Source organism: Indicator indicator, chromosome 7 (assembly GCF_027791375.1).
Source record: "Indicator indicator isolate 239-I01 chromosome 7, UM_Iind_1.1, whole genome shotgun sequence".
Lineage (NCBI taxonomy): Eukaryota > Metazoa > Chordata > Aves > Piciformes > Indicatoridae > Indicator > Indicator indicator.
Window position 1 is genome coordinate 16,533,388 of NC_072016.1, and position 121,896 is coordinate 16,655,283.

General features: G+C 39.6%; 2 protein-coding genes across 2 annotated transcripts; one reads left to right on the forward strand and one right to left on the reverse strand.

Annotated features, from left to right (window-relative positions):
* Positions 1-4,810: 4,810 nt before the first annotated feature.
* On the reverse strand, positions 4,811-121,374 carry WDFY4 (WDFY family member 4). The gene is made up of 61 exons (XM_054382113.1): positions 121,114-121,374; positions 118,694-118,808; positions 117,595-117,698; positions 116,079-116,225; positions 115,537-115,726; positions 115,093-115,282; positions 114,749-114,909; positions 113,963-114,415; positions 112,006-112,110; positions 110,624-110,814; positions 107,146-107,756; positions 102,725-102,818; positions 96,488-96,702; positions 95,495-95,607; positions 94,348-94,555; positions 94,036-94,112; positions 93,092-93,310; positions 91,975-92,156; positions 89,466-89,697; positions 88,613-88,764; positions 87,888-87,999; positions 87,584-87,774; positions 85,666-85,818; positions 85,160-85,233; positions 84,222-84,383; positions 82,559-82,650; positions 81,430-81,529; positions 80,431-80,636; positions 79,701-79,870; positions 79,008-79,133; positions 78,627-78,788; positions 78,332-78,526; positions 76,751-76,868; positions 76,032-76,189; positions 75,369-75,607; positions 73,337-73,446; positions 72,251-72,442; positions 71,571-71,704; positions 58,362-58,439; positions 57,269-57,472; positions 56,420-56,471; positions 54,943-55,109; positions 47,537-47,685; positions 46,322-46,442; positions 44,219-44,304; positions 42,834-42,896; positions 30,680-30,722; positions 29,762-29,881; positions 29,106-29,223; positions 28,327-28,436; positions 24,222-24,375; positions 22,635-22,726; positions 17,793-18,005; positions 17,107-17,254; positions 16,287-16,444; positions 14,490-14,648; positions 11,011-11,190; positions 8,981-9,163; positions 8,182-8,269; positions 5,909-6,020; positions 4,811-4,877 (listed from the first exon to the last, which is right to left on the reverse strand). Exons 1-61 carry the CDS (start codon positions 121,372-121,374, stop codon positions 4,811-4,813), a joined length of 9,579 nt encoding a protein of 3,192 aa, XP_054238088.1.
* Positions 39,234-40,019, forward strand: LRRC18 (leucine rich repeat containing 18). Its single transcript, XM_054382114.1, has one exon. The coding sequence runs from the start codon at positions 39,234-39,236 to the stop codon at positions 40,017-40,019; it is 786 nt and encodes a 261-aa protein (XP_054238089.1).
* Positions 121,375-121,896: the final 522 nt, after the last annotated feature.

Sequence of the window (121,896 nt, forward strand, 5' to 3'; positions counted from 1 at the left end):
AATTGAAAGACTCCATGCCAATAGAAGACTTGGAGTTTCTGTTATTTCTCTCAGAAAAAAAAAAAAAGAAAAAAGAAAAAAGATAAGATGGAGATAAAACAGATTTTGAAATGTCAGCTAGTCTTATCAATTGATTTCCAGGTTGGACCAACTCAGCCTGACTTAACCTGGGAGAGGTTGGTCAGACCTCTTCTTCGACGGTGTTGAAGGTCCATACTGTCCTCACTATCCATTTCCACTACCATAATCACTTGAAATGCTTCCTGCACATCTGCTGTATCATCTTGCCTTTATTCCCCAGTAGACATACAAAATATCTCCTTTTCCCCTTACAAATTTCTTCACATTTGACTCCCTGGAGACTTTCAAAACAGCCTGGATGTGTTCCTATGCAACCTGATTTAAGTATACCTGTGTTAGCAGGGAAGTTGGACTACATCATATCCAGAGGTCGCTTCCAACCCCTACCATTCTGTGATTCTGTGAGAGAAGGCTGAAAAGGGAATTAACAACCTCAGTTCTGTAAAGCTTCCCTCTTGTAAAGATCAAATTATTCCCAACACTCTTTCTCTGCAAAAGATGAACAAATTATTCCAGAGTAAACAGCTCCAGAATTTGAGGAATTGTTAAGTTTGGTTCTGATCTGGCTTCCCAGATCCCAATGTGAGAAGATCCCACAGAGGAAAATGCCTGCTGAAATACCTGCACAAAACAAATAACCCCTTTCTCTAACTGCCCCACCTCTTTCAGCAAATTTCACAGTAGTTTCACATTCCAACATTTCCATTCCAAGGCTAAATACTGAAGCAATGCACTCTGCTGACTGCATAGCAATAGGTAGGACAAGAATCCTACCTTTCTTGGCACCATATTTTGCTAAGTCTTTCTTGTTCGTCACCAGCACTGCTGTGTTGTTTGCAATCCCAAGAGGCTTTTTAGTTTTTGACCACCCTAGTCAGAAATGTTCTGGTTGTCCTTTTCATGCCTCTAGCTGAGGCTTGCTCAAGTTTTCATTTCAGTACGTAACACAATTAGGCAAGGCAGCTGCATTGCTTGCTTCTGTGCGGGACCTAAGACTCTCCTGCATCTCACACTAGGGAAGTAGAAGTGTCCCCAAACAAGTTTATTTGGGTTCTAATCCTGGCCAGGGAGAAACTTTGGGGAAAGGGACTTCTTATCCCCTGTATGGCTGTTCCCTGTTGGCACTCTTGAATTCAAGCAGTTGAGTTGAACTCTCTTGTAAAATCCTGGTACAGTAGGTCTTTGTGCATAGAGCTGCATGAGATAAGATCACCTCTGGGCTGGCGTGGTCTTGGACATAGTCCACAGCAGCTGCAGTATATGGCTACCCACAGCTTCACATCTTTCTTTGAGAAATAAGTCAATCCTTTTGGAGGAGGCCTGCAGGAACTTCACTGACTGGTAACTTCTCTCCAGTCACCAAGCTGGGGCAAAGTACAGAACACTCATTATGTAAAATATACAGGACAAAAACCACATGGGGATGGGCAACAGTTATCATTTTCAAACTTCTGTCTTTCCCTTACCATAAAAGCAAACAAGAAGTGACTAGATACTGCTCAGTGGTGCTATACCACTTAACTCCACCTCCAATTCTGCCTGCTGTGCATAAGAACTGTGAGGGAAACTGCTCAGCACTGTTTGGGAAGGGATTTATCAGGCATCTAGTTCAGCAGCTTTACAAATTTATCCCCTGCACTGGTCCTGTGGGAGACAAGCAGAGAATCCTGGTCCAAGTATTCTTTTAGACAGGATTATCAAGATTGACAGCCAGCCATTGTTGTTCTACCTGGCACCTCTAAGCCTTAAACAGTCCTACCTTGCAATGGGACTCTGCTCTCACTGGTGGGCTTGCTCTTCAGACCCCTCAGGCAAACATAGCTCTGCTCTCTGCTACCTCTGATTCCTTCTTGCTTGTGCTTGAAAAGCAAGCAGAGTATAGAAGAGCTCTGTTCTGCCAGGGAACTAACTCAAAAGCCAAAATTAGTAAATCACTGTGCACATGATGATGGCAAATGGCAAAGGCCACTCCTATGTATCACTATAAAAAATAACATTAATTGGGATGCTTTGCAATTTCCTGTACAACCCATAATTAGGTTAGATAAGAAACTAGCAGTGTCTAAGTGCTATAATTGTCTAAATTAAGTTATTTTGAAAGTGCTCAGCACTTTGACATTTGAGAGTTCAGAGTAATTGGAGTATTGAAATAAAATTGCTTCTGTTATTTAAAAGGTCATTATCTTCTTTGGGTAGATATATAAGGACTATTTTCCACTCCACTGAGCTGTTCTATTTGGTACAATTAGACCTGCTTGAGTAGATTTCTAGAGGGCCTCCTCCCACTCGTCACAGTCCCAGCACTGCCACAGGGCCTGTAAATATACAGCCAAATACAGAGTATATATCCAGCTCATAATCAGGCTCTGAAGAGTCAAGAGCTGCCCAGAGCTTCAAACAGATACCCACCACGAACACAACAGGCTGCTACACCCAGCAACATGGCAACCAAGTCCTTACACAATAAATGCCTGCTTATAGGCAGAAGCCAAGCTGTCAGGCAGACAGAGGCTTTGGAGCAAATCAGGACTTCACCTTCCCATCCAAATGGTGTTCCCTTTTAAAACTTTCATGTGGCAAATTTCCAGAAACCTCCCAACACTTTGGAAGAACTCTGATGACTTTGCTGTAAGGCAAAAGGAATAGTGAAAGTTTGCATTCCTCCACCAGACCTGTTCCCAGTGCTGACAGTGCTTGCTGTGCACACATCTGAAGAGCAACACCTGTAATGCAGGACCTATGCTTATCCCTAAGTGATGTGCGTGGCCTTATGGAGATACAATTAGCAAGCTAGCAAAATGTCTACTTAGGTAAATGAAAACACAGGTAATAAGCTTCTTTTGTGGCTCTTAATCACCTTTATCATGGTTCAGTAAAGATACCTTCACAGTTGACATGAATCCAAGACTTGCTGTCCATGTATGCACATCACAGATTGTTTTTAAAGACTATATAGAGAGCAGAGGAAAGAAGTACTGTATTTAATTTGGTTGAATTCTGTGGCAACTAACCTTTCCCCAGTCCTTAGGACAGGGAGAGATGGACATGACTTTGCTCCATAGGGTTACTTTGGTCTGTTTTCAGTGTATGTCTCACTGAGCACAGAAACGAAAGTATCTGAGTCATCAAGTCATGCACTTGGAACTGAGAAAGGATAACCAGCCAGGTCATCTGTGTAGACATAATGCACCCTTCCCTGTATGTTGAATCTTGAGCTAGCCTCTAATTACTACATTTTCCACAGGCAATTACCTCACTCACTGTGGAGGCTAGACTGAGCTGTGTGGCAGGCTGGGGTAGGGACATGTCTCAGCACACTGCAAGGAAGGAAGCTTCTTTGTCATAGAATTCTTGCACATTCAGCAATATAATTTAAAAAAAAGTCATGAACAAAGAGGTGGCTTACAGGAAGAAAGTTGATGGCACAGTTAGAGGAAGACTGGTAAAAACGCTCTTCTGCTCTAGATTCTTCATAATCATGCTGGCAAATCTCTAGCATCAAGATTTTGGCATGTAGCAGTTCCTCACATTCCTCGGTCTCTGGCTGCCCAGTGCAGTGCATACAGGGCTTCGCTCCTGCAATGCTGTTTAGTCTCAGTGCAGTGGAAATCAGGGAACTCTCCTGGTGTCTTTTGTGTTGTGAATGCAAGGGCCTTCATAGACATAACCTCCTTCATGTTCCTCCTGGCTCTTCCCTGACCTAGTCTGAGGAGTTCAGGAAGCTGCTCTGCCTAAGTGACAACTCAGCCCTTCTGTTTGTAACTGAAGATACTCAATTTCTTTACCAGGTCAACAAGGAGCAGGGCAGAGAGAGGGAGATACCACTTTTGCTCCTTCATTCTAGTATAATGTTAAGGAGCTTGACTTGTCACACTTTCTCCATCTCCACTAGGGACCTAAACGGTACTTTATTTATTATGCTGTGGTCTCAGCCTTCTTACACTACAAATACCAACTTCCGCCATGCAGAGAACATCAGCACAAGGCTAGGAGAGAAGATTTTCATCCTCACCCATTCCATGCATTTTGCCAGCCTTGTTCATTATGAAAGAAAGACAAGTCAAGGATTAGGAAACCAATATTGCACCATAACACGTTTGCAACGCGGCTGGATTAAGGCACTGCTATCAACCTGGGGATTCCTACCTTCACTTTGTAAACAAAAAGCTTTTCAAAAAGCTTTTCAAAAAACATGCATACGTTTTCATGCAGGTTCAGTGAAAGAGGAAGAGTAGGAATGGAGATATTAACATACTTCTACGTTACTAAGAACAAAGATATTTTCACAAACGCACTTAATGTCTGTTTGAAGCCTCTGTGTTTTCTGATCTCACGGTATTAAAATTAGAATATGTTTATTTTATTAAGCTACACTGCTCTTTGGTCCAATCAAAGCAGTTTTATTTCCTAGCTATTACTTGTGAAATACAAATATGTGAAATACAAATTATGCCAAATTCAGTATGCAAAATAGCATTTAAAATACAACATTTTTCCCAGGACAAATACTGCAAAATCTCATTGTCAATGTGCATGTCTGCGGTGTGACTCTCAACTCTGAAGTCCGTTCTCTAATTTCAATCAGATTTGACAGCAGAGACATTCTTATAATTCCCTTGAGAATCAGTTCCCAACCACAGGCTTCCAGTTTCTCTTTTTCATGCTCTCAAGGGTGATTTTTCTCTTCATCCATGAGGCTGAAAAAACAAGATTTTTTGGCTATTTCTTCTTACCCATCCACAGACCAGCAGTAGACTCTTCCCCAGTCATCACCAACTAGGAGCTTGCAGGAATTTCTTGAAAAAGAAAGAACAAAATAGAAAAAAATGTTTAAGAAAAAAAACCCCACAAACAGGATCAAGGGTTTTCCCTGTATATGTAGCTACTAGGAGAATGCAATATTCAGGGGTGCAGGTTATCTTAAATGTTTAATTTGAAGAATGATATTATAAAGTAGACAAAGATTGTAGCTTGAAGACTGAACTTAGAATTGGATCCAAACCTTCCTGGAGTTCAGTTTTGGACAATCTAACCAGATCTTGCCCTTCTTTAAAGGTTAAAAAATATCCTGGCCAGATTCAGAGTTCAGACTTGTTAGCACATAATGTCATGGCTTCAGCCACTGAAATACCTGCTGCAGTGCCAGCAGCAATAACAAAACTGACCCTTTCTCTCAAACTTTCCCACGTTCAATGTGGGAAACACTTTCAATGCATATAAACATCACCCTCACTAAATGCCCCAAATCCAAGCATGCAGAATATAGAAATCATTTTATCAACTATCAAAATGCCAAAATTTTTAGAAGGAAGTGGACTTAGTCAATGAAAATATTGCTAGCAGTACAAACTGATTGGAGTTGTCCTTTGGCCAAAACCTTTTTGTATATAGTTTAAAGAGATAATATCTCCCTGAACTCCTAGGATAATGTTTTTTTCTATGGTGCAGAGACAGTATAATAGCTACTGATCTCTACAGCTTTTCTGGCCAAACCTTGCTTAATTTCTGCTGGACTGTCTCCTGTCTGACCACCACCCTTCCAACACCCTTCACTCAACAGAGCTAGGCAGGCCAGCTGCCAGAGTGACTGCATTTGGCTGTCATTTCCAGTGAGATATAAAAATTCCAACCAACAACAAAAAACTCAACACCACCCCCCCACCCCCCAACAGAAAAACGCAGCAGTAATACAAACACCAGGATAAAATACAACCCTCTACAAACACCAGGATAAAATACAACCCTCTGTTGAGTTACGGCAGAGAGTCTGTGGCTGGCATGGCCTCTCTGTGGGATGCTGACAGCAGTGGAAAGGGAGGGACTCTACCTGGATACTGCCAGTGCTGTCACTGCTGGGTTGGTCTTACTTGGTTTTCCAGTCAAGGCAAGGCTGGGATTCAGTTCCCGACAGAGAACAAGATGTTTTTCACACTTGTTACCTGTTGTGTGGTTTTAAAAACAAATATTTAGAAAGTATCTGGAGGGAGCATGGATGGGGTTGTTATTATTTACGGTCAGCAAGTTGTTAAGTTGAGAACAAATATATTTAATCTCAGCCTGTGCTGTTGCAAAATAGGCCCATCCCAATTTAATTTGTGGCTATGATAGTTACATGTGCTGACGTGCGGCTGTATCAATTGTGTGCTAAATTGGATTTGTGTATTATTGCTTTCTAAATTGCATGCCTAGTTCAGCAAAATTGTTCATCAGTTTTCACTGGCTCTATGCTTAATAAGATGCCCCACAATACCTTGCTTCCAGGATATAATACAGCCCATAATTGCCTAGTAAAAAGAAATTACATAAAGCCCTGGTATTATCAACTTATCTAAATCTGCTCATAACAGAACCAATAATTAAATGCTAAGAACATTTCACATACACACACATACATACACCCCTCCTCCCCTCCCCCAGTATAACTCAATCATAGTTACTTTGATCTTTTTAATAATTGTGTTTTGTATTCATTTTATTTTCTTTAATGTGTAGAACGAGATGTGGGAATATTTAAAATAATTCTGAAGTCATCTGAATAGTTGAAGGGAGCATGTCACCACATTGATTACACCTCTCAACTCTTTTAATATGCCTCCTCCTGCTCATGTGTGAACAAGTTTGTGTGTCTACACACCACCAGATGTCTGGGGCCAATGCATACCTTCTATCCTCTCTGAAAAAGGCACAAGCAGGAATATTCTGCAGTGCTCCCATGGGCAGCTCTTAAGTCCTTGTTTAGAAAAATCTTTAAGATAAAAATTTAAAAAATAGCTAAAATCTCAGTTTATTCAAAAACATGCCTAGACAGTTGTACTTGACTGAATAGGACATGGAAGTATCTGCCACCAGAAGGTATGGACAAGAACTCTGGAAACTCTTAAAACAAACTGGACATGTCTACATGTAAAAAGAATCTGCAAAAATGACTACATAATACTACAAGGATTTTAGAAGGAATGATAAGCCTTTTGCTTTGACTTAGAGCAATCTCTGTTTAGATACCACAATTAAACCAAAGAGGTAGCTACCACAGCTGGGCTATCTCACATCTGGCATCTCTGGTGTTCTTGCACCTTCTGTAGAAGCAACTGGCTGTAGCTAATCTGAGACATGATAAAAGGTTGCTTGGGCATCTGGTTTGGCACTTCCATTATGCCTCTGTATGTATAAATATTTTCACACAGTGATATAAATAATGTAGTTGCTAAGTTCCATGAACAGCACTTCTTAAGGTCTCAGTGGCAAAGCCCAGTTACTGTATAATATCTTTTTTTTTTTTTTTTTACTACAGTCATAGTTCTATATTTATGCAAATAGTGTGCCTAAAATTGAAATAATAGAGAATGTCTGTAACAAGGATCAAAGCAAATCAACGGCTTAAAAGCTAACACCACAATTTCTTTCTTTTATAAAATGTGCAAGCTGTGCTATTTAGCTATTTAGAATGTGCCCTTAAAGCTCCCTGGCAGGTTTCAACACCTGTATTTGTTAGAACAGAGAACTGAGCTTGAGTTGTTTTTAATACCATTCTGCACTGTAGCCCCATCATCTTACTAACCTTAGCTCTAAAGAACTCCAGGGTATCAGCTTCAGCTTGGCACAAACTTGAATAAACAGGTCTATGCATTATGGCCTGCTGCTGGCCTTCTGCCTGTTTGGAGCACCTCTGAACTCATTTAAGGTGGCAAAGACAACAAACTTCCCTGTTATTTCCCAGGGCAAGATCTGGAACTGCCCAGTTTAGTACAGGCCATCGGCAGTGGTGACAAGGGAATGAGCTTTCTGGAGCCAAGATAGTTCATTTAGTCTCCTAGATTTCTGCAGGAAGATATTCTAACATGTTTTGAAGAAGCTCTGACAGAGTCTATGAAGATGCATTCAGCTTCACCCAGGCAGGATGTATCCATGAGACCAGTGACTCAGGAGTGCTTTCTATCTCTAAGGCTGTGCAGTGGCTACCCACTACTGCTGCTGCTTACAGTAACATTGCATCTGCACCATCTCCCTTTCACACTGTTGTGCTCAGACACTTTCTTCCTCACAGCCAAACAAGGTCTGCAGCACACAGCCACACTGCAGCATCCCACACTGTGGTCATACCTGTGTTTCCTGGCTCTTCTGTTGTGACGGTCTGTGGTCTCAGTCCAGCAGCTTGGTCTGAAGTATTGGTGTATTCGGTCTTCCACAGCTGTGCCAGCAAAAAAGGTAAATATGGAAACATCATGAGTTATAACAATGCAACAAGAGAGAGGTGTGGCTGCTTGCTTCCCAGGAAGGGGTAGAAATTGAACTTCTAACATGAGAACAGGATTTCCCAGTTGTTTCTCCCTCTACCACTGTGCTGCAGGGCATCACACTGGAGAAATGTATGCAGGGAGATGGTGTGGTTGCAGGGTTGACATGCTAACAAGGATTCCAGTAGTCCAGGAAGATGTCCCACCAGACTGGAAGTGAAACCAACAGTCAATTCCTGCTCCTGAGAAAGTATGACCTAACAAACTGATCTGTGAGCTAACTCTCAGATAAAAGACTCAGACATATTTCTGAGTCATTTTTACTTTCAGAACCATATCAGAGTGAAAAGAATGTTTTCAAAACTCTTTCTGAATGGCAAAGACTCCACCGTTCAGGAGTATCTAGTGTGAGGTGTCCCTGTCCATGGCAGGGGGGTTGGAACTAGATGATCCTTGTGGTCCCTTCCAACCCTGACTGATTCTATGATTCTATAAAAGTTGATAGGAAGCCAACATTTTGTTCAGATTTTCAGCTCCTGCCATTGCTGCCCTGTTAAGAAAGTGCCATGGGGTTGTAGTAGTTGCATCCCTCCATTTAGGTTGTAAAACTCTGCCTCTGGTCTACAATAAATCAGGATTCCCTTTCCTCTCTCCCATCGACCTACCCTCACCACTCCATCTGTGCTTCCTGTGATGATGATGCTGCGTGTGTCCCAGTCCATCACTTCAGCAAAGCAGCAGCAAACAATATGGCATTCAGGGCTGCAGGCGGTGTTAATGCTTGCAAGAAGGTGGCCATTGACAGTCCAGAGATACAGGTAAGATCCAGCACAAGAGACAATATTACCCTGTAACAGCAAGAGGCAATGTTTCAAAAATCCTACATTCATCCTTAAGTGCTGATTATAAATTAGAGTTGCTCTGACTTAAATTCTGACTTTTTTTTTTTCTGCATCTGGGCAGATGATTTAAGGCAGAGAAAAATAAAAACTACATTTTGTTTTTCCTCATGAATAACTCTGATATTATTTACATTGTAGAAACCCAAACCAGCTTTCTCAGATCTAGCAAGATAATGCAGAAATAAAGTTGGTTTGGTTTTGTTTGTTTGTTTGTTTTCCCACATTTTGTAAATGAAAAAAAAAGTTCTTAAATTTTATAAATAAAGCACACTTAGTTGATACAAATAAAAATTCTTTTAAGCAAGGACCTGGTGTTCAGCTGTTCAACTGCCTTTGGTGATTTCACAATCCTCCTCTGCCCCTCACAGGGAGCTTAATGTCATCGCATTTTTAGACTGCATTTTACATTTGACCAATAACCAGCTCAGCATTCAGTGACCTGAACTTCCAATGCAGAAAACATCCTTCGCAACTCAATCTCTCTTCTACTCTCCCTTCCATGCAGGTGCACAGTCTTACCACAAACTGCATGTAAGGAGCAAATACATAGCTAATCTCTTAGGGGCAAGAAGCATGCAGAACCAAGAGCCAATGCTGCAGTTCTAAATGATCTTGTCAAATGTGCATTTTGATCAAGTTACTAATTGAAATTCCACCTAACCTTTCCACCCTTCATGCACACTAAGAACTAGATAAATAGAACACCTTCAACAAAGTCATCTGATTCTGGCAAAGGCCAGTGTGCCCTTAAATTAGCAGCATGCATCTGGTTTAAATCAACTAGCACTATACTACATCCCTGCCTGACTTGGGACCAGGGCTCTTTTTATTGCAGGGCAGAATTCTGAAGGTAAAACAAAGATAGCACATTTGAAATGGAGTTGCCAGTAAAGACATTAAATTTTAGCTATCTTATCTGCATGACAGTATATAATGTCCAGGCATTTGCTCATGATCTACAGTGTTTTTCAGGTCTAGACCAAGGGTTTAAAATTAACTGAAATCACTGGTTACAGCAAGATTTTACATCCACCCTAGCTTGTAAGCTTTTTGAGACAGCCTTTTTATTTGAGCCTACATCCTTAGATTTATATCTATAAATGGATCTTCTAGATGCTCAAGCAAATACGAAGCCAATCAATCACATAACAAAGAGCTGTACAGCATTATTTCACAGAAAAGTATGTGGTTCAGAAATCTCTTTCCTTCAAAATTTTGTTTCAAATTGTACTGCATTTTCCAGGGGAAAGAACCTTGTTAGCAAACAACATGCATTTCCCATCAACATGCCTGCAATTCAGACTTACACCCACTGCTATCAAGGGTTTCCCCTCCACCTGAGAGTAGAAAGGAAAGCAAATACCAAATTTGTCACTGCAAAAGTGAGAGGTAGTTGTCAGCTGAGGTGACAGTCTGAGGACCAGCTGAGGGCTATGCTGCACGAATGCCAGCAGAAAGTGAAGAAATACAGAAGCAATAAGGTTATGGGTGAGACAAATCCAGGAGCTTCTAGGGTAAATATTTCATGCCCTGTAAACTAGAAGTTGTTTAATCCTGCTCTCTACCTATCCAAAGATGCTTCTACTTAGCTACTCAGTCTAAGATGTTGCTTTTAGTGCTTGCTTCTCATCATTAAGAACACTATTAGCAATCTCTGTAAAAATAAATAAATAAACAAATAAAATCAATGTATCAGACTCTCAGGATGTTTTTATGTTAGGAAGAGCACCCATTAAATTATCATGAAATGTTCATAGGTACATCAGAAGAAAGATGATAAATGAAGAACTTACTGTTGAATTGTTGATGGCAACAGAACAGAGGTTTGCTCCATGGGCAGGAAGCTGGTTTATGTATGTCAGCTGGTTTAGGTCCCAGATGATGCAGGTTCTGTCATCAGATCCACTCACAATGATGCTGTAGGTCACAGATGCAGCAAGGCAGGTCACTGCCTGTGTGTGTCCATACAAAGCCTGATAGGGAAAAAGTAACCAATAAACCACAGCAAAAGGTGGCTAATTTAGTAGGCAACCACAGTCCTACTGTTGTTTACTGAGTGAGAAAAAGGAACCTAACCATTCTTTGAAGAACTAAAAAGGGTAAGAGGGAGAGATACCAAAGGAGCCTATAGAAGTATCCTTGCACTCAACTGGTAGTTGAAGGTAGTTGAGGCTCGAAGATATTACATGACTTGCCCCAAGTTGCACAATAACTAAAAGCCCTTAGCATTTCAGATCCTACAAACTGATTTGTGCTTAGCAACAAAACGTTATTTTTCACTTCAGTCTATACAGTTTGAAGTATGATTTATGACTGGAAATTACTATTTCTCAATATTTAAAAAGCATCATGGAAAAAAAAATGCATGAGGATGCATTTTAGTGAAATGCTTCTCAATCTTTCAGTTTTCCTAAACAAGTACTAATATTTTACAATTTTAGGTAAGAAGAAAAACAGTATGTGAAGACTTTTGCTTTAAAGCCATGTAGGAATTCCTTTCTTTTTCATCATCTTTTTAATTTTTTTGTTGTTGTTGTTTTATAGCTTAGAGAGACAAAGGAGTGCTCAGTTGAATTTTAACAGTTTCATTAAAAAAGACTATACTTGGGGCAATTTAACAGCACAGATAAAAGTCATGGACTGAAGTATACTGATGACAATGGTTTAATGCACATCCTCAAGTGACAGCAGTATACATTTCTGCTGCATAATCACCGATGACAGTACAGTCTGTAGGGCAACAACAAATAGATCCTTCATAGCATTCCTAAAAAGTCTTTCAAGGGCTCAGTAGCTGCCTTACTCTAAAAATCAGACCCACCAGTTTTAATAATGGTTTTAACAGTAAGTGCATATTCCCTGCTGACTTTCTCTGTACGACACAATTAACATATCTTCAGGGTCTGTCTCAGTTCGGCATGGAACAGGAGAGCAGCATGTCTCAGATGATTTTTTGCAAACACATCTCATATTCTTTTCCAGTGTGTGACTGCAAGACTGAACTCTTGCTGCCCAATGTGCTGTCACTTGCCGAGGTTACTAGGACAACACTGTTCAAGCATTAATCCACTGGTGAAGAAGTTGAGCTGCAGCAGGCTATATACTACTGAAGGAGACCTGCAACTGTGAGGGATGAATTTCAGCTTACGGTTTATTCCATTCACAAGAACTGTTGACTAAAAATACTGGCATGAAATGGGGTCTCCAACAGCAGTGGTCAGAGGTCAGAAACACTCACAACTGGGCATAGAAAAGGAGGCTCAGCAATAGCTTTGGACTGGCTATTGAAAAGTTTCTTTGCAAAAGATTGGGCATAACCCAGAGCCTGTGCTTGCAAACTCCACAAGATCTGTCTAAAAAGGGCTGCTTCTAGAGCTTCAAATTTCCTCTTCTTTCTCCAAAGCATAAAACATGTCCACTGTGACAGCATCCAAATTCAAGCCAAGTTAAGCTCCTATACAAGTTGTAATAAAACTGTTTTGTTTTGTTTTAACCCATAAAGATCCTACCTAGCAGTGAAGTGCATTAAGTACAAGCTGAGTGTGGAAGAGATGGCTGGACATCAACAAACCCAGTTATAATTTCAGCTTCAATTTACCAGTGTCTCGATGCATATTCATGTAAAAATGAGTTGCATGTTTTTAGCTCTCTATCATGCTCTTGTTATTGCTATACAAAGGCTGACAGGTTTTCTGTGAATGGGAAACATCCTGCAGCAAATCTGCAGAAAAAAACAGTGAGGCCTGTCCCCAGAACAAACTCACAAATATCAAAAGACAGAAAACAAGAAGAGCAACTTCTCTGCAAGAATGCTTAGCACATGAAAACTTAAACCAAGTTTGACCATCTAACTTAACTGGCTGACATGGAGACAGACACTTCACAACTCCACTCAACACCTCCCTGAGAGGGCTGAGTTACAGACAGCACAGCTTGCCCAGATCCTTCCTCAGTCCAGTGCTTCATTTGGCTCAGAATTCTAGAGGCTGGATTGCATGGATTGCGCTGTTCATGAACACTGAAGGATCTGGTAAATTGCATGGATCAATACTGAGGCTATTATGCTCAATCTTTACTGTTCCACAGAACTATGGAACCAGCCAGGAAAGGGAAAAGTGACCTTTTTTTTTGCTGAAATATAGCTTCTGTATTTTATTACATTCCAACCCAGAATGTGTCAGTCTCATGAGGCAGCTGGTAAGTGAATAGCATCCACTTTATAGCACATCAGCTTTACTTAAGCAAAGCTCACTCTTTCAGGAAAGATGATACAACTATGCTTTGGGGTTTTTTTTATACTGCGGAAAAAAGAGCCACCATGAAATGGTGAATTACATGAAAGCAGCAAGCAATTCACTGGAAGACATTTCAAAACATACTTCAAATTTACATCTATGCCAGATAGCATTAAAAAAACCACCTCCCCCCAAAAAACCCACAACCACCACCAAAAACATAAAACCCTCTGCTAGCAAGGGGAAGCAAAAAAATACAGAATTTGTCATTGCATGATCTCATGCCACTTTGTGGACTTTAGGTAACACCAGATTAATCACAATGGAACACACCAGCAAAGCTGATTTCAGATTGTTAAAGAGAAGGGCATTACATTGGAGATAAAAGACAGCCTGTTCAAACTGTTGCCTGAAACTCAAACTGACCCTGTCTGACTAGAATAATTTTGATGTTGATGAAGATTACTGCTTATGCTTTTACTGCTGTTTCTTCTACTTCTACTCCCGTATCATGGTTTGAAAGAGTAACCAGACAGATTGTGTTCAGTTCTGGGCCTCTCGCTGTAGGAAGAATACTGAGGTGCTGGAGCATGTCCAGAGAACGGCAACGAGGCTTGTGAAGGGCCTGGAGCATGTGGCCTATGATCAGCATATGAGTAGGCTGGGGTTGTTCATTCTCAAGAACAGAAGGCTGAAAAGAGACCTTATTGCTCTCTACAACTACCTGAAGGGATGTTGGAGCAAGAAGGGGGCCAGTCTCTTCTCCTTGATGGAAAGCAACAGGACTAGAGGAAAGGGTTACAAGCTGTGCCAGGGGAAGTTTAGGCTTCTTCACTGAAAGGGTTATCAAACATTGGAATGGTCTGCCCAGGGCAGTGGTGGAGTCAACAGGCTGTCACATGATACTGCTGATCACTGGGGTTTTTAATCCCTTCTTGATTTATTTAAAGGTGTTTCCTCTGCCACTGATCTGAGAGAAAGCAACAAATCTTTTGATTTTCATTAAGTTTCTATAGCAAAAGGACTACAGTACTGACCTGTCTCAAGTTTAGACATTTCACTTTGTCCTTGATGAAAGAAACTTCCCAGACACACACAACTGAGCTTGTTCCAGATGTGATTATGGTAGATGCTGAAGGACACACAGCACAGAGGCACTTTCCCCAGTCTGCCATGCACTCAAATGTTGTCACATTCTGTACAAGAAAGCAGCTTTAAGTCAAATGCATTTTCTTAATACTTACTGGCAGATTAAATTTTCAGAACTGAGCTTCCATTTCTTCAAATCCAGGAAAGAAAAGCTTATGTTAACAGGTCTCTATGTGCACAGCACTGCGTGAGCATGCAGCTGTGCCATTCTCTGGGCACCAAACAGAAAGGCTGAATGAAGGTCAGTGTCTTAAGTCTTACAAGACTTGATTCCCAATACCTTTGTGCTACAGATTTCTTGCATAACTTCAGGCAATCTCATTCTCCCATCATGTAGTAACAGAATGCAAACATTCAATGTAGATTAAAAAGAAAGCTCAGGCTGTGACAGGCACTGCCACTCTCTGCCAGTGCCAGGCTCTGCAACCCTCCTCATACATGGATAGAAAAGCCAAAAGCCAAAATCTAACGCATTTAGTTCCACTTTGGGCAAACAGCTCTGTTGGAAACAACCAAGGTCAGGTCTGTTACATGTTGCTACAATTAAACTAAAAATATCCTGCTTTTATTCTGCCTTGGTGCTCTTCCACAAGAGGACCACACTATGGTGCTAATGATTCTTCTGGAGCTAGATGGCACAGCTACAACAAAACTATGCCACAGGCAGAACAAACCTTTAACTACTTACAAGGACAAAAAGGTCTTTTAAGATCACGTCCAGAGGCACTGGTGACCCAGAGAGAATGCAAGCTGGACTCCCAACTGCTTTTCACTGTGACTGTGTAATCACATTCACTATGCTCAGTGTCCCTAGGCTCAATGACACCCTGACTTTTGAAGGGACAGATAATTTATACCTACAACAGTGCTATGAGTTGCTAAGCAACTGATTTTTAATAGAAAGCGATGGAGAAAATTCCCAATAATTTTATACAGGAAGTAGAAAGTAAAATACATCGCATGGCTTTTTCACTTCTTTTGACTTATGAGATATGTCTGTGAAAACATGATGATGTGGCTTGCACAAATACCCAGGTCAGTATCTTGCAAATGTTGTATTCTGATATTCTGTTACCCAAGCTAACTCAGATGTATTTGTGTGTCATAACATTGTCCCAAGCACATCTAAAAATCAGTGGTTGTGTAGTAGAGGAAGAAACTGGATCTGTTAAGTGCTCTAACAAGCAGTGTGATGACATAGACTATTGGTTTTAACAGCAAAGTAGTAAGAATATTAACTTTCTGGAATAGACAACATTATTATTTTGAATGAATACACTGGGCCAAGCTTGGGAGCCAGAGGGGAATTGACAGATGGCTCTATCTTAATTCCAGTAGAAAGTTCTGCACAATGACATTTCTTATCTGTGGTCAGGAGATCTTGTAGTGCCCTATAACCTATGAAACGGGGGTTTTTCTTCATTTTGACAGACAACAGAGTCACTGAAAGAAACAGTAAGATATTTTAGAGAGGAAATGCTATATTTTTGAGCAGTCTAGAATTACTCTGTGCTTTTTTGAGATACTTGACTTGAGATTACTCAAGAAGATAGACTGTAATAAAGTCTTGTACAGCACACTCTGAAATCAGCTCCCCAACAGCCTCTGAAATGAGTGCCCAAAGCAGCGAAAGCCCACAAGATACCCTTCATTTCAGGAATGCTTAGACCTTTTTTCTTGTTTACCTTCTCAGACCCATAGTTGCCAAAGCAGCAGGTGAAGTCTTCAAATCCCCAGCAGAATGTTTTGCTCCAAAGAGGCGGAATCAAAATCTTGTTTTTTTCAACAGCTAGAATGCCTTTCTCAGTATGAACAATATGCCCAATAGCTCCCTTGGGATAGTCTGACAAGAGAGAGAACATATTTAATTCAGTTTTTTTAAAGAGCACGTATGTTAACTTTCCTCCTTGCACAGATTGTGTGGTGAGCCTGGCAACTAGGCTCAGCAGGCCAGGCCCACAGACAGAAATCCACTCTACAGCTGAGATGCCAGTCAAAATAGTAGAAACACTCCTCTCCAATGGACCACAAAAATACATGCAGGGAAAGTGATGTGCTCCAAAGGAGGGGGTTTAACAGGAGTGCCATTAAGCTCCTTTCCACTGGCAGACTGCCTCATGCCATGCACAATAGAGGACAGATTGAGAAGTAGAAAAAGACAGACAGTATTTACTTTGCTTTTGAATACATAAAAAGAGAAAGCTAATGGAAAACAGTGAGCTTTAGGTTTGAATTTAGTATATTCAGATTACAGACTAAAGAAAAGATTTAGATGTCCTAAAAAACCCCAATCTGAACTCTGCAACAGAAGCTTCAAGATTTTGCTTGAGCTCTTGGCCACTCATAATGGACATGCACAAATAACAAATTGGCAGAAGGGATCGTGATTGTACCAACTCAGCCAAAGCTGGGTGACTGTTTTTATGCTCTTCAAAATCCGGATTCACCCCACCCAAGAATTCTGTGCTTATTAGCTCAGAAAGTGGAGCACAACCTCTATAGTACCTTTTACTGTGACTGGTGAGAGCTTCAGATTTTGCAGGCAGCTCATAAAAGGAGGAAGAATTCCACTTGAATGAAGGGACAACACAGTGTCTATTCCTGATGAATTTTTCCCTTGGGCATTCCTGGATGGATGTGGTTTTGTGAAGAGCTAGAACAAAGGAAAGGCATTAAAAAATAAATCTCTATTTGCTAGACCATGCAGGAGAGATACCTGTTTAAATCCTTAATTATGGACTTGAGGGTTATCATACACGAATCTCTTCATTAAAATAAAATCCTACCTTTATTACATTTTCATCAAACTACATCCCTTCCTCACAGAGATAGGAAGCTAATCCCAGCAGTTCAGCAGAAGAGGGAAGAGTGTAGGTGAGACTTTGGACACTTTTCTTTGGCTGTAGCCATTCTCAGAATAATGCTCACTCACGTGACTGCACTAAAGAATCTAGATTTGGTGCCACAGCTTTATGGTATGCAACAGGAAGACTATGATCACAGAGTCGAATCACATGTGTGTGTGGGTGCATACTGATGTAGTGTGCAATCCAGAGCAAGTCTATCATCCATCTTTCAGAAGATTAAATCAGAAAATGTCTCTGATTTAACTTCCTATTTTTCATTTCCAGTTGAATTTCTAAAAAAAATCAAAGTAAAGTATGCTCTCTACTATCATGATAACGTAGTACCTGCTTTGGTATCTGTCCAAAGTTGCTGATAAAACCCAGGATAGTGCTCTTAATCAGAGGATCTTTAATGTTGTTGAGGTCTGTCTTGTGTCCATAGAAGTAAGGGTGATAGGTGTTAACTGCCTCCACTGCAGCTGAGCCATGTTGCTTGTAGCCAAAAATGAGATCTATCCAACGATGGAGGTGTGCACTGACATAGTCACTTTCCAGTGCCTGAAACAGAAAGAAATTTAGTTAATTCAGTTGAGTGAGTCTATTACAAATGCATTACCACTTCTCAGTCCCTGCTGGAGACTTAAATTCTCTGAAAATGAATCTTCACACTTTCAGTTACTCCACTACCACCATTCTCAGCACATCTCACAAAATGTAACCTAAGAGGTGAAAAGTGAATCTGTGGCAGCTACAACCACCCTGACAGAAGCACAAAATCCTGACAGACATCTGACAAAGGGCCGAGGCCTGCTAGAGGCTTACTTTATGAGTGTGCACAATTTCTTTCAAGAAAGAACATTCTTTAAAACTTAAGGTTAAAGCTTAATTGGTTGTTTGGTAGTATATTACTACCTAAAGTATATTCCTATCTAAACTTATCATTTCATTGTATTGGAAAGAACACTGAGTAATTTTGATTACAATAAATTCACATTTTTAGGTAACTGTTTCTGTCTGTTTTGTGGGTGCCTCCATGAGAAAATCCCCACAGGAAAAGGAAGGACAAAGTGCAGCATGCTAAAGAGTCACCAGGAGCAATATCCTCAGAGACAGCACAGGTGTGTTGCACAAAGCAAAGTGCAAGAACTTCTCAGATCTTGGCACATCCTCCAACTTGCAGCACACATTAAAGCCTGTGCCATCATGTCTTCACCAATAGTGCTATTGATACAAGATGGTTTAAATGACAAAAATGTTTATTAGCATTTGGTGTCACCACTTTGCTCTATAGACAAATCACAGGTGAATTTTTGTTTGTAGAAATGTGCCTTAATTATGAGTCACATCAAGTAGCAGAGTTTCTGTTTGAGAGGATACATATAAACATAGATTGGAAAGGGCATGGCTAGAGAGTTGGACCTAGAGGATACAGCAGGAAAGGCTGCATGCCATGAACAGTAAAGAGAATGTGGAACTTGTAGTGAAATGGCAAGGGGTTCTGCAAGCCAAGAAAGGGAAGAGGGTTTGCAGTGGCAGAGTTCGGGTACAGCATGTCAGCTGTATGACAGAATCTTAAAGACTGTCTGGTTTTGATCAACAAACATTTTGCTTCCCTCTCAGGGCTTAAGCAGAGAGAGTTGCAGCACCATATTTCCTCATCCTGGAAAAAAAAAAAAAGAGATCTGAACTTTTTTCCCTAAAATAGGAAATGCTTAACTTTGGTTAGATTTGCCACCCATAGTGGCATGTGTGGATTAATGGGACCAGAAGAAGGATAAGGCTGCTGGAGGAAACTGGGAGAGATGCAACAAGGCAATACATCTGTGCCAGTGTGGGCCCCCTAGGAAGCTCAATATAGTTGTAGTGTAAAACTTGTGCTTGGAAGATTCAGACAGCAAGTTCAGCAGCAGTGGATAAAAGTTTGAGCTGAACATTTGCCCACCTCCAGTTACCCATGAGGATTCAATAAATGCTACTGCCCCTGCCATCACCTGCCTCACCAAAGTTTTGTGCATACCCGAGTGGCCTTGCCCAACAATTCAAGCAGCAGTGTTAAGTATTATTAAAAATACTTTCCTATCTTGAAATCATTTGACTGTGCAATACTCCCTGATGCTCAATTAAAGGTCTCCAAAGCAGCCCATCCTACCCAAAGCACAGCAGAAACAGACAAGCTAATGGGATCCAGAACAATGGCTCATTTCACAGAGCACACACTTAGGCCTGTGCAGCTGGTTTAAATGACCCTGCCCACAGCTATAACGATCACAGGGCAGCTCAGAGAACAAGCATGGCATACAATCTGTCCCCTGCACACAACAGGAATACACTTATGAACAGACTCAGAACTCATCCTCATTAATAAAAGCAGTTAGTCCGTGAATTACAAACTGTAAATTTTGCCTGGCATCACTGCCAGAGCAAAACAAAGCAACCAACAGAGATGCAACTGTGCCTCTCAGTATTTCACTAAACATTATGACAAGCACAGCCAGGGAGGGAGAACTTGTGGTTGAAGGAGGAAATAAATAAATCTCTTTAGTAAGCTATATTCCTAACTTATTAAACATGAAACACAGAGTTACTCAGAACTTTATGTCAGGGACAATTCTTTGCATTCGTATACTTTAAAGTAATAGCCAAACCTCAGAACACTGTTGACCAGGTCCATTTAGTGCACCAAACTCAGTGGGAAGTCTCCTAAAAACGACCATGAAGTCAGCAACAAGTGCAACCAGTGGATGATCTCACAGGAGATGGAAACCCTCCTATTTCTAGCACTTCACTTTGAGATTAGGCAAACTTTTCCAGGCTTGCTAGTCAACTACATTTCCACATCAAGATTTCTTGCACCCTCCTGTGTAACATCTAGTAGTAGCTATGGCTGTAGAGGGAGTTTTGCACTGACTGAACATGAGGTCTGATCAGGTCAGGCAAATCATTAAGAGTATGAGTTTATAAATGTGATCTTTCATTTGTTAAAGTGCTCCTATATGAGATTTAAATTAATTTGTAAAATTTGTGTGGCTTTATTGGCTATGCCAATGTTAGCAAATAGTGCAGCTCTGTGGAAGCAGGTCTGTAGAACAGAACAGATGGTAGAAAGGGCCCAGTATCCGCATTACATGCACTGTGGGGGCTCGACTACAAACTAGATCTAGGCTGCTCACACAGGCTAAATGCCACTGGCATCTGGAGTGCACAACTGGAGCGCAGCTTTTGGGTTCATTTTATCCCACACAAATCCCATTCACACAATCTGATACAGTGCTACAATGAGAGCAAAACCATACTATGCAGGGATGACTGATAGATTAATTTCCAAATTGCATCCTTACTCCAAAGTGCAAGGCAAAAGCAGATGTTCTCTGTTGTATCTAAATGACTTTGGAGTGCTCCCCCTTACACAAGCACTGAGGAGCACAGCTCAGAACTTTACTCCCCAAATATGCATTTCTCCCTGCATTTTTCTTTAAGAGCTATCAGTGTAAAATTACATGGATTTCTGTCTGCAGCACCTCTGTATATAGGAAAGACAGTGTTGTCTTTTCCATGTTTGGGGAAAATGGAGAACAGAGACTAAGCCCCTTGGAAGGTCACAGAGGAAGCATGAAATAGAGCAAAAAAACTCCATGCCTTCATTGGAGTCAGTGGGAAACACCATGGAACTGTTGCATGTTTGACCCCAGTGGCCAAAACCTTGTTTCAGTGGGCAGCACTGAGTTGCTTTCCAGCACGGGAAGGAATTGGGCACTTTCTCAAATATTCATTTTAGCCAAGACAATACTTTGAGCTGCAAGCCTGCAGTGCGTACAACACTCACATAAGGACTTCCTTCCTGTAGTACATATATCATGTGGTTACAGCCACTGTAACCTCAGGTGTCTCTTCCCTTCCACAACTTTTCAGTCTGACTGGAGCTCTGAGCCCCTAAATCACTCTCTAGGCGATGTCAGAGATGTCTGACTCAGTAATACCTATTAGTGTGTATGTACAGATGCATAAGATGAACATGGCTCAATTTCTCTGCACCTCAGTTCTTTGGCAAAAGCATTCTCTTCTTATCTGCTCAAACTAGCAGGCTGGAAAAAATCAGGGAAGAGAGTCTGACCAAAAAATGTAAACTAGGTTCTAGGGGAAATTCAGACACTAAACAGTGTTTGCTTTCTAAATCAGAACATATACCCCAAGTCTCAAGTTTTCTCATATATTAAAATAGGCAGTCAGTGAGGAGGTCAAAGACAGAATTTAAACTAGAATTTGAAGAGGCCAGCTGAGTAAAGACATTTACAGAAATCAAAAGAGAGAAGATAGTTGTATTCACAGGTTTGGATACAATCACCTACAAAGATTATAGACGGTGACAGTTGAGCCCCCAAGAGCAGGACCTACATAAAAAAGAAAAGGTGAGAACCCCACACTGAGGCAGAAACTGAAAGTACACACGACAAACCAGGATGGTGTCATGCCTTGAAAATCACAGGCTATTTGTTTAGTCCCTCCAATGTTAACACATAAAATCAACACACTTCCTGTACACAGCGACAATCTGCATGCACTCAAAAATACAGATTGACTCCTTTTGCCAGAGGAAATCAGAATTGCTTCATACAGAATAGCTTTTCCACTCACTACTGCATAGCAGGTGACATCATACAGTGGTTAAGACTTCCTAACTATTAATAGATAGCACTAAGTGCAGTAAGTCTCAGGACTTTAAAGCTGTTTTGCTTTCAAATTGCCAAGGCTGACTCCATTAAAGGCAGGAAATAACATTAGATTCTCCCCACCCCCCAAATAAAAAAAAATAGTTGTAGTCCTGGCATGACTTAGAAATGTTTAGAGATGGAATTGGTTTAAATAAACACATAGCAGGTTAGCAGCATGGAACTGTATTCATGGAAGTGCCATGGGCATGCATTATGTTATGTTCACATACACTTACAGACTCAGATAGGTCTATGCCACAGGCCTAGATATGAAACTCACCTGATCTGGAAAGTTGGCCTTGATTCAGAGTGAATTGTCAGGCAGACAAGTAAATATACAAAGTTCAGAACCCACATAAACTTCACAAAGACAGGATGCATTTGGAACTAACATCTTAGTTTTGATTCTGGCCTTCAGAGTTTTGTTTTCATTGGGATTCAATTCAGCATTTTGTCACAAATCTTGATATTCACTTACCTGTCTGTGCAGGAGAATGAATTTATGGGGGTCCTCATCTGCCCAAGGAGGAAGTTGCACATCTCCTAGTACTGTTCCATCCTGCATGCAGCCTGCAGGGATTACAGAGGGAGGACTGAAAACAGGAATCAAACATACTGCAAATATGAGCAGCTTTTCTCAACATTGACATCAAAGGAAATTGAAGTGATTTTTGCATGTGCAGTTTCAGGTTCTAGTACCACAGAACACTGCAGAACCAATTTCTTCTGGGATTTCTGATCCAGTAATGAAGAACTGAGATGTACTAACTATTGTTAATATAGTAATAATATGCATGTCCTCAGCACACACTGCAAAGTTCATTCAAGACAAACCTGTTGTCACAACTTCCCATTTATACAGGATCTTCTGGGCCTAACTGTCAGATATTCCTACTAAAGTAGGCACCTGTTTGTTTTCAAGTTTTTTACAATCTGATTCCTTTCAGAACATGAGCATTATGTTCTTCTATCAGAGCACAGTGTTGCATAACTGGATGAATTCAAATCTAAGTTGAAGCCCAGGTCTGGGACTGCATGTTTCCTCACAGGGTAGCAGTGAACAAATTATGGCTCTTGGCTTTGCCTACAGTAAAGTCTTCCCGTATATTTGCTTTCTTTTGGCAAGATTTTCATGTTTATTTAGGTCTCTCCTGTTGATTCCATTCAGATCAGTCACTGGATATTTACTTGAGACAGGCTATTTCTTGGCTTCCTCTCAGGATCCTTTCTCATCTTTCAACAATCTTCTAACATCTTTTGCTCATTCTGCTCTTTTCTTAACATGTCTCATTTCACTGAGTTCTTAAATGCAACTATAGCTAGACCATAGGTTAAGTTGCCTTTTCTCTTAAAGTATTTCTCTCTGCCTTAATTGATAACCAACCTGTGCCCACTACAGAAAGCAGCATTTCATTGCAGATGATGTGACCTTCCTGTAAAGTGAAGTCAATCAGGACTGCTACGTCTATTTCTGAATATTATGTTTTTCCTGGATTCTCTCTGATCAGTGATGCAGAAAGGTCTAGATACAGTGTACATTCAGAAAGGCTTGTGTTCCTGCTTGAGGGCAGGGACGATATAGCAAATTTATGTGACTTGGGCAGAACCTTTCAAGAGGACAGTAAGAACATTGGGTAACGCTAACCAACAAAGACACAAGATTAAAAAAAATCCACCTTTCATCATCATTTAACAACTGATCCATTTCCAGAAGCCAAATTAATGTTGTTCATAGTCATGCAGATGTGATGATGAAGATCAAATTTTCAAAAGTAGTCAACTAGACTGCTTATATCAAAATCTACCTTTGACTGACAAAATGTGTAATTCCTTTGCATGTTAACTAATAGGAACTACAATCCTTTCTGAGCTGGAAATTCTGTGGTTCTGATAGCATTCAGATATCAGGATCTTGTATTCTTGTAGTCTTATTTTAGTAAAAATTGATATCTTATCACCAGAGATAAGTCCAGGGATCAACTCTCAACACACGATCTGAACCTTTTTCCCTTGGCAGGATGCTAGGGAGCAGAAAAGGAAGGCTGAATTCCCTTTTAGAACTTACCAAGTTCAAAGTGATTTGCATTGGTTAGGAACTCTGGCAAATAGAAGAATTCAGGGATGAGTTCCCTGACATCACTCATGTTGTCCCTTGATGCCGATTCCCATGTGCTCTTAACACTATGAAACATCCTGTCTGCAACATCAAAACTGCCACCCTGTGAAATGGAGACAGACAAAAAGACTGCAGTGTGAATATTGAGTTAAATAAAAAGCAGATGCAGAATCTTAGTTCTGCAATAAGCACCATATCACATGTTGATTAGGTGATATCTAAAGATCTGTCCCAGCTCTGTTTACTATGATCTTATATTAGGGACTGTTTTAGTTCTGATTTGTAGATATGTAGATTGAGATTACCATAAAGCTTGGAGTCTTAGCATAGTTTGCAGTAACACAGAGGAAAGCAGAAATTATCTTGACCAGCTTGAGAATGTCAGGGTACACATTAGTAATGCTTCAGAAGGCAATTCATTCCTTTAATCCCAAAGTGATTTACAAGCATTAGACACAACTTCAGTGTTTTCACTTCAGTTGTGACCCAAACAGTTGTGAACAATCTCATGTAGAAATGTCCTGAGGACACCCTTTGGGGAAGAGAGTGTGTGTGTACCACTGAAACAACGTTCATCAGATCCAGGCAAACAGGAAAGACCCAGTGGGCAGGAGCCTGCAGAGACTGTTCATTCCTTATGAGAAGGAGAGAAAGCATAAAGAGGGGAAGAAAGAGACTAAGTGAACCCTATGCTTTAATTCCCATTTTGCTTTCTGACAGTAAGAACTACTGCCCTTTTGATCTCATGAGTACCTGCACATATACAAAGCAACTCCAAGGTACTAAGTCTAGGAACTACAAGTCAAGAAATAACTTCTGCCATATCTTTTGTTAGGGAGAAACTATCCTCATGGATAAGATATCAAAACACAGAAGGCAACAAATCTTAAGTTCTTGCTTTTCTTTTGAGATAGACTCTCATCAAAAAACAACACATATTCCAGATGGAACAACCGCATTCCTGTTTCCACTGATGTGAATTCTGACCAAGCTTTTGGTCCAGTCTCGTCTCTAAATGACAACATAGTTCTGCTTTACCTCCCCATTTTCCTTCTGTTGACAACTGAAGCCTTCCACACCCACTCAAGGGACTGAGTGAAAAAGTGGCTAATCACATGAGTAAGCCTAGCTGGAGTTAATTTGATGCACAAGGTCATCTTGTTCTTGATCATTATTAGGCAGGGACCCTTGGACTCAAATTCAAATTGAAATTAAAACAGAGTAGAAGGAAGAATATAAATAAATCAATAGCTAACAAGTATCTCATTGAAGCATATTAAAGGCCTTTGTATATTTAATCTGCACACAGTGTGCTGTGTCTGGTGGTGATTGATGCTTTTTCATCTTTTTTTGCAGCTTTTATGAGAGCTGATGGTAATCTCCTGAGAAACAATATGATTTGTACTAAAAAGATTACCTGTATTAAATAAAAATAATATATACATAGGAAATACTGTTAGTGCGACAAATCTGGTTAAAGATATTACCACCACGAAAAAATGCGATTTTTTCTCTCGCTGTCTAATTCATTTTAGGGGAAAGTAATATCTTTAAAACTTAAGCCTGTATTATTTATAAAGGAAGCAATAACTGATTTTCCCATTTCCTATATTAATAAATTTATTTGCATATATTTATATCAGAATTAATGAGTTTTTTCTCCCTATGAATGCAAAAAATGCACTGAAAGGGAAAAAGAGAATCAAGAACTGCTTTATCCCTTTAGATTGCAAGTTGACAAACTCTTGTGGTTTTTATATAGATAGACACAGTAAGTCTTGTCTCTTTCCTTTCAGCAAAGGCCTTACACTCTCATCATGAGTGTTGGGAGAATACAATTTTTAAAACTATAGTTCAGTAGGGCATATACCATAACTAGTCAAAGTGATTTCTAAAGAGAAGTTAGAACTTCCCATGGTTATAAAACTAGGGATCACTGATCTTTGGTTGTGCTTTAAACTCAAAGTATTTCTAAAAGATGCTTACATAGGTGCAAGGAGTTACTACAGAGATGCTAAGAAGTAATTGCCTGCAGGCTTGATTAAGGTGAAGTGGAATATACCATTCAACAACTATCTCATCAGCCAGTGTTTCATCCATTCCAACACAATATGCAAAGCACGTACACACCTTTTTCTGGGGTCAGATCTCAATATACTTAGGTAAAATGTGAAATAATAAGGTTCTGTAAACTTCAGTACAGTTCCTTTAGTAGAGGCAATGCTTTCTCACTGCCACTTTCTGTGGTAAGGTACAAATCAGTTTTTTAACTTGAGAAGCAGGATGCTATGCCAACATCAGTTTTTCACAAGGCTGCACCTAAATTGTTTACATTCCTTGTCATGTGCACTTGGACTAGTAGTTTACAGTTACAAGCATGGCTTTCCCACTTTTTAAGATGCTGAGAAGCTTTCACAGCTCTCAGCTCAGCACAATTCCAAGGTCTTAAGGCACTCGTTTTCCAACCTGCTCTTGGCTTGATCATATAGTTCTCAGGTCTGCTGTTTCCCTGACTGTATCTCACAGTTAGCAATTCCTAATCCACTATAGGTTCAGTCACCTGAGGAAATTGCAATGATCTCAACTGAACATGCAGCAGCATAAGAGCAAAGGAACGATCATAGAGCATATTCAGCAGTTTCAGTGGATCCACATCCTGACAAAATTTAGAGTGCTTCAGATCTCAGTAGCCTATGAAGATAACTATCTTCACAAAAACGCTGGTTACCACCTAACCACACATAAACATAGCAACAGAGCAGCTACTCAGACTGGGAACTTATTATACATGAAAATTGTGCCAGTGAGATACAGCAGCCTTTTTCTGTTTACAGGAAGAAATAGCTGTTCCACAGTCATTCATGACTGCAGCTAACATATGGCTCACAGAGTGCAATGGTAACCATTGCCTCAGGTGGTTCACTAAACCATCAGCTACTGCTGATAACAGCCAATATCATAGAGCTTATTACTTAATTAGCACAGCACTTTATTTGTGTTAGTTTATAAAAAAAAAAATAAAGAAAAGAAAAAAGGTAGCGCAACAGCAAAGCACTTGGAAATCTGCAGGAGGCATGGCCTGTCCTCATCATGCATCCAGCAGTCTGACTGTGGAATATTCTGGCCTAGCTTTGTCCCTCACATTACTCTATAAGGATAGATAGATTTCAGCTAGATGCTCCTTAAAACCATACTTCTTTGAGAACCTGTCCTACTGATAGACCCTGCTATAAATACAACAGGTATTACAGAGATAAGGATAGCAATTGTTGGCTACAGCCTGTGTCTGTGTTAAAGCATCACCAGCTGCCTGCTAAGAGGACAGTCAGGAAGTTTGGTAGCCCTGTATGCTGACCAGCTGGGAAAGGTAAGCACAAAGTTCTGTTTCATGAAATTCAATTCCACAGTGAATGCTTTCGGCACCATAAAACAGTGCCAAGTTTAGAACAAGCTAAACCGAAGTATTCTTCTGGAGCAGTGGATGTAGTCTCACTCCACTTCTCCTCTTGGAGCTGATCCAACAATATAATTTCCTACTCACCAGAGCCTGTGCATCCTTTTCTGGCCTGGTAGTACTCCTTATGCCACCATAGCCAGCTCTAAGTGCTTGTTTGTAGCCACACTACTGTGTGGACATTTGGGCTGACAATATGTACCATAAGTGACTCATCTGCCCCAAAGTCAGAAGGCTTTGTTCACACAGGTTGTAAAACATTGTCTAGGTGTTTATATAGAATCATAGAATTATTTCTGTTGGAAAAGACCCCTGAGATCATTAAGTCAAATTGATTTTGCCTCAGCTCTTTCAAAATGCATCACAGGACCAAAACTAAATCTTCATCAGAAAAAACCAAAATCATCAGACATCAGTCATGCTCCCATTAAGATATTTTCACCGGATTCAACAGACATAGCACAGAGCCTTCAGTGAGCACAGAGTCCATGCAGACTATACAGAAATTGTCAAAAGAATTAATCTCCCTTCATTACACAACCACTGTAAGTGTGTTACATAGTTCATAGGTGTAGGAGGGAAACTATCACATCCCCTTACCTGCAGAGAACAGAAGGTCTGCGTAAATGGCTCCAGTCGGACCAGGTAAGATGCCACTATAATTGCTGATGAATAGTGAGTACAGTAATGGCACTGGGCTGGCAGGTCTCCTGGAAATTGGACACAAATCAGATTCCAGTGCAAAATATCACTATCCAGTTACCACGACATAACTAAACACAGAGCAGGTCTTTAAAACAGATGTGTTCAAAGATCTGTGAGCAAAACCACAACTTGCATATTTGCATTGATTGTGCTGGCAGTTACTACCATCTCTATATGTTCTCTTTTCACCTTCCATGTTTCATTTTCTGAAGAATAAGGGCTTTAACTTTCCAAATTATTCCTTTACCCGTTAGTACCAGAAAAGTTCTTGATCTCTAGAAGTCAATAGTTCCAACATCCTATTTTCTTTTCTTGAAGGAGCTGTTAGATAAGCAGAAAGCAGCAGTCTTCTTCATGCAGCTTGGTTAACAAACAAGACTAATGTGTACAGCTTACCTAACAGTGCAGCATTTTGCTGTAGCATCTCTTCTATTGAAGAGGAAAGCACAGAACTGAGCAGTACAAGGCAAATAGAGCAGTGCTTGCAGGAGCAATTTCCTTTGAATCTTCAACCACTTTTCATCCAGATGTGAGCGGATCTTGTTGTCATGCTGCTTCCCTTAGCCACAACTCTGGAAAGTCTTTGGATGACTTTTTCCAAGGGATTTAACAGCATTCCCAGATCCCGAGGGGACTTAAGCCCCTACTGTCTATTAGTCTTCTAAAACACTCACCCTCACTCTTCTCCACCTCATTGTAGCGCTGGATAAACTTGCGTTTCCTCTCCACGGTTTGCGCACCCATGGGCTTTGACAGGTCCCGGAATGTATGAGGATTAGTAAGGTTTAGAGTCTGAAAAGCAAAACCAGCAAAGGTGTAGGTTTTTAGATCCCTGAGTCTTAGACATCATGACTAGCTCAGTGACACTGGATAGCAGCAAGGCTGTGCTGGAAGTATTACCCACAGAAAATCACAAATTCAATACTAAAACAACCCTCTTCCAAACTGGGCTAAGACTTGGAGAGAGAGTGGCAGTATGTGCCAGTATACAAGGAGCTTCACAAATATGGGATCTGGCAGGCTGCAAATTGCTCTCAAGGCTTTTCTGTCCAAATCCTCTTGCCACAGAAGCCTGTTCCTGCCTATCTGCTGAGCTGGTGCAGCCTGCCTTTAACTGGATATACATTCAACAGATGCTTATCTACCTTTCTGAGGCATAACATGATCCTGAGCATGCTGGTTTGAAACTAAAGCTAATCTGTAAAGAATCAGTACAGTTCAAATTAACTCTCTCAAATTTTGAACCCTTCTGCATCAATGGCATCATTCAACAGAAACCTTTGTGTAGTTGCCATCATAGAAAGTAGAGTGTGATGCAGCAATCACTGACCTTGGAAACATAGTCAGCAAGGACCCATGGAAACACAGGGTACTGCATGTAATCATTGTAGCTGCGGCCAGCCAGTGTGTTCAGATACATCAGGTAATCAAAGTTGCTGATCTCCCTCTTCTGCCAGGGAAAGGAAATAAACATTAAAATCCCCTGACTCCATCCCTGAAACCCATACCTCAAAGACAGCCTCAGAACCCCGTGGTTCCCAGGTCAACCAGGACAAGAATTATAAATATTGTAATCAGTCACCCATTGCCTTTCAGATCAGCACAATGTCTCTTATATAATAATACATTCACCAGAATCTGTCTTCATTCTAGCTCTTCTTCAGGCAGACCATTTACATTTATCTATAATCATGCACTGCTCGTATGCTGTATTTGCACAACAGAGCATTTTTTCCCAATTTAAAAGTGAGCCAAATGCATGCAATCCCTATATTGGAAAATCCTGGACAACTGCCTGTACAGAAAAGGCTGCACAAAGTGCTACATATAAACGAGAAGGTATAGATTTCTCCAATGTCTTGGGTCATCAAAATGAGAGGTACAGGAAAGTAAATTAATCTCACAGCTCAGCAAAACATCTGGGAAAACAAGAGGCACATTGATTTATATGTACAGATGATCTCTGAACAGGCATTCAACTAGGTGATTCTCTTTGGTCTCAGTTTAAAAATGTGCATAAAATCACAATCTGCCAGACAGCAGTACCATATGCTTCACAGCTGTAGGAGGAAAACCTCTGCAGTAACCAGATGCAAACACCCAGCTCCTCTGGCCAATAATCTCACCTCCAGCAGCAAGAGACCAGCTTACGCCTGTAAGTACATACACAAACATATACCTGTGTGCAAACACACAGACAGGTTCTGAAATTCTTCACTTAACCATGTGCAGTCAAGATTTAGCTTACCTGCCACTTCTGGAGCATTGTCCTTTCTCCTCCTGAGTATTTCCTATTTGGAACAAAGATTGAAATAATCTGTTTCAGAACAATAAGAAAGTCAACACAATAACATCTGTGCACCCTGTTCTGACCCCCTGCTCTGATCCCATAGAAATGAGAGAACAACCAAGTTGAGGTTTCATCTTTGACTCCAAAATTGGTGTCACCAATAAGGTTAGTGCTGCACAACACTAATTTCATTACTGTTTTCATTAAGAAGGAAGGTTTTGTCTTATGAACAAGAGTGGCCTAGCTTCAGGGGGCTGGACTAGATGACCTTTGGAGGTTCCTTCCAACACAGACTGTTCTATGATTCTATGATTCATAGGGCTCATGAATTTATCACTGTCAGTTACTCTCCCTGTGACAAGCTGAGTGTCCCTAAGCTACTTGCTGGTCCATTCCTGAATGAAGTGCCACTTGAAGTATTATATTTAATGAAGAATTGTGATGGTTTTAAAGACTGTCATTGTCTGTGTGGGGGGGATTTCAGCTCTCACACTGTTACAAGAATAAAGAAGGAAGTATGATGGTGGTGCTAAGAATGGATTCTGTTTGCCTTAAGGTACCGCTGCAAACTACAGCGTGATGCCGCTGCAAGAATTCAGAAGCTGACTCAGGTGGAGAAGATGCCTTTGCAGCAGAGATGGATGGACAGTAATCTCCTCAGCTGTTCTGAGCTAAGCCACAATGCTAATCAGTCTGTGCTCCCAGTTTTATCCTGTTGTAGAGCTAGAGCGCCAGTCACAAGTACAATTAAGGCTCTCCTTTTCTATTCTGAAGCCTTACTCTCAAAGGCTCAAGCTTTTCTCAAGCATTCGGAAATGTGTATATAAAGGAAAAACACTATGGTTTACTCAACATGGTTTACTCCTTGCTTTGGCACTCTTTTCAGAGAAAAGTATGCATCTGAGGAAAGGATTTTGCATAGCCTATTCCATAAAAAAAGCGTGAAATTTTAACACATGGTCTACAATGCTTAAGCTTTTGTTTAGTTCTCCTGCTAAGCATATGAAACCTAATAATGACAGGCTGTTTATAGAAACCAGGTAACACAAAGCAGTGTGTTTCGTATCTGATATACCAAATTAGGATCTTCACTCTTTGTCCAAAAAAAAAAAAAAAGAACAGCTTGCATGGTGTTCTAATTTACATAACGTAAACAAGAAGTAAGTCCACTGACTCCAGGAGAGTTATGGCACTTTGTATCCCCAGTTTCAGTGACATGTGGCTCAATAATGTAGGAATTCTAAAGTAGAAAACAATTATCATGAGCACTTACTCTTTACAATTCAATCCTCTCACACTATGTGTAGATTTCACAGATCTTTGCCCCACTGGCCTTTGTGAGGTCTCCAACAGACATTTTGAACTCAGAGAGAGAATTTCAAAGAAATTGAACAGGATCAGGATTTCTGGCATTATTTGAAGTGTGGTTGCATTAGGGTGACTGTCACAGAGGGATCAAGTTAGGTTCTTCCCTTTCCACAGGGGCAGACTCACTCACTAAAACTGCACAGATTTATTTTGGATTTATGGCTGAGTTAGAGAGCAGAGGATCATGTAATGTACAAATCTGATCAATTTGTGAGTCCTCCAAGATTTAAAGTGGGAGCATTATTAAATACTATACAGAGAACTAAGATGGGTCAGACAGTGTGTTCAGATACCCTCTTGTGGAACTCTTGCTCTGCTAGTCATAAGCCTTAAATGGCTAATAAGGACTCTACATGTGTCAAGCAGTCCTCTCTGCTGACTTTGGAAACTGCTATGTAACTCAAAGAGATTGATGAGTTCATCACATCACAAAAATATGCAAGGCTAAATGGAGTCCCCTGTAAGAGCCATCCTTCTGGGTCTCAGGGGAACAGGCAGGATGCCAAGTCCTCAGGGATCAGGAATTCTGCATTCTCCCTTGTCAGCTTGCAGGGGCTCAGAATGTGAATCACATTACAGGCAGTCAAGCCTATTCCTTCTCCTTGGTAATCAATCAGCATTCCTCTAGCCAGCACCTCTTTAGCCAGCACAGCAAAAGCTCAAAGTAGACCAACTACAGCTATCCAACTACAGTAAGTGCATTTAAAAATAAATAAATAATCAAAGGCTGGTTTGAAAAAGAATCAGAAGTGCTTTATAAATGTATATAACTAAACATCAGGAGGGGGTGAGGTTATGTGAAGTGAAGAACCAATGCAACTATCTATATCTAAATCTATAAGGCATTTGTAGGGCACTAGCCACGGCAGAATCTAGGCATGATGTGTACTAATGATGATCCACCTTTGGCTACATGATACATAAGTGATTTATTAATCCCTCTTCCATTAACATCAGACTATGATCTCACTACTGTGATAGTCAGTGCTCTCCATTTGCTAGAGACAGGTGGATCTTCAACCCATTTGGAAATTCATTGCAGATGAGATAATCTCAAAGGATAAAATTTTGCCCCCACTGAAATTAATACTAAAATTCCAATAAACTTAATGGGTTCTTAGACTTCATAAAGCTGCTTTCATTTACTTTTTGTCTTCCATCTTGCATACTTCTTATATTTGCAAAACAGTGGCAAGGCTCTCCTAAAATCCCTTTTCTTAAAAAAAATCTTCACAATTACCAAAAATAATGTAAGGAAAATCCTCTTCCCGAGAAACAACAACCTAGGTCAAAGTCCTACTATTAAAAGAGGAAAGATGACATCAAAAGGAATGTCAGCTTTTCCTAGAAAACAACAGAGTTTCTTTCAAACTCATAAAAGTGTTAGGTTCGATTACTTTAGAATCAAAGTACAGCATCCTCCTTGTTTGATTGTACCAGTCCATGTCATCTTCTGGATAGTCTTACTCTGCAAAATTATTTATAAATAAATATAATATTATAAGAAGGGCTCCTTGAAGGAATTTCCCTCCTGTACAGAATGCTGTTTACACCATGTATTTTTTTCAGTCTTAAATCAGACAAGGGGATAACATTTCCACTGCAGAAATAATGTATCCAGCCACACTTCAGGTCATGAAGAGAGACATGAAGTAAATTCAATTAATTTATTGAGATGAGCAGAATGCAGTCTCCAATCCTGGAATCAAGCAAGCACATCTACATTATATAGTTTCTTTATGCCAATAATATCCTGAATCCACAATCAGCAAGAGAGGGACCTCAGTGTTTACATCTATTGTGAACAATACCTACCACAAAGCATGCAGCTATTTCTCTTCCATAGCTTTCTTTTTTCCAGCTAGTAAATTCAAATTACTGCAACCAGTTACTAAAAGCTTGAGCTTGGTAGCCTCGGTCATATTCCAGTAAATTGATGTGCTAAAAAGAGGAATTGTTGTATCAGCTGCACTTTTATAGTCACAGATAGATGAATATAAACTGCAGCTCATATCCTCTCTGCTGCACTTCTGCACGAGCTTTCTCTCCTGTGTCTGCCTATCCAGTTTGGCACACGCTAAGGATGGTATCACAAATGTTATGAGTTAACACACAAATATCTGACACACTGTTATAGCCAAGTAAAATGAAATAGTCAAATTACTAAAATGGACAGTCAAGGCAATGTTTGAAGCTGACAAACAGCTTTTAATGAGGTCCAGATGATTTTTCTTGCTGCATAAATTGGAATCTAACATTTCCCAGCACTGCATGCCATTCAGTTCTTTTCCCTCAGCTTGAACTTGCATGTTGGAACCAAGCATTATGCTAATGATCTCCAAGGACTTAGCATTCCTGTTGCTTAGGAACAAAAGTTTACAGACTGTGGAAGGACAATTGAATAGAAAGACCCTGTGCCTGGGAAGTCTTTTTTGCCACTCCTCTTCCCTGCCTCTGTCCCTGCACTCTCACATACACAAGTTTCTTGAGAGGCTGCCGTTTTCCAATAAGGAAGTACAATTCAGATTTGCAGGACTGTGAAAAGGAAATTGCCCTGTACTCCGTGCTCATGAGTTTTTTTACAGACTGAAAGACTAATTCATTATTCAAAGAAGAGTGGACAGAGGAAACAGCACCAGTGACAGACCATGAAGGCTCATTCCACACTACTGAAAAAAACCCAGGCAGCTTGTGACAGCCTCATCTTCTAAGTCTTCCTAGCTGCTAACTGGTAAGATCATATGCAGGGGAGCAGTCTAGTAGGATTGCTAAAATGAAATTTTGTTTGTTTGTTTAATTCTTGATGGGTTTGGTTTTATAAGTGACCTTGCACTGTGTGATGGCACAGTGGCTCTGAAGTGATCTAGAAAAATAAGAAAATTAATGAAGAAAACCACTTTCTGTTTGCTCATGGTAGGATTTAGTCTAAACCTGCTCTTTAGCAAGAAAACCATTTAAGATAGTCAGTGAATTAATCTCTCTTCCGCAGCACTTCGTATCCAACAACAAAGATATGGTAACAGGTTTGCGATCAGTGAAGTAAAAACCTACCCTAGCTGGGACTGCTTGGTTTCATACAAAATCATTTGCTATGCAAATGCTGGTTTTGAGATTTGTGTGAAAGTGTTTCCACAGAGCTATTCCATGGGTGAGTTAGAACATGTCACCTCAATGCCTTCTTGCACCCAGAAAGGTACAGAACATGCAAGCCTGCTCTGCCTTCCAGGAAGACAGAAAACCGTTCTCACAGACTGGTTTAAGATGGGGTCTTGATTGTTCTGTGCAGCTTTGGGTGCAGTGAAGTAGTAATCATCAATGCATAGGAGGGAAAAGAAAAGGCAGAGCCACAAAGCAGAAGGTCCTGAAACACCCAGAGAGTCATAGTCAGAAGGCCTGTTTTACTCTTCCCAGCCCTATGCTGACAAAGGAAGAAGAAACATTCAAGTAGAAGACACTGAATCATCAGGGTCCAATTCTGTATTCTTCTAGGACTGGATCTCCTTAGGACTGGCTTAAGCTACAGTTGGCCATTAGTGGGCCCTATGGAAGTGTGTAAATGCAGATAAAGAGTAATTTCCAATCCTTCCTTGCCTCAGAAAGACATGACAATCCTAATCCTAATGCTTAAGATCTGTTCCCTCCCTGCCACAGGACCACAAACCGATCCAGACAAAACATTTTACCAACTGTGGGTGAAAAGGGGAAGAGTTTTCTAGTCAAGATCTGTTTAAGTGAGACCTTACAGACACAGAAATGCAGAACTCCAGCCCCTGGACAAACGCTTGCCAACAGTTCACAGGGTGAATCTTGCAGTGGAGTGAGTGTTTAGAAGAAAACGAGTAAAGAGAGTTCCTTCTTGTCATCTTCATTTCTTGGGTACTAAGGCAACATGTACCTCTCCCTCTGTTATCCCATGAGATCAAACAGGCATAACTAACATTTACATCAAGGAGAGCTCCTGAAATTCTTGAATTTTTAATATCTGTGGCTACAGAACTGGAGACCTGTCATGCAGAGCTGAAGAAAATAAGACCTGACTAAGTAAGCTCCATTATCTCCATCTACAGACCTGTGAAACAGTGATAATTAGTTTACAAAAATGCAGAGACAAGAGAGCTGTTCATTCCCTTCACCATGTCTGTTGTGCTGAAGTGGGGTGTTTCTGCAGACCTCTAATGCCTGTCTTTGGGATTGCAAATGACCTTTTTTTGTATGTTTGAAAAGTGACTCCAACTTTCACTCAAAGAAAATAGCACTTGGAAAGCGTAAGCACTTCCTAAGGGTTCATGTTTTCCTGATCAGTGCATCTTAGAGGTCTACAGTATGAGTTAAAAAAAATAAAAAATCCTCTAAAGGAGGCTGTTAAATCTCTCTTTGAAGACTGGGGATTATCCAGTGCATCATACAAACATCTGTCTTCAGGAAAATTATACTGATCTGTTTATTCGGACTTCTTAAAAGTCTGAAAGGTCCGGGTTCAAGTGTTGTAACAAGTTGGCACGGGTTGAAGTAGTCAAACCCAGAAAGTTAAATTTTGCTGTTATCCCTCACAAGCCAACCTTATACACCAGGCTCCCTCTAGTGCTCCCAGGCAGGCACAGCACAGAGGGACATCAGCACTGGGAAAAAAAGCATTACCCGGCAGCTGCACTAGCTAGCTGGTGTTTTTAAGAAGAGAGCTTGGTTTGGATTAATGGTTCTCCTTTGTATGTTAAGCTAAAAGTAATAGAAAAATGTTGCTAGGAACTCAACAAAATGTTGTCCTCGTGAGAGTTTTAAAGGAGTTTTGAAATAATTTTAAAAGAAATTATCATCTTGAATTTAGAAAAAACGTTTTGTATTTTTCCTTGAGGCTCCCTTTAATTTTTTTCAGAGGCCTACTTGGCTGAAAGAGTCAATAACCAAAATTCATTGAAAGTCTTAGTCAAGTTTTGGTCAACTCATCCAATATAAAATTCAAACAGTGAGAAAATTGGATGCAAAAGGTACCAGGTTAACATTAATTGTGGGATGCAGAAAATCTCTTTCCATCCTGCCAAAGTGTAAAGAAATCATCCTGCAAATCTTTTTGTGAAGTGTGGTAGTCACCTTCTGTGCACCAATAAATGACTTGGGACGTCCTGTATCAGCAGTAAGGCTCTGTCATTTCCCATGCAGCTGAACTTTATTTTCACAGATTTGCCAACAAGAAGATTGCATCAAATCCTTAAAATGAGTGAATTGTGATTAAAACACCTATTGTTTTGATCTCCAGAACTTCCTGCCCTCTGCTGGACAAATTATTTAAGCTCCAGAGAGGTTGTGGATGCCCCCTCCCTGAAGATGTTCAAAGACAGGTTGGATGGAGTCTTGAGTAACCCAGTCGAGTTGAGAGGAATTCCTGCCCATGGCAGTGGGGTTAGATTGGATGATCTCTGAGGTCTCTTCCAGCCTAGGTTGTTCTATGATTCTATGAAAAATCAGGAAAGTGCTTAATTTTCACTGTAGAATACTTTGCTTCAGTTGTCAGTCTACACTATGGAACACATAGCATCAATACTGCCCCTAGGGTACTGTGAGGTTAAATAGAGCAGAATGAGAGGCTTTCAGATATAGTGGTAATTATGGCCCTGTAAGTATTGATGAGAAACAGAAATCTGTGAGTGACAGACACAGAAATATTTACTGTGTTTAAATATTTTTAAATAAAATAATGAATATTTAATTTTGGAACATTCCCTCGTGGATAGACTGACCCCACTGTGCTTATTCTAGGATTTTCTGAAGTATCTGCCTCCTTACATAGCTTCTGAGAGGGTGGGTTGTAACTGGCAGAGATTGCCTTTGCTTTTGCATTATTTTTAGCTAAGGCATGTAATTGAAAAGTAGCTGAAATGTCTTAGTTGTAGCTTGATCTTCCCCTTCATGTATTTGCAAATGATTAATGAGTAGCCAAAAAGCCTGAAGGGTTTGTAATGAAGCCTTTCTAATAGGGAAATGTATTGTAGACAAATCCATATTTTGTCCCAAACAATCATTCATCAAAGCTGCGATTTGACTCTTCACAATTAAATGCCAGAGCACCCAAACCATCCTGAGATTAGCCAGCTGTAACCCATGCTCTTCTCTGCACTCTGGCTGAGAGGGACGTTGTCATCCATTTCCAGGGAATCAGCCTATTTCCTTTGTCACTAGCCATAATTAAGCAGCTGTATTTCATGACCTTTAATTAGAGAGAGAGTTCAAACCTCAGACTACAGTGGACTATCATTCATGTGGGCCTCAATTAAACAAAGCACATAGCACATGCTGAGCATACGTACAAATCAAGAGTTTGACAAGAGCACCTACATACATTTTTTGAGGGCAGTGCACTTTGCAGTATGAGTCTATCTATCCCACAACATGGGTTAGAGTATCCAGAGTCTGTCCTTGAAAGCTCAAGAGAAAGGCCTGCTTTAATATGTCACTAAACTACACAAAAAAGGACCCCCTGTTGCAATCTGCCCTGCAAGCAATGCATGAACTGCAAGCAGTCCTGACAAATCCGGAAGTCCACTGTGTTTCTGAGGTCCTGGTTAAAGGAAAATTCTTAATAATTTGCTTTAAATATTTAATCTTTTAATGGAATCCAAATCCCAAATCTCAGGCCCATTACACAGGATGTTTAACCAACCTGTCAACGTTGCCAGGCCTGTAAAGAAGGCAACCTGTTGGTCAGGTAGGGTCTTCTAGTGTAGTCTCTAAGGACTGGACTGAGACCCACAGTATATATATGCTCAGGTCTTCAAACACCTGATGAGTAACAACATTTAAGTCAGTTTCAGTACATGATGAGCTCAAATCATTATCTAGGGGCAAAAGACAGCAGATTTCTCCCACTTGTAATTTCACCCTGAAATACAGTACAGGTGTTACAATGCAATAAAATAATTTGGTGAATTATTAGAATTTCACCTACTCGAAACACTTTCAGGAAGAACTTTGATAGCTCCTGACACATACACACACACAAAACCAAACAAAACTTCTGAAGACTTCTGAAGAGTCCAGTGGGTGCATGTTAATTTAGAACTAGGTCATTATTATGTTTTCAAAGCCTTTGCTGAAATTCCCACATTTTATTCACAGAGTCTGGTGTGCCTGTCTTTCTCTCATTGGAGAGATGCCCAAGGGGAAAGCAAAAGGTCCAAAAGGGAAGAAGATCACCCTAAAAATAGCCAAAAATTCCATCCGGATAGCTTTGGATGGAGGGCTTCGTCTTGACTTAAGCAAGATGGGCATCACCACCTTCCCCAAGTGCATTCTGAAACTGGCTGATGTGGATGAACTCGATTTGAGCAGAAACATGTTAAAAAAGATTCCAAGTACCATACAGAAGTTCCAAAATCTACGCTGGCTGGACTTGCATAGTAATCAGCTTGAGGACCTGCCTGAGGCAATAGGTAGCCTTCAGAAGCTTTTATACCTGAATATAAGCAACAACAAGTTGACCACCAAAAACCTGCCAGAAGACTTGAGCCTTCTCAAGAACCTGCGTATTCTCAACCTTGGACTGAATTGTCTTGACAGTATTCCCACCACTCTTGGGTCTCTGAAAGAACTTAAGGAGATAGGTCTCTTTGATAATGCCTTGACCACCATCCCAAAGAGTGTGACAAATCTCCCCAATCTCAAGAAGATGAATGTAGAAAGAAATCCTTTCCCAGACTCAAAGGAAGAAGTGCAAGATGACTCCATTAAACGTGTAGAGACTCTTTACTTAGTACAAGAGAAAGACCTGTGCTCTTCCTGCCTGAAAATGTGTCAGAATGAGAGGGACAAGATGAACACATTAACGAACAAAACACAGAACCCCTCAAGGAAGCTAAGTTTCCCTTTGCTTCTTACACCCAATTCCTCCGCAAAGGATAACCAAGAAGAATGGAGATTAAAAGGCAAAGATCTCTGAAATACATCCATCATGTCCCATGAAGTCCAGCCTAAGCTAATAAAAAGATGATCTCTTTCCTCCTTAGCTTTCCTGCAGTTCTTTTCCTTTAAATATCTATGTAGTTTTATCCAAACCAACTAAAACAGATGTGAATTTGGGAAAGAAGGGCTATTTCCACCTGGGCCTGTTCTTATAACACGTTCTCCATGTCTGAGTATGTTTTGTTTGTTTATTTGTTTGTTCATATGTTTATTTGTTTTTGTCTTTTGTGCATGCATGTATCCAGTGACAAAATCTTCAAAAAGACAGGTTTTTCTAGCAACTCCACTGCCCACCACTGCACCCCAAACATTAGTTCTGTTCATTTTCATGGGGCAAGACACAGTTAAGCTAGACTCAGTAAATACCACTGGGAGGAAAAGGAACAGACCTGGGAACCTTCTGCTGCTGGTGGCTGCCTCCAACCCCTCAATGAATTGCAGAGAGGCACTGTTATTGTACAAACCATGAGCTCATTCCAAGAGGCAGTTTCCAGAGGCAGTAGACACAAGTGTTATGCTCAGAGTTACTAAGCAGTACAAACACAATGCTCAGAGCTAAGCAACCAAAGACCTGTTTTGCTGTCAAGGGGTAGACTCTGCAGAAGCAAATTCCCTGGGATTTTGGGTGTTATACCTGAATGTAGTAATCTCTGATGTGCACAGTACGACTAGCACCACTACCTATACTCATTGCAGATATAGAGGCATTTCCTTCCCAGGAAGGAACAGATGGGAGAAAGGGTGGGAAAAAGATTGCTCTTCTTAAGGGTCCTGGGCTTAGCACTTAAGCAGTAACTAAGACAGGAAGAATCACCCTGTTCCATGATCCAAGGGTCAGCTGCTGAACTGATGAAATCAGGTGTAGTGTTCTCAGTACTTTCAACTTTCTGCTCACATATGCACATACACATGTGCCCTTGAGCACACACATTCACTTGCTCAAATCGCATCCCTAGGGCAGAGAATGCTGACAGCCTGCAAATACAGGTATAAGCAATGAGCAGATTACAAAAGCAATCAAGTATGACATAAGATGAGGTGGTGGCTGGGGCTGTAGTAACATGGCAAATATTTAAGTATATTTAAATGAAGAATAAAGTGCCAGAAGCAAAGTACTCAGGCGTCAAGTAACAGCCGATTCTAATTTTTAAATGCCTACAGTAGAGACTGGGAGTCAAAACTCCTGGGCATTACTCCTATGGACTGAGTAAGTGGAAAATTGATATGGTGTTTTGCAGAATTAGTACTACTTCAACATCACAGGATACATCAGACTGGTAATTTCTTCTTTCAGTGCTTCAGCTGTGCAATTATTAATTATGTGTCTGGACAAAGAGCTTAGTCTGGCCTGCTTCCCCGTCTCAGGTGGGGCAGAAAAAGCTGGAATACTATGGAAGATAGCTTTTACCTTCTAGATAGGGAAGGAGCCCCATGTGCTGTTCTTGAATTCTTTTCTAACATGGAAGCTGTTCCAGAATTCAAACATGGGAAAAGTAAGCTCACCAAGTCCTCAGTCCTTCAGTTCTCAGGCTGGAGCTTGATAGAATGTAATGTGCCCACTTGACTTTTAAGCACTTTTAAGTAGCTTTCCAATTAAGTACAACTTTTCTGGGATCATTACTTAGGCAGTATCACTGTCCTACGTTCATGCTCTAACATCACCCAGTCAAAGCTATGCCAAACAGCTCTTACTCTCTCAGAATGAAGGTCCTCTCTCAGTCGGTACAGTAAAACTGAGCACAGAACCTTACGGGATGCAGGACAGACTACTTTAGACCTAGACACACAGCCTACTTCAATCTCTGAGACCAAACATGAGTCAAGTGTTTTTCACAATAATCACAAGCCTAGCTGAAGTCCAAAATTCCTGCAGTCATAATGCATCTTATCTAAAGATATTCCCACCTGTTGAACACCCAGCAAGCACAGGGAAAAGAAACCCTAGGGTGAGTTTTTGATCACTCCACACAGAATACACATGCTCCATAGAATCAACCATCACCTCTGGCACAAGTTAGACTTCAGTAAGAGCTGTTTGCATACTACACTGATGTTTTTTTCAAGCTGATGGCTGATACTCAGGAGTGAAAATGTTCAACTACAAGACAGGTAATGATCTACAACAGGTAAAGTGAAAACTAAAAAGAAGAATACAGCTGATACACACCAACTCATAGGGGAAATCTGACCCTCAGGTCTCAACAGTATTCCAGCCTTCAGGTGATCACTTCAAAGGACACCAGTTAAGCAGTTAGGGATGAGTTCCTCAGATACACAAATTGAGAAAAGCTAGAGGTATGCAGGTAACTCAAGACCAGCATGGTATATGCTTTCAATCACCTTTCACTGTGAGAAAACTCTTTTTTCCTGCAGGGTTAAATCTGAGGGACAACAAGCTGTAATCTCCACTGCACATATCAAAACATCCATGTGTACATCTATTTCTATATATATATAGGCATGCAATAGAATGGCCACTAATGCAGAATCATTATGGACTAGCTCTAACTTCACCTCACTGACTGTCTCTTTCCCACACCAAAACATCTGCATACAGTTTAACAATAAAATCATATGAAGGAGGTAATAATTGTTATTCAGCTCTGGATAATCAGCTACTCAACATGTTCATGTCTTCACACTGTGGGTGCTATAGACTACAGTGCTTTTCAGAGTTCTAGGAATACCTTTGAATCTTTAAAATAGGTGTCACAAACAAGTTTCTAGATGCTTTTTTAAGGTGCTACTTATTTACGCAATTGCACTTGTCTACAGTTATCCAATGTTTTACCTTATATTCAGGGACTCTTCTGTTATCCCTTTTGACTTCAAAGCAGGTTGGAAAGAGCAAAATCTATAAGAGATATGAAAGATCACATTATAATTATTTAAATGTTTATTTGCATAGATTACATATATATATATATATATTTATATATGTGTGTGTATATATATATATAATCTATATCATGTTCCGACAGCAATTTTCTTCCTGAAGGTGCCACAGATTTCACTGAAACTCTAACACAGGACAAACTTGCAAAGAAACAGAGCAACAACATACATTCAATATTAAGGAGCTGCCTAGGGTCTGGAAAGAAAGTAGTTTCTTTACAGAACCTTGAACTGATATAAAGGACTATGGTCTTTTAGGTGGTTTAAGCTGGTATTAATTAAAGCCAGAGAATGAGAACTCAGACATTTACCTAACAAAAACAGCAGACAGGAATACCAGCCTACACCTCAGCCCCTCCTAAGTGCATTCCCTGAGGTTTATAATATCTGACATACTAGGCCCTTGAAATACATGGGTTTGGGGACCTTCAACTGAGGATCAAAACCTTAGCATGAATTGTCTCTGCAAAATTCTTCCAAGAGGTATTTGTCAGAGCTGAGACAGGACAAGGGCTAAAAAAAGCAGCTGGTGATTCTAAGTGGACATACTATGCAGAAAGGAAGAATGTATAAATCTGCATTGACTTTTAAAGCAATACTCCATTGGAAACTGTTTGGAGATTTCAGAAGGAACTGCTATGACTGTTAACAAATTAACAGAATCAATCCTCAGTATAGACCACAAAATTTACCACAGAAAGTAAACAGCCAGAACTGCAGTAGGGAAAACAATGCAAGAAAAGCATTTCATAGTCTCACATTCAAGTTCCATCAAACACGACAAGTGCATAAGGAGAAATGTCTTAAACAAAAATTTGATTGTTAAAGTAGCTCCATTAAAAAAGATAAGAAAGAGAGAGACAAAAACATTTTTTACCTAAAGAATCTAATGACACTTCTTGTTTTGGAAGAAAGCAGGAAGAAACTTCCATTAACTCAGTACTGTGAGATGAGATGAAGATGGATCTTATCTGTGAGAAGCAGCACAGCTATAATGCAAATTCCTAGGATGCAGGGACATACAGTACACTACTGGATGCTACAGTAATCCAACACATGCCTTGGCTTCCTTGATAAATCAGTAGCTATAGAATGCTCTCAAAAATTCACAGGTCATCAAAAGGAAAATTTCATAGCTTTGCTTAAGTGTAAACTGTTAAAGACCAAGAAGCTGCAGTTAAAGAAAAAGCCCCCAGGTCAGCACAAGACAGATATCTGAAGCCAGGATAAATAGGAGTGATAGACCAGGAGTGTTATCTGGTATCAAGACATAGTGATTACCTCTTAAATATCTTATTTCGGTCAGTGTCATGGAAGACAAGAAATCTGGAGTAACCGTTTTTGAAGAATATTTCCAAAGCGATCTCCTGGAAAGGTAAATCATTTACAGTGTGAAAAGTTGCAGAGTAAAGTCTAGTGCTGCAAAGAGTCCATCATGGCCTGTACAGTACCTCAAGGCTCTAAAAAAACCCTGGTGTTTTCTCCCAAAGTCAGATAGGTAAAACTATAAATACCATGTAATTTCTGGGAACCCAGACATGAGTTTCAACCCAGATGTGTCAGGTGCAATACAAACCTAAGTCACAATGACAAATGCCCCATAGATGAGCTACAAATGAAGTGTAAAGCAGAAAGGTAATACAAGACCAGCTATGACAGCTTGCAGGATTTGCTCTGAAGCTCAGCTTTCCAAACTAAGTCTTGCTCAACTGTCTTCATTACAGAATTGGGTTGTGTGGTTTCACAGCTCTGAGATGGGCTGTGTGCATGAACAGGAGATCAGTTTTCTGAGGCAGAGTAGATGCCTAATGGCTGATCCACCTGTCCCATAGGGATAGCACAAGGAATCAGTTTTCTTCTTCTGCTATAGTTTTTCAAAGTAGTTTGTTGCACTGACTCTCAGTGCAAGATTTTGAGAGCCTGATACAGATACTTGAGTTTTCAGTTCATCAATTGAGACAAAGCAAAAAAAACTTCAAAAACACTATAACTAAAAAAAAAGAAAAAAAGAAAAAAAGAAATCACAAAACCATCTCTAATCAAAAAAGTCCACCTTTGTCCCAGGCCCATTTTAAGACTATTTTTACTCATATCCATTTTTCACTTTGTGTCACACAAAACATTTCCACTTCAAGTGTTTAAAAAAATACATGCATAGACAGACCTGTGAATATATGAGATGGGTGGCAAGATCCCTCTGGTAACTTTGATGCTATTCACAAACCAGAAGAGGTGACTGTTCTACTGCTCAGGTTGCTCAGCAGTGGCATAAGAAAATAAGCTTCATACAGTTACTCAGAACAAAACTTAACATTGTTATATATGCTTGGAGGGTAACCTAACCACTGAGATATGCTATACCCTAAAGCAAGTTTCACCTACTAAAAGTGTCCATTTTGCATACATAATTAAATACAAAATGAAACAGGGCTGAGTTGTGGTTGACTGCTACACTACATGACAATAATGGATGACAAGACAATTATCAGCCCCTTTTTCTGCAACTTTTGAATTTTCTGAATGATTTCTGTTGAACCTCAACCTTCCAGAAATGGATTCAAAATAACAGGCAACTAGTTACAGCCTCTTCAAAACTCTTGTCAAATGACAAGAGCATGTACAGGTTCTGCTGATGTATCACAGAAACACGAAATCACAGAATATTAGGGGCTAGAAGGGACCTCAAAAGATTAGCTAGTCCAACCCCCCTGCCAGACCAGGATCACCTATACCAGATCACACTGGAACACATTCAGACAGGTCTTGAATATCTCCAGAGAGGGAGAGCAAGGAGTTCTAGTCACAACTCTTCTGTGATTCTCATCACAGGCTCATCTAAACAAGACAAAATTAAAAGCACCAGGCCACTGGTGAAGGGTAGCTTCCAGGTAGTGCAGCAAAAGGCAAAGAGGATTCAAATCCTCTGCTTCAGCTTATGATTCATTTATTGATTCACATACACAACTTGAAAGCTATTCCAAGAGGCCCAGGGTAAGCGTGTTACATACACATACCCATAATCCACTAATGTCCAAAACTGCTGAAGTCTGTGGGAGGTGAGCATTACTGAAAGTCAGACACTTACTGGGAGCTTCCACCAAAACCAGGAAATTGACTTATTAAAAAAAAAAAAATCAAAATAAACTGTGAAGAATATTGTTAGCCCAACAGCTAATAAGCCATCCACTCTAGTAAGGGTGCTTGAACACTGGTGAACAAAGGAGGGAGTTTTTATTACCAAAGGCTAATGAAGCAATGATGGGAGCAAAAGCATTTTGGGACTCAGGCAAAGAAAACTCAGCTGTCTGTGGAACTAGTTTTCATTGATATGTCATGACTGCTATTGCAGCTTTCACTCAAATGACAGAGGATGTTAGCTCCTACCTGCAGAAGAAAGCGCATCAGATGAATCTCTTTTATGTCATGATAATGGTAACGGGAACATATCTGGTCTCCCACAGTGTGATCTTTATGACATAAGTTGAAAATAAATGGATCAGTGATGCTGAAAGAGAAAAAAAATATTTAAAAAGAAAAATTATTTTGAAACAAATGAGATCAGGGTAGCCCTTATGAACATCAAGTCCTTCTTAAAGAATAATAGAAATACTAAGAGATAGCAGGACCAACTTGGGCATACATGAATTGAAAACAAAGATAAATACTGAAGGCAGATCTTGTACTAGTTCCCAAAATAAAATAAAGAGCCTGTGGAGGCTAAGGGTAGGTTTGGAATTTTAGTGCATGCAAACAGCAATGTTTTGCACACACTAACATCTTAGAAGCAGCAAGGATGTGGGTAGGACTATCTGAAAGCCTAGGCAAACATCATGCAGAAACACAGCTACTGTAAAGAGCAATTAATTGAAAGTAATAATTAAGCAATTAATTCATTATAACTTGATTTATGTACAGGTACGGCAATCACTATCTACAGCCTAGCCCATCGCAAATCCCTTAGAAAGACAACCTTTTATCTGACCCAGCCCCATCAATCCTTAAGTTACCTGACTGGATTGACTGATATTTGACTTGGAGTAAGAATTGGATGCAGAGCCGTCATGGAGTGAAAACAATGTTAGTCACTGACCACTGGGCTTTGCACATGAGCACACTGTATGTGCAAAGAGCTAAGACTAAAAGACTAATATTTAGTATTGGTCAGTTTTAATAAATCATGAGTCAAAGATGATAGCAGTGTGTCAAAAATTAATTACAATTCTGTCATGGAGAAACAAACAAAACCTTATAAGACAATGAAGCTAAAGGGTCTTGTAATGATTGTTGCATATGAATAAAAGATGGGAGCCAATCAGAAGGAAATATTAACACTTTAAAAGAATTGGGAAACAGCAATGTATATATTAGACTGCCCACCATCTCCATCTGTTGGAGCTGGCAGTTCTTGTTGAACCTCCAAGGCCTGTGAAAAGGCACCTATGTTACTTGAACGGTTCTATGAACAGATGGAAAGAATGGCAAACTTCATGCTGTGCTAATATTTCTCTTGAAGTCCCCTCAAAGTCTGTGTAAACTCTAGGTATCCATGTGGCAGTACTGAAATTAACCAAACATATGTGGGAGGAAAGAATGGCTTACCTGGACAAGCAGTGATGTGTACAGTAGACTTCTTCTAGACGGGATAACACAAAGCACTCGCAGATGTAGAAGTGCTCTTTGCCAAAAAGCAGCACTCCTTCCACTGCTGTGTGCCCCTGCACAACTGCCACAGAGCACTTGAATGTGACCTAGTATGAAAGCAAACATCATAAAGCCAGGAGTTGATAACTCAAGAGACAGGAACAACAGGGTAAAAAACCCAGTGATGTAGAAGGACAAATATTTGTACCAAACCAGATGTTATCTTGACTGGCAGGTCTGTAAGGGATGCAGCCATAAAAATCAACATGTGACTGACAGTGCATACCTCCATGGTACAAGTAGTGGGAGAGCACAATGCCCTTTCCCTCCATGAAATATGTTCCTTCTTCATCTGTCTGTGGCTATATCTAGCAAAATCACTATAGAACTCTTGCAAATGTTGCAGGAATTAGTGTAACAAAACTTTGTAGATGGCAATGCTTACAGGCAGGGTATTGACACTGAGGAAGGAAATGACTTACACAGCATCATACAGACAAAACAGTGGCATATAATAAATGTATATTTAGAATATGGAGAAAAGACAAATGATTTTGTTTAGATTCCAGTGAAATCTATAGTTGACAAAAATCATGCAAACTCATGAACAAGGAAAGGTCCTAACGCTCTGTGTGTCTGTCTCACCATGGCCAGCTGAATAAGCATACAATGGATTGAAATCTCAGTAACACAAAACTCCCTGCTTGGCACTTTTCCTTCCTATATCATACAGAAGGCAAATAAAAACACATGAATCTATGACTCCAGTTATCTTGAATATTTAACTAAACATTCTAAACCAGTTTTGAGAATCATCCTTGGCATCCTAAGACTCACTTTCTTTTTCTTTCTCCTGATCAAATTAACTCAGCCCTTTAAAATTGAGGCATTTCTAACCCACAAATTAGAACTACTAGGAATTCTTCAACAAAGCAGTTCTTCAGTTGTACATGCTGAAAGTGCACATACAGAAAATTTTCTTGGAAATTGACTAGTTTTGATGAAGTTAAAAAAGTCTTTTTTTATTTTTCTTCTGAAGGGTTTCTGTGTCTGAGAGATGGGGTAGAAAGGAAACAGACCGATATAGGGACCAGAAAAGTTCCATAAGCCAGAAAATTTTGTGGGCTGAATGAAACAAAGTTCTCATTTAAAAGCTAACAGTAATTTATTGAGAAGAACTTTCCTAACATTTAGAGGCATGAAGTTCCTTTTTTTTTTTTTTTGGCATGTTGATTCAACTTTCTATACATACTCAGCTTTAGAAGAGTAGCTCACTTGTTAGCAAAGTCAACTGGGAGGATCAAAGTCACTGCTTTGCCCAGTTTGCGCCAGAACTTTCAATCAGTATCTCCTACATGCCCAGAGAAGGAGACAGGAGCTAAACATCAGCCTGTCAGCACAGTCCCAGATGAAGTACCTCCTATTTGCAAAAATTCTTTCAAACATTCATACTACAACAAAATACTAATGCTCCCCATGGTGGACAAGGGAACACCAACAGATGTCATCTGTTTGGATTTTTGTAAAGCTTTTGACACAGTCCCCCAACAACATCCTTCTCTCTAAGCAGGAGAGATGTGAGTTTGATGGGTGGACTGTCCAGTGGGTAAGGAATTGGTTGGATAATCTCATATGAGGGGTAATGGTCAACAGCTCGATGTCCAGATGGAGATAGGTGACAAGTGGTGTCCCTCAGGGTTTTGTACTGGGACCAGTGCTGTTCAATACCTTCATCAATTATATTGACAGAGAGATTGAGTGCACCCAATCACATTTACAGATTATACCAAGCTGAGTGATGCAGTTGATAAGACTGAAGGACAGAATGCCATCCAGAGGGACTGGGACAGACTGGAGAGCTGGGCTGAGGAGAATCTCATGAGGCTCAAGAAGGCAAACTGTAAAGTCCCGGACCTAGGTCAGGGTAACCCTCAACATCAATACAGGCTGGAGAACGATGAAATTGAGAGCAGCCCTGCAGAAAAGGACTTGAGTGTACTGCTAGATGAGAAGCTGGACATGAGCCAACAAAGCACACTTGCAGTCCAGAAGGCAAATCGCATCCTGGGCTGCTTCGAAAGAAGCATGGATAGCAGGTCAAGGCAGATGATTCTGCCACTCTGCTCTGCTCTGATGAGACCTCACTTGGAGTACTGTGTACAGCTCTGGAGCTCCCAACACGAGAGAGGAACGGACCTGCTGGAGTGGGCCCAAAGGAGGGCCACAAAGACAATCAGAGGGCTGGAGCACCTCTCCTATGAAGGTAGGCTGAAAGAATTGGGACTGTTCAACCTGGAGTACCAGGACACATCAGCAGGCACTGAGAGAGGAGACAGAATGTACCTCTTTTTTTCAAACCTTAAGCTCTAAGCTCTAGTGCATGCTGTTTTCTGTACTATCCAATCAGTAACAGTCGCCAGGATCAAATCCTTTTCTTCAATTATATGTTATTTCCTCCAACAGAATTAATTACATCTGCACTGTTAGAAATACTAGAGTCCTTGGATTGAGTCAGTTGCTCTCATTTGGAGTATAGGGTTCATTTTATTCCAGGTGAGTTAATAAAGATCTGACAATGAGGTATACTAGAGAACCCCACTAGGAGAGTCTTGTACCCAAAATCTTAACTGAAACACCAAACAGCCTGGAATTATCATAGATGAAATAAAAACTTTCCTTTTCTGTCTGAACAGAATCCAGCCACTGGAATCATTAATCAGTGAAGCAAACATGACATAAAATAATTGAATAATTACCTTCTAAGGTATAGCCCAAAGCCTTTCATCTCTTGATTGCTCAGTTCATTCAGATGTATGAGGGCATTGAAGCTAAAGGCATGTTTCTTTATTTTTTTTTCTTGTTTTACAGAAAAGCTGTTTGTAAACATAACAGTTGTTTTTAAGCAAATAGCAATAGAAGCATATTTGCTCTGGGATTCAAGAGACAGATTTCCAAAGGAATTACATGCCTCAAGATGAAAACAATCTTTACACGGTTTTCAAAAATGCTGGAGGAGTTTAGCCATCTATTCCTGTAGACTCTAGCAGTGTTGGCATTGGCCCCTCCACAGAAAAATAAAATGCAGACAAATTAAAGTCACAAAACCATATCGTTAGAACACACTTACCCCTGCCACACGATCTTCTGAGCATAGCATTTTTACAGAATAATGACAAAAGAATGTTTACTCCAAGTTGGTTCTAAATGACAAGCCCACCTAAATCACTATCTTGCATCTTAATAACAGCAGCTTGTTGGAAAGACCAAAAAAAAGGTGCTAGGTATGGAGAGATTCTTGATCTTTATCTACCTTCTCAGCAACCAGTGGTTTAGGGACTTCCTGAAGCCCCTTCCTTATCTTCATCGTTACATTTCATGTTTTTCATGTCACATTTCTCATGTTTGCTCACAGCTGTCTCTAATCAGTTGCCCATCAAAATCTACAAAAACTTCATCCAATACACAAATGCAACGCATTCAGGTAGCACTGTGTCAGGAATCCGTAAACTGCAATTACAGTCTCTTTTTGGTGTGTATCGAGGAATCCCACAGTACCTCAGATAAAGAAGACCTGTCAGTAAAGTAGGGTCAATGTTATTTAGGGCCACAGAACGTAAAGTGTCCAGGAGTACATGAAATCCAATACGTTGCTAGGGAAACAGGTATGTGTTACCATGGTATGTGAGAGCAACACAGGTTCTCCTCTCTCTGCAGCTCACAAGACCTCTCCTGCAATGATTGTTAGCTTGCTTGTTGCTGAAGTCTCACCTTACATTAAAACCTTCACACACGCGTCTCATTAATCACAACTTAAGAATACATGACAGGGTGTTTCATTCTCTGCAGTTGCTCAATGACCAAAGGAAACTAAATCCACTGGACCTAATCTTTAGTGGTAGAGGCTCTTGGCTCAAGTTCCATCACATCTGAACTGCTACAAACACTGGATTAAATTTCTTCTGCTCAGACTTAAGTAAAACCGTTACAATCCTTAGAAAGAAAGCCTTGTGGTCACAACTTTGTTTTAGAAGACCCAGGACACATTCCTGGTTTTGCAGATAATCACTCACCCTCCTTCCCTTACTCTACTGAACCAAAAACCCCATCTTGGAAGCGTTTCTTTGGAATACACTTCTCAGGTCTTAACAATTTCCCAAATGCTGCAAGCAAAGAGGGTTGCAGAAGAAGGTTGTTGCCTTGTACATGGTTGTGGGCAATGGGATTGTTCTTTGTCTGTGCTTTCTGTGGTGAAAACTAATATGAGCTTTACATTTCCCCTTAGGTCAGTTCACTCAAATTCATGCCCTTCCCACTGCTCCCAAGACTCTTCTCAGGAAGTCAGGGAATCAGCTGTGCTTGCTTGAGGTGGCAATCAGAGTCTTGAGGTTTTGTCAGGAGCTCTGCAGCGATCAAGGGAGCAGCTACAGCCTCACAACTGAAGATGTTTTCATTGAGGTGAACATTCTCATTGAGATGTTCTGCATTTCACACTCTGCAGCTTCCTGAGAAGGGGAAGTGGAGAGGGAGGTGCTGATCACATGGAATGGACACACGGAAGCATTTTCTTACTGAGAGGGTGGTCTGGTCAGAAGCTATAACAGGCTTCCTAGAGAGATGGCTGCTGCCCTAAGCCCATCAGTCTTTTAGAGTCATTTGGACAATGCCTTTAATAAGATGCTTTATATTTTGGACTGCCCTGAAGTGATCAGGCAGCTGGGGCTGATCATCATTGTAAGTCCCTTCCAATAGAAATTATTTGATTCTATTCATATCTGTGAGGTATCTGCCATGCCCCTACAAACACTAGCTCCAAGTGCATGAAGAGCAGCTACACCATTCTGCCAGACCCAGATGCTGAACTTCATAGCTGCTCCCTCTTTCAACCAAGCCTCTTCTTTAATCATCTCTTTTCTCCCAGCTATGAATCCCACTCCCTCTGATTTATGCTAGTCATTTCTATTATTGTTCTTGGCATCTCCTGTGCTCTTTCCAGCCCCTCCTTCAAGGAAAGGCATTGTGCCCACATTTCTGCCAGGCCATGTCCTCTTGTTAACTTCAGATTCATTACCCCAACTGCTTGGATTTCTTGTCATCTCAAATGACTGGCTGGTGAGCAGAGGTTTACTTCCCTCTAAAATTCAGACTTTCCACATCAAAATGGTTCCCCAAGCCTTCTAACACTTTCTTCATCCATTACATGCTAATGGCATATTAACACCCTGGCAGGACTCCTTTAGGCGATTAAAGAACAGGGAAGAAATCTTGCCATTGAGGGCTCAGGTTGCAGATATAGGAATTCAGTCTCCCTGTCTCTGCTGGTAAGCCAGGGTTATTTAAAGAGTTGGCTCTGGCTTTTGGTAGGCAAATTTATAAAGTAGGTCAGATAGGTTCCTATTTGTATTTCTCTTGCAAAGTTCTGCAGCAGCACATATTGTGTATGATCACACACATCGCTTAGAACCTCTCTTTCAATGCCTATGGTGTGCTAGTCTCAGCATACTAAAGATACATGCAAAATGTAATCACCTGTATGCACCTAAAACCTCAATGAAGCCTCAGCTGTTGGCCAAGAAGGTCAATAGCATTTGATCTGTTGCTTCTGCAAAAAGCCACCTCACACATTTGAATATGCACAAAGATGTCTGTTTAACGTTACTGTAAAGCAATAGCACTGGGTGACATCACAAATCAACACTCGCTTTCCAGACAAGGGCTATCCCTGTGTTTTAGAAATCGATCTAGTAGCAGCCAAAGCATGGCAATGACTTTTCTGTGCAGTAGGTAAGATGGTTCCAGTTGCCTGGTTAGAGTGTGAACAGCTCACAAGGCAGCCATTTACCAGGCAGGACTGCGGCGCACTAAGTGAGCACAGGACAGCTAATGTCACCCCCTACTGCTTTTTTTAATACTTCTGTCAGCTCGGCAACACAGTGACTGCTGCTGGAAAGAAACCTGCCTGGCATTTCTGATGGCTTCCTGTGGAGTTACATGGAGAAGAGACAGACAGCTTGAAGGCTCAAAATGAGATCAGTGCACAGAAAACATGCCTCACATTTTCACGCCAGTCTCTTTCTGTTGGGGAGAGGCGGGGGCAGGGGGAAGCAGGGGGAAAGAGGACAGGCAGGCAAATGAATTATGTTGTATAGACAGACAGTGTACTAACAGCTCTAATAGCAAGAGGAAGCCATTGTGTTAGAGAGCACGAGTATGACCCATCCACTGGCAAAGCATCAGGAAAATTTGGCAATGGCACTGAAGAAAACAAAATAATTGTTTCTGTATTTATGTAAAACTATCACAGCACTGCAATAGCTGAGTTTAAACACTCCTAGCCTTCCACTTTGGAATGCTAGTTCTTGGGCTATCAGGGGGAATGATGCCACTGGAGGAAACAGGAAAAAGGTGGGGGAGCAAGACAGGAATTCTGAGTCTCATACTTTGCCATGTTTTAGGCAGATGATATTGCCTCACAGGTATGACAAAAACTTTGTTGCATAGTGATGATGTTTGCTGTAGCCTGAATCCACCTGAATACCAAACTGAAAGGCCTCCATATCCTATTCACCCTCTAAAAGATCAGAGAATGAGGCCAGGTCTACTTCTTATGACAAAAATCTCTCATAGACATGTTGGAAATGGCTATGCACAGTGTTTACCCAACATCAAAGATCTGATTTGGTGTTACCATTGTGCAGATTGTGATGAAAGGAAAGGGCAGGTTATTATCTTTCATGCAAAGGGATTAAACTCAGAATACCAGATCAAAGTTACCATCCCCCTAACAATCATGCCTATTTGCTCCACAGCTCGCATTCTCCTGCCATGGTCCTCTTCCTTATGCTAGAGAGAAATCTAGGAAAATGGCACCCAGTTCAGTACAAAAAAAAAAAAAGGATGACAGCACTGTTTTGGTTAAGTGACACATGATGGAATCATCAAACAGGAAGCAGACAAAGTCTCTGTGGCCTTAAATGGAAGAATCTGTCCAGTATTCATGGGAAGACAAAGAAAAAAAAAGGCACGTGAAGGAAGAAAACATTTTCTGGTATTCATCAGGAAGAGATTTAAATATCACTGAACTAGTAACCTATACAAAACTAGTACACTCTTCCAGAGGTAATAAATAAATTTCATCCAGGCACTCTTCTGAACAAGAAGCAGGACAGGAATTCTGAGTCTCATACTTTGCCGTGTTTTAGGCAGATGATATTGTCTCACAGGTATGACAAAAACTTTGTTGCATAGTGATGATGTTTGCTGTAGTCTGAATCCACCTGAATACCAAACTGAAAGGCCTCCATATCCTATTCACCCTCTAAAAGCATCACCCTCCTAGAACAAATATTCTAGTTCATCTCGCCTACCTTTTCATTCTCTGCAAACTCCTGCAATATAATTTGCCTCTCCACACACAGTTCCAAGAAATCTTCTGAATGGAAACTTTCATGTAGAGCAGGGAAGAACGTCAGCTGGTTACAATCCAATCTCTTCTCATCCATCTCCCTTTCTGCTCCATTTAACGTCAGCTCTCCTATATCAGTATAAAAGAGATTGCAGTTTTAGTGGCAGACAGATGACGCCAAAAGTGTTTGCAATTTAGACTTTTACCCAATCTGTTCTACCTTGGGAAATAGCATTATTTATCTGGAAAACAAACAAACAAAAACCCCAAACAAATAAAAAAAAAGGCAAGCAATAAGTAAAATCTGTGACTGCTAAAGAAGGATGCTTAGTTCAGGTAGCTGCACTCAGTCACAATACAAACTTAACACCTATAATCACTGAATATTAGGAAATTAATAAAAGCTGAATATGGTAGGCTTTCAGCCATATGCACTTAGCAGGATTTTAAAAGAACCCAAAGAAAAACAATCCACTAATACCTTGTCCAATCTGAGTTCCAAATTTTCCACATTCATGCACTGTATGCAGTTACAGAAGGCATGATCAGCCTCCTTACTGAGGTAAACTATGTAGCACTTCAATCTTCTTTGGATTCTAGAACAATGAGTTCCACTCTCTCTTGTTTATAAGGCCAAATCACACTGAAAAGTATACGATGATACTGCCTATTGCTAACAGTGTGCATTAGAAGATTGCCTTGGAGCAGCCATACTGGCAGCTGAAATCCACAGCCTTAGGCTTGGCTGATATTTCCAAGCTACATCTCTTTCTCCATGGTTCCCCCTCTACCGCCTCCAAAAAACTATTGATTTCTGTGCCATATTTCACTCCCTGCCCACACACCCCAACCCTCCTTGTCCTTGTTTTAATGTCTCACATAACAGAAAACTTGGCCTTGGAAAACAAAAAATGTTGACATGATTTTTAAAAATCTAGTTATATTCTGAACACTGAAAAACAATTTAACATGTTAATATTCTTGATTATTTACTTCCACTCTCCATTATTTTTCCCATGTTCTTGGAAATTTCAAGTGTGATTACCCTTTCTCTGAGCCATTTATCACCTGGTTTTAAATACTATTTGAAAGACAGAATTGCAGTATCTGCTAAAATCAGAGGTAAAGTCTCTGCTTTTCTTTCTGAATTTAAGCAGTTGGAAGCTTTCCAGGTGCCCAAGAATATCCAAAGATTTTATTTCAGGTTAGATTTTTTTTGCTTTCAGATCCTTCTGATGGCACAAGAGCAACAAATTCTGAAGTTTATATACAACCTATAACAATTGCATCAGTGTTTTCACAGATGTTACAGTGATATTTTATCCCAGAGTGCTGACAGTAAGATTTTTTTCGTAGATGAAATTCTGATCCAGAACTCCACACACTAACTTCAACTCCCTTTGACTGTTGGTGTCTACAAATTAGCCCTAAAAGGTTACCTGTATTTACTTCAGCAGTAGGAGTTGTTTCGTTTCTGTTTGGTAGGAGAAGCTGAAAAGAGAGTAAGTATGACTAGAGTGGAATATGCAGACAGGCAAAAATAGCTCAGAACTGCAGAGAAAAGAAAAGATTGAAAATAAATGCGTTGGAAATTCAAATAAACTCATTGGAAAGGACCCTAGGAACAATTAAATGTAAGAACAAATGTCAACAACTAAGCAAAAGGACTACTGTCTTTTCAAAGAAGACACTGCATGAAACCAGTTACAGAATAACAACCATACCACCCAGTCTACAGAAAACTGTCAGAATCCAAGCTTCACCAAAAAATGTCCTAGACATAAGAACCTGTTGATGCAGGAAAGTACTTCAGCTTCTGGTTGGTTGGGTATGGAACTTAGATACTAGAGAGACAGGCAGTAGTAAATATCCCACATATGCAGTTCAATGCTTAGCTCAAACCACTCTGATTCCCCATTTGATAATCTACCATTTCCAGCAGCCTTAGAGCATAAGAGTAACAGGACAGTGAAGCCTTCTAACTGGACTCTGCTGCATACATTGGGAAGCATTATAACCATGAGATATTACAAGCAGAAATTTATGGTCAGGTTATACTTTCATGTAGCTGGGGAGATCTTATACCAGAAAAGAGAGAGAATCATTCTGTTGCTGCTAAACACATTGCAGCCTCTCTTTCTCTCTCAAAACCAGACATGTTCAGTGGGTTCAGTATGCATGACAGAGCATATTGATGAGTAAGGTGATGAGAACAGGAGGAAAGAACTGAATATAAAGTCACTAACAACTGTTATAGAAAATGTGCACCTCCTGCAAAAGCTTTCTACCTCACTCCTCATTCGCATAGTTGCCCCTTGGGTATTCACATGTTGAATCCTCTTCCTCATGCGTGAAGGACCTTCATAACAATCAAGAATCCATCGTGGCTCTAAGGATTGTGATGCAACTCTCCATGGGCCCTTTCTGTAGAAAAGTTGCTGTTCAATTATCATCCAGTCCTTGGCCGCTTTGTTGTAACCACACTGCAGCATCTGTGGGACAGAACCACTTTTTGCCATCTTTTGCAAGCTTCCAATCTTCGATTTATCAGGGGCACCACCTCAGTGTTTCAGAGGGATCTATCCAACCTACCAGATGGGACCACTTCAGAGGAAGCACTGCAGACCCAGCAAACACTGGACCAACTGACCACTGAAAGTGTGTGGTGGGAGATGATACTAGTCAAACTTAGATAGTGACAAATATAAGCACGTCACAAACATCAACATCCTTGAAAATGGCTGCTTTCACTAGACTTCTAACTCAAAAGCAGTGAGCCAGGAGAATATCACCACAGAGGTTTTATTCACTCTTTTTTCTGGCCAGCATTTGGGTCAATGGAAACGACCATACTTGCTGAAAACACACTCTGAAAGTCTCAGTCAGAAGTGTATTGTTCTCAAAGCATGGCATGAAATTCATTATTGCTGTGTAGGAGGTGTGTGCAGGGATTTGGGGGGCATTAAAATGCCAATTTAAAGGAGATAATTGGTGAGAAATTGAAAGAATAAAAAGTATGTTGGTGTCTGATGATCAGCCATGAAACAGAAACACATTTGTGAGATTTTACTGTGTATGAAATTGGGACCTCCTGAAAAGTTTAACTGGGTGCTAAAAAAGGTCAACGACCTCACTTTCATTTCTGTCACTGTAAGAGTGGATTTAAACAAAATTTTAAAAGGCTCCTGAAGATAAAGTGAGGAATCTCATTGGTGAGTGATGCGATACTACATTTGATGCCAAGAACAGTATTGACTCTTCAACTCAGCACTTCTTTGAGCATGTGACTCATCTCACTTCTGAAGAGCCCAATTTGTCAGGGTAGTGTGGGAACATACTTTTCACACCAGAAAGCTGCTGCACAATATTCCTGTTCTTTACCTGTGAATGGTTCTTGTACAAAGACGCGTACAGCTCCTGCCCAGTTCTGCGGTACTGTTCCATACATGAGACAAATCCCTGGAAGAAACATAAGAGCACATTACACCAAGGTGCTGTGGGTGTCAACTCTGTGAGGTGCAGAAGCAGGCATTAACTGTTCTGTTTTTAACAAAAATAATTAGGGAATATGGCCTGTCTGCAAGTTTAATGTCTTCCCAGAGAGTACAGTGGTAGGGCAAACATCTGAGAGAAAGTTGCACTCTTACACCAGGAAGATAAACATATTTATGATCCTAACAAGGATCATTAAGTGGAACTACTCATAAGGAGCTGGAAACCAGAAAATAAAATTTAAGACTTCCCCTTTTGGGTGTGATTTAGTTAGTACTGCAAGTAGCATAAAAGACCTTTATCTCTTGTGGAAACCCTTACTAAGGATCTGTAGCAATACACCTGCTCCCTGCTGCATAAGCAGAAAATGCAATGGTCCATGCTGTCTTTTGCAGATGGGACATTGCTTCTGAAAACGTTTTAAGATTTGAAACCTAAGTCCTCTGGTAACGAGTGACTTAGAGTATAAATGCGTTGTTCACTGGGAATATGATGCAGAGATAATCTGAGCTAGCTGTAGAACTGGAGACTTATAGAGCTATACTAGTGCAAAGCAACTCCCATAATAACTGCCTCTGCTCTGCATAGACATCCAACTACACATCATAGCAAAAACATCCCCCAAATCCCAGTGCTCCTCTGGTGTTTCTGGAAATACATGTTATCCAAAGCAGTCTGGCAGAAATTCCTGGCCATTTTTCCTGTGAATTTGCATTAACAATCATACGTTTAATGTGATGTGTTACTGACATGAAATTCTCAAGCTAAGGGTTTCTGTGCAAGTATAAGACCAATTAACTGCTGACAAAAGATTGAATTGCATACCCCACTCTGCAAGCAGATTATGCAATCTTCAGTGGGACATGCAAGTGCCCTACCTCTCTAACCACAGAACAGAGACTATAATACTGACCTCAGAGTTACACAGACTAGGATCGTGAGCAACAGTCCATTGTGGTGAGATCCTTAAACTCAAGGAGTAGGGAAATGAAATTACTTTCATTACCTTCTTGCCTACTTCACCAAAACCCACAAGTTTTGGGGTCACAAGATTCACATAACCAAGACCAATACATAACATAGATCAGAGAACTTCAAACAGTGCTCTTTGCCTCTCTTTTGGGGAAAAAAAAAAATCAGCAGAATTGTTATTAAACTTAATGGAAACCCTCAAGTGCCAATCTAGCGCCAAGCAAATTACAACAAAATACAGCTTAAAATATTCACTATCCTACTAATTCCTCAGATGGATCTGTTACACTTTATTCAAAGTCAAGCTTCCAGACTAAAAAATGCTAGGTTTAATCCCCTCTTTCTCCTAGTCATCTATGAAATTCTGGGTCCCAGACAATGCTTACTAAGCTATTGTCTTGTTTTATCTTATTGCATGAAGACACCTGAAGCACCAGCAGAGGACTCTGATATAACAAGCTGTCCAACACTCATGGGATTGTTCTACAGTCTTGTAACTCATACTTTTCTATATAAACACAAGGATAGTTGTTTCATCTATTTCCTTACTCAATATTTCTTTGTGTGACTGCTGATAAGTAGCTACTAGAAGAAGTTCAGTATCACTTCCTTCTTACTATCAGTCACAGGTAAAAATTCTCCTATTTGGAAGTGCATTTCCTGGAAAAAGATTCTAGCTATCCTATTACATCTACAAAATGCACTGTCTAATCTTCTCGGCATAGCTTTAAATTTTCCCAGATCAAAAGCTCTCTGAAAGAGCAACTAATTTTTTTCCTGAGATCCACTGACACTTGACTCAGGATGACACTCCTAATCACTACTGAAAGAAACAGAATTCCAAAAATCACAGTATCCAAATAAACCATAAAATACCTATTCCATGTGTCAACCACATGTGTAGGAAGGATGCAGACTTACTTGAATATAATTAAGTAAGATTTCTTACCCTTCCCTGGAACTTACACCAAAGCCATGAAATGGGAAAAAATAAAAGGCATGAAAGCAGCAGAACATTAGCTGCATTACAAAGATTAGCAGAAGTATCTGTTCCTTTGACAAATTTGAAAGGATTAGAGGTGGCAGAGAAAGCAGAAGCTGTTTGGAGGTTATACAGAAGAGGTCAGTGTGCCCTCAGTTCCATTCACACCTCCTCATGCCCACCCAAGCTCCCCTGACAAAGGTGAGATTGCTGTGAGCCACAGCATGAGGCTAAACTGCTGTGAAAGTCCCAGCCTTTCACTACCTAAAACCATGGATCAGATGGGTAACTTTTAAATGCATGGACTCTGTGCCATGTTGGCAGTGATGCTTCACAGCAAACTGTCTAGCTGCTGCTTGCACTGTGCTATAATTAAGTTAACACACAAGGTCTATGTGGTGTGCCGATTACTGCTGGCTGCCAGCCAGGTCTGTACCCCTGCTGCAAAGTCACATTTATCGGTGTTTCCCTGCAGGAAGCTCCTGTTTTACATTGATGAAAGTCATTACATTTTTGTTTGTTTAAAGCATCATTAAACCTGTAATTACAGTTGTGGCCTCACAAAACTATTCCATAATTCATATAAAACTCCCATAAAGGCTGACCTAGAAAGCATCTCTGTGCAGTTGAGCTGGACTCAGTACAGGAGAAGAGCTGAGATCTCAGCTCTGTATGGACATAGGGTAAAAGTCATTCAAAATAGACAAGCAATTCCTCCAAGTACTAACAACCATTTCTGATACCCACAGGCTATTCAAGTCTAGTCAGTGCTGTACTTGCTTATAGTCTGTTTTTCAATTCATGGTCAGTGATCAGACCCCTACAGTCAAAGCCCACCTTGCAAGGGTTATTGCTGAATTTACTGGCCCATCTCCTAGCCTTTGAAATATATGAAATGTCCTAAGAAAGAAAAATTTTGCTAGCCAAGTCTGGTGAACTGAAGACTAACCACTTTGCCTTCCAAATGAGCTACAGCTAGTTATCTTCAACCAGATGAACCTGTCCCTGATGCTCATCCCCACAGGAAAACCATCTGGTTGTAAAATGAACAGTTAACAAAATTAGAGATCACTGTGATTGGGAAAAAAAAAAACAAACAAAAAAAACCCACAAACCCCAAAAACCCCACAACCCTGAAACAAATCAACAAACAAATATAAAACCTTTAAAGTTTATCCAATAAATACAGAGTATATATATATACCAGGCTATTATTAATTAAGCATTCAGTGAGAATGAATACAGAGTAATGCTGAATGAACACTAGGGCAAGCAGGTGTCTGACTAATAAACAGTTTCCATTAAAACCTGTAGGTGACTACCCTCTAAAATGACCACACTTTATGCAGTAGATTAAATACAATAGTGCCACAGTGCAATATCTATTTGTGAACAAAACCAATATGCAGCTTTGATAATTGTTAATAATGTGTAACGTGTGTTTCATATGCAGAAAAGCAGGGGTAAATGCAAGAAATATGACCTGTGCTCTAGACAACATCAGACTAAAAGGCCATATTGATCCATTCTGGCCTAAAAGTCAGAGTATTAAATCCTTTTAAAATAAACTTCTGTACTTTTTTAGCTTTAGACAACCACATTCTAAGTGGAACAAGGCCTCAGATTCCCCAGCCAACTATATAGCACTTGAAAAGGTGATGGAATTTATAAGCTATTTTCCTGTTAAAAAACCCCACACACATACACAAAAATCAGAGACAAAACAAAGAATAAAAAAACCCTCTGTCCTCTTGCTGCAATGAGACCACAGAAAAATAGGAAAGAAAATGATTAACACTGAGGAAAAGTGTTCCTCCAACAAGGAGAAAAATACTGGCAGACAGAGAAATTAGCATGCTAAAAAACTCTGAGAGCAGATTTTTTATCATTTCTTTCGACTAAAGCAATTGAAAACCAGCTTGTAATAAAATAAACAAACAAACAGACAAAAAACCACCAAACAAAACCAACCAACCAAAAACTGTTAGGGGAAAAAAAAGGAAAAAAAAAGAGAAAAAGAAAAAAAAGAAAAAAGGTTGAAGTGTGACTTCTGAGTTAAAAATACTGAACTCTGGGATGTTTTAGCTCTCATTTTATGTGGATAGAGATACATCACTTAACACTCTAGCACCAAATAAGTATTCAGGCTTTCCATAAGAATCCTCATGTTGCATGATACAGATGCCACATATGCCACAGTTCTTGCCTGAAGAAACAATATATCATAGGAGCTCTTCACTTTAGGCTTTTTCTTTGGGGAATTAAATTCTATGCTTTGTATTACAGAACACATATGCACACAAATAATGTGCCATAGCTCTTAATACAGAAAAATAAATCTCAAGACAAAATAATTTTGGACTTGGAAGAGCCAAAAGGAAAGCCCAAATATCCAGATCCCTCACTGTGCCAAGTGAGTGGTCTGGTGATGACAGTGAGAAGACCAATACATTTGGTTTGAAGCATGTTTTAGTCATCTATTGGTGGACTAGAATGAGTGATATTAGTTTACTACTTTAGCTCTTCTGAGCAAAAGTAACACTATAAATGTATATACACACATAGTAACATCATTCATATAGCATCACAGTTATAAAAAAAGTACTCTTGTACTGTAATTTTCATCAGTACATCTCAGATGTTTTTATGAAAGAAGTCTTTAGCTTACAGATGAAGAAACTAAGACAAAAGAATATTCAGCCACTGTAACATGTTTTTGGGGAACGGGGGGTAGTGGGACTGGTAATGAGGTAAAACCAACTTGAATTTATCTGATATAGCCAGATAAGCCTACCAAGGGGATGTATATTGTCACAGCATGCAGTAGTGAGAAGGGGAAACAATATGATGAGCCAGTTTAGAGACTTCTACTCTCATGTTCCCAGTGCCAGATAGTATTCTAATACAGCTGTTTTACCAGATATTAGATCTTATACTACAGGCATAAAGTCCACATACCTTATATCTCTAAACGTGGGCTCTTGCAATGCTGCATAGAAGTTTTTTTTAGATTTAATCACAACTATTTCAGAAATCACTAGATTTTTTAGGCAGTATTACATGGACATGTGGAAAGAGAACATCAGATAAGGAGCTCTTTACACATACAATAAAGTACAAGTAAACAAAATATATGACAGTTGCAAAGAGTTTGTACATGGCAGAAATAGATTTGATGACCCTGACTGAAGAAGCCACTGTGGTTTAGGATGTGTTTAGCTATACTTTGAAACTTTTATATACAGGTTGTCTACTAATGAAAGGGAAGAGATTTTAATCCAAGTTTAAGATACAAACACATAGATAATAGATACACAGAACTTGGAGCTTAAGTGTCTCAACTAAACATGCTTAAAACCTCTGTGGGTGAGGGCTTCAAAAGTGGGAAACAGGAAATTAGTATCATTAGAATGAGAAAAAGCTGTGATACTCATGTGATAAAGTCTTGCCATCTTAAATCAAACTGGAAAGCTGTATTTTTTATGAAATAGAAAGTTAAGGAAATGTCATTTTATAATGAGCAAATGATTCAGTTATACTTAAGTATGTATTTCCCAGCAGTTCAACATTAAACAGCATCCACCTGTGTTGAAGCATTACTCCTTTCAGCAGGCCCCATATCCCAGTTGTGTCCTCTGGACTGCATGCTCTAACCAGTGTGGATCTCCTGCCACTGATGATGTGACTTAGTCAGGAAGAAGGCTCTCACAAATTTTTGTACTCATCATCTAAAGCTGATAATCTTTCTAATGAAAAATTCCTGACTTACGTACCTATAGAGCCAGATTTTTGAGATGTGAAAACTATCTTCTTGTACTTCAGTTCTCATGCTCCTTCTTTTTCCACACATCTAATCAGAATTTCCCCTCCTGATATGCATGAGTAAATCCCAACACTTCTGGTCCTTTCCTGCTAAATCACAGAGAATAAATCAATCCTCACAAGCAGAGGACGGAATTACAGTTAAAATGGCAGTTTTACAGAAAAGTATCCAAGTGTTAGAGTAAATTATTAGAGCTAGGTGAAGTCTGCAATTCACCAGCCCTGTGGTATTCAGATACAGGGCTAAATTAGCATACCCTGTTGTATTCAGATACAGGGCCAAAGTCTGTAACAGTCTACTACTGCTGCTAAATCTAACATGGTAAATCAGAGACTAGGTACATTTCTACCCTGTGCAAACAGCAAGCCCTCATCTTGTGACTAGACTGCTTTTCAAGTAATGGACTATGCACTAGGAAGCAAGTAGGTTCCTTTCAGGAGAGGAAAACCTGTTTCATTAGTCAACAGGCTGATAACATGTTCCTTGGCAGATTAAGAATAGTTTATCCTAGCACTTTGCATACACTCTCCACACTGAGTGTTTTTGCAGGCTCTTTTGAATCACAAAATTGTTATTGCTGTGTGGATTTTACTGTTGCCTTGCCAAAATTCATTTAACTTTTCAACAGACTGTAGCTCCAGCAGTTAAGTGTTGCATGGAAGCTTTGTGCCTCAACCCGCTAGGAGGCTAATGCACTGTGCCAACTGCTCCTAAGGATCATGGATGGATTCCTGGCATCGCCAGTTGGTTGGGGAATAGCAAACTTAATGAGAAAACCCTCCATATTTCAGTACATCATAAATGTACCCCCACACAGGGGTGGATTTCAAGAGGATAAGTCCAACGTATGGTGTACATGGGTTGAGGCTTTCACACTATATTTGTTAGGTCAACTCAGGCAGCATAGAAGCAGCTCAACTTCTATAGTAACTGTATGTATGTATGTATGTATATATGTATGTATGTATGTATGTATGTGTGCATGCATACACACTCCTTCAACAGTGGATACCACTGAAGTGATGAATTCCTGGGAGAACAAATAACTTGTCTCCTAGTGGCAAAAAATGCACAATGGGAGGTGAGACATTTGTTCCTTAATCCTGTCTCCAAGAACTATTTCTGTGGCTTTGGAATCACTCAACCTCTTGAGGGCTCAGTTTCTGGCCGGATACATTGGAAATATTAGTTTTTACCTCTAGTGAAAAGTGAAGGTCAGATTTTGGCATCGTGGGGAAAACCAGTGAGGTCTCTTCTTGCCTTCACTTGCTCTTCCTTACCATTTTGCTTTTTTGAACTTAGGGCTTTATTATATAGTAACTCAGTACATGTATCTGAAAGCCTTATGCACTGGTATTTTCTGCTTCATTTGAGTCATGCCTTTTATTTTAAAAAATGTTCTCTTCTAATCCTTTAGCTGATGAAAGAATTCTATAAACATCAGTGTATGCTTAGAGCTCAGAGTACAGAATACTGAGAAACATCCCTGACCCCTAAAATGACACATATTTCAGTGTGATGAAATAATTTCTGGAGATTTTCAGTGCCTTTAGAACAATCCTAGACCCTACAGGCTACTCTGCAACAGAAATCATAAATGAAACACAGATTTGCCTAGCAAGGACAAGTACAGCAAGAAATAAATGCTTGCAAACCTCTACAGAGGTTTGCAACCTATACCTCCAGTTATAAGAAATACCTGAGTTCATCTTGCAGAGATTTCTAGGACCTCTCCTGATTTCCTGTTTTCTACTTTCATATACCATCATTGAGTTCACAATCCTTAATAAAAATCCTTCTGTTTCAGTGGCTAGCACTTGTTTCAAGGCTTTTAATAAACCCGAATAAAACTCTGCTTTCATCCGCATTAACATCATTCAACTCATTTGGCACAATCTTTTATCTGAATGCAAAATTCTGCCACCAGCAACCAGCCAATAGACTTAAACATAAAACTCCACTTACTGAAATCCTATCACTGAGCTTTAACCTGCACCAGGCACCATCTCCAGCTTGAAAGGCAAAAATGTATTTAAAATATATGCAGGAAACATAAAAGAAAACATATTAAATGAAGGTGTTTCACGGCCACAAGATACCGCTGTGTTTAAAAACATAGAAAAACTCCCTCTGAAGAGTTACCCACAAAAAAGATTAAGAAAGGATATTATTTCCTGTATCTTAGATTTTAAGAAGAAATTTATAAATCAATAAAGGAACCATTTTGCTAGGATAGATTTTCTACTGTTCATTGAGTTGTCAACAACAACTGGAGCAACTGGTCCTGGAGTTTTAGGGGACAGACTATGGGGTGAGTGGCCTGTGGATCTGAATCAGACTAATAATTTGTACTCATCGGCATACAACCTTTATATTCCAACTTTTCTGTTACACAATTATCTTCAATGAATGTGGAAAATATTCCCAAACATTTCAGAAAGTTCAGTGATTTGTATTATAGAAAATTAGATAGCTCTGCATTTTATGTTGTCATGCATTTCTTATCTAACATTGATCTGTTGAATCTTTTCTTTATGATCTTATAAACGATCTGAAAATGATGAATGAGCAGTGTGTCAGATACCCAGTTAAAAGGACATACAAATTTCTTTGTTCAAAGTTAAAGAAACTTTTTCCAGCTTGCTGCAGCACACTGTAATTTAGCTTTGAGCCAGTTATTAAACAAGACAATAATATTATAATGGAACTTGTTTAATATACATCATTAATAGTAAAGTGCCTGTTTTCATTGAAGTAAAAAAATGTGTGCTATGAGCAGTTTTGAAATGAATATTTGATTCCAAACTTCCCTTGTGCATTTAATGACATGCTAATTTACATTTTAATTACTTCCTAAGAAATCAAAGCATTTGTTGACAGAAGAACATAATGTCAACTTCACGGTGCACTGTTGGTGGATAGTTAATGAACTTAATTAGATAATTAGTGATGTTAATTTTCTTCTGTTATGAAGATAAAGATGTTACACAAATGATGCACTTTTCAAAGAAATACCATTATATTTGCTTGTTTTATATTTTAACCTCAAAATCTGATAAGAGGCCATCGCAGTGATTGGTACAAAAATATTTAAGTAATAATTGTTACTGTGTTTCAAATATTTCTGTCGTCCTCATTTCACCTACTGTGAGCTGCTAAATTGATCTTGTCCATTTTTCACCCCAAATTAGCACTTTCTTTTTGTTCAACCTTGTGCTCTGTTTCACTACCTTGCATACCTCCCTCCCCACTTCTCTCTTAAACAATCTCTCTCATGCAGTGGCTCTATTGTTTGAAAACCTAGGCTAATCGGCATCAGCCTTTACAGTTAGCTATTGAAAGATGTTATAATGATACAGGAAAGAAGTAGCTAGTAATTGAAAGCACTGGTCCGCTATTTAACTCTGGCTTCATCTGCTAGTGTTGCCACTGATGTCTTGGCTGATAATAGCTAAGCCTTTGTAAATTCATGTCCATCAACTGGAGATAAAGCTTCTTTCTTGCAGAAGTCAAAGTTCACTGACACTCAGCATTTTGAGCTAACAATGATTTTATGTGCTAGGGCTCAGTCTTCTGTGCCCAGACAAGAGTACATGAATACATCATGGATGTAGTTATCCTTTTCATGTTTGGTGTGGGTTTAACAATCTTCCTGTTGCTTACAAAAGTAAGTACAAGAGAGAGAATCTTACTCCAAAGTTAACTAAAGAAGAATTAATCAGTCCCAGTCAAGCCAAAGTTAGCACCTACTATTTTCTGGATTTTGGAGCTACACTATTAAATGCCTTTTTTTTTTTTTTTCCTTCTTTTTGGCATTACCTGTGCAGTGACCTTGCATATGCTAAAAACAGCAGAGCAGAAAGCAATCTACCCATCAAACTGTTTAAAAATCCTTTGAGTTTAAAGACCTGTTTTTCCAATCTAGGAGGAATTCTCTTGCAATGGACACAGTGGCAAAAGCAGCATGAAGGAGTTCAGATGATATATAAAATGATCTAGGGCTGTCTTCACAAGTGTGTGCTTGCTGTCCAAAATCCTACGTTAAAATTTCTGGGTTTGCAATTACAAGCTCTCCATTCTAAAGACTGGGACTATTAGAAAGACCTTTTCTATTTCAGGATCTCAAGGTATATGGGTCTCTAGCACAGAGGAAAATAATTAATAAACCAAAACAGAAGAGGACAAACATGATTAGGCCTGCTTTAAAACTCCGTTGCTTCTGCATTTCTTGTAAAGAATAACAAGTATATTTACAAGCCTGATGCAGTGTGTCTTATGGTAGTTAGAAGTACGCTGCTTGCCCAGACACTCAATCCTCAGAAAGAACCTGAGGGCATTGCTGTTGACTGATTTGCAGTTTACTGATTGTTATACTTTTCTCTTGCGGCTCTTGCAACTTGTTAAAAGTAACAGAACCAACTGATCATAGCTAACTTAAAAATTAAATACATCCTAGATTATGCTGGGAAAACCAGGGGGGAGAGGGACTGGTTGATGAAGGGAGGAGGAAGAGCAAAACATCAAAAGGCCCACTCTGAAACAGGGAAGGTAATGATTTAGAAATCTTTGGCACAGCCTTACAAACCCTCCTCTGGCAAATTTACCAAACTGTCATCTGTAAGCATAAAAAAAAAATCTGACTTTGTACAGTACTGCTTTTGATCCCATGTGGCTATTCAGACATCTAAGAAAGCACAAAATAGCAATTACCAGAGCAGGTCATCATCATTCTACCACCAGAAATGTGACCATTCTCTCCTTTCTGAATTATCATGCCTTCCAGACAAAGCCCACAGCAGAACACAAGATAGTAAAGTGGATTCAGAAATAGAGAACACAGATGTATTTACTAACTCTGACATTTGCCACCGAACAGTAGGAAATTTGCTTCATTAGTGCTGGACATTTTGAATGAAAGTACAGCAGAAGCATGGGACCTGATTCTTTGCTGGAGTGAATAGTTTGAATTTTACTGTTTTCCCAGAGCAAGGATTGGATCTCAAAGTCACTCTTTCTATCTTGTAAATAGCAACAAGGGAGAAGTTGACAGTCTTGAGGGTGATGGTTGGTTTTGTTTTGTTTTGAATTTATTTTTTAAATCAGTACCAAATTCTACTAGTGCTTTAACTTCTTTATTTTCAATCAGTATAAGAATCAGATTTATAAGCCAGTAATCAATGCATTTCTTCTTTCTACTGGGCAAAGCTTTGAAATCCTGTCTGAATTTCTGTACTTTTCTCAAATGTAATCAAATTTGCTCAGTTAGGAACAATCAGGCTTAGCTCTCAGTAAATGTAAGGATTTTTATTTTACCGAAATTTAAAGGCTTTTTTTTCTCCCTATGTAGTTCACACTGCTACTTTTCCTTTTATCTGAATGTTTCAAACATGTGCCTATTCCTCTATGACATAGGTCAATAACTAACAGCAACAAAGACAGGGGCCAGGATCTGAAGATTTTTCCCAGATGAAAACAGAAGGCACCTGAAACACTGCAAATTCAGCAAAACTGTATTGCTGCACTTTTTAAACTACCAAAATAAGGTCAAAAATGTAGAGTTAGAAGGACAAATGCCATTTACTTTTAATGGAACATGTGCTCTCAACTTCCTGTAGTACTGAAAATCTCACCTTATACTTTGTTTGTGAAGTGTAAGGAAAAAGAAGGCTGTTGAAGAGTAAAGAAATTCTTTTTCTTCCTCCTAGATTTTGTCTCTCCTAAAAGGGCATCAACCCATTCAGAGACAGGCTGCAAGGAGAAAGAGGGGAAAGCAGAGGAGAACATTTGGAATTGTAGCTCTGTATCTCATTGAGAGGAACAATTTATCAGAGCTGTGGAGCTGTCAGTCCTTGACATGATAAGGAATAACACCAAATGAGTAATGTTTCCTCCAAACCCAGCTCCTTTAATTACAAGCCGCTTCCTTGCAGAAGAGAGACAGAAGATGCAGAAACACCAATTTCATGCACTTGTGCCTGAATAATGTCTCCATGCTGCCTTTTCCAGATGGCAACCTTTTCACTGGAGGAACTAATGATGTGGGCATATTTAGGGAAAAACCAATAACGGAGTCTTTAACCTTCAACAGCAAAAAGCATGTTGAACAAAATGTTCCTTGGGATACATTTACAAATATCAATTACATTGCTCATTGAGGTGTAATCAACTGTAATAATCAAAATTAATTTTTAAAAAATAATTAAACAGACCCCAGGGCAAATAGTTGATGCTCTTGTAGTATGACATCACAGTCTACAGATGTACCTGGGAAGAGCTTGCTCACTCTGTAAGCAGGAAAGTGATTTTAAGGAATGAGAAGGATGCTGTGGCATGCTGAGAAAAAACTTACAGCTCAGTAATCAGGCAGATTGATTGTCTCATAGCCTTCCTGATCGACATACCTGGAAGTGAACCAGTCATAAATGGGAATAAAGTTGAAATCTGCTACAGTTTGAGCTGGAGGATTGAAACTTCATAAACTGACGCTGTAACAGACTCAGTTTCCTCAGAATGAGGAATAAAAGACCTTATTATGTTCATCAGTGCAATAGCTCAAGCTTACTTCAAAGCTCTGAATATGCTGCAACGCACTGCTGCCATACCTATAGCTGTTTACCCTAGCCTTAACAGACTTAATTTTACTTTAAATCTATTATTTACTTTAAGTCTATTTGTATTCTCAACAAATCACCAGCAAAATCACAGAAATGGCACTCTCTGTTAGCAAAAGCATTCACACATGGAAAAGATAGCCCAGCTGCACTGCTGGCAGTAGGAATGCTGCATACCCTCCAGATTCATCCCTGATTTATATAAGCACTTGTCTCCTTATATCTTGAGGCAAAACTAACATTTTTCCTTAATACTTCATAATGAGTAGAAAATTAAAGGAGAGTACTATGCTAATAGTTGGTATTTTCTATTATTTCAGTGCCTGGAGGACAAGGTCTACATATATGACCTAAGTCAAAAGCAGCAGCAAAACCAGGATCTCCTCACCTTGCTCTAACCCAAGCAGAGCCTTCTAAGTACAAAGAAACCTCAGCTGCTTCAGTTTTTCCTTTCCAGTGCAATAGTTTGGCCTCATGCAAAAAGTATGCATTAATACATTTACGTTAAGGCTGCCGACCAAAATTCTTCAGATCAGTAACTATTCCTTAGTGATTATTTCTAGCAGCAAAGAAAAAGAAAAGGTTCCTAGTTTACAATGGAATATGTCAACAGAAATACTCGGAAGCCTCTCAAATCCAGATAAACTCTTCAGAGCCTTATCAAAGGCAGACTGGTGACAGAGACAGAAAAGACAATGAGCAAAAGTTACCTCAGATCTGCATGTTACTTCCTTTGTGTTTCGACCAGACATCAACCTAATACCTGAAGACAAGTTTTCACTCCAGGAATTGTGCTTGCTCTGAGACAGGCCTGCTTTATTCTGGAGAAGCTTCTTTTCAGATGCTGAGGGCCAGAACAGACAAAAAAAAAAAAAAAAAAGCTTGTAAAACTTGAAGCTGAGCCTGTGGGTAGGTATCCTGGTTACATAAGTCACAACAACATGGCAGTGCCTCACTCCATCTGGATTATCCTTCTGTTTGTAAGAGGACCACTGAACAGGCACTTCTCTAGTCCTTATGTTAAAGCCTCACAGAGGTCTGCCATAGATCACTTTCCTTATGCAGACATGAACTTCAAATCCCTGCAGCACATTGGGATGCCCTTCTTCACCATCTTCCCTTTTTAATTCTCCTGTGGGATACAATTGTCTAAGGAGATTTCTCTTTCTTGCTGTACATCACGAGCCCTATAGCATCACTAAGTGATTCTAGAAGGGCTGGGGCATGACACAGAAATCAGTCACAATTCTATATAAGAAAAATGTCAGCTTTATCTAGCAGGTGATATGCAGAGGAAGGGTATAACCAAAAAATCAGAGTCTTTCCATTAAGCACTACATTTACTGCAATGTCTTTGCTTGCTATGAATGTTCCATAACAGAACAGAGACCTATCAAGTGTTGCCAAGCTTTTGTCATAATTTCTTCCCATAAAGGGGTGATCTCCGTTATCTTCATGTCCCTTTCTTTGTCATTTCCTTTTACAGAAAGATCCATCTTGTAAGCGTCCTCCAGAGCCTGACACCTCTGAGAAATAAGCTGCTTCCAGATGACTTCTACTGTTCTCAGGATCTCCTGACGGACTAGGAAACAAAAGAAACTATGAATGAAGAATCATATTTTGTGTAACAAGTAAAGCAGAACATTAAGCAAACATCTTATTTGGAACATCAGTGCTCTAGAGTAACTGCTGGAGTCCCTTAAATTGCTTTATTTTATCTACTGCCTCCAGAGGTTGTAAGCCAGACAGATTAATACAATACAGAAAACATCAAGACATTTCTTTTAATCTATTTTAATTCCTTGAAAGAAACAAGTAAGAGTGACAGGTGATTCTAACTGATTTTTGCCTTGGAAAATCACCAGGAATTTGGTGATCTTTTCATCATACATAGAATGCTGAAGCATATAAAGGACGTTCTTTTATGTTGCCAAATACCATTTGAGATGATGAGGGGAAGGTAGCCAACTTGTGAAACAATTTGACACCACAACAGGATGCTGTTGAGTGAAATGCTGGGCTGTTCAGCTGTATTTCCCTGCAAAACAAACTTATTTGGTTTCACCATATCCAAGTGAATATAAAAAAGAAAAAACAAAGTATCACTCTTCTGTAGGGTTTGTCTGGGGGGCTACACACTGAATCCAATCAATGTGTCTCTTCAAAGAGTAAAATGCTTCTTCCTTTAGAGGACAGACAGACACTAGCTCTGTATGGGCACTGAAAAAAGGAAATAGAGCTACTAATAGAGAGATATCAATATCTGGGTGCTGATACTGGCCACAACACAGAGAAGAGGTTTTTAAACTGATAACCATTACTTCTGAGGATGTGGAGTGTGAATTTTGAATAAAAAGTTATGATGAAAACACAAATAATTTTTAACACCAATTTGTAACACAAGCTGCTCTGATAACTGTTTAGGCTAGGCACTTTTTGGCTCTGTAAGCCACGTGCAATATATGCCACGAATTACCATCATGTGAAGTAGGCATGCTGCCCTTTTCCTCCTCATTGGGTGCAAGGAAAATCTCGTGATACGAAGCCAGCTTTGGTTTTGCATCCACTCCAAAACCTTCTGGATAACTGTGGAGAGAAAAAAAAAAAAAAAAAAGGTACATGAGGAAACCAGGCTACTGAAAAAACTCAAAGTATTGCTACACATCCGCTTCTACCATCCACTTCTACTCAATTCATTTAGTACATCAGTACTCCCAGACTCAAGGGCTTGCACCAATCACATGATACTACAGGATTTGCAGGAAGTGGTGACTAAACCACTGTCAATCTGGTTTTCAAAGTCAAGGAGCAGTCATCATGACCCTATTTATCAGCACCCAGGTGCATACTATTAGTATATGTTAGCTCCTAAGTCCTTTCCATTGGAAATAGGCACTACTACCTGGGAAAGTCAAATCTCCTGGATATGCAAAGATGAAATTTTTATTTCTGATCTTCTTTTAAATACCACAATTCTGATTCCCTGAATTTGCTATGTTTGGCTTTTGGATAACATCAACACTTCTGTAATTTTTAAATATATATTTTCTTTTAATGTTTCTGTTCTTGATACATACAAGAAATCCTTACCTCATCTCAACAGTTTTGGCATGGAAGTTATTATTTGACTGGAATAAGAACAATCAAGAAAAGGCCTCAGGAACTGCAATAAATTTCTGATGTGACACTATATTAAGGGATTCAGTTCAGACAATCTAAGCAGCACAGAAAGTTTTGATTGAAACAATAAACATCATTATAGTGATTAAAGCACTAGGCAATATTTGTTTCTTTTCACAAAAGAGAGTTTCCAAAACTCCCCAGCTTACACTAACAAGAGTAACTCCGATACATCACCTGTAAGAATAATAAATAGAGTGGGTATGGAGGTTCTAACCCTATCCATGTCAATGGCAAAATTCTCAGCTTCATTACAACTAGGACTTTGCAGCTTAGACCCAAGTAAAAATGACAGAAAGATTCACAGGATCCATGCACAGTTTTCTATATATTTTAAATGCACCCACAGAAGAATAACTGCTGCACCAGAAAGTATTTCCCTAAATTAGCCCATGCAGTTGTCTTGGAGAATGGCCACTTGCATGCTTGTGAAGTGATTCTAGCCTACATCCCAGGAAGATTTCCAGATTCTCATTGTAATGATGGACTTATGAGACAGCTCTCCTGAAATCAGCTCAAGTTTGTTAACTGCAGTTACTTCAAAGTGAGTAGAATGCTGGAAATGCTGGATGAGTGAAACAGATACACCACAGATGTTTTGGTTAATAAAGAGTAGCAACCTATGTGCAAATGTAATGGTTCTGCTTACATAACATGCAAGCTTGTCTAGGTGTCTCTGAGATGAAACAGCCTTTTCAAACTTTAAAATAATTGAATTGATACATTATTACCATCCGCTGCACCATGGCTTTTTACACCCACAAACACTCCTACTAACCTGCCCCTGAGCAAGAGAGGTGGTAGGAAATTCTCTGCTCACTGGTATTTCAAGAAAAAACTAGCTTTCTGATTGAAGAACAGTTTATCCTTATCACTTTCTTGCTGAAAGGTAATCCGTTATCTTCAGAATAATGAGTACATTAGTAACCTTTTTGTTCTCCAAATTAAATAATAAAAAATTATATGAAAACATTTTTGTGGTTGTTTTACATTTTAAGTGTATCAAGAAAACAGCCATCTTTCCCTAAGTAGCTCTACTCTGTGAGTTCAACAGACACCAAACCAGAGTGGAAGGTTTGCCCTTTTTAAAGCAGAATGGTGCTTTAAACCCCCAGAACACTGGGCCCAATGGGGCAAATGCTTGCAAAGATACAGTGTATATATTACATCCAAAGTCCTTTGTCTAGCTGAATCCAGCTCAGTCTCAAGCTTTTAGCAGTTCTGAAAAATGGCTATTGCATAGGTTTTGTCAAATCTCTCCTGCACCCAATCCAATAAATAACAGCATAGAGATGCAAACAATCATTACAGTGAGTCAACACTCATACCTGCCCGAATTCAGCTGGCAAAGGCAGTACATTAGGCAGATGACAAAGTTAGTATTTGAGTTGTAAGTTGCAAAAATAATGTCCCACTCCTCCTGGAGGACTTTGAGAGTGTTCAGGACACTAAACTGTTCAGGAAGCAATTGCTGTGGTCTGGATAGACAGTATAGGATGGCTCTGTTAAGACAGCTGTACAGGGCACTGAGGAGAACTTCCTTTTGAGAAATGGAGCTTTCTAAGACCTGTGAAAACAAAACAAAAATAAATCAGACAATTTGACTTGCTCAAAGAAATCTCTCCCCAAGGATCCAATCCTGTCACTTCATTTAAGCTGTTGCAAACTTATTTCAGCAAAATTTCCCTGAACTACCTGTTAGATACAAATTCAGTTTTTCTGTAATCCTGCTGAAGTCCCCAGAACTCTGAAAGAGAGAAATTTATTCCTGTTCAGCAACACATACATAACCAACAGACAGTGGCACAAAAGATCTAGCTATCCTTTCATTATGGCACACTACCCAGCTCTGACTGGCATTTAGAGTTGTTATGTGTTTAAGCAAGAGAACAGGAATAATCACCATCATCAAACGGATTACAACCATCTTCTTGAGAATTACAGTGTCACAATCTTAGTGTGAAGTAGCACATTGCAACATGTTGACTCACCACCATAATCTGTTTTGCAGTGAAGATCAGGATTTGCTTGGGGTCAGCAGCAAACATTTGGCTGTTCATCTTCTCAACCAGCTTCTGAGCAAAATAAGCAATATTCATTATGGATAAAGGTGCAGTTGATTCTGAAGTGCCATGAGGATCACTGGTGCCTGGAGAAGACACAAGAGGGTTGATTATTCCAAAATAAGCTGAAATGCAATAAATAAATTAATTAATAATTATGAGTTATGAGATTATCAGAGCTATGAAGGAACACATTCATACCATAATGTCTCAGAGTTGGGACATGCTTAAGAAAACCTTAGGTGTAGCAGAAAGACTGGAAATGACAGCTCCATCCTAAGCACAGAATCAATTAAAAAAAAATACTATCATGAAGGACTGGTCCAACTAATGATTCAGAAATGAGAGCAGCAACAACTAAGTTTAACAGGATTGTTTCCAGAAACACTCATGGATAAACCTGGGTTTCTTTCTAAGTATTCCCTTTTGAAAGTTCAGAATCAGTTCTCAAAAAGAGATAAAAAAAGGGAGGGATATCTCTAGAAAAATGGTAAAAATACAGTAATTTATGCAAACTGGCCAACTACAGGAGTAAATGGACAATCCAGCCTACTGAGCTGGACTGTCCTTCTACCTGATGTTACCAATTTTTTCTAGCAATTACAGCTACATGCTAAATAAAAGCTAGATAATAATCTGATTCTTACCTCTTGGTCTTCTTTTCCCATCACCTTGGCTGGTAACATGGAAGATGTCCATAGCAGACAGCAAAACTTTTGTTTGAAAATGTCTCTTGTCCTCGCTGGTGGCATCCTCTGGAGAAGCCTATATAGTGGTCAAATATATATTAGAACAGCAGGAAATCAGCTAGGAAATTAGACTCTAATTCACTTTCACTGTTTATTCAAAGGCTTTGATTTCATTGGATCATTGTAGATTGTACCTGTTAAAGATTCAGATTTAGTAAAAGTTTAGCTCAAAGAAGCAAGTAGAAACGTCAGGAAACAGTACTATCTGAGGTAATTCAAAATACCCAACATTTTCCTTAAACAGCTGGGCAATGCATTAAGAGGAAGGGGGAAACAGCACAAAAAGAGCAAGGACAACTATTCCCCTTGTGGACACATGAAACAGATGCTGTAAACTGAGAAGTTATCCGTGACAGCTAATCCACAGTAACATGCAAATGCAGAGATCTGGTGTATTTTGTGCAAGGGCAACATGCACCTCTCATGAAAAGCCCACCAAGAGTGAGTGTGTGGACAGTTATTGGATGGCAGATGAGAAAGCAAAACCTCATACTCTACCTGGGAAAACAGGAAATCCTACATACGTATGCAGTTCACAGCTGATAGCCAGCAACAGTTACCTACTTGCTGCACACTGAACACAGTTTTGCACAGTGCCAGACCGTGGGGTCACAGGTGGTTCCCAAAAGTACTTTCCCTCAGGCAATTTCAGGTCCATTTTCAGGCTCAGGATTCAGATACCCAGAAGAAGCACCTTCTATTTCAATCTGTACCAAGCCTTGGGATGTTATTATATAAATCTTTAGGGAACTGCTGCTCTGCAAGATGATTTAACTCACAACAGTTGCAGTCAAGCTTTTGTTCATTATTATTTGTATTACTAAGCTAAGTCTGCATCAGAACTTACATATGAGATACCTAGACTATTAGCAATTTGGAGATGAAACCTAAATTTTATATTTTCCCTTTCTTCAGACTATTCTGACTCTTTCCCATGCTTCAGGTAGTTAAAATTCATTAACCAGATTCAGCTGCTACAGCTTGTATTAATCTGTACTAAAAGCAGACTGCTCCTTTGTGGTTTATTTGAGCACTGAAAATAAATGATTGTCTCATTGTAAAATCCTCTGTTCTCAAACTCAAGGGCTGCTTGAATGACAAGCAGGTATTATGAAGAAAAAGAGAACATTTTTCATGCCTTACTTCAGTATTAAATTTTGACCCAAAAATCCCTTTGTTGTTATTGTCTAGGGGCAGCATTTTCTTAGTTCATGGGAATGCAAAGCAGGCAGAAAAACCCTTCCTTGGGAAAGAGGTAGGAATTCTGTTCTAATACGCAGTCTGCCCAGATCTGCCAGGAGGTAGTGGATGCTCTCTAAGAGCTGTGATCCCAGCCTTATCCTGAACTCTTGGAAATATTGCCTGACTACACCTCTTCATCATTAGTATTTTTTTGACTAGGTCACTATCAGGATGCTGCATGTCTTTCCACTCCTAGTGCAAGGAATAGCAACAAAGCCTGATTACTGCTAGAGAGACCTCAAGAAGCAGCTCAAGTGGATGTCCTTGTTTGTTTGCTGGGATGTTGAGAAGACTATCCGTCAGGAGGACTCGCACAAAATCCCAGGCTTGTTTCTTGGCAGGGTGTGGTAGGAGTGGGAGAGTAGAATCACTACAGCCTTTCCCTTCAGCAACAGCTGGACCATCAGGAGTCAAAAGGCCTTCAGAGCCTCCCTGTGGAGGCAGACAGCAATGCATTTGAACTCATAATTATTTTCCGTCTTAGCTATCCATCTCTGATTTGAAGGACTTGTGTTGGCTCGGATGCAAATACCTTGTGTGGTCCAGAATGGAAAGCAACGATGGCCAAAGTTTTCAAGAAGTCAGGGCAGTGCCACATGGGGTCCTGAGTATAACTGTGATAGATCAAACACAGAAACTGGATAACGTTCCCCGGATAGGCAATCTTCCAGGAGGCTTCTGCATCTGAAATAGGCTGAACATAAACAAATGTGCATCTAGTTAAGGCAGCATTCCTCTTGTATAAGCTCATCTTTGATTCTCTCTAGGTGTTCCTAAGCAATGTAGCCACAGAGAAGTCAGGCAGGGGCAAAGGAAAGCGAAGGGTTACAGGTAAAGGCTGCCACTCACATCTAACACTTGGGCAGTTTATTCTGCCTTTCACACTTCACCGTCCTTGCAACAAAACACTTACCTTGTCCACAGTAACTCTAACCATTTCTAGCAGTAAAGCAGCTGCCTCCGTACACAACCCAATTTTGAGGACATTCTCTGTAAGGTGGTGCTGCAAGATCCACTGCAACATAGACTCAAGATCTTTCTACAACAGAAGGAAAGATATTTCAAGAAGATACAGAGATTATACATCAAGAACAATACCTGTCCTTTCTATATTAGAAAAGTCCCACAACACCTTCACCTCCAGCAGGTCCTCCCTCTCCTATTGAATATCTTTCCCCAGGATAACACTAATAGATTGTCCTCATCTGAAATAGATTCTTCTTATCTGAAATATATCTTTGACACTTGTAGAGCAAAAATGCTTTATGGCTTCTTAGGACTGAAGGAAAGTACCAAGATCCACTAAATCTGAAATTTTAATGAATATTGACAATATAAGAACAAAGAGGGAAGTTAATCTGAGTTACCTTCTAAAGTACAGTAGTTAAATAAGATTTAACACCTGCATGGACAAGTTTGTTCTAAATACAAATTTCCTTAAACTGAAGTTAACTTGCTTGATCTCTAAAGTAGGAATGACTAATTTTGACTATCACAAAACCCAAGAAAAGTTAACTTGCCTGAGATCTTCTCACAGGAAAGCTCATAAAATGGCAAAGTAGTAAAGCAATAGAAGCTTCTTTATTTTCCACTATTTCACTCATACCTTAGCCTCTTCAGGTGGTTCAGGTTGTGGAGTTGCTAAAAAGAGTTCTGCCACGAGCAAGTAGATCTCAGGGATGTGGACATGATCAGTCAGACATCTCCGCAACACAGAAAATCCAAAAATCAAGAAGGAGCCATTGTCAGGCACTGGAGGATGAGTTTTTAAATTATCTTTAAAGGAAAAGGAAAATATTCAGAGTAATTGCCTAATATCAGAGGAACTTTATCCAACTTCATCCTCATTTGTCTGGGTCCCAGTCCACTCAGTACTCTGCCAGGCTGCAATTTCAACATTTTACAAAACTTCCTCTGACTAACAAATTTTCCCCACTATAACTTTTATGCAGGACATTCTTCCTGAATTCTTCTTCCTTTGTCTTTCCTTTCTCAGAACCACTGGTCTAGTTATCATAAAGCAAGCCAAAAAAATCTTAAAGAAATAGAATGCCTCTGAACACCCCACAGGCATATACCTGCTTTGATTTTACACAAGACAAAAAGGACCATGGCCCTACAACAGCTAATCAGAAATGCCAATTATTGTGCAAGGGGGAATCAACGCTTTCCACTCTTCAGCACAGCAAAACTGAAGTACTAAGGCAAGCTTGCCCTAGAATTAGTATAATTGGTCTACTGAGATCAGTGGGCATTCTCCTCTTACCTACTTCAGTGATCTCTTGTCACTGAGATGGATCAGAGGATTGTTTTGGAAGCATTATATCAACACATACCCATTAGAATATTCAACCCTGTGGAGCTATTTTCCAGCCAGCAGCCAGCCACTGTCCCCTCCTTGAATTTGTTCAACAGCAAACGATTGTGGAGGAAGTACAGAAGTAGCTTGATTCCTAGGACAACTGTACTAGAGTGCAGATAACTCTGTGTGAACAGTAGAAACCAGTCTGGTCCCAGTGCCAAAAATGTCTCTTCTTGTTCACTAGGACAAAGACATGAAAATATGTGAAAGGAGACATGGCAGAAGACAGAAAAGAGATTTTATTTAAAATTATCTCTGTCATTTAGAAGTTTAAGTGTCTCTAGAAAAAATCTGATTAAGGCATACTGAAACATAAAATTACAAAAGATTTAACAACAGACATCCACACAGTTCAAGCCATTTAATTCCCACTAAATCCAATCTTGTATTACTTTCAGAGAAAAACAATCCATTAACATGAAGCTCCTTTTGAAAGTGTGCACCAATAAGTGAGGTAGATTACATCACAGACTAGATCATTCAACCTGTGAAACTCAAAATTCTGGTTTAAATTTTGAAGTCCAAGCTATTCTAACTAATGAAAATGCACAGTTACAGCATGCAGCACTATGAACTTTGCCTTTCAGTTACACAAGTAACTACATGCTCGCAGTTACAATAAAAGAGTGCAGGTTATTCCACATTACATTGAACTGATTTTCGAAGACAGTGGGCTGGAATTTCTTCAATTCTTGCAGTGCAAGAGAATATCCAAGTTTCTTATATGAGATATTTTCTGAAAAGATTAACCTTTTTTCAAAATGAATGCCAGATGTGGGATCTGATCACACATCTCAGTGAATGCCAGATAAATCACTGACAAAGCATAACTCTGAATCAAGCCTGCTCTTACATACTATTTGATTGAGGCTCAAACATTGTCAGCGTGTCTAGTCCTTGTCAAGCACCAGAAAAGAGGGAATCTAGAAGACAGAGACTCTTACCTATGCTTTCCTAAATTGTTTCTACTTACTCAGAGGACAGATGAAGTTTGTCTGAGTGCATTACATCTAACAGCATCTTCAGTAATTGGTTTCGAAGCCAGATTGTCTTTCCAGATGTTTGGCTTAAGGCTACAAATATAAGAAAGTAATAAAGAGTAATGAAAAGACAAAAAACATGTTCCATTGCTTTGATGAACAACCTTGTTTGCACCAGATTAGCCCAGTGGAAGTATTTGTACCGGTCTTTTGTAAAGGAAAAAGATGCAGACATCAGATTTTAGACACAAGAATTCCTTCTGACTTAAGAAATTACCAGTGCTTACACTGTCCAAGTCCTCTTTTTTTTTTTTTTTTTTTTTTTAGAGTTATTTAAACTTCAGTCAAAATACAGGTTGAAAAATAACCTAATGGAAGCAATCTCAAGTTAACTAAAGAGGGAAATGTAAACAGGCAATCTAACTTTTACTGCTTAGCTATGATGTCTCTCTCTATATAAACTAGAGTTTATCAATGTCTCCTTAATATAATATATTGTTCAACCATGCAATAACCAATATAGTCTCAACTGAAAGATGATATTGAAAGAGCCAGTTGACTGCAAGTTCCCACACAAAAATCTGACGTAAATACTCAGATACTTTAAGAGATGTAGAGCTCCATGTTACTATTTGCTACAACTGTAAGAGTGGCAAAGTCTTCACAGAAAGTCCCAGATGCCAAGTGAAATTTTATTCCTCATAACAGCTGACTATGTTAGGTTTTGGGGCAATTTCAATTTAATGGCCTTCATCTCTGTGTATATCTCTGAAATTCAACATTGTGTAGATTCTAGACAATGTAACCAAAGTACTGCTAGAGTGAGAGGACAAAAGGGGAACTGCCCAGGCAGAAGCAGGATCTTGTGATAGATTAGGGCCTTCTTGGATGCATATGCAGAAACTGTCATTTTGATGTTCTTCACATTAAAATGTAATATAAATCTTCCACACAATCTCAAGTCACCTCAGTGCAGCCTGTCTCTTCCAGATGAAGCCATTTGACCTGTGTCTCTTCCTGCCACTGGAGGCAGAAGCAGTATGTTGCACTTACAGTATATCATGCCCTGGGGAAGTACTTTAGTTATCTGCAAGAACATACACACCAGAGGTAGCTTCTTACCTTCATTGGGTGTCTCAGATATGGCATCCAGACAAATCTGATTTTCATCCACAGAAGAAGGTTTCAAAGTGTAAACAAGGAATAATGCAATCCTTACAGAGAAAGAAGAAAGCAATTTTGGTCAGCAGAAAAACAGATGTTAATTTAATTACTATGAGATTACATGCAAATCTCAGTACTCATTAACAATGGCAGTTAGTGACAACCATTGGAAATTCGAATCACTGCAGAAACAAGAATGCAAAAGTTCATGAACTAGGAATAAATCAATATCTATCTACAAATACAAATAACATCTGTCCTATCATGGAAACATTCTTTTTATCTCTTGATTTTGAAAGTCTTTCACCATGAGGAAAGCAATACTGAGTTAAGGACTCTGTTCATACAAAAGATTCTGAACTGCCTGTGGCATTCAGATATTCCTGTTATCACCATTTGGTTTCTAAGCACACAGAGGAAAGCAGAGAAAACTCAGGGAGGAGGAATGTCAATCTCTTTTTATTTGTAGATTGCTTTAACACATTACCTGATTCTAAGAAGAGATTAATGTGACACACTTAATGAAAGTGCATAACCTCCTCCTGGCAACAAGAAGGGGTTTTCTTAGGGGACAGAACACCACTTGTTCTGCAAGAATGATCCACAGAGGAATTTCCACTAGATGTGTCAAAAGTCTAGGACCAAAAGAAACCCCATCAGCTTTTGCTGCTGAGAGTCTGCTAGAGTCTCTGTTCTCCTGGAGCTAGAAGGACAGGGATTGCCTTTATGCCCTTGTTCAGCACTTATGGGCCTGACAAACAAACTATCACAGAATAACAAATCATGATCACATGGCAATTTTTATATACTAAATCCACTACTCACACCTGCATGAAAAAATATATAGGCTAATTCATACAAGACCAGGGTGGGAATATACATTCAGGTAATTCCACAAACCAGCTACAAAACAGTAAATTCACATACTCGCTTCCTCCATGGTCACTACTTGAGGTACTCATGCTTTTCAACAGAGCTAAAGGCTGACTGCAGAGGACACGGGTTTGACTTGCAAGTCTGTTTCTACATTTGGACAAAGCACTTTAAAAACAGAGCTTTCATCTGTGCAGTGCATTTTCCTGGACTAAGGCGGAGCTACAGGCATATAAACTGGGAATGTAAAATGGACTAATGCTTACATACTATGGAAAGCAAACAAAGATTTAAACTGTTTGCTTCATGAAATCCTGACTAACACAATTGATTAAAATTCAAGAACAAAATTAATAGTTTCTGGGATATAAACCAAATCAAGAGGATCAGGTACATAGTTGTCTGGAGCCAAGTTGTAGTACTATAGCAATTGCAATATTCTAGGGGCAGGCTTTAGTTAAACCAAACATTAAGCACAGACTTTGAGTAGTCTTAGTCATACCAGCAGAACTGTTTGTGCCATCATTGTAACGGTCACCACCCAATCCATCTTTACACAAAAAAAATGATTGGACTGAATTCTATTTTGAAAGCATGAAAAAGTTTTTCATTGCTGAAGATCCTGCAGTTGCCAAAAATCTGGGGGTTCTTACCAAAGATGAGGTGAGGGAAATTCTACTATAGAGCTCTCTCTAGTACTAGCAGGAGTATAGCTCACCTGACAAAAATCTTTAGACTGGAAAGTTACCTGAGAATATCTCTTCTGTTAAAGTATCCTTGCAACAGATGGGAGAGAATTTTGCAGGCCACAATGATCCTGGAGTAACTGATTTCAGGATCATTGAAGAGGAAAAGGAGCTTGGGCACCATTTGCACTTGGTAGGCAACTGCAGCGTTCTGACAGCCATCTCTGTAAAAAAGCACGGGGACTATTAAAAGCTTTTACTGGAAAGAACCAAATTAGCTGGGTTTCAGCTAAAAGGATTCTCAGGTTGCACTAATACTTTGCACCTTTGGCTTCTAATGTTGGCTGGAAACATTTCAAATGCCATCAGATAAATTGAATATATGTCAACAATGGAGATCTGAAGACTTATTCGTGTGTTCTCTACCCTTCCCATCTGCCCTCTCCTTTAGAAACTGATGTAATGAGTTCAAAAAACCCAACATTATCGAATTCTCAAGCAGTGACTTGGGAGTAATAACTTATTCTTGAGAACTCAACAAGGGACACCATATAGTTCTGCACAGAGCTTTCTGGTACCAGAAAGGGAGAACTGCTCTACTCATCTCCTCCACCATGCTATGTGTCTTCAGACACAATAACTACTAGTACAGCTGATTAAGACAATATACCATTATAAAATGCCTTTCTCTGTTGTGTTTCGGTTTTAAACAGAACTTCAATTATACATATTTTATTATTATTATTATTTCATACTCAGTTCAAACATTTAAATTTGTACAGCAGTGGTTCCTTGCAAACCAGGTCACCAGATAGCTTTTTCATTTTTGCCCCACAGTTTTCTCAGGAGGTGACCAAATCACTAACTCCAGCCTTGAAAGAGCAGTATAGGAATCTTTCATTCCCAGAGCCCACTGATTCCACTAGGATTAGACCTTTTATCCACCTCACAGTTGCAGCTCCAGGTTAGAGATGAGCTTGTCCCACACTAGCTGCTATACCTGGAGGACTGCAAGATCTCCACAAGATGTGAAAAAAGAGCAAGGTCAAGATTTTCTGGTGCTTTCTTCCAAAGCTGAAAGACAAAGGAAAGTAGAGGTTTTACTGCTCTGCTGAAAGGTCAGTAATGTGTAGCAGAGAAAGACATATATAGTTCAGGAAGTATAACATCATAAACTCTCAATTGTTTCTGCAAGGACAGCTCACAGGAACTGGGAAATTGCTGCCAGTGTGAGGAAGAGCTGCTCCTTTGTTAGCCTGAGAAGCACACCCTGCAGGGTCTGCAAGAACACACCAGAACCTGCACCAGGGCATAATGGAGAGCTTTGGTGACAGCCTGCCATTTCAGAAGCTATAACTTCCCCAGGTGAGCCACAATGCAGAAAATCACCACACACCAGCCCATCCCAAATATTGGATACGGGAGGTGCTATGAACAAATCAAACCTTATACTAAAAAGCCATCTTTAATGCAGCCAAACTCACAAAGTAACATCAACAGTTTTACCTCAAAGTTGCAGATAATATATTGGAATGCATTATAATTCTTGATCACTGAAGATTCAAAGCCAAGCTCAGCTGTGCCCACTAGAGAGAATATTAACTGTAAAATCCTGTTGTTTAACAGCTGTGTCTTCTTCTTCAATAGATAGGCTAGCAACTGAAAAAAAAATATTAGTCACTTGAAAATGGTGTTAGTTTTTTTAAAAATGTTGATGTTGAGCTCTTCAAATGCAAGACATTTGTTTGAAACATTGTCAGTTTCTCAGATAAGTTTATTTTTAATTACTCAATGAATGCCTTATATGGTGAGTACACTTTTAATAGGTTGAGAGGAATAGACATTCATTCAAAAATACACATCAAGACACCTTCTATTTAGTTGGTTGTTTAAGAAAAAAAAAGGTTCAGACATACAAGCAAAGAGCAAAACATTACACCATGATGATCAGTCACATGGAGCGAGCACTAGTTAGCACAAAGTTGAAAGGAACAGCTCATACACAGTCTAAAAGATGGTGTTCACCTACAAGAAAGTTGGGCAAGCAACATCTAAGTATGATAAATATATTCATAGATTCACAGATTCATAGAATGATTTAGGTTGGAAGGGACCATGAGGATCACCTGATTCCAAACCCCCCACCATGGGCACACACAAGGCCCTGGCCTTGAAATCTTCCAGGGAGGAGGCATCCACAAGCTCCCTGGGCAAGCTGTTCCAGTATCTCACCACCCACACTGCAAAGAATTTCTCCCTAACATTTAGTCTAAATCTACCCTTGTCAAGCTTAAACCTGTTCCTTCTCATCCTGTCACTGCAAGCCCTTGTAAAAAGTCCCTTCCTGGCTTTGTTGTAGGCTCCCTTCAGGTACTGTAAGGCCACTATAAGCTCTCCCAGTAACCTTCTTTTCTCCAGGCTGAACAGTCCCAACGCTCCCAGCCTGTCCATATAGAGGAGGTGCTCCAGCCTTCTGATCATCTTTGTGGCCCTCCTCTGGACCTGCTCCAGCAGTTCAATGTCCCTCCTATGCTGGGGTCACCAGAATTGGATGCAGTACTCCAGGTGGGGTCTCATGGGAACAGAGTTGAAGGGCAGAATCACCTCCCTTGTCCTGCTGGTCACACTTCTCCTATTCATATGAATCATGATCAATTTATAAACAATTCACAGACTGGGGAAATGGAAACTTTGGAATAAATCATTGATGAAGCCCTAATGTTAAGAGTCTCATTTGGAACCATCTGTGTTGAAGAGCCTTTGTTCCATAAGACTCTGCTTAGTCAATGCAGCATAAAGTAAATGATAATGAACTGAAACTTCACGCTTGAGCCTTAACTCATCCAATATAACATATATAGTACTTAAATACAACTAAACTCTTCAGTCTGTGCAGCTTTAAGGTTTGAAAGTTGAATTTAGGACAGACTTAATCAACAAAATCCAGACAGAACTTATGCACAATTCCTAATAAAATTAAGATCCAGCCATAGAAATTCATTGCCAGCACCACATTGAGCAGTCTATAAAGAGAAATCTTGGACTAGACAAGCCAAGGGGAAGAAGTAGACCTGTCTAAGAAGTGATCTCTTGTGAGTGGCTCACCTTTTACCAACACACTTGATCCCTCCCACAAGTCTGCTACACCAGTTTATTTAGTTTATTAGCACATCTGACTGAGAGGCATCTGCCCTCACCTTCCCATCGGCAGATATACCATTATAGAGGTTCCCAGAAACTGTAAGCACAGGATTTAGAACACTATCCTATATCCTCCTCTTGAAGATGTCATAACTTAAGATGATCCAAACATAAATGTTACTATCCAGGATATGTTTGTTTGGTTGCCATTGATAGGTTTTGGAGTAAGGTTCTCCAGGGGAAAGACTATTATCAGAGGGAAAGAACAAAAAAAAGTATCTACCTGGTATCCATTCATGTGCCTCATTAATTTTTCACTCATTGGGCTACTGTTCAGGATGCAGTTCAGGACTTTGACAGCTGCATACATGGTGTGGTCATCACAGGCCATAGCAATGAGACCCAGGAGAATGGCAGGGCCTCCAATAAAGTTCAGGCTAGTAGCTGCTGGAGAGGACTGGAACACTCTTACCCCTAGGAAATTGCAGCGTTACTCTACCAGAAAGTTACATGGACAAAATCTGTTATTGGACAGAGAAAGGCCCAATTCTTACAAAATATGAAACATTAAGGCCTAGTGTATTTACCGTGTTGTCCCACAGCAGCTGACCCAATTGTCCGCAAGGAACCTGCGAGGTGTCCAGCAATATTCTTAGCTAGGAATACTGGAGTTGAACTGTCCCGAGAGTTAATCCCAATCTAAAACAGATAAAACACATCCTAAGAAAAAACGTGGAAGTATTTTCAATTCTTTTAGACTATGAAAGCAATTTTCTTTTTTTTTTTTCTTTGCCTTCAAGGTTGGTTGCTAGAACATTCTCCCACCTAAAATATTGCACAACCCCTTTACTTTGACGTGTCAGTAGGCCTGTCATGTTAGAATACCATGTGAGCGGTCATTGTTGTGTCGGTGTGAGCTGAAATTCCCCCCCCACCAACAATAACCAGGCTAGCTCAGTCTGGAAGCAAATGAATGTTCTGAACTTTGCAAGGAAAAATTAAAAAGACAGTTTCAAACCATCACAATTGTGAAGGCATGAAAAATCACAGACTAAACCAAATTATCATTAGACCTGAAAACTATGACATCTTCTGCTGTTTCATGACAGGAATTTAGCACTGTGTTCACACTGTCCAACCTATTCCTCTCCAGAGCTGAAAACAAAACCGTAAGTAGAATAGGGTTAAGGAGTAGGAAAAGCAACTGGGGGGGGAAGAAATCACTGAAAGTACACACTAAATAAAAATCATGAACTTTGTTCATGATAACATATCAGAAACGCGTTTGAGACAAATGAGGGAAATTTGTGACCTCTTTGGCAATCAGCCGGCCATCCACTTCATTGTAGGTGCTCTTGATATCTTGAACTGTAGAGAGAGATGAGTTCATGGCATTGATTCCAAAAGAAATCTTCTCTTCTGCCACCAGAGGTGTAGGATTATGATCACTGGACTGGTCCTCACCTAAAATGAGAGAGTCTATAAAACTTCGGTGGAATTTGGCATTCTCAGCATGTAAGACAGAAGAGAGGCAGACGTAAAATAATTTGAGGAAACCAAAGGTTAGATGGGAATTTGACTTTTACTAACTATAATCAGAAATGCGAGATGATTTCATGTCCTGCTCTAGCACAGAGGTGAATGCACTACTTGTTGAACAAACAGTAATCAATAAACTAAATGTTTTGTCTGCCTGTTTAATAATTGAAGATAACAGTATACTTTAGTTAAGAAGCCTCTTCATTAAATGGAATGCAACTTATTCCCCTTTCTCTCTCTCCTCTGTGCTCTCTCCTAGTCTGTAGGTATTTGCAATTAAAGACTATGCTTCTTTTTCTGCCATGTTTTTTTCTGTGCATCACAAATGCAGTTTATCTCAGCTCAAGGTGTTGCTTTAATAAGTGTCCAACAGAAATTACAATCTTGCATATCTTAAGGATATATTATCCCTCTTTATGCTCAATCTCTCTCTGTTGCTTGATTACTACCCTTCTTTACCCCAATTTACGGGATGTTAGAAGATCCTCATGATATCTTACTTAGTAATAAGGACTTCCAGACTTTCAGAGGTAGTTCTAGGTACAGCAGGAATACTAATGGTAGATTACAAGAATAAAAATTGCCCTGACAAACAAACAGTGGTGGATATGAGAATTATCACATACCTCGAAGCTGTACTGCTTGGAAATTGCTACAATACCGTGGGCCAAGCTTATTAATCACTTCTATAGTCTTCACAGAGATGGCTTCTTCAAAGAAGTATGTAGGTCCAAGGCGCCAGGTCAGGGAGGACTTCTGTTTCCAAATTCGAGGAGTAGCTATGTACCCATAGACATCAATAAAGGAAGAAGGTTCCATGGAAATATAGCTACCTGGTAAAGGCTGGAGATACTGCATCTGCAACAGAAGAATTCAGTGAAGGTACCAAACGTACACAGGGGACCTTAAGATCATGTCCTTGTGAGGTACTACCTGCCACCTTTTCCCTTAATGAAGTTTCAGTCAGCTGCACAACACAATTGTCAAGCACTCTTTAGAAACTGGACTTTCAGAAGTATCATAAACTTGAGCATTTTTGAAAGTTCAAGCCTACTTTCTGACCAAAAAACACAGTAAAAATAATTTCAAGTGTTAGCAAAGGAAAATCCTATCTTGGCCTCAGACTTACTTTTGCTGTTCTAAACTTCATAGCTCAGACTGTGACTTTCATTACTGAAAGCCGAGTCACAGATCATACCTTGTACTAGGCACCTAGAGAATAAATAGTTTTTGAAGAGTGCAGAGTACCTAAGCATGTCAATTTGCTTCAGTGAAATCAGCATAGAAATGGTACTATTTATTTTGGTATCAAAATAAGTATTCAGCCTCCTAAATTGAGTCTATTACTTTGTTTAAATGTAGGCAGTTCTCATAAGAAGTAGTTGGAATATTTTTGGTAGTTCAGAGCTTAGACCTGCCTTTAACAATTTACTGTTAGGATGAGAAGCTCCTAGCATTTGCTGACCTCTGACTACTGAGATGTAGAAGACAAGGCTGGTCAAGAACAGAAAGCAGAACTTGATACTTGAGTGTACAAATATTTGATGTGATGAAATACAACAACATCCTCTCTGCTCTCCAGCATCATCACCTAAAAACAGCTTGATATTGTTAAAAACCTTTACACAATTCTAATTCCTTACACAGTCTTTTCTTCACTGTGCACATAAAGACAAAGTCTTGCATCATGTAAGAGACCCCAGCTCTGGGACAACATTTTATTTACTGAGGACTTGTTTCATTTATTATGAGCTGTTTCACTGTATGTTAAACACATTTGCTGTGAATTCTTTAATCAATTGCAATGTTTAGTCCTAGTTTTATTGATGACTTTCAGTCTCATCTGAAGGAAGGCAAATGAAATTACATCTTCATTCTTGAAATGGATATAGGTCCCAAAAGGCATTTACAAGACAGATCATTTTTCTCAAATATGAGAAAGAGAATATTTGGAATTAAACAGGTTGCTTTTACAAAGAAAGTATAAATACACAAGTGAGCTTTGTGTGTGTTGAGATTGATTTGAAATATGGGAACAAGAAGGAAGAGATAAAAGTTACAATTTTCAAATAATAGAAGGATTCTATTAAAAAAACAAAATAAAAAAACCCCACACCAACCACAGCTGCAACATAAGCAGGCTGCGTTTTCAATATTGCCAACCAGTAGCATTCAAAATCCAAATATCAAATCTCAAAAATACTTTGAGATTAGATTCAAAACCAGGAGCATGATGATGATAATATAAACCAGGGGTCTTCTCATTTGTCCTGTAGATTTTATGAACCCTTCAGGTGCATTTGGATTCTTTTCTCATGGCATCTTATGCAACCTAAGCAATTCACCATTTCAGAACTGACTCCTATGCAAAAAGCAGATCACAAAATATGACATGCTAGGGCAAATACTAGCTACAGGAACATTTGCAATGAGCTTATGAGTTGATATCATTGAAATTCACAAATTTCTTCTAATAGAAACATTTCTTTCATTTCTATTAAATAAAAAAAGAAGTATTATTTTAATTCAAGAGCTATCTCTCCCACTGAACTAACCCAGAGAAATGTCTATCTGTTCCTGAATGCTTAGAGTGCCAGTGGAATAATGAGTGCAACATGAAAAGGATAGCTTGTCCTTTTCCTCCATGTAAGGTACTTAGGAAATTCCATCCATTTGGGGATTCTTGCAAACAGCCATCCAGTTACAGAAGCTTATTTCTCTGTGACCTTTCTGCTTTTCCCAGGTCTTCCTTCATTAATGGTGGCTCTCTACATAACTCATCATCTTTGTAGGTCTAAACCTAAATGCAAATCCCCTTTGGTTTAGGGTTCTCTGGTCATGCCTTATAATGTGATGTACTTCTTAAAACTGACATATTCTGAAAATCCTGGGTGTAAACTGAGACACCTTCAAAAAACCTATTTCTGTAAAGCAGCCCAAATACACTCTAGATTGCATGGATTTTTGACTCCAGTCATGCACAGTGCAGAATGGCATGTCTAATACATGCAATTCACCATGCTTTAAGTTTCCCAGGTTATTACCAAGAAGTCATGGTATATCTATGTGAAGATGAAAATGAAAAGCAATTGAAAGGCAAATGTCAGGCACAAGACCTATGAAAAGAGCCTTTACCTTTGCAGAGCCAAGCATCTGACCATTTATATAAGCTGACACAATGCAGTTCTTCTTTGCTTCCTTAGCAACTGTCACCGTGAGATGATGCCACTGGTCAGTTAGGAGCTTGCCACAGACAAAGTGGACTTGCCTTGGAAATGGGGAGGGATTTAGGACCTCTCCCTCAGGTTCCATGATATCTGTAACAATGAAAACAGGAGCAGTCAACAGGAAGTTTCTCTCACTTTCCCCTGCCTCTGAAACACAACTATCAAACATGACACAAAGAATATGGCTCTCTGTGTGTATGCAGTGCTTTGGTGCTATTCTGTTCAACATCTTAAAAAGCTTCTGTGAAGGTCCTGAGACTTGCACAACTGTCAAGATCCCTTCGTCATACAAAATGGCATACTCCCATAGAACACCAATTAGATGTGTCTAGGCATCTAGGGCAAAGTCAATATATTCTCTAAGAGGACAACTCAGGATATTCAGAGCCAGCTGACACAGAAAATATTCCTAGCACATTAATGATGAACTCTGTATATTAACTTGTGGGTTTTAGAAAAGAGGCAAGCTGGGATATTTATCACTATCTAAGGGAATTGGAGCATTCACACAATGTCAGTTGTGCATGAAAAAACCCCAGGTACTATTCCCACTCCTTTCCCAGCTTCCTCTGCAATGTTAAATGACATTCACATTTGAAGTACCTACTGTATTCAATAAGGAGAAAGGGATAAACATCAATAACAAAATAAGTTTGATAGACCGGCACAATAGAAAACATTCTAAAGTGAGGAGAGGAAATTAGCTCTTTGAGTGGGAAGCTAGATCACTCCCAAACTCCACACTCCTAATACCCAAACCTGTCTACTGCTGCACAGAACAGGCAAAAAAGAGCTGGTTCATGTCCAGTCTGCAGAACTGCATGCAATTATGTAACTGACATACAAAATAATTCTCAATGCCTATAACAAATTTAAAACTGAAATACAACAAAGAATTACAGTATCAACAGGCTGTCAGAAGAAAACTGAATATAAAAAGTCTCTATTGATGTCCTGGGTATTTAATAAAAGATTCCAGACGCTCAGAAGACACAACAATGCAGCTTCACTGAGAAGAGCCTTACCAAGTGGCTGGAATTCTACTTCTTCTGTGGAAATGACCAAAGAATGGTCCTGCGGAAAGAAGCTCACTGAAAAACAAACATATTCTTGCTCTGTTCTTGACATGTGTCTCACAACTGTGAGAAAATGGAGTGGGTGACTGTTGTGCACTGAACCAAACTTGCTAACCAGAAACCAGCAGGAAAATGTCAGGCCACTTGGGGGAGGGAACATTCTGTTGCCTGTAGACAGAAAAAAAAAAAAAAAAAAAAAAAAGAGGCAATAAGGAAGTTGGTTTCCTTGTGCAGACATTAGCAAACTGGTGTTTAATTTGTAGTCCAAACCATATAAAAGCTATCCTTAGAATAACAGGTTTAATTTATTTTCAGTTCTACTAGATTTCACTGTCTATCTTCGATACCATAAAGACTGCACATATGAGTGTATGCACATTTATAAATGACCTAAAATTGACTGATGGGTAATGACTACTAGATGTCCATGCCATGGAGCTCTTCAACTGGGAAACACTGAGCCAGAAATAAGTTTTCTCAAAGTTCATAAAATTCAGGAAGCAAATGGTACAGTACATTTTCCAGTTCACCCAACAGAGATGTTGATCTATAGGAGAATCCCATTTTACTTTAAGTGACAGTTTCTGTTCCTTCTGTGGAAGATTACTCTGAAATCTGGTGGTTCTTACTTGTTCAAACCATTTTCTTAGCAGCCTATTTTAAATTTGTATTGTTAATGTTAATGCTAATGCACTGCACTATGAAGCTGCATCTGATACTGCTTTTTGGGAGCAACCTGAGTTACACAGCTCAGAATTGGATGGGGACACAGAGACAGGAGTATATTAAAATACAGAGCTTATATGCTGTCATTTCTTACAAATGCTGAATGATTTCAGTACTGATGAAAAGTCAGAGCTTTCAGGAAGCTGCAGGTGAATCAAAGTCCTTACCCTTGCCAATTCCTCCTGAGACAGATTGCTCTGCACTGGGTCCCATGACAGTGGCCAAGGTAGGGAGGTATAAACACCTAAAAGGCAAGCAAGCACTCATTCAGCAGAAATGTAAAATCATCCCTGAATGTCACCAATGACTTAATACTGCAGAATCATGTTAGCAAGGCAGAGTCTATGCTATCAGCAACATTGCTGCAAGGAAGGCAACACCAGGGCACAAGGATTGACCAAGATAGAGAGAGATCAATTGCTGTGTTCAGCATAAGGGCCTGAAAATTGCAGAGCAGCTAAAGAGAAAAGCAGCAATACCCATATCCTTCCATGGACATGTCAAACTCCACAAACGATGGAACCAAAGAAGTGCTGCAGAGCTGGAAGTTTCGAGGTGATGTCATAGAGATGAGACTCATTGCAGTTTGGAGTGCCAATGCAGATCCCTTAGACACCCCAGGAGAGCTGCTGACAGGAACAGCTGTTTGAGGATCAGTGTTATTGCCCACCATGTCCTCTTCTGCACCTGCAAGATCACAGTGCTTAACCAGGTCAGTGTTTGCAATATTTTTTCAATCACAGGCTTTGCCTGCAATTCAGTTAATCACTACCAAGAACAGTGCTGCACACTCTGAAAGTAGCACATCCTCAGCAGCCTGTAGAAATCCTCAGCAATACACAGAAATACTTCACCGATGGAATTTCAAAATGGGAGGCTGACAGGAAAGGCGAGCAGAAGTGACAGCCATATTTTCTCCCCACGTATCTTCAGGCAGCTCCAAACTTCAGTTCTAGTAGAACAGGTTCCTGACCTGTTGGTTCTATTTTTCCTACACAAAGACCATTCAATTCTGCCATAACAGAATAGTTACAACCAACATGTGGCAGAAGATCTAAGAGTGACTACAAAGAACATAAGACCCAAATTTGTGCCATGCTTTATCAAGTGTCTCATAGGCATGAGAACAGTTTAAGCACTAAATACTACGACTGTGACCTTTCACCTGCACAATATATTAGAACAAAGAAAGGACTTGGATGGAAAATGGCCTATAACAGCAAGGCATAGTACTTGGTTATTATCTTTAGTCACATTTTATCCTATTTCTATCTATAAATCATTTGGAAAACATGCTGCAGACCCAACAGACATGTCCCTTGGTTTGTGGAATATGATTAGTATTTTTATGCATGGCTTCCATGTCTGATCCATCAAAGTTTTAGCCTATATCAGCAGCTGGCTTGAGCATGTATTAGAATTTGATATCTGCTGGTTGTTAGATCAGCTTTCAGTGGTGGTTAAGCACCACCAACCTGAGCAATATCCAGTCTAAAACATCCAAGCATACTTCATCTTCACCGTAACTGTCTTGGAGCAACTTATTCCAACATGAGTTTCCCGTCATTACAGAGACATCTATAAACCAACCACTGTATAGCAACTGCGTGTTCATTGTGTGCTTACCTGCATTCCAATCTGCATTAGCTGAATCACTTCCCTGACATGAAATAGCCTCAATATTCTTCATTCTAGGCCTGGGACATAGCAGTGGAGAACCTCCCAACCAAAGAAACTGCCTAATATGAAAAAAAAAAAAAAAACAAGTAAACAATCAAGCCAGACACTTTGGAGTCATAGCAACCATGCAAATACAGCTCAGGCTTCTGGAGACCCATATTCTTACTGGATACCAATTTTAAAGACATCCCAAATAAAATAGAAGGAATATTTTCTGTTGTATTATCACAAATATTTGTTTTGCATTACACTTCTCCTTTCAATGTCTTCCTATGGAGAAAAAAAAAAAAAAGGTTTATTTTCTTCAGCAATACTTTCAAATATTACTTAAAAAAAGTTGCTGAAATTGTTGCTGGTTTCTTTTTTTTTTTTTAAGAAAACGTGTTCCATTTTTGAGTAAAAGAAATCCAACCGTCCACTGTATATCCAACTTCATCTGCATTCTCATCTCTACTACAGACTCTCATGCCTAGCATTTTTTAGCATTAAAGAAGTAAATGCATCCTGAAAATATCCTCAAAGAAAAAACAGAGAGTGAGAAACAAGACAACACTCTATTTCTGCATCTGTCACTGACATGGATCCAAGCTAAGAGGAAGTCAGTTTTACTCTTCAGGAAACAGTTTCTCCATATTAATGCTATGAGAGAATAAGCTTAGATGTTTTGTAATTATTTAATCAGTAACCGTTCATAAATGGCTTTACAACCCTTGCAGAGATGGTGCAGCAGACTACTATAGACTCAAACTATCTTCAGTTAATCATTTAAGTATATATCCTGTGATCAATATGCAAGTAGTATTACTTGAGACTTGAAACAAAAAGCTAGGAGTCTTGCTGAATTAAAGCACTACAGGAAGTACCTAATTATTACACAAGCCTTGAAAAAAAAAATTGCACCACTAAACTAAATTCATTCCATTAGATACAATCTGATACCTTAATACATCTGGCTGAATAGCCTGTGATGCAAGCTTCTCAAACACTCTAGTGAGGGGCAGATGCAGTGGATGGTTCTCATTGAGGAAGGCACCCTGACAGGAGGTTATGATGGTGCTCAGCAAGCCAGCTCCACACATCACCTGGCGACTTTTTTCTGACTTCACCAGGGACTGAATATGACCAACCACAGCACACTGGATTTCCTGTGAGAGCTGAAATGGACACAAAACTGAAGTCAATGGGCTGGAATGAAAACAGTATACAGTGATGGATTCTGGGGTTTGTTTGTTTGCTTGGTTTTTCTGTGGTTTTTTTGTTGGTTGATTTTGTGTGTGGCTGTGTTTTTGTTTATAGTTCTTTCACTTGTTAAACATCTGGGTGGAATGTGAAGCAATTTCCCTGCACTCAGAATAGACTAGCTTGTTATGTGTAAAGAGGAATTCTATTCTTTTGCATCCAGATCAAAACCAAACCACACATGACAACTCAAATGCCAACAGGTGATTTGTTTTCCAAGTGTTCAGCAACCAAAAGTCCTCCTTGCAACAGTAATACCAGCACATCCAATGTAAGATACTGTTTTTGTAAACCCAACTACTACTTTTGGTATCTGAAGGGCAAGTTCTTTGGATAATAGTTACTTCTCTCTGAATGACTGATCATTTCCAGTGACACAAATTTCACTGTGCATCTCATTACAAATAGAGATCATCCACCAGACTAAACTACACTATTTTTCAGAGAGGCACTTCTTGCTACAGTATATAAAAATCTCACTGAAAACTTTTTGGATCTTTTAATTACTATTTTACCTCATTTTTGACTGGATGCAGGAAAGTTATCTAGATGTAAAAAGCCACAAGAAAACAGAGGACATAGGTCTTGATTAAGTGAACCTATTGGTTTACTCCAAAATAAATCCAATGAAAGAATAATGGCTGGCATGAAAAAAAAAATATTGTTTTCATTAGCTTAGCAGCTTTGTCAATATCAGTATTGCCTTGTTTTGAATGAAATATGCTGTTTTCATGGATCTTAGTTCCAGTAAAATGAGATATTAGTGCAAATATTAATGGTGGCCAGGAAACCAGGCTGCATGTTTCTATATGCATGGATTGATTTTCCTAACACATATTACTTGCACCACGAATCATGATATTGAAGGTACAGTTAGAATGTAGTTGGGCTCACAGCTCTGTCTCAAGTTAGAGTCCTAATGGCAACTTAACAGTTTCCCTAATCTACTTAAGTAGTTCCCAGGTTCTTGCTCCTAAGAGCCCAGAGTTTCAAAACTGAATTCAATTTCAAAGCTGAATTTAATTCATTGTTATTTGTCTTTAAAACACTGTGCAAGAACTTTGAACCTTTAGCAGTGGGATTCACTTCAAAATGATATAATTTCCTTAGTTTTAAGAATGATACAGCAATAATTCAGTGTGCAGTTCCAAAAAGCAATCTCAGGGCACCTCTCACTTGAAAAGGTATTAACCCTTCATAGCATATTAGAATAAACTTCCTAACATACCACAGAGACTTAGCTTTACAAATTATGAAATCAAGGCATCAAAAGTAGTGCTTCTAAAAAGTTCCAAGTGATCTGGGACTTTAAATCTTTCTTTCAAAAGTAGACATCCATCACCTTAAAACCTATTGTGTGTAGAGAGTTTGAGCCACTGCTGAAAATCATCTGTGTGATATTTTTTCCTTAAAATATTATCAAAAACTATCCATACATTTACCACAGATCAAATTCCTGATGCACAGTTTCCAGATGCAAGCACATTTCCATTATGTCACCATATTTTTTTCTGATTAACTCTCACCACTGACCTTAACAAGCAAAATTTACTTGCTGGCAGTGTGTAGGGGTTTTGCAAAGTTAGAGTAACTGCAGTCAGTGCCCTCCTTGCAAGTAGACAGAAAAAAGCACTATGAACTGCATGAACTGTTTCTCCTTTTTCAAAATCATGGACATAGTACCTAGTTAAATGCTCCACATACCCTACCACATGCCCTACCCTAAGTGATCCTGCTCTAGCAGGGGGGTTGGACCTGATGATTTCTTGAGGTCCCTTCCAATCTCTGATATACTGTGATACTGTGATAAATTCCATCACGTCCATCAGGCTTTTCATGCAAGCTGTACCAAAGGGAAGCTACAGAGCTCTTGCTCACCAAATGGCACTTAATTGCAGTATTTTTGAGCATTACCGTGGACTGAGTTGAACCTGCTGCTGTTATTCATATCATGCTGCAGTTATGCCAGCTTCAAAAATAGAAGTGCTAACTGGAGCAAAGAAGTTTGGGCTTGAAGTTTGTAACATAGGAGGCTTCCAGTTCCTGTTGCTGCTTCTGGGTTCCTGGCTCTTGGATATTGCCTCTTTTCTGCAGGCAGTGCAGCAGAATAGGTGGGAGTTGTGTAGGTGCTGGTTTTGGTTTTTTGTTCTGCACTGTTTGGTCCATTCCACACACACACACCCCCACACCCCCCCCCTGTATTTCCCTGCACTTCTACTTCTTCTGCAAATAAGCTAAGATAAGGTAATCATGCATTGTATTATTAGGTTAATTAGATTATTAGCTCAGGTAATTATGCATTGTGATTATGATATCTTATGTTATACTAAATTCTTAGCTCTTTTTCTCAACCCTTAGTTGTGTGTGTTACTTTTCCCCTCACTTTTGTGTTGGAGGAGCAGGCAGGTCAGCCCTTCTGCTAAACCATTACAGGGGTCTCTTGATTTTTCTAAGGTACTGTGCAGTGCTATAGTATGGTGTTCATTACACACCTAAGATGAAAACAAAGCTGCCTCTGTGTGACACCTTATAAATGATGTGACTGCATGAAAAAGAACACAAAATAGAAAATTATCTTCGGTCTAGTTAGCCAGAGATTCTTGTCAGAGTTTCTCTCTCTTCAATTCAGGGGTTTTTACTTCAGTGCTGCTTTTTAAGGAGAAATGGGTCAAATAAAAGGGCAAGCTGCAGTACTGCAAGCACGGGAAGAAAACTGCTTTGTCTTTATAAACAGGGGAAGCTTCAGAAGTTGGCCAATCAATGAACAAGCAAACTTCTTACTAAAAGCCCCAAAATATGCTTGAGTAAGAACATGCAGGCAAGGCACTGCATTTTCTTATTAAAAAAAATAAATAAATGTTGTGCTGTAATCAGGCTCAGTAAAGAAAAATCTCCCAGGAGAGAATGCTGGAGCAAAGCCTGCAGGAAAGCACTGAGGGGAAAGAGCTGACCATCAGCTACAACTTCAGTCTGAAGGACCCACTGCCAGGGTATTTCTAGTGTCCTTCCTCCTACCAGAGTCCTTTCCCTTCTCCCAAAGACTTGGCTGCCCAGCCCAAAGAGGAATGAAGCTCTGGACAAATACCTGAAGAATTTCCTTCTGCAGCAATTTAGGAATTCACTGTGATATTAGTAGTTACATTAAACAGTGATATCAGTAATATAAATCTAAAGGCAGAAAAATCTTAAATGTCACACAGCCTTGTGTGGGCCATATCTAATGGTCAATATCAATATCTAAAGCTCAATGACCTTTTCAGTTTAGAAAGAATTTACACTTTTAAAAAGTACAAATATTTGGAAAATGTATGCTGTTAATGTCTACAGTGGGAACAACTAATCTGGGTTAAATTTAAACCCTGGATAAAGATTTTTTTTAAATGTGCTAAGTCCTTATGAATGCACCATGTTTTCATTTTATACAGTTTCACAGGAGAGGCTTGGATAAAAATAAAAAGGACAAATCCATCCATTGAAGTAATAATATAGTAAAGAAATATACAGATAGTTTAAAGAATTAATCATGTGAGAGCTTTTTGTAATCTATGCTCACAAGAAACCTGCCAGGATGATGACACAGGACAGAATCATGCTTTGATTCTCTTCTCAGAAGTTATTTTCTTTCCCTTACCCAGCCTTGTCAGATCTAGGAGATCTCTATATCTGACATCAAAAATAGGAAACATCTAACATGACACTCTGGAATCTTAAAAGCCACAGGTCCATAATGCCAGGCAAGGACGAGTTATGTCTGAGGGTAAACTTCTTTCTTTCTAGGGTAGAAAAAACCCTGTGAATATCCTGAGCCACCTATCTAATTAGATGCTAACCTGTCTCACTTTACTTGGTTTTTGAAACATGACAAATGCTATCTTTCAGCATTGAACAGGCAGCATACTAATCAAAGAAAAACCCGCTTTGTATTTGGTGAAAATGCATGCAGTCTGGTGGGAAATGGCTTAGTACCAGTACTAGGCATGAACATGAGAAATATCCTCTACATACAGCTTAGTGACTCAAAGATTGTCTATTTGGGAGGGTGTTAAGGCTTTTAGGCAAATTTTCATACCCATATGACATTCAAAATTATGTTTGATCATGTGTAGGAATATCAGTAGCATACAAACACAAATATATTCTCCTTAGCTTTTAACTGTCATTCTAGACAGTCAGAAGAAATGGCTGAAGTGCAACACCACCTCTTTTACTGTCCGCTCCTATTTTTCTATGCAGACAAGCTCAACATTGCTTCAGCCCATCACTGTTAATGTCTGACAAAGGTCACTGAGAACTGCAAATTTGGCAGGAAATGGATATTATCTCTGAGGGTCAGAAGCAAAGTACATTAATTTTATTGAGTTCCATTAATGTTCCTATAAAAGCAGTGCTTTCTCATTGCCATTTCTGTGAAAGCAAAGGATCTGCACATAACCTGAAACGATTCCTAAGATTTTTCCATATTACTCCTGAATATCTGTGTGGAAAAGATCTATTACAACACTAATAGCAGAAAGAGGTGTGTTACTGCCTGATCTTCACCTTTGTTAAAAAAAAAGAAAGAAAAAAAAAAGAAAAAAAAGAGTACTGTTTACGTCATCTTAAACTCAAGGCAAGAATACTCTTCATATTTTTGAATGAAAGTCTGCAGAAAAAAAAGTTCCATCCACAATAATTTTTTCATCCTTCATAAAACTGTCAGACACTATTTCAGTACAAGTAAGATTAGTATCCTGTTTGGGACAGATATATCTGTTCAAAGATCAGCTCCTTTGGTCATTATCCTTCTGCTAAGCAGTTCCCCTTTATTAGCAGTGAGGTTCACCTTTTCCTTACTCCTGTGTTACAAGTAGCATCTCATTGCATAAGGGTTCATGAAGTGGCATTTGTTATGATTACAAGTACTGAAGCCCAGGCTTTTTTTAAATCACAATCTGGCAGCATCAGTGAGCTGCCCAAGCTACAAGACATGAGGTTCCATTCATTCTCTCACTCACTTTTAAACAGGATTAGTCAGAAACATTCTGCTTTTCCTCTAGCCTTTTTGTAGGTCATTTGATGAAAAGCTCTTTAGGACATGTGTTAACTCCTAGGCAGTCTGACTCAAGACCCCCCCCATAACAGTCCCCTTTTTACCTGAAGCAATCCTATTCACAACAGCAATACTAACCAAACAGTGTCAGTAATAATATCTTTTTAACTAAGAAAAAAAGTGAGAAACGAAAAAAGATGAACACACTTAAATATAATACTGAAATTGCTGGAATTTGTGCTCTAGTGCTTCATACTTTTAAGAACACTGCCATCTACTGAGAGTCTTAGAGGTTTACTTTCTCATAGAGCTCAGCCCTAGTGACAACTGGTAGTTTTTTGATACAGTCTCTCCTGCAATTAACCCTTCTACTTAATTCCCTATACAGAGTTGGGATGTGCCAGAAATTAGTTGCACTCTCACCTTCCGTAGCTCTGGATGAACAGTCCGGCTTTATGTACTTTAACTGTATCCAAGAATTTTAGACTAGAGGCAATATGCTGGTTCAGAGTGGATATGTGTATGGAAAGTTTGACAAAGCATAGCAGCTTCAAAGATGCATTGAAAGTTTATGGACCATCAGGCCTAAAGAGACAGACTGTTCTGGTTGCTAGGTCCATCAGCAATATTTTAAACTATTTTCAAGGGACATCCACGATTGTAGCTTTGCAGTAAGTATTCTGCGATCAACTCCCATGTTCTGTATCAGACAGGCATAGAAACACTTAAGTCAAACTGATAGCCAAGAGCCTTTTTCAGTTTAAATCTGTTGACTTAATAAAATCTGTGCTGGTCCTCCTGCTGGTGTTCTAAGTAAGTTTTAGTACTTGCACACCTACAAATAGTAAGCAATTTTTTAAATGAGGCTCAGAAAAGTGGCAGACACTGTTTAGATGACACTGACTGACCTGACAGTGTCCCTCTTTGTACAGCTTTGGCAGCAGTCTCACCATAACACAGACAGCACCTGGATGTACAATGGCACAGTCTCCCATTTCCCACCTGCAGGAGAAAGACACATAATACTTATCACCATAATTATCATTAAAATCAAAGAGGCTCAGCAATGTTCCAGCAGAGTACAGCATTAAATCCTCCATGCAGTTACCAGAGTCAGCATTTGAAATTAAACAAACAAGAGGACCTAGAACAAGTGGAAGCCTCTTTAGAATAATGAGGACGGGATATAACCTGCCCATGAGCTTACATCTCAGAGACTTGCATATTCAAAGATGTGCAGCAACCTCTTTATACAAATTTGCTTCTGAAGCTACTTGTATAGAGAACACTCATTTGAAGGAATCTCTCTGATGCATTAGCCCAGAACTAGTGTTACATTTTTAGTTTTCAACTTGTTTGTAACTATGGTCAGACAATAGCTTCAGTACTTTCAAACCATAATAGCAGTAAGCAAAGATGAGATAATCTTGATGAAATCAGCATGCCAGCCTTCCCTTCCAACTCTAGAATTTGCCTAAATTGATAAAAGAAGTTTAAGTTTCTGTGCTTCCCCATTAATTGCTACTTTTGCCACGAATCACCTTTGTACATTCAGGCATGGGAAGGACCTGAGTCATCAGAGGTACAACAGAGATCTGCTTATGTTATGATGCATGATCATATTAGCAGAGAGGCTGGAATGGAGAATCTCCAGAGGCCCCTTTCAACCTATTCTATGTTGCCTGATAGTGGTCAGATATATCTCAAAAACTACAGCCTAATTCTAACGTAGGCACTGCAGGCTCATCATGTGCAGAGTATCACAAGCATTTCTGAGTGTACCTTTGAACCAGAGTTATGATGTGCACTATCAGAAACAGAATTTGTGAGAAAAGCAGATGCCTAACAGTCCTAATTAGACTGAAAAAACCCAACCAACCAACCAGCCAAAAAAAATCCATAACAAAACAAACAAACAAAAAAAAAAACCAAACAAAAAACCCAAACACAAAAAACCCACCAAAACAAACAACAAAAAAAAAAACAACAGACCAACCCACAATATATTTTACAGACTGTATAAAACAAAAAGTATAAGTAAAAGTAAGCACTAAAAGAAAGGTTCTACAAGGTATCTAAAGGAAGGTGAAAAGTTTGTAATGAACATGTTAAGCACGTCCATAAAAGCTCACCTGATCTGTCAGAGCAGCTAGTTATGTGTAGCACACTGCCACACAGTGACAAATAACCCTTACTGCACCTTCAAGAAGGTCAAAGAATGTTTTCTGTGTAACAAATCAAAATCATGTCTGGCACAGAGACTTATGGCAGTAGTGGCTCCAGTTTAGACACATATGCCTATGCTTGACATGAATGTGGGTGAATTTTTAAATGTCAAACAAGAAAAAAGCACATACTGACAATACACTCTACTCCTGTTTTTCCCTCTCCCCTCCAAATCAAACCACCCTTAAACACAAAAATCTAGGCCCACCAGGATCAATAAGATCAAAATTTTAGCCTGTTTTTCTTCTGTGTCTGTATGCCCCAGGTAAGTTCATTTTTAGCCTGAGCCTCTATACTCAAGGACTGACTTCCCAAACTTTCCATTAAATTCAAACCTCTATCTCTAGCGCTGTAAAAATATACTGCCAGGCAGCATTTCCAATTCTCCCAACATATAACAATCTTCCTAACGACATCAGCAGTGAAAGGATATGGCTACCTCTGTATGGCAAACACATATGGGTTGTATGGTTTTTTTAATAACCTGCATGTATTGTAAAGGTAAAACGTGCACTAACAAAATGTGAATATCAGAAGACAATAATAGAAAGTGGTTCTATAAAAATCATTGCATGGTTAAGACATTGCCATAACTATAAGGAGATGTTTTCTTAATTTTGAGCACTGCCTGATGGGTTTAACACCCTCCAAGGCTGTTGAGAAGGAAGAATAAAGAAGGAACTACATTTCGGCTTTCCTGGCAGTGCTGCACACACACTCCCCTTTAAGAATATTAAATAAGCCTTATCTCCAGCCTTTTCTGCATTTTTCCAAGAGGGTCTCTGGCTTTTCTTAGTACAAAAACTGTCTGCATGTACCAGCTCCCCATTCCTGCAAATATCCCAGCTCTCACATTCCTGCCTCACAGCTATCCAGTCAGCCCCATGATTCCATTCCATCTACCCCCACCAGTACCATAAAGTGAATCCCAAATCTGCTCTAGAAAGGCTACTACTTAAAAATAAGAGGATATGGGGACAAAATGAGATTCTGCAAAGAACCCAAAGAGACATTATCAGAGTGAGTCTGTGGTAACAGCAGCTGCAGCAGCCATTCTGCTAGGGTGGGCATGAAGTTGGGCTTCTTTCCTAAAGAGAGATACACAGTTTGCAGCAAACTGACTCTAATCACCAGGAGCAGAAGGAAAACCAGAAAACTCATCTGTCTGGTGTTTCAAACATTAATATACAGTGAGGAACACAGAAGGATGCTTTTCAGATGAGAATGAAAGGGTCCATTCCCCTGTGGCTCAGCAGCTTGCAGCATCATTGACCACAGGACAGCATAAAGCACTAGAATATTAGCCAGTTAAAACCCTGATCTTCCTGTGCCTCAGTCACAGGCTCCCACAGGAGCATCATTACACTCAAGTTCCTCCTTTCAAGCTGTGTAGCCTTTGACTAAAACCTTCTTCAGGAAGAAGTGTGAGCATGGTGTACAGCTAAGAGGAAGCTGCATCAGGCTTGCAGAAACTCTGGGAACTTGACAGCTTATGTTTATTTTCATAAAATTTACTGCCAGAAACGGATACAGGCCACATGGCCTCAAGATTGACAGCTTGCCAGTATATGTTCCTCTGTTGTGCTCGCATGCATTTTCTAGATATCCCTAGCTAAGCTAGCTTCCTTTTTTGGACTTTATAAAAGCCACTCCAGAAGCAAAGTCAAACTGTCCCAAACCAGGCCCTGTGAATTGAATGGATCCTAGATTATATGACTCATTTCTCCACTAGTGATATTCATTCAGTTACTGCACAGCCTCATAGCTCAATAGGCAAAACAACACAAGGACTTAGGAAGCCTTGTTTTATGTTTCAGACCTAGTAACTTGAGAAAGACAAGCAGAACACAAAGCCATACCTTTCCCAGCATTGCCACTGATCTGCTCTTTTTCCTTTAGCTTCCCTGAGCCTCTGTTATGCACATACTTGAGTTGCAGGCTATGGACTTCACACAACCACCACCATAAATAAACCCTCAACACACTTAACTCGCATTCTCCCAAGTGGGGCTAGGAAGATCTACTTTCAAAAGAGTATTCATTCCTACTGAGCCACCAAGTCCTCTTCTCTGCACTGACTAACCAGAAGCTGTAATTTGAAGAGTGGTAAAGAGAAGTGTAATTTGAGGAGTGGTGGGAGGAAACTAATATGTCCATGACTATTTTAAAATCAGTTACACAAAGACATCTACTGCAGGTTTGTCTAGTTGCGTTGAACAAATATGGCCAAAAACACTTTGCCTGCCTCAGTACTCCGGGAAGAAAAGTTCTGCTGCCTTCAGCAACTGCTAGCTACGAGTGGCAGATCTAAAGATGTGGTCTTTAAATATAGAAGATGAGTGTTAGATAACCTACAATAAGTGCTGAAGGACTCTCACGGTTATAAACTTAGCCTTTTTAAGCATAATTTCTATGAGAAACATTTTTGAGATAAGGACTGAGAGACCTGAGATAAACAGACACATGAGGGGACAGAAGATCTCACAAGTTACAAAATGCAAGTTATTCAGAATTCATTCACAGCTGACAGTTACATTGATTGCTGGTATACTCTTTCCTTCTTGCAAAGGATATATATTTTGCAAAGGATAAATATTTAAGTAAATCAAGGAGAAAGTACTACTTTTCCAATTTTCTGTTCCAGCTTTATGAGTAAATGAGTGAGAATGTGTGTGTTTGTACACACATGCCTGGATACACACGCATGGGGAAGCATTCAAAATAACTTGAAATAGTTATTATTTTTAATGTATCAGGTGACTGGAAACAGCTTTTCACATAGTTGAAAAAGTCAAAATTGATTGGGGCAGATTCAAGCAGAGACTAAACACAAGCTTCAAGTCCCAGGAATCCTTTCCTTAGAGCTACTTCCTGCTCCCACATTGCATGAGTTAGAACCTTCAGCATAAACTCTGCAACTCTCACGTTTTGTGTCCCACTGCTTCACACATGCCCCAAAGTTTACCATCAACCTTTCAAAAAGAGGTGATTTTTGCTGTCTGGAGGCCTGGGAGTTGGGACTGTAGCATTAGTTTGTTCTAGGAAGGTTACCTCAGTTTATTACCATATAAATACAGACAGAAATCTGTAGTAAAAGACTTACTTCTCTTCAGGGTTTCCACTTAGCCTATTAGCAAAGACAGGGAATTTGTTGTCTGTTTTTTTGACAGCAATAGGATTCTCTTCTTGAGTTTGGGATCCCTCCTGATCATCTCTTGATGCCTCTCCCATATCTGTCCTTGTCTCCCTGAAATAGCTCTCCAGATGGAGGTTTCCTTTGATCATGTGATCAAGAAAATTCAAAATCCATATGCAGTTCTTTAACCACGTTGGAAATGGTTCTGAAGAGCAGAAAGCTGCATCCAAGAATTCTGCAAATGTCCTTGTCTTCTCAAGGGTCACAGGAGTTTGCCATTTTCCATGTGTCCAGAAGCATCCAAGCGACCCAAGATCCTCTGCCATCTTTTCAAAGAGACCATTTCTCTGGAAGAAGCTGCTGTTGACAGGGTCCAGGTGCAGGGCTGCTGTTATCCCCTGAAGTGTGTAGAAAACTAGCTCCAATATGGAGTTCTGTCCAACTGCCATCCACAGCCCAGATGGAGGGTCCTGTAATGCACCTTCCATGTCTGAGAGAAGGGACAGGAGTCCATTGAATCCACTGCAGCTTCTGAAGGCTGAATGGCTCTTGGGACTCTCCAATATCCTCAGGAGTGACTACAAACATTATGAAGACAGGAGACAAAAGAAGTACTTTAAAAAAAGGGACAAAGAAATTTCAGAATATTTTAAAACTCCAAGCTTGTACCAAAATTCTTTCACTGAAATTTCACTCTTTGAAGAAAAAAAACCCGTTTGTTCAAAGGAAAGGTCACCACTGAACAACTTTTCTCCTCCTCCCTTCCCCCATACACCCAGTTTGTCAAACATGGCACAGCCCATGGAGTCAGTCTATCAGCCAAGACATGGTGCTCATGGCAATGTGCAAAGAAATCAGATTTTCAACATTACATATCCTAGTCAGTTTGGCCAGAGGTAGTTTGAGGCCTTTGGGTATTCTTTCATCAGTCTTCTCACACTCTGCCTTTGCATCCTAGTTTTGAGCCATGAGCTGCCTGGGGAAAAAGGACAGAAAAGGTATTTACCCCTTCCCAAAGAGTAAAATAAAAATGCTCCACACTGGATTTAAATGGAAATTCCATTTACAAATATATACAAAAGGTATTCAGGTAAAAAGAATACGTTCACAAATTAGACTCAGTACTTCACCTGGACCTACCAGGCTAAAACCTTCCAGAGCCTTCCAACATCTTCCACCCCAATCAGCCTCAGCTGTGATGAACTGCCCATTCCCCTGTGGGACCCTCTAGCCTCTGGAGGACTTTTCTTTGTGGTTATACCAATTAACTCTTGATTTCCCTTAACCTACAATACTTTGCCTAAAATAAATTAAAGCAGACACTCAATTTCAAATAACCTCACACAGAAAATGAGAAGAAAGCACAGGTCTCTACAGGTAAGTTTTCTGACAGCTCTGAATACACATGAGGAGCGACACTAGACTTTTGCTCATGTCACTGAGCAGAAACTTTCTATAAAAACAATGACACAGGATAGCCCAAAGAACACTGGAAGCAGCAGGCTCTTCTCATTAAGAAAGATAATAATAATTCCATTTCTCAGTAGAGGTATTTTTGAAGTTTGCACAACACTGTGGAGGAAAGAGGTCATAAAGATTCATATTCCAAGACAACGACATCGTTCAGTTTTCTCTAAATTCAGTGGGCTTAAAGCAGGTTATAAGTTAATGTCACGTGACAATATCACACATTCATTTACACATTAAAAAAAATAAAGAGCATGGTAGCAGAAGTAAAATTAGGGAGGAAAAAAAAAAAACCTGCAAGGAAATATTCTACTGTAATAGATGATCCTTGTGGTCCCTTCCAACCCTGACTGATTCTATGATTCTATGATTCTAATTGAATGCAATCTATCCCAGGTTTTGGGAATGTTGCACAATTAATGTTATAAATGTGATGCCTTTTCAGGCACCAGGGACTTTTCAAATTTAAGGCTGTGCCTTTTGAACACTGGAAAGGGCTAATTTTACATACAAAGTTTCCCAACAGAGAGCCAATGAAAGAGGTTCATTTCACAACCTGCTGAAGAAGGATGCTTTCCATCATAAATATATCTCCCTACAACAGGATCTAGGACTATGATAAAGGGCTGCCAGAACAGAAGGGTGAGGGGGAACTCTATTACTCTCATTCAATTTTGCATGATAATATATCAAACCAGGCAGAGTCTTCTGAGCAGGGAGCAAATTTAATAACACAGAGTTGAAGTTATCAGGCTGGCGTTAACAGATTTCAGGGAAGGTCAACAATAACAACATTTTCTCCAGCTCTAACTCAGTTAGAATTTAATTGCCTATGAGTTAGTAGTCCTCTGCCTTGAATCTGTAAAACCACTTTCTGCTGGAAGAACCCCTAACTCACTTGATGTTAACAGAATTTATTTCACATTCCATTATTTGTTATTCCTCATAATTGTCTGTGTGCCATGTTGGAATACAGCGGTGCTAATTACATTTGGGCTTAGGCTTTAACAGCTAAATATATATTAGTAAATCAATCTGAATTTGTGTGTAACACAATCACAGTCCCAATGGAGGTAGATAATAAATTTGTCTGCTTACATTATGCTTTAATACAGTTACCATTTGTCAAAATTAGACACTGAAGCTGCATTTATTTTCATATTAGTTTGGACACCGGACTGAACTTTCCCACAAATATTGTTAAAGTTTACTGTTTCAAATCAAAGCAATAAACTTTGTCACATTTATGTTTCTTTAAAGTAACGTGGTTCTTTTATCACAGAAGCAGCTGCTATATTGTGATGAAATGTGAATTTGGTTCACAGTTGGTGGAGAAAGTAGAATGAAACTAAATCAGTGCTTAGAACCTGTCTGCTTCTTAATTTGCTACCTATGATTTAAATCACTGATTCTCTTTCGTTAATTTTCGATCAGATCCTCTACAAACACAATAGAGGCTATGAATAGCTCTAATTAATTTCTCTAAATGTTCACAATTCTTCCCTTTTCCATCATCTCACGTCTCTTTTTCCACAACACTGGTGCATTCAGGAGATGACAAAATTAAGGATAGTAAAGTTTCAACCTTGGAAACTTATCAGAACTGAGCGTTTCAACTCATGCCCACCCTGCCTCTTCCAATCTCACCCCTTTACCTTTTCATACATCCTCCTTCTGCATATCCTCCACTTTTGTTTACATTGTTTGCATAGAACTGCTCATACAACTGTACCCTGAATTACTATTTAAGTCTTCAATATACTTCACAATCTGGTACTAAACAAAGGCATTTACCACACACACATTGCTGAAAATCAGAGTCAAATTTACTAGAATCAAAAACTAGTCCATGGCTTTTTAATTCTGCACTTAGCATCTTAGAAAAACCACAGTGCTAGGGGTGAGATTAAGAGCAATTTCCCATAAACCAAACTGTTTCGAAGAAAACAACAACCAAGTAGGGCTCCACATTAATTACCTTCAGCAGATCTATTTTCAGATGTAGTTCCCCTTGAGTAGAAGAACAGAGAGCCCCAATAATAATGCTCATATATTCTTCATAGTTTATGACTGATAGCTGCTCCAAGATGCTGAGCGTTGCACTTCTGTAGCACTCATCATCCAAAAATATCTTGATATATGGCACCATTCCATAGTCCTTTAGAACAACTGTGGACAAATATGGTTATTGTTTGTTACTTAAACTAGCCTTTACTTGTAGTTTTCATAGATAGATTTTTAGTGTTGGTGTGAATTGCCACATTTCTACAAATCCAGCAGGAGAGTCAAGAAGAAGAGGTGGCTAGGCTAAAGGTAGCACAAACTGAGTGGCACAAGAATAGATGACCACAGTTTCTAATCATCAGAGGTGACAGCTTCCCAACAGGACAATAAAAGACAGCTGATTAGTTGTCATCTTAAACATTTCTCTAGTTTATGAGGGGCATTATTTGATAATTTATGACAATATCATAGAAACAAAAAATGCTAGGGGTTGGAAGGGACCTCCAGAGATCATCCAGTCCCACTCCCCTGCAAAGCAGGAACACATAGGGCAGGTCACACAGGAACATATCCAGGTGGGTTTTGAATGTCTCCAGAGAAGGAGACTCCACAACCTCTCTGGGCAGCCTGCTCCAGGGCTCTGTCACCCTCACAGTAAAAAGTTTTTTCTCTTGTTGAGACAGAATTTCCTGTGATCTCCTGGGTATCACTAAAAAGAGACTGCCTCCATTCTCCTGACAGCTATCCTTCAGATAGCTGTAGAAATTGATAAGGTTCCCTCTCAGCCTTCTCTCTTCCAGACTAAATAGCCCCAGGTCTCTCAGTCTTTCCTCATAAGACAGATGCTCCAGTCTCTTAATCATCAAGAACTGAGCGAATTCCAGTCTTCAGAAGCATTTCCTTCAATGTTCCTGTGTTCCATAAGATTCCCTACATTATACACTTCTTAAGCATGTCAATACTAAATGTATGAGTGTTACTTAGCATGTGTCGGATCCCATCCAGACTTCAAATAATAGATACCATGGAAGATGGATGAACAGACAATATGCAAAATGCACAGACAGCCTTGTTTTCCAGAAGGTAAGTTTGTGTTTTCTATACAAACACTTCAAGAGTATAGATGTGGATAAGGTAAGCAGGATGAGTACTGTCATAAGGCTCATTATGTAGGATGAGAGTATATTTGCCACATTTCTTCCTACTCTGATGCTGTTATCCCTACACTTTAGATTTTGTCCTCCATTACTCACAGAAACAGAAAAGTGAGAAAATTTGTCACTACTCCTTAAGATGCATCATGGACACTTACTACCAAATATCACAAAGGTAATGCAGTCATATGTCAGTCCTTACCAGTGTTCCGTACAGACTTCACTGTAAGGGCAGCTACCATCTTCAGCATCACAGCATTTAATTCCTTCTCAGTGACTTCTTCCAGGCCAGGCAGCTGGCCTCCAGCTGTTAATACATCAAAAATCATAACACAACTTACACAAGATAGATAAAATATATTAAAAAATGGAAGGAAGGAAAGGAAAGGAAAGGAAAGGAAAGGAAAGGAAAGGAAAGGAAAGGAAAGGAAAGGAAAGGAAAGGAAAGGAAAGGAAAGGAAAGGAAAGGAAAGGAAAGGAAAGGAAAGGAAAGGAAAGGAAAGGAAAGGAAAGGAAAGGAAAGGAAAGGAAAGGAAAGGAAAGGAAAGGAAAGGAAAGGAAAGGAAAGGAAAGGAAAGGAAAGGAAAGGAAAGGAAAGGAAAGGAAAGGAAAGGAAAGGAAAGGAAAGGAAAGGAAAGGAAAGGAAAGGAAAGGAAAGGAAAGGAAAGGAAAGGAAAGGAAAGGAAAGGAAAGGAAAGGAAAGGAAAGGAAAGGACCAGTTCTCTAGCAAATTCTAGTTTTCTCTTAAAGACTACTTGAACCTTAAAATGAGTAAGAAAGCACAGTCAAGGCATTGCCTAGTGATCAGAGTCTAGTCTGAGATTGGGAAACACAGGTCTGGTTCTATGCTCTGCAGCCCATAAATACTGCATAACTATAGGCAATACTTTGAAGAGTGGTGTTTCCACTTCCCAGCTGGTGTAGAGTTACTTAGTTTAGTGATACTTGGTAGGAAGACACACAAATAAAAGAACATTACAGAATATGAGCTATGAATTGGTAAAATAGTATAGCAACATGCAGTACTTAAATGCCTAATCCAAAATTGAAGATCAGAAACTCCCTGCATGTTCAAAGGAAAACATTTACAGGAACAGACAGTGTAAGGTAGATCATTTTTAGACCTAAATGTCTTGAAGTTTGCAGGTTAAATTTATGGAAATCCATCAAGGGAAGTAACGATCACTTCACACAGTATCTTCCCACCTCTCCCACTTCATCTGCATGCCTAAATCTACAAATTCCATAGCCATTCAATCACTTATCCTATAAAATTTAAATAAAAAATTATCTAAAACAGTGTAAATAATGCAGACTGAAGAAATCTCCTAGGCACCAGGTCATAGCCAGAAGATAAATTTTCAAGAACCTTAGTATTTATCTTGACAATCTTTACCTAAGCACTCTTGGACAAAACTCCAATTCTCTGGCATCAATATTGCAAATCTAAGTGTTCTTGCAGTTCATATTCCTTCTGCTGCTTGGAAGAAATATGTATAAATAATTCAATTGTCCAGAAGTTATATCTTGTACTTTGAGTCACTCCTCCTTTACTAAACAACTATTGCACTGAAATTTAAAAGCATTTTCAAATTCATACAGCACAGAAAATGTGATCATGCATTTCTGTTTCTTTGAAATAGCAGTTATAAACTGTTAAATATGTGAGTCTGTCCCCCAGGTCAACTCTATCCCACAGTTACTACGCCAGGACTATTATCTTCCTGTTTGCCCAGCAGGAGATAATTTTATCAAATGACAATTGTTGGTAGTAGTTGTAGGTCATATATGGCCAAAATTCAAGAAACCAATTTCAATCTTCAGGATTCGGTGTTATTTTTCAGAGGATCTAAACACTGCAAAAAACATTCTTTTTGTACTCTCAAGCTAGCATTCTAGAGAACCCCAAATTAAGACCTTGTTTAAAAGTGTGGACTGAATAATAATCCATCATACATTGGTGAAAAATACCCAAAACTGTTTAAGCTACCAAGTAGAATGATAAGCAGCTAAGATTTCAGAGAGGACTCAGCTTAGTATAAACTTTGGCCAGTTGGCTTGCAGGCAGAAACTACACAGGATATAAAATTTATACATTGACTGTAAGATTCATTCATTCCATAACTTCAACAGTTACTGCCACTGCCATGAAGTTGTACCTGACTTCCTCAGGATCTTGGCTTGCTTCCTCAAAAGCGACAGCAGTAGGCCTAAGAGCCCAGAGTCACGGAATATGTCACTGAATAACACATCCTTCTTGGTCATGCTGAGAAGGCACTGGAGAGCTGTTAAGGTGCAGAATGGCACTATGTTTTCCTTTATCAAACACTGAACCTTCTTCAAAATTTCGTGAGGGACATAGGACAGGTCTAGCACTATGGACTCGACCAGTCTGAAGAACTGGACTTGAACTGGGTATGGTTTGAAATGGATTATGTCAGTAAACTGGTTGATAGGTTGGAGCGTCCATTCCAGAAGAAAGAAGTTCACTGTGTTCCAGGCCCATATGGTACCAATTGCTGCCAAGACTCTTCCACACAGGTGTTGATCATTACTCTTCTGGAAAATGGTCTGCAACACCTGAAAAGCCTGGAGGTTTTTCACTGTCAATCCTGTGAGATAAAACCAAGTGAGATCATTTTTACATCTATGCTGTTTAAGACTGCAAGCACCATAACTATACTGTTAAATTGTTTCTGAGATTGGAAATAGGATTCACAGACATGAGGGATGTGACTGGGAGTTACATTCTCCACCTTGGATCAGACCCTACAGCTGACATGATCAGTTCAGATTGATGTAGGTAACATTCAGGCACCTGCAGCATTGAGCACACAGATCAGAAGATGTCATCTCATTCTCCTTTCTCCATCTTAAGGTATGCAATGAACAGAGCTTTATTTTTCTATGACTGATCTACATAAACATATATATATATACTGTACCAGAAGACTGTGTCCATTCAAAATCAAAGTGTGGTAACTGTGGGTGTACAATATTGCCAGACACTTTCAGTTCAGTTTTTCCACAGGTTGTAAGGCAAGTCAGTATGTCCAAGATCTCATCCACATAGGGGTCTCCTTCAGTTTTCTGCAATCCCTCACATCTAGGAACAAAACTTTGGTTAGTCATATGTTCATGCCTTAGCAATACAAACATTTTGTATATATTACCAGTTATTGAGCACACAGGAACTACCCATTATACTCCCCACTCCTCCCCAGTGTATTTAACTGAAAATGAAGTTTTACCATTCTGTAGTAGCCCACTAAAAAACCTCTCTACTCACCTGAGTAAAATTTTTAGCAATAGTTGGTAGCCATCATTATTTTCAAACTCTGTTAATAAAGCTGATGATATGGGATAAGAATCCTTCACAAAGCATAAGATAATACTAGCAGCTTCACACACATCACAAGCAGGTAGGGTATCAGCCAGTTTAAAGAGATTCTGAATAGCTATTTCAATGCAGTCCACAGCTGTAGGGAATAAAACAGGAAAAAAAAAAGGGGGGCAAGTATTTCAAAACTGACAGTCAAACAAGTTCAGAGCTAGTAACAGAAATGGAACAACTAGTTTAAAGCTCCTGTCTACAAACCCCAGAGCTCACACTTTGCAGTTCACAGACTATCAGATTATGTAGAGATTAAAATCTATCCCAGGGAGACTCTTCTGGAGAATTCATTGTCACTGCAGCTATGAGGAAAGGAGAAGCCAAATTATTACATCAAACCTTGCAAGTACACAATGCTGTTTTTGGTCTGAGCCTTTGAAATTGTTCTCAGCACACGGCCTGCAGGTACTTTCCAAGAGTGGCTACACTGGTCCCAGAAGGAAGAAGTTGCTATAATTAATGCATGAAGCTTGTCAGATGCCAGAAGTTCCTCTACACCTTGTTCCTCTCTGTACATATTAAGCATTATCTGAAAAGCAAACAAACATCAGCTTCAATAAACACCTCTACAAATATCTGGTAGAGGAAGAAATCCATTGAGGGGGAGGATTATAGTTTGATACCAATGCCAGGAGAAAGCATGCAGTGACATAACTAAAAGTACCACCAAGATATTCAATTGATTCGTTTCCACTTACAAAGCCATGTTGTTTTGTATAACAAAAAATAAGAGCTATAGCAGCATCACCTCAGATGATGCTCTTGATGCTTCTCAGTCCATATTTACTCCTTTTTGTTGGCAGTTTGAATCAATAGCCAGCTAAAAGCCTAAGTGAACATCAGATACTCAGAGCAAATTAACTGTCAAAGGCACATCTCACCTTTACAAGCATTTCCTGAGTATGGGTGTCATCCTCACTTGTCTCTCCATCATCATTTGTTTTATTCAGAGGAAAAATAAAGCAAAGGTACAGGCACTGCATCAGAGCAGCTGGAAGGCCAGATCCAATGATGTTCCACATAGTTCTCTAAGTAAGGAAAATAGAAATCAGCGCCTCCAGAAACTGCCCACAGTTTCCTTAAGTTTTTACACACTGATGGCAGATGAAAGAGCTGGTTGAGCAAGCTTTATCATTACAAGTGTTCTAGGGCATACAAGTGTGGCAATCATACAGCATGGCTGTAGAAAGCCTCTTGGAAGCAAACATACTTGGGGTGTGTTGTCAGAACTTCCCACTCCAGCTGACCTACAGCTTTAACAGAGATACTGTATCCTACAGTTAATAAAGCACACAACCTAAAAACTAACTAAGCTAAAATAGCAGTAAGTCCAGGGACAGATAGTGTCCCCCTTACCATTAGTTCACAGGCCACCCTGAAGCTATAGAGACCTTAGTATGTTAAAAGCATGAATTCTCCATTCCCTCCTTGACCCTTAGCTATAACGCCCTTGCTTTTGTAACAAATGGAATAACTGCACATGCTGCACTTCTAATTACAGCTTTTATAAATTCAAGAGACAGTGCTTTGAGACAGTGTTTCTCCACAGTGTTTCTCAACACTTAGTTTCTTCGTGTCTTCACTACAGCTATGTACAACCTGCAGAGAAGTCCCAGTGTGTCTGCTTGACACACAATAATCACAGCAAAAATCAGCAACAAATTAAACAGAAGAACAAGGCTTGTAATACGAATTTTTGTGTGTGTGCTACAAAAAATAGCAATGTCTTTAATCTGTGAAAATCACACACCTCATAAGGAACTTCATGCTGTGACTAACTATATATAATTCTATAGAGTTTGTGATGACACACATTGTGTCCATTAGAAACTGACAGTAAGATTTTATTTTCCTGTATCTGAAGAAAGACAAGACAAACTGCTCAGCTCAGTGTCAAGGATAAGCACATCCCTGATGCCAATCGGTAGGCTAATGCCAGTCTGCACTGAGGATGGCTGTACAAAGAGAGTTTGTGAAATGCTTTGAAATGCTTCAGTGAGAGGCTATCAGGATGGAAAATACAACCACTGCATTACCTTGCAGGCAGATCCTTACTAGTCATCTTTTTGATATGTAAGCTGGAGCGACAAAGAAAGGTTGAAGAGCAGTGATAGAAAATGGGGAAATATAAATCAGAACAGTAGAAAAACATCTTCCTGATGATCAAAATGAAAAGGATATCTGAAAGCACAGGGTTTACTTCCTTCCTGGTGGTGTATCCTCTATCTGACTGCATATCCTGAGCATGTTGAAGCACAAAATATTGGGAATAATGCAAACATTGTGAGACTTAAGTGTTCTACTGTTGGGGTGGTTACCTAGCTTCTCCAAAATTAAAAGGAAAAAACAAACAAACAAAAGAAACAACAAACCACCCTTTATAGTAATTTTTCTTACCAAGTTAGTCTGTGAGAGCAGATACACTGATTTAAGGAGCAAACGGCCATCTTCTGCTTCCCCTTTCTGTTGCAGCAATTGCTCCAAAGCCAGACGAGCTTCCTCTGTCACACAAAACCATGAAACTTAATTCCTTAATAAAAGATGCAAATGCTGCTTCTATTCTTTTTATCCAAATCTCACAAACATAACAAAACTACAGTCACAGCAGTCCACTAAAGTCAATAGAAAAACATAAAAGGATTTTAGAATCATAGAATCATTAGGGTTGGAAGGGACTTCAAGGATCATCTAGTTCCAACCCTCCTGCCACAGACAGGGACACCTCACACCAGATCAGGTTGCTTACAGCCACTTCCAGCCTGGCCTTAAAATCCTCCAGGGATGGAGTTTCTACCACCTCCCTGGGCAACATGTTCCAGTGTTTCACCACCCTCATAGTATAAAACTTCTTCCTAACATCCAATCTAAATCTACCCACTTCTAGTTTTGCTCCATGCAGCCTAGTCCTATGGCTACCTGACATCCTAAAAAGTCCCTCACCAGCTTTCTTGTATGCCCCCTTAAGGTCATAAAATCATAGAATCAGTCAGGGTTAGAAAGGACCACAAGGATCATCTAGTTCCAATCCCCCTGCCAACGTTGATCCAATGTTGGGCTCAGGTCAGTTTATGTAAACTACATCTTTCAAACTGACAAGCTTCACTGGAATACAAACTCAGCTCATGAAGTCTGCCAGCTGACCAGGGTGAAGAATGTACAACATCCACCAGGAAAGCCATGTGTGGCTAGCAGGATATTTATCATTAAAGAAAGCTCCTCAAAATAATGTGTAGCCTACTGTTTTACTGCATAGGTACAGTATTCTACATTTCCAGCTACCAAAGTTCTGAAACGAAGATCACCACAGCATACAAGGCCACATCTTCAGTGCAATCATCCAAAATCAGCGCTAGCTCACACCTACTAAAAGATCTGGCTTGCTACACCTACCATTTTCCTGTTCCCCCTTTATTTCCCTCATGGTAAGCAGAGGACTGATGAAGACAGCATATTCCTAGAGGAAGCGGATCCAGTGGGCATGGTATGAGATCATTACCTGCAGGTTTGCCATTGAGGTTCCTCTTAATTTCTTTTGTCAGAAGCTTGGAAACCTCACTGGCTAACAGCTGAAGGTTAGGGAATACAATTACTCCAGGAGACTGTTCCCAGGTCTGAAATCCAAGAGTGTCCATTTAGTCTTTCTGATACAGAATGTCTTTGGCAGATTGAGAAATACCAATAAATATAAATAAACATAAATAAAGCTAACATATCCCTGTAAAAAATCCCTCCTCAGTCACTGTAGCAGTATTTGCCAGACAGGCAGGAGCCTGACACCACAGCTAGAGATGCCAATCTGGAACTACCTTTTGAATCATGTAATACACCTACTAGAGCTCATTTACATTATTTTCTCCATTGAATATATATCCTTCTCCAAAAGCCAGTTTCCCCCAAAAGCAAAGTTAGTCATAAATGAGACATGAGTTTTGAAATGGATAAAAATTAAAAATAAAAATTGTATTTTCTTGATTCAGCAAGTCATTGTAGTCTCAGCTACTTAGACTGAAATGGGGCTTGAAGTGCTGCTCTCATGGAGCAGCCAAAAAGAAACCATGGTAATACAAGACTACTGCTCCCAGGTAGCAGAATATTGGTTTCAAGTCAATAAATAAAAAAATCACAGAATGAGCAAACAAGAAAGATGCTTCAAGTATCTGGGTTTTTTGTTGTTTGGGGAGATTTTCTTAGTTTTAATACATTAATAAAGTTTTTGACATTCATTGCTAGTTGATTTTGGCAGAAAAACAAGGCATAGTGCAGGAATTAAAGGTTCATAGCAATGCTATCATTGTGCAAATATTTAGCTCATCCATCTCATTACAGACCAGGTCATCAATGTTCTGATTCGATTTTATAGGTGATCTTCCTGTGGGTCAGACATCAAACTCTACAATATGCTCTCCTTTAAGAACAGATCTAATTGATACCATATTCATCTTTGAGCCTACGAAAGGCCTGTGTCTGGAAGAATATCTAATCCAGGATGTCTGCCTTCAGAAGAAACTCAGATAATTTGGTATCAATGTAATCTGATTTTTTTCTTCCTCTTAAGTTTGTTTCTACATGTTCAATTCTACCACAAATTCCTTGTGTCTGCTGTAACCATCTGTCCTTTCTATTTCATGCTAGCTCAAAAGTCAGCCCTGTAATAGAACATTCTGATACTTTCTGAAGCACCAAGAGGGAATACAGAGAGGGCACATTAAAATGACTCCAAACTAGGCCTGAATCACAAGCAGATGGCTAACATTTTCCTCCTACACCTTTCCCTTCTACATCGAGTATCAGTGAGTAATGAGCCCCCACACCCCAGGTGGCTCCTGGTTAGTGCCCTCTCTTTCCAGCCACCTGAGTAAGAGATAGAACACTCTATGACAGAAAGACAGAGATGCACTGGCATTTACAGGATCAAACAAGGAAAGGAAAAACAAGAGATAAAAATTCTCCAAGAAGGGAGAGGGCTTATGCAGAGTCCTCTGTTAAACAGGAGGAAGTGAGATAGTTTCTGTAAGAACTTCACAACATGTACAGCTCAAACTGAGACACATTTCCCCAAGCCAAACCGTGGCCTTCACACAAAGCAGAAGGCTGGTGCATGAAGGAAATAAAAGTCATATGGGGAAGGACATGATGACTCAAAGCTGAAGGGCCAAATCCTTCACAATGTACTCCTAAATCAACGATGCAAGAACAAAATGATCTATCCACTCATCAGAGTCTAAACACCCACAAAGCTTTGCAAAGCTCCACCTGATACATCTAAGAAAAGTGAAGGCAAAGAATCTCTTAGAGCACAAAATGAAGTGCTAAGCTAATGAGAAAATCATATCCTTATTTCAAATACATTCTGCAGCCAAAATATCCTTTAGGAATTAAAAACCCCTCTTTGCAAGCATTACTGTAATTCCGGAAATAACTTTTGTCAACCCTAAATCATGTGAAGTTCAGCCCTAGAAAAGGAAAAAACATGATGTGTATGTATATGCACAACATTGTCAATACCTTAGTAATACTCAGCTTGCCTCCTGGTACTTTGACCCCCTGGTACTAAAATTTATTTCTCATGTGACGTGATAAATAAGCTATTTCCTGCTTTGCTGACCAAATTTTAATTTCTAAGATGTCTAGATTTTATAGCTTTCATCACCTTTGTTCAGTAACAACAACTTCTTCAGTCCTTTGAAAGTTCTCTTTAAAAGTTCCCTCATTTTCCTCCCTCCAAAAAAATTATCGTCACATGGAAGGCATTCTTGCTATTCATATTAGTTAATGACCAGCAAATCTAAAATTGTTCTCTATAACCTCATTTCACCAAGTCTTGCCTAGTTCATGTTCATTATATGGTGAATAGAGCAACAGAAACCCGAATTTACATATATAGCATCTACACCAATGTCAACAGCAAGAGCAAACCTTTAAGAAAAGGGGAAGAAAGTCCAGCAGCCTTCTCTGCTGCTCCTCTGGGATGAGAAATGGAGCCATCTGCTCATACTCTACAAACTGCCTGCCTAGAGTATCCCATTGGAGGTTATGGCTCAAGGGTAGATTGTCCTTGCTGCATGCAGGCTGTCCCAGCACTTCTGTTTTGTGTCCATCTTCCGGGCTTTGCTCTTGCTGTGGTGCTTTGCCAGGTGAACCTTCCATCTGCCACGTGACTTCAGCTGCTTTGTCCATTCTGAAATGAGACCAGAAGTTGAAGATACCGTGTCATTTATAGTTTGAATCATCTCTTACCAGTCAACTGTTTTATGAAATTAGGCACTGAAAGTTTTAACTCTTGGAGTTGGGGAGTTCAGCAGTATGGAAATGCTGGCAGCCACTGACTCTTTTCCAGTTCTGAGGGCAAAGCCCTCTGACCCTAGACAGGAGCACTCTGTTCCTGGACAGGATAATTACCATTTTGCAATCACATGAACAAGCTCTCTCCCAGGAGACATGTATGTGTGTGCTACACAACTCAGACAGGCTTTGGCAAGATAAACTGGTGAACCATAAAGGAAATCTGGATTCTAGCTCCAGCTTTGCCCGTTGAGCCAGAGCTCTGTACTTCAGCCACCACAACGGTAAACCAGGTCATTACTATTACCATCATTATATCTGCAACAGACAAGCATGATCCAAGAGCCAGGTTTCATTGAGTTGAAATAAGCATTCTCCACCTAGTCTGGGACTGAAGCACTGGCTGGAATAGGAGCT

Bases quoted from the DNA above. Each gene is read 5' to 3' on its own strand.
- LRRC18 (XM_054382114.1), top strand. From the start codon at position 39,234: ATGCCCAAGGGGAAAGCAAAAGGTCCAAAAGGGAAGAAGATCACCCTA.
- WDFY4 (XM_054382113.1), bottom strand. From the start codon at position 121,374: ATGGACAAAGCAGCTGAAGTCACGTGGCAGATGGAAGGTTCACCTGGC. The intron at 44,305-46,321 runs GTAGGAGCTAAC...TTACCTTTCCAG, and splicing joins TGATGCGCTTTCTTCTGCAG to GAGATCGCTTTGGAAATATT. The intron at 4,878-5,908 runs GTAGAGTCCCTC...TTCTTTTTCAAG, and splicing joins ACAGCACTGGCAGTATCCAG to AAATTCCTGCAAGCTCCTAG.